This window comes from Paralichthys olivaceus, chromosome 2, assembly GCF_024713975.1.
Source record: "Paralichthys olivaceus isolate ysfri-2021 chromosome 2, ASM2471397v2, whole genome shotgun sequence".
In the NCBI taxonomy this organism is placed as follows: Eukaryota; Metazoa; Chordata; class Actinopteri; order Pleuronectiformes; family Paralichthyidae; genus Paralichthys; species Paralichthys olivaceus.
Window position 1 is genome coordinate 23,004,277 of NC_091094.1, and position 139,641 is coordinate 23,143,917.

Sequence of the window (139,641 nt, forward strand, 5' to 3'; positions counted from 1 at the left end):
GCCACAGGAATGGATGCATGAAAAACACTTCTTTTAAAAGGAGAAATAGGTAAGAACACGTACTGTAAATGTAATTATTCAGGGAAAACATCCTCACTGGAAAAGCCTCTTCACTGCCTCCACTGTACGGACAACCTCTCTCTTTCTCTCCGCTTGCTCTGTTCGTACCCACACAGCTTCATGAGGCAGTCTCAAGCCAGGAACTTGTCTGGGATCCCTCCAAAGAAAATATAACCAATTTCACAAGGACAAACAATAATTTCCCTTTTCTGTTTACCCAGAATTAGAATCGTGGAGTGGAGCAGGAGGTTTGTGATGATTAAAAATGGTTTGATTCTGATGGAAGATTCTATTAATATTTTGCTGAATATATTAAAGTCATACAAGCCATGTATTATATGTGTTTTTGAGCCGGAGAGGAAGCTTTCCAATAAATGATCTCATTATTGACCTCAGTGGAGATAGTAACTGGTTAATGTTTCTAATGTATTCTGAGTTATGGAGGGCATTCCTTCTTTTTAATTGGCATCTGGTTTGTTTCAGGTTGTTGTGGAAAAAAACTGATTTTGTATCATTAACATGAAAAAATATTGGAAAGTATTTGTTTTCTTGCAGAAGTTTATAGCAGATCAGTACCACTGCTGAATCTGTCCAAGCCTTGGATTGTAAACTAATGAAATAAATAAGGGCACCTACAGTACCTTGTTTGGTCTGGAGTCCGAACCAAAGTCACAGGTGTGGAAGGGGCCTCAGAGCACGGTTCGGACCAACTGGCAAAAAGTTCCAACCAAAAGTAATGTTCTCAGTCCTGATCAATCAAACCATGGTTCGGATTGTTTGCAATGTAAAAAGATTTTTTTATGATGATTTGGACTTTTGGACAAATTGCAGGAAGTTGAGACAGTGTCGACAATTGAAGTAAAGAAGTGGAAGCAACTTGCTGGATAGCTTGTAGTCTATTGACTCTGACGATATAATTTTTAAACAATGAGTACATTCATTTTGCTGGAGCCCACCCCAGGTTATGACGACAGTATGCCATATTAAAGTCTTTAGTGTGCTACCTTAATTGTAATGTGAAACCATAACTAACTGGGATAAATATTTAGTCTAACAAAGACATGAACCTTTGTTTGGCCCTGAGTTACCTGTAGCACTTGGTGCACTATAGGCTGAGCATAAATACACAAAGGACACACAAACATAAAGAGGAAACAGCCAGCTTGACTCTGTCCAAAGGTAACATTCAATGAGTTAGATCTTGTTTTTAAACCATAAAAACTCTGGAGTTGAAAAACAACACATTTGGTGGAGTTATGAAGTGGCGACAGCAAGAACTATTTCTCAGCCAGGTACACTGGCTTCTTTCCTCCCTAATAAAACCACACATCTCTATACTTCATTTTTCTGCATGGAACTGGAAATTGGATAAATTTGTTAATTGGTAAGATTTTGAGGGGGCAGTTGTGGATTTTATTGACTTTGGACTGAGCTGGTCTAGCTGTGGCCAGTTTTGATGCTACGAAATCGCAGCTACATACTTGAGAGTTATTCCAGTTGTATCTGCGTCCTGCAAGAGTGTGAACAACTTTATTTCATAAAATCTCAAACTGTGCCTTTAGCTATTAAATCAGAAGCTACAGCACAATGTGACAACGTGTCCGTTTTCAGTTATGTCTCGACTTCGCTGTTAGAGCTGACCTGACTCGGAGTTGTGCTCCACCAGAAATAGCTACTTGTCCTCATATCAGTGTCAGATGTGAACAGCAAGGAAACAGCATTCCTGTAAAACAATAGCATTCCAGTCCTGCTTCATCATGCTTCTTTTCAGACGGACCCTCTGCACAAAGACATGAATATGCTGCTCTCAAATGTAGCGCTGTAAGAAAGCTTTAATCATGCCCTCAGAAATGCTTCGAACTTGGCAGCAGAGCATGTGCGAAGGACATGCTAACTACGTCAAAGAATGCAATTCTTTTCTTCGGCTGTGATTGCCATGCCTTGTCTCCTCCCCTGTGTATCCAAACACTTTCCCACATCAGATCGTGTTCGAACACTTCTTTAATTAGACCACAACACACAGAGGTGGTTGGTTAGGCGATCCCTCGCACAAAAACATGGCAACGGAATTAATGACTGGAAAGTTTGCTTTGGAAATGTCTCAACGACAACACGCTAAAGCAAAACTACCACTTGGAAACCACTGCAGGCGAGTGAAATTAAAACGGACAAATCCATTACACTCACGCATAGAGAATACATTGTGGAAAACATGAACGTGGTGTAGGAGGGGAAAAAGGACGTCATAGTGAAATTCAGTATTGAGTATGCATAAGTAAGACTTTACTGTCTCACAGCACACTCTTCTGTAGTTCTCTCTGCAGGCCGCTTGTATCTGAAGTGTGTATATGCTCAGGCAGGTGGTCAAAAGTTGTCCAAGTGCTATTTTTCATATTGCGGTGACTGAGCTAGCTTTAGCTACAGATGTTTCTCATCAGCGAAACCTCAGTCCCTCTCACAGTTTATAATGGAGCGCAAACCCACAGAGGCAAACTGTTGCTTGCACAGTATGAGCAAGTGTAAATCATGTTGCTCAAGAGACAGTGTGTGGATATTTCCCCCATGTAATAAAAAAATTACTGGGAAAAAACAGTCCAACAAACGTAGTGACGAGGATTAAGTCCGAAGAAGAGCAGCAGATCACAGCTGACCTCGCAAAATGACGTCACGCTCTGGAGGCCTCCTCACAAATCACTTTTCATCTGGAGCCATGCTAACTCCATCATTGCTGCATATGTAACATGACGTGAGTCATGGATGCACATATATATATATATATATATATATATATATGATCGTCCTGTGTCTGCTCAGACCCTGGGAAAGTCGCAGGAGCACAGTGCCCTGGCAGGAGATTGGCCTAAGATCTGACTGGTCTTGTATTGTCTGCCAAGGCCAGCTACCTGCAGACGAAAGGTTGTGCCGATATCAAAGGCGGGTTACCTGCTCTGAATCCAGATGTCACCGGGTTTCAAGCTCATCTGGCCTCAGGGAACATCTGTTCCTCTCATTGAACTAAAACCAAAATCTCATCAAGGCCTTAGAGGAGTGAAGATGGTGAGAGTGATGCTCAACTCTTCCTCAACTCAGAGGTAAAGAAAACGTAAAAATAAAACATTAACCATATGACTCGAAGTGTAAAACGAAACCTGCACCTGTAGGTTTGCCGTGAAATACACAATGAAACTTTGCACAATGGAAATGGCCTGAGTCTTTAGGGTGCCACACTGTTTGCACTACATTATTTTGTCCCTATTGTTGATTCATCTCCCCCAACATTCCAGCCTGCACTGCACCATTTGTCCTGTCAGCCTCCCTATTCACAACCCACAGGGTTTTCAGCCATTGACATTCTGAAGCCACGGTGACTGGATGATAAAGGGACTCACACAGCCCCTGTGAAGTCCTCTTAACACACTCATACCTGATGCTGCATGCAAACAAAGAGCAGCAGATTCCTCCAGCCTCCAGCCAGCGAGGCTGTGAGCGCACAGTGAGGACATCCTTTGTAGGGCTTTGGACAACATTTATCAGGAAAGACACATTTTAGTCACATGTTGTGTTTTCTTCTCTCTCTTTACAACTGTCTTGTGTAGTTTTTAAGACCTCCCAGGGTCCAGTATGTATGTTAATGAATAATCCAGTCTAATTACATAGTCAGGTGACAGGGCTGCAATAATCATCAAGTTACTTTGCACAATATAAAGAAACCAAAAATTGTGTGCATGGACAGTGAGTTTCTCCCATCGTATAGTAGACTATGGTGGAAAAGAAAGCCAAGCTGGCTCTACCCAGGGGTAACAAAATCTACTTCCTCCAGAGCTCAGTGATTAACATGATTGTTATTTAATCTATACAAAAAGTGTAAAAACAGTTAAGGTTTTATGGGGACGTTATTAAATCGGCCAGGTGGAGTGACTGCTTGGGTTTTAGAGGTGCTGGTAAACGAACTGCCTCCTGGCTCTGGCTTTATATTCAACAGACAGATGTGGGCTGTGTTGGGCAGTAAGCCAATACTTAATAATATTAATTATGTAATAAAACTACAGTAATGATACAGTTTGAAAAAAACAAACAGTAATCATGTTTCAAACTTTTGCTGACTTTAAATGGAACGTGTTGCAAGTAATATACACAATAGTAGTGATAATCATCAACATAATAATCATGATCATACTCATCTTTTTTTGTATTGCACTTTTCCTAACAAAGTTACAAAATGATCCACAACATCCATAAAATGTTATAAAGTTTATAAAAATGTCAATACCATTCCAGTTAAGTCATCAGAAGACCATTTCTAGGCAACAGCAACTGATGCTGATGTTAACGTCAATGTCATGCAGGAAATGCAAAGGTATAAAGATCGAGGGAAAAGATGAGGCCATCTTAGATACAAACATTTTACAAATACATTGCTGTAGAAAATCTATATTCTGCTAAAATGACCTTATATTGTCTTATCCAACTAAAATAATCTTGGCCTCGGTGATTACGGAAAATGTCAGTAAATATATTACAACTTATGAACTGGCAGATTTCATGAATACCATGAGACCATGATGAATAAGTTAGGTCTCTGTCCTCCCAGGAGCTGATGAAGTGTTGATATGTGGTTTTTGTGCATTCAGTGGGCAGAATGATGTATGATAGCCTGGCAGCATAGACACATAACTGACCAAACCATAGCCAAGACATTTCAAAACCCCCAAGTTCAGTTGTTCACAGCCGCTGCATTACTATTCGACACCACATACCAAGTACACTCCCTTGTTCAAAGAATTACACTCCCTACATCAACTTTTCATTAAATATACATAAATCCAACATGGTTTAATAAAGTGGACTACAGTGAATCTGCCTTAAAATGCAGACTGATAAATACTCAATCTATATGTAAATATGAGGTACATTGGAGGAAAAAAAAATTTCAAAACGCAGGAAAAATGCATTAGCTGCCCTTTTTTGATCAGAGCCCCAGGAGCTGAAGTTCTGGTTTTTAATGGAATCTGAGGAGGGGAGAGTTTCGGAGGCGAGGCAGCGAGGTGAGAGTATGAAAGCGTTCTCAGGGGAGCTGGCTATCTGAGAGAGGACGCAGGATAACAGAATGGACCTGAAAGATTACACTCACTGAGTGGAAATGGAATTATTGCATTTGGAGGTCTCAGCATCTTTTCTGTGCTCCCACAATCACAAAAAAAGAAGCGAAAGTCGTGGTTTACATCAACTAAAAAATAACTTTTCTTTTTGCCACTCAAACACTGGTTTTCTGTTGTTGCTTGCAGCCACTGAAACTAAATCAAATGCCAGAACATTTTACTTGATTAGTAGATTAGATCAAGTACATTTTGTAATATAATGCACAAAATCACTGAACGGATAAAACAAGATAATTTCTATTAATCATTGGCCTCATCCATTTATTCCAATCATGGGCACCCTAATGCTCTGCTAACTGCCAATATCAGTGAGGTAAAATGCCCTAATTGACAATGCTAACATGCTAATATTTAACATTTATGTTCAAATCTTGGTTTAGTGTGTGCCAGGCAAATAACACACAGGTATTTGGTCGGTAGTGGACTGGATCAAACTCTGACCTGACAATGGCGCTTGATGAAGATCTCATGGACCAACAAACTGACTTCAATCCATATGAAGGGCAAAAGAAAACCAATTTCATGGAGATGACAGACTGACCAATAAACATTAATACTTTATTAATTCATTAATACAGATAAAACATTATCTGCTGACTGTCAATGATATTTAACATTTCAAGTTAATCTCAAATGAATTAGAGACAGGATACTTGATTAATACAACAAATAAATAATAATGATAAATATGCAAATATATATCACATTCGGTCAAACTCAGTTGTATCTGCACTAATAAATGTCTGTGAACGTTCAGGCTGAACCTGTGTATTCGTCTACAGAGCCTTGTTAAGCTGGGTTGGTCCAGAATGTGTGTGCATGTAAGCATCTGTCTTTTACAGGGTGCAGAGCAGGAACGGATGGTGATGTGTGCCAGGCAGCTCCTTATGAATCATGTGACATTAGAGAGACACACACACACACTGATTAGCACAAAATTATGGTCCACACAAGGACCTGAATGAAGTGTTTGCAGATGCCTGTCATTGCCGGGCCTCCAAACCTCTAATCCCTACCCTATAGTTTAACAACTTTGGAACAACTTATTTACGTCTCATAAAACTGAGGCTTTAAGATCCCAAGGCAAATTACCCCACAGTTAGCGTCGCTAAAGACAGTGGACAGACTCTGATGTCACCTTCTCAGTGATGTGAACAAAGAGGACTTACTGGCAAACAGCAGAATCAACTTGTGCCAATGTGAACCTATGTTTTGAATGTTTAAAAAAAAAAAAAAAAGGGAGAGCACTGATTTTAGCTTTTTCTTTATTGGCTTCCAGTCTATTAATGAGTCAATCTATTAGTCTTGATTTCAAGATTGCATTTTATTCTAGACTTGCAATTAAGTACATTTCAGATCTTTTGACACATTATATGCCTGGTTGCAACCTGAGGTCTTTAGCAAAGGCCCTGCTTATCATTCCACAGGTTCAAAGGGCTCCGACTCTTTGGAACAATCTCCCAGAGAAGATCTAATTCTGTATCTCTTAAAACTGTGTTTTATAAGAGTGCTTTCTCTGGAATTGGAGTCATCACCTCGTTTTCACTCTTTTTTTCATCTAATGCAACGTTTCGTTTTGAACTTGTAAAGCACCTTGTAACTGTGTTTTAAATGTGCTATGTAATTACAGATTATTATTTTTATTATTAGTAGTAGTTTTGTTGTTAATATGAATGAATAAGTGTGTCCAATCAGAGAGTAGGGGGTTCATCTGTCATCCATCTGAATTAAACTTGAAATTATTTTGTTGCACATAGTTACTGAAGAACAGCCGAACTGCACTGTAGAGAAAGTAACTCCTCTCCTGCTTTATTTGATATTATATCATGGCTCCCTCTTTGTAATTCTGATGAACTGCAGATTTAATATCCTGCCGTTTCAAACACTGATGCGGCTGTTGTAAATCAGACGTGAAATGACCTTCACCTTTACAGCCACGTGTTCACAGCTTGCAGATTTACTGAGATGCTTCGTGGGTGCACTGCAAATGCTGCATATCATTAAAGATCGTGACTTAGATGCCTAAATGCTGATTATTATTCAATATTTGCCTGTACCATCCATAACGCCTCGATGGGGATATTACAGTGGCTACACAGAAAAAAGTACTTTTACTTTGTTATTTTTTATGTATCTGTACTTAGCTTGATTCATTTTCAGGTACTTTTCACTTTTACTCCACTACATATATCAGCACATACCTGCACTTGCTACTTCACGACAATTTTTTACAAAACGATGTGTTGCGTTTTCATAGTTTTTAAAAATATTAAGATAGAATAACGAGGACTGGATCCAAACAGAGGGCAGGTAACCTTTGACACCAGTACAGGTGAAGAAGAAACACCGGAAATGGATTCAGAAGAGGCCAGAGCAGAGACTCATTAATTAATTAGGAATGTGTTTTCAGTGGCATCATCTGCGGTATTCTTCATTAATTAAAAGTATTACTTACTTACCAGAATATAGAGTTGGCACAGTAGTAGCGCACAGCGTTAGGGAATAGGTTTCAACCAGCTTGTACTTTTATTTTTAATAGTTTAACTATATGTAATCTGAAAATCAGGCTTCAAAATAAATGTCCAGGGCTGCAGACAAAGAAGTGAACCCGTATAAGTGACAGCAGCTTCAAGCTGGAACAGTTTTTGTGCGTTAGAGAGGGAGGCATTCTGTAGACAGGAAGCTGGATGGGTGCTGGCAGCATGAGCTCTAACATAAAGATCATGGATCGTTGTACTGAAAACAATTCATGCTGCTGTACAGATGTGATTCATTATGAACAGCAGTGTTGAAAGTTGAGCTGTATCATTATCAGTGGCAGTGGTGAAAGCAATGAGAGCGTGAATCATGACACAATTCAATTCACAGCAGCTCTTCTAATTATGGTGATAACTGTCATTTATGGACAGACCAGAGAGTTGGGACACTTGGATACGTGGCAGGTGATGGACGCTAAACACTCCGATGCATTACGTAATGAATGCATTGGTAAAGGAGTGTAACTACATTAATAGTATGTTGCACCTGTGGGTCACCTCCATGACCTCCAGACCAACAATTAATGTCTTCGTGGGCACTGCAGTTGTAAACCACCTACCCACACACACACACACCCACACCCACACAGTCTGTACTGACCCATGGATTTCATCAGGTAACACCTCGATCTGTCCACACGTTTTAGCCAGCGCTCTGGCATACAATAAATGCCAGCAGCTGTTCATTAAATGCTGCGTTTAAGATATTAGATTAATTAAGGTGTTCCTGCTTTAACTGCACAGGCCCGCTCTCCTGCCGCTCTGTGCAGCTCCAGCTGTGAGAACACACTTTGCTTTACAGCCCTCTGAGTTTGCAACATACTCCCTGCACTTGTTTTATCATTAGCAGTTACACTTCTCTGGGTAACGGGCATTTTTTTCTGCCAAGAAACACTTAGAGGTGTTAATCATCTATAACGAGCTCTGTGAGCAACAATAGCTGCTAAATGGAAAATTCAGAACCCTATCTATCCACAATGGTAGTTAGGTCTGTGTGCATTGTGGGTGCAGGTAGGCTGTGTGCCGTGGGATCTGCTGTGAATGAAGGTGTTGAGGATCCAAGTGAACATCTGCAATGTATCCTGCTCATTTAGACTTGGTACAATTCTATATCTCTTAACTATATCTAAACATGTCTTCACCTCAAAATGTAATGATCTATGTTATAGGGACTGGATTTGTATCCCCATAAGGAAGACAAGTCTCCATAATGTGACTGTGCAAACAGATGTAGGTCCCCACAACATGAGCAATACCTGAAACAAACACATACACATCTACCCTACACTAATCACAATAATCATTAAACACATATATGTGAAAAAACATGTGAGAAAGCATGTTCACAATTCACCAAAAGAAACCCTCAGGTAAAACTTGTGAGAACAACAGCCTGTAAATACTTTAGAGCTCCCTTCTACTATTATTCTTCCAAAGCCCTCTGCCTCCACCTAGTGGTGACAAGTCAAACTTAAAACTTACCAAGAAATGTGGAGGCAGCTCTCAACATCCTTAAAAATAAAAACAAATTTATTAGCAATCACAGGGAGAGAATGCATAACATCTATATGCGCATTTGTTGGAATAAAAATGCTAACTTCTTATTTACAAAGTCTGCAATTGAATGTGGATAAGTTCAGCACATGCACATACAAATTGCAAGTAGGCTATATTATCATTATTATTACTTCACAGGTAACAAAGCTTTCCCCAATTACCCAACACAGTCACCCAATTATACAGCCCCTCACTGCTGCTGTGGTCCCAACAATCGACATCTAGGATTACGACGATCACAGACAGACACAGCACAACATGTGAGATAACAGAGTCTGCAATGGATCTGTAGAACAAACATTACAGTGAAATACATAAGCCATGTAGGCCTACATATAGAATTGAAGCAGAAAGGATACCTCACCCCCATCTGGTGACACACACACAAAAATTAACAGATCAAGATGCACTGGCCAAGCAAAGGGCAGATAAATGTACAGTGGTCGAATCTGGGAGAAATCATTGTCTTTTCGCTGAAAGAAGTGAAATGAAGAGTCAATCAATATGTCGCTTTTAGAAGAGCAAAGCATCGTCCTGGGACTGCGAGGACTTGTACAAAAAAGACGTCAGGCTCCAGACGAGGGCGTGGCGAGGCGTTGGCGGATATCAAGCATCCAGCGCGTTGAACTGAAGGACTGTCCTGTCGTCGTCGTGACTAACACTGGCTTTCTGTTATCCAACCCGAACAAAGTAGGGATTATGACACAGGCACACACCCATACAGCTTTCAGACAATTTCAAAACAACCTGAGAAGTGCAAGCAAGAGACAGCCCACATGTCGAGCTACATAAGAGTCACAGGCTACAAGTGAACATTTCAAATTTACCCATCAACCACACAAAATGTAACATTTTCTTATTTCATCTCACGTTCCCGTCATCATGACCTCATTCCTCATTTTTCCACTGTGGGTACAGTCGCGTCTATTCTCAGACATCATTATGCGTTTATGATTAGAAAACATAAAATGAGATTGTCTAGAGGTGGTGTTAAGTGTAATCAAGGGATTTATGCTGTCTGTACCAAGAGTTAGGTTTTTTTATGAGTTAGAAGTTGCGTTGGGCAATAACTGTCTGATTGGGACACTCACTCAGTCAAAGGCACTTAAAAATCTGCTGATCTGTTCTAAGATTTCTGCCTGAGACACAACAACCACTCAGTCTCACCTTCCATTGACCTTTATGTTGCGTGTAAACTTTAATTTAAGTCACTTAATAAAATGGAGACTTCCGTGTGCCATGTTGGTTACAATGCAGAGGGTTTATCAGGATTGAAGGCATTACCGCGAGCAACCATCGTCGTTTTGGCAATTAACGGTTTAAAAACTACAATCGCACAATGTCTCAATGTAAACACCAAATGTTGACAGGCAACGAAACAGATGTTGGATTGTGGGACTGGAGGAGCTCCACTCGAGCTGGGGAAAAGTGCACAGCAACATCATTCATTTCCTTTGTCGACAGAAACAGAAGCCAAAAAAGCAAACTCTGAGATGTTCACAGACACAGAGCATGTCGGTAATGACAGGTAATATAAGGCATGATGGGTGTGGACAATCCACCTTCTAGCACAGTACTGAGACAACCTTTCAGGACTCCAGATAGTTGTGGGGGTTGGTAGTGCTATACAGGGGGCGACACATCTATGGTAGTGTGGTGGTGCAGGTGTAGACAGTAGTGAGCGGAGAGAGAGAGAGAGAGAGCTGGATTACTTCACGGAGACAGTGGAGGGGATGACTGTCAAGGACCCGTGACTATTAGAGGGCTGAGGCCAGAGCTGCGACTGGGGACAGCGTCACTTTCAGCTTCTCCTGGACTTTGAGTGCTGGATGAGCCACTGCAGTGTGATATCTACAGGCAGGAAATACATTTAAGACATTAAGAGACTTCAGCAGAACATACCATTGATTTTTAAAGATATCTTTCCCTTAGATACCTTTATTTTCATTTAGTGGACAGTAAAAGAAAAATTGAGAGAGAGAATGGCAGCAAAGGGACAGGTCGGAATCGAACCTGCTGCCAGTGCAGGACTCATACCACTGTAGGTCGACTGTTACCTCGTCATTACAGGTTGAAATTCTGTGATAGTAATGTGACCTTTCCTTCTATCGTCACTGTTTTGTGTCCGTTGTTTATTTTATTGTTGTTACATTTTACAGGGTTTTACGCCAAATGATCTATTTAGTTATTGTCATTATCTGTAATCTATTTTCATGGATTGTATTGGTATTATTATTTATTGGTATTTCCATCATTTTATTTCTATTTTTCTTACATTTGTATAGTATTAGCAGTTCAGTAAACCATTTTGACTTCCCACCACAGGGTGGTGTGTTGCACCTTGGGTACAGACCCAAGGTGCAACACAGCAACCATTTTACTGACTGATTGTTCTGGGAATTAATATATATATATATATAGTATAAAATGCAACGTGACATTAAGCAACTGAACTCTGGAGCAACAAATATGACTGAGATAGGTTGTTTCTTTTGAGGCAATAGAGAAAAGTATCAGAAACCATTGTTTCCTTACATTTATGTCACTAGAATCCAAAGAGAGAAACAAATATGGTGAATCTACTTCTGTCATTTGTGCCAGGGTGAAACACTGGATAAGCCTGAGGTGATGCTGAGACTGAAAACTCTCTCTACTGAGACCAGGCTAACCAAGTAGGATGCATTTCTGTGTCAAGATAAGGCAACTAATTAAAACCTGATGTTTCCTAAATAAGCCTCACTTACTGAAGTAAACTTGGCTTCAACTTGTAATCTTGCTTTATGAACTTTCACTCAGATGTTTACCTATGTTGTCTTTCTCTTTGCAGGAGACAGAGTAGCAGCAGATCTCTCGGTCCTGAATGGCAGATAGGTTCCTGCAAAGTGGGAAACATAGAATTAATATTTTCAAAACTCTAGAGATAAGACACTTTTTTTAAGAGCATAAAATCCTTCCAGTCATGGACGCTGGGGGCATTACATGAGCATCTCATTCCAAAACCACTGACATAAATGTGCTGCACTTTGTTATTGACTTTACACATTGTGCAATGGGTTAGAAATGTCGAAAATTATAATCTTTGAAAGTCCACTGACAATGACTGATGTGATACACATGACATTGATTCATGATCCACAAGTAAAGCACACTGATAAATAGACTAATGACAGATAATAACACATGAAGGTTTTACACATCCTTTAGGTTATGACATAAATCCTTATCCTGGATTATCAATAAGAGTACAAGTGCCTCACATTCTTTCGATGAGCTGCTTCTCATCAAGTGCATTGGGAAGGTCTCGTTTGTTGCCCAGAACTAGAACCTGAGAAATAAGAAAAAGGGAGAAAGAGCTCTTCAACCTTCAGCACAGACAACGTACCACAGTCATCGCAAAGGGTCAGTTACCAAACTGTACTTTTAAGGGAACCAATCGAATTAAGTCGGTAGTTGTCAAGAATTTAATATTTAATCAAATAAAAATAATGGATCAGTGTGTGGTGATCAGTGTTGATATTGTGGCATCATTTCAAACAAATATAAGTTTAAACTGCAGCGGGTCAGAGACATAAGCTGAGTCTGTGAGTGAGAGAGTGAGACAGTGAGTAAAACGTGATGACTATAATGGTTTCCATTGTTCTAGAATTTAGTTAGGAGACAGAAATGGAATTAAATGTGATGAAGGCAGCCTCCATCATGTCTGCTTAGATATAGAAAACAAATTTAAAAAGATCCCATCCTGGCTTTCAATGACCACTGAGTAAAATGTCATCAGGCCTGAGTCACTGTAACATCATCCAGCCTGAGTCACTGCAGTATTGCAATGATTACTGAGTATGAGTCGATAGATCAACAGAAATCAATGTGATCAACCACAAAAAGCCTGAAACATCATGAGTTTTTGGTCCAGTAGCAACAAATAGTCTCTTACAGGAATTCCCTGTAGTTGTGGTTTGTCTAAAAGGTTGTGCAGTTCATTTCTGGAAGCTTCTATCTTCTCTCGATCTGCTGCATCCACCATGTAACTGCAAAGATAAAAACGTTATACTATTTAGAACAGACATATGTTCCAAAAAACAAATGAAATACTCAAGTATTAACAGCAACATAATATCGACAGTTATGTATTAACACTGTTGTACGGGTCAATACTGAAACAAGCCAAACATTAAAAGGATGAATCACCATTGTTTTCAGGCAAAGGATTTTTTTCTGTTCTGTTCCCGCCACAAAGGCCATGTGCTACATGCTGCATCACTAACTTACACAATTGCATTGACTCCTCTGCAGTAGCGCTCCCACATGCTTCTGAAGCGGGGCTGTCCACCTATGTCCCATATCTGAAGAGGAAAAAAAAAAAGGCACAAAATCAATAGTGCAGTCATAGGCAAAAACACAAAAAACACCAGTGCAACATTTTGTTCCTTTTACAAACTAATCGTTGCACAACTATTGCTGTGGAGTACAGAGTGTACAGCTCTGTGTAGGCACCAGTCCAGTATGAGATAGATTTCTGTTGAGCAGTGAAAGTTTCCAGCTGCACACTTGTCAGCCTACCTTTATCGTCACGTTGCCTTTGGTGACCTTCCGCATGTTGAAACCGACTGTGGGGATCATGTCTTCGCTGAACTGGCCTGACTGCACAGGACAAACGTAAGAGGAAATTATACATGTGACATTGTTAGAACCAGAAATACAGCTCTTGTATGCCTCGGTATGTGTCTTGCAATTTAAATCTACACTATCTTTTTCCAGATTAATAAGTTCCCTAAAGGCAGACATGAAACATCATGTTCAAAAGGCCACTGTGAGGCCAGTGATCTTGAACTTTGACCTTTGACCACCAAATTCTAATCAGTTCATCGGTGAGTCAAAATGAACATTTGTACCAAATTTAAATAAGTTCCCTCAAGGTGTTCTTGGGTTTTCATGTTCACAAAAAGGAGAAAAAAACCCTGAAAACACTAGACACTAGCTGTCACTCCATGTTTGATGATAACCATTGAAGGAGGGAGATGTGAAGAGACTGACTGTTTTAGCTCTACTGACAAATCTTCAGCATCTTATAAACCAAATAAAAAATCTGTTGACAGGTATTAAGGTCAGTTTAGTTATATCATATTCAAATCACATGAAACGTCAGGAGAATGTCAATCACTTCTGCACATGGGGTCAAAAGATATTTGAAAATAATCTAAATACAGGGACAATATCAGCTACTCAAAGACTGTAGGTGCATTTTAAACACTTGCCATTTCACTCTATGAATCATGTTGCTGAGATGATGCTGAGATGATGTTATCTTTGCATCAGCTTCCAATCAGCAACTCTACAACCAACAATAGCTCTGACAAATCATTCAATAACTTCAAAGTGCAGCAGAAAACAGGTAATTATCCTTAAGATGTGTCATCCTTAGATACACACACAATCCAGTCATATTAATAAGGTCAACTATTTAAAAAACAAAACATGAAAAGATCAATTACTCTACAAAGCCTTGGTTGTGTGGCTTAGATGTGGCCTAATCCAAGAGTCTTGCAATGTGTGTGTGTGTGTGTGTGTGTGTGTGTGTGTGTGTGAAGGAGAAAGCAGCTTTATTCAACCCTAACTGCTGATCACCTGATATGACCAGGCCGGGGAAATACTGAGTATTATGATGAATCCAGGAAAGGGAGAGTCTACTGAACTGTGACCTAATACCTGACTTCAATTTAAGACACAGTGGACGGTCATGACAGGCATAAACAACAGTGACTAATTTGACCCTCATGAAATGTATGCATCATGAAATACTGAAAGTTTTAACATCTAACAGGACAGACAGCACCATGAATATAGACCTATCGACAGAGGAAGCAAAAACAAGAGCCAGTGGCTAAAACTTAACTCTGCCATATAGACTTGACATAAAATAAGACAGATTATTATACACATATAAATACAGATAGGCAATACTGAACTCTGCTATAAAGGCTTGACATACAATAAGATACAACATATATATATATATATATATATATATATGTATATATAGAAAACTAATCTTGCTTTACAGGTTTGAAATTCAATAAGATATAGACATAAATATATATATTTAAATAGGCAAAACTAAACTGCTATAAAAGCGCCACATATATACAGATAGGCAAAACTAAACGAGATATGGATGTAGATATAGAAAACTCCAAACTCAACTCTGCTATATAAGTATGTCATACAATGATATAGATATATATTTATACACATATGGATAAAGAGGTTATACAGTGACTGCAGGCCTCTCACGCAGCTCGATGACGCAAACACAACAGGTTGTTTACTAAATGTAGTTTGTCGATATTTGTGCTGATGTTTACAACCACAGCCGCGTCACTTCACATGACCGCCTGCATGTGCACGCGCACAGTCACGCCAGCAACTTCGTCATCTTAGCTTTAGCCCAACAACAGCTGGGCTAGCAGCGCTGCTAACACGGCATTATGAGATGTTACTGAAGCACCACAGCCGTCCAGGCATTAGCCACGTCTCAGACTGTCCGAACTGACTCATATCAATATGAAACACATCCAAATACAGCCGGTTCCAGCTACTAGCCTGGCCCGACTCTGCCTGTTTGTTGGCTACTTACCGCAATTACGTTGACGAATGTGGTTTTCCCGGAGTACTGCAGTCCCACCAGCGTGAGCTCCATCTCCTCCTTCCAGAAGAGCGACCTGAACCAGTCCAGGAGCCTGTTGATGAGCGCCAGCATGTTGGATGACACAGCAGAGGCTGCGGGGCTGAGGATGTGGGTCAGATGTGTTGTGAAGTGAGTGTCCACACAGGAAGTGTCATGTGACCTGCTGCTGCTGCTGCTGCTGCTGCGGCGGCTGGCTTCTTCTCTGCACGGAGGTTTGGCACATGACACACTGCACCGGCGTATTGCTGCCCTCTACTGTTGTTAATGTGAATGATGGGCAAAGGATCACTATCCTGAGGGAAATTCGTGAAGCACTTTGCTCTAAGATTATAATAACAGTACAAGATACAGAGTACAAGAGCACAATCAAGTATTAATATGTAATATGTGTGTGAAAATTAAAATACCTTATAGAAATAAATGAAGTTTGGAGAGACTGTGCATTTATACTTATAATAATAATAATCTTTATTTATAGAGCACTTTTCAAAACATATGTAACAAATGCTTTACAAAGGCAGCAAAAAAGGGACAGGATGTAAAAAATCAGGTGAAAGACATAAGGGAATAAATACCAGCGCCATGTAAAATGCTTGGTATAATAAATTAAAAGACAGTTATAAAGAAAGTTAAGACTCAAAATCAGGAGTGGGTCTTGGATAAAAGTATGTTTTAAGAAGAGACTTAAAATAGTTCTCTGAGTCAGCTGAACTGATCTCCACAGGCAGGGTGTTCCAGAGCCTCGGGGCTCGGAATGATCTGTTTTTAGTTTTTAGCCAGGCCTCTGGAACAGATAAGAGGCCTCTAGCCGAGGATCTCAACGTGCGTACTGGTGCATATGAAGGCCAGCGATGGAACACGGAGCGAGGCCATGAAGGGCCTTAAAAGTGATCAGTAAAATCTTAAAATGAATTCTAAAACATACAGGGAGCCAGTGTAAAGACGCTGAAACAGGAGTGATGTGATCATTAGTTGTGTTTCTTAGTTCTGGTTAAAAGCCTGGCAGCTGAGTTCTACACAGCCTGAAGTCGATGAATAGATTTTTGGCTCAGGCAGGTAAAAAGGCTGTTAGAATAATGGTAATGTGATGAGATAAAAGCATGTAATATGGTCTCTCTGTGTTTAGAAGTTAGCATGGATCGTATTTTAGAAATATTTCTCAGGTGATAAAAACAGGATCACACGTTTAGTGGTGTGCTGCTCAAAACTGAGCTTTTCGTCAAACCAGACTCCCAGATTCTTTGCCACAGGCTTTATGTTGTCATGTAGGGAACCAGCAGGTGGCAGTATTTGTTTTGCCATGTGCTGGGAGGCAATGACAAGAATCTCTGTTTACCTTGAGTTCAGCTAAAGCAAATTCTGAGACATCCGGTTTTTTATGTCATGGAGCCAGAGAGTGAGTGAACTCAGCGTGCCCGGGTCTTTTGTCTTACAGGCAAAAAAAGTAATATAAGTCGTAATGACTATTAAGAGATTTTAAAGTAGAGTAAATATTGCACATAATGCCTTTTTCATTTCAAAATAATGAACTTTGAGGCTGAATTTCTCCAAAATGATACAGTAAATATGCTTGATACTGAGTGAGTGAACAGTCAGGATGGTCCTGAGGACAACTCTACAAACCTTTGTCAGAAATTATGGATCAAAGGGATTTTACAGTAGCATAAAAGATCCCTATCATGGACTACCTGCATTTGCCATACATTCTGTAATACGGGCGCACTTGAAATCAGGAAAAGACGAACGTCTGCTCACTTGACCGCAGTGTTTTAGAGCAGCCGAATTAAGAGTCTCTTGCTCAGAATGACTCCATGTCTAACCGCAAGTGATTTCAGGATATTGTAACGCCGGCGGAAGTAATGAGGAGACAGGGCGAGATGTCTTCAGGACATTTATGTTCGTTCTTTTTACCACAAACGAACTTTGTGAACTCCCGCACACAGAGACTTATCTCAACGGCCCTGAGGCACTCCGTTCCACACACACACACACACACACACACACACACACACACACACACACACACACACACACACACACACACGGGCCCCGCCACACCCACTAATCAACATGCACTTCCCTGATTAGCTGAGAGACAGCCAGTCCAGCTGGACAGCAGGGTCGCATTTCTCGTGGCCACGTCTTCTTAATTCGTGGCCACCTGATAATCAACTCGTTCCCACGCATTAAGCAAGTCGTGGAATATTTTTTTCCACCCATGTCACCAGACGGGCTCCGTAATTTAGAGATCATTCATACAATATCTTTTTTTCCTGCAATATTTAAAATGAAGTAATCATTTTTATAAGCACTTATATAATCATCAGTCTCATTCTGATTGTTATGTCTCCTATAGGTAAACTCTTATTCCTGTATATTTGTAAACTCTGTTTTTAAAAAGTGTTAAAAAGTATTATAATTATTATTATTTTCACACCCCTTCTGTGTAAAAACTAGAATGGGACAGAATAGAGCACATACCTCCACAAAGGTTCAACAGTCAATTAATACAATAAAGCTGGACCAAAATTCACACATGCCAGATTTTTATCCATCAACATTCATGAATTATACCCAGGGAAAATAGTGAAATGTTTAAAAATGCCACATCTGGCAAAGTTCAATAAAGTGAAAAAAAACTTTCTTGGATCTGTCCCAATCAAGATCCACTCCTAAATTGAATGGGTTCTGACCATAGACTGTATATAAAGAGGTTCTGACCCATACCTCACACTTCCACCAAGTTGTTTCTATGTAATCTTACAAACACACCAACTAACCAACCAACAGACAGGGGTGAAAACATACCTTCCTTGGCAGTAGTAAAAAAGGATAATTTGTCATGAAACCTATTCTTTTCTGTTTAAATTTACATTACTCTGCAGCAGGAATGTGTTGCATGAACGCAGATGGCTCACTTTCCTTTATTACTGCCCACTTTAGCCTCAGATTGATTGTTTTGAAAATTGTTTATTTTGTAATTCATACAGTCTTTTTAAGTAAAATCCTGTATACCTTGAAAAAATGAGAGATGTATTATTTGCAAAGATAGATAAGTTTATCTTAGTTCATTCTGCCCCAACCATTTTTACTTTGCATACTCCTCTGCTTACAATACAGATTATCACAAACATGTCAGTGTTAAAACCTTTATTTAGCTTGGCATATAAATCACATAAAGCACTTGTCAAATTCCCTTCTAATCTCACCTATATAATCTCCACATGATCGTTAATCTGCATATTAAAATGTTGAAAAGAAAAAAAGTCAGTGCTGTTGATTGCAGCCAGTTCAGTCGATCTCACGACAGTTCTGGAAAAAGTATAGAAAGGATGAGTCAGTATCAGGACTTCCTTTCTTATTATAAAATGACTGAGGGAGTAATTAAGAGTGCAAACAAACTAGAGCTGGGAAATAAAACAATATCAAGAATTACAGCAATATGATTTTCATCAATAGCAATATAACAAAATCCAATATACATCGATATAAGCTCATGCACAGTGTAAACACAGCGAGGAGGTATAACACATAATAATCTGACTTGAATTTTGTGTTTGTCTTTAAAACCACAACTTTCACTTAGCAGCAGAAATCAGTCTTTAAACTTAAAACGTGAAATGATCATTGTCAATATTATATTTGTTTAAATTATTATTATTATTTGTATTTTGACATCATTCTTGGCCACATCATTCAGCACTAAAACAAACAGATTTACATGTGATGTCATTACCTGTAGCCTGATGAGTGACCTGTACTCCTCAGGATGTGCTGCACTCATTGTTGTTGTGTAGATGGTAATTCTGGGAGATAGATGCATACACTTTATTAACACAAGCTATGTAAAGGTTTCTTATAATAACTGTGAATGAAATAATATTTTAAACACCCTGACTGAAACTCTATTGCCGTTCAATATGCAACCTCCTATGTGCTGAACTATGGCGTCAAACAAAAGACTATTGACTATTGGATGATTGGCGAGGGGGAGGGGAAGGGATCTGAAAATGTTGTACACAGTGCTCCATCTCAGCAACATGAACAGTCATGTGATTCTGTGAGCAAAAACAAATGACAACATCAACAGATAACTTCCGTCTTAAAAGGACAGCACTTACCCATTACACACTGGAGACAGGGACAAAACCTAGTGGGCGACACAAATCCACATTGTCTCTTTTTTCTCTTATTATAAAATAAAGTGCACTACTGATTATCTCCTAGTGTCACGTGAACTTTGGTCCACACTAACCTGATAAAGTGTATCCCGGTTTATGTGATCCTGTCCAGTAGCGTTCAGTGCTTTGTTGGCGACCTCTCTGAGAGATAAACACACAGAAGCAGTTTTATAACAAGTAACAACACTGGATGTGTTCCTCATGTGACGTGACTCACCTTCGATGGTCCCTGGCCGGGGGAGGAAGCCAGTGGTCAAAGTTTGTCTCCACTCTGAACCATCTAAAACAGGAACACACCACCAGATGAGAACCAAAAAACAAGTCGAGCTAGGGGTATAGGATAACATTTGTCATCATCCTACCTGGTTTATCTGCAATGAAGATTTTATTGTCAACCTTTGTCATTAAATAAAACCAAATTGCTTTATTACCTTTGCGTATGTGGTTTAAGTTTGAATGCTTAATTTACTGCTGTTATTTTTTCATACATTGCATGTCAGCCATTTCATCGATATTTTAAGAAACTGAAACAATTGTCAAGCGTGCCAGGCCAGTAGGTGGCGATAAAGTCTACATCAACAATCCGTCAAATACCAAAGAACAGCGCTAAGGTAATGTGGTATTGACTTGTAATTAGACCTAGGAGTGCTAACCAAATGTAGAGAAACCAGTATATAGCTGCCATTGTTGTTGTTGTTTCTGGCAAGTTCTGGCTCATTTTTACAAACAGTGGGCGTGAAGTAAGATGTGAGGTCATCTTCCAAAACGCTGCATGTTACATGGATACACAGGAACCAACATTTTTTGAAAATCTGCATTTTGGAAGGCGTTAGTAAAAATCTCTGTTGTAGTAACTTAAGATTGTGAAATATATGCAATAGTGTGGACAGGACATAAGACTCCACTCAGATATCTGTACTTTGCCTACCTCCCATATAGGGGATCCAGGGGCCAGATATCAGCAGGGCCCATCCGATCTCTGGTGATGACGACACCTTCCTTAGCTCGCACCCCGCCCACGATGTAGTACACCCCAGTGATGATGGGGATTTTAGAAAGAAGCATCACTGCATTTTGAAAGTCCTCTGCTGCCTCCAGTGTCTGCATGGGTCACAAACACAATTAATTCACCTCGCTAATACAGAAAACTTCCTAATTACGCTAATAACCAATAACACACTCACCTCCCTTACCAACCAGCTGACTGGGGACCACCCCAAGAGGAAAGCAGATACAAAATTCTTCCACCAGTTCAACAAGTGTTCAGTGCCTGCACATCACAAATAAAACAATGCAAACAAAAAGAAGAGGAGAACTATTGGACAAACATGACTGCTGAGAGGAGGTGTGGTCTCACCTCGCTGATCACCGGAGACAGTAAACTTGTTAGGACTCTGTCCCGTCCACAGTCCGACATAACCCGCAAAAGATGTTCCACGGTACATCACCTGAAGAAAATTTGTATTTATCGTATTCTGGACATCACATCATCATGCAAAAACGTCCACCTGCTAAAGTTGACAGTCTGATCCTCCTCAGCTATTTTAGTTTGACAGGGTATGCGTTGTTAAAGGTTCAGTGTGTAGAATTATTAGGATTGTTTTATATTCAGTTTCTGCCAGATCCCTTTAACCTAAATCTTACTCACTGGACCTTTAAATGTTTGGAATAAATACTATACCTCTCCATTCTTAAGGAAAACTACATTGACGGTCAGATTCTTTAGAATGGGATGTGGATAGTCGAGATTCCTGCCGTGGTAAATGTTCCCACTTTTGTCCTGAGCGATGATGCTGGTGCAAAATCTAGGGGGCGCACATGAGTTTTGTTTGCATGAGTGGCCTTTCGCCTCAATCCTGCACACTCAGACAATTCTGCGTGGTGCTTGTGATTCAGCTGTGAAGGCTGAGGTCGTTTCAACGTCATACGTACGCGGATATTTCATAGGCAAAGTTGAGGATGATGACGTCTGAGAGACTTCCCCCGAAGTGTGAGGCCATGCCGCGGATCTCTCCGGCGTAAGGCTGAGGGACGTACCTCTCCAAGGCCGACACCACAGGGGCAATCGCGTGATGCACCCATTTTGGAATGGTAGAGCTTACAAAAAATAAAATATACATATGAAAGACTGAAAACAGATAAACAAATAAATAATTAAAACATCATTGTATAATCACTGTCAGCAAAGGTATAATGTATAATTGCATTAGACGTTAGTTAACCAAATGATTAAAGCCTGGTATATTTAAAATTAAAATGTTATCATTTTAAACCCACCTCACATCAGAACTGTTTTTTAAATGTTATCAATACTGTGCATTTTATATTTATAGTTATTAGCTTGTATTTGTTTCCTCTGGGTTAGAACCTGTGTTAAATGTCTTTGAGCAGTGTTAAAAGCACTATATATTAATAATGATGGAGGGGTGGGTGAAGTGTTTAAGTCCACAAAACACTTTTGAAGTTTCAGAGGTAAACAGTGTTAAATCCAAATCCAATATATTTACATACAACTGAAGTAAATAGTGGCCGATCCTTCCAAACAGAAAAACAACAGACAAAGAACACAAAATGCCTCCATACTGCTCCTGTGGTGTCAATTAAGTGTCTGTAGGCCTGGACATTCAAATTCGACTCAACACGAGGACATTTACACAAGTTTTTAGCCTTAAACATCGATATTTAGGCTAAAAACATGGTGTGAATGATGAGCTCACGTACATTTGGATGACACTACAGGTGCAGTATGGAGGCAATTAATGTTTTTTTTGCTGTTGTTTATCCATTTGTGGGTGAACTGTCCCTTAAAGTTAATGTTTAGCGTGAAAGCTTTTTAACAGAATGTTCAGATATAGGTTTCTTCCCCTGGTGCTTAATCCTCCCTCACTGTAATTACTGATTGACAAAGTTATAGAAAATTAAACTTCACTGTTAGTTACTGTCGAACTGTCACAATGTTTATATTTAATTATTGACAGAGTTGTATTCCCATTAGCCTATTCATAAATAACTTCATTATTCTGTATATACTACACATCAGCTATACACACACGACAAAGTACACACATCTGTACATCAGATACGTCATTACAGTGCAATAGAGTACTCCAATATTAAAAACGTATTGCTCTGATTTCTTCTGCATATCAAACTTCTGGTTGTGTCAGAGGAGGAGCAGCAGAACTCACTCGATCACCTGAGCTCCAGCTTCCTTCAGGAAGTCTATGTCGAACACAGAGAGCAGAGGCTTCCAGCGCACCTCTGGATCTTCATCCAGGCTGATGTTCACGGTGGGAGGAGCGAGCTCTGCCCGGCACAGCACCGCCAGCACGGGCACGAGTCCGAGCAGCCGCACCGCACACCGGACCATTATCCCCGCACTGAGTCCCGCACTCTTTGTGTACAGTCTATGGTCCCGCAGCCTGAACCACCGAGTGAGCGGAGGGCTGAACTCAAGGCACGAGATCGGGGCAACTTCCGCTCACGGAATTTCAGAATAAAGGCTGTGACTCGTAGCTGGTGCAAACAAGTTATTCAGCACAGACTTGTCTATTTTATGGAGAATTCAATGTTTGTAAGTGGATGATTGTGAGAGAAGATTTTCTTTTCCCGAAATACTTTGTCAAAATCCTTTTTAAAAATTAAATTACGACTCAATCCTCGTAATATTACTACTTTACAATTTCGACTTTGTTACAACTTTTATTCTTGTGATATTATGACTTCATTATCATATGAATCATATATTACGAATTTATTCCAGTAATATTGCAACTTAATTATCATAATATTAATACTTTATTACGACTTTATTCTAGTAATATTGCAACTGAATTATCATAATATTCAGACTGAGTGTATTTTCATAATGTTACAACTTTATTCCAACTTTGTTCTTGCAATATTACATCTTTCTCATTCAATTTCGGCTTTATTCTCAACTACAACAATTCTTGACAACTACTTCATTCTCAAATACCACATGATTCTTAACCACGTCTTTATTCTGTATTATGAATTTATTCTTTATCACGATTTTATTCTTCACTACGACTTGATTCTTAGTCACGGCTTTATTTTTAATCACGACTATGACTTTATTCCCCTAATACTTGGTCTTCGTTCTCATTATTGACTTTCTTCTCATCATTCCTGTAATATTATGACTTTTTCTCCTTTAATTAAGATTTTATTGTCGGTCCTGATACTCATGATAATGTGGTGCTGATGTACCAAACAATTGTGTATTTCATTATTTGTGTTTATTCACCTTTATTAAACAGGCTGCTCCCCCTTCTAAAATGACACATTCCCTAAAATAACGTCATTATTCAAGTAATATTACAACTTAATTCTCCGGCAATTTACCATATAAGTGAAACTAATACGAAGTGTTTGATTAAGCAAATAAATGAATGAAGGCATAGAACACGATAGTTACATATACAGACATAGTAACCAGAGGGCACAGATTAAGAACGCAAAGATATCTGGTTGCAAAATCTTGGAATCCCTCCCAGGATTTAGATCGACAGGTCACACATACGCAAATGTGAAACATGGGTCAAAGTACACTAAAGTTGAACTTCAAGCGATTTGCTACGCCATAGGAAGCTAATTGTTTATTGGCTTCCTCTCTAGCAAATTTGCATCTGTGTGACTGGGCCCTGAGGTGGGAGCAGGCTCGTGACTTCATGTGGAGTTCAGCTTTGGATAACTTTGACCTGTGAAGCCCTGACAAGAGTCAGTCTAAAAGATCACAGAGGTGTCAAAAGACATCAGGCTATAAGTCAAAACACTGGGGAAGATGAAGAGGTCATAAACATAGGAACTATACTTAACAAAGTGCAGGAAAACTGGACTCAAAGGAGTCATGACCAACTGATGATAAAGAGAAACTCAGAGACAACATATTAAAAAACTAGAGGAGACAACAGCTGTGTCTCAATTTAGGGGCTGCATCCTTCCCAGGACCTGGTCTACGCAGCAGTCATTAGCTGCACCCTTCATTGCCTGTGTAAACCACGTCAGCCGAACCGATGGGGGCAAAGAAACAAGTCAAGCCTCACCTGATACCCAAGGTCGGGCTGTGTTGTGCTGCATGTAAATAAAGCTTTGAATCAACATGTACCTTTTACATTTTTTTTCTCTTTCCCCAATACATTTACGTCATTGATATAGTGTAGCCAACAGAATAACAATGACATGAATATATACAACATATAACATCAAGCATCACATGAATATATATATATAGATATAGATATGCTGCATATCTTGTAAAATAAGAGGAATTTTGCTCAGTGTGCATTTAAATGACATAAACATCAGGCTGGTCTTTACATGGACAAATGACCTTTACTTCCTGAGTGCTGCCTGGATGAAGCCTGCTGGGTATTTGTGCCATCCCACCTACTGTGACAACTGCCAGCAGTTACAATTCAGTTGAGCAGTTATATTGCTGTTTAGAGTCAAGGTACTGGAGGTCAAAATGTTAAATCTTATATGTACAGTACTTAATGACAATATTTTGATCTGTGTTTGTTTGTAATAAGTTCCTCTATATGATGCTGTATAATGAAATGCACTGCTCATCTGTTCATGGAGAGTTCTGTATTTTTTGTAGGGCACAACATGACTTACAAGTTTATTACACTGCATGAATGTGTACATTCGCTGAAAGGCTTTTTTCAAATCAAAAAATCAAGGAATGCCTTTGTGACATAACCTGTGAACCTCTAACAAAAATGAACTGTGCTCTCTATCAAGCAAACCTGAAATGATTTTATCTTTGATATATTTGAGTATTGCAATTAAAACCCAAATCAATATTAATGTGACATTACTGGCTGAAAATATGATGTGAAAAAAAATAGATATATACATATATCTTATGTGATCTTAGTGAGATTCAAATATAGTCTCAGTTCTGTAGAGAGTGATGCAGCTCATTGTGTTCACATATTGACGGGAGATTTCTGAATCAGTTTCCAATAAAGGTTTTCTTGTCGCCCCGTCCTCTGTGTGTGTGGACGAGTGGGTGTATTTCGAGCTTCCTCTTTAGGACACCATTTTCTTTGATGGGTGCTAATGAAGTATTTTGAGACTTATCAGAAATCAGCTTCCCGACCGTGACAATTCTCACTGCTGCCTTGTTCACAGTGCACCCAATGTTCTCAGCCACAGTCACCATGGAGGCCAAGTCCATGCACATTAGTTCAACACTTATTCCAATTATGTCCTCTGTGACACCCACTTCATAGTTAGATATTTATTTGCCATCTAAATAACAAGCTTATTCTTTTTGGTGCTGTCACATTTCTGTGGTTTTTTATCTTCTTTCTATCTTTAACTCATGACAAAGTTTTCCACTGCGTGGTTTACACTGGTGTCACTGTTTTTTGCGTGTGTGAGCAGTGAACCTTCACATCCTGAAGCAGTGAAGCAGGCACATCCTGCCAGTTGGTAGAGGATACGCTCAGATGAGACTGTGAACCAAGTGCAGCTGAAGAAAACAAACAACATAAATGAAGCATCAGCTAACATGGTGAGAGTTTGGCAAGATAAGGATTCCTTCTACCTGTCCAGGAGGAACCCCACCTCTCACCCAGTGTCAGCAGGGATTGGCTGCAGTCCCCTTTGACCTCAGAAGGATTAGCTGGATGAAAGATTCTGTAAGAAATACAGAGACCAGTCATTTTTCAAGACATGGAAACATTTTCAGGAACTCACCATAGTGTCTGTGACCCTCAAGAAACAAACTGATGCTTGTGGCTGGACGCAGCAGCCTCATCGTGTCAATGAACCTACTTTCAATTTTAGTCACTTGGGGGCAGCAGAAACAAGCTGTAAACATAGCACTGACATATTTTTACCAGTGAACTTTGGGAGTTGATGAACTTTTTGGTAAAAAGTGACTTATATACATCAGACCAAAACAAGACACATTAGCACTCATTTGAAATGGCGATCATTTCCATCTATTCCAAAAATCCACCAACTCCCAGGAGAAACATCTGTCTCTGGAGCTGCTAAATGTTCACCTGCTGACACTGTCTGTTTGCTGTGTGGTATTGGACAGGTAGTGTATATGCTGGGTTTATCATTCTTTTGTCAGCTGTCTGCTGCAGATGGAAACAAGACCAATAGATGTTTGTAGAGTTGCGAGCAGTCAAACCGAACAATGGAGTGAAAGCCTGAGGTGGTTGATTATACTATATGAGATTCTAGCCACACCATCCCTTTCATATTATCCATCATGAATGTAATACAAAATGACTTCAAACCATCCAATACTCTGCTGCTAGAATCACCAGCCACATTTAATCCAGAGACCACGTCACACCTCTCCTCCAGCTTCACTGGCTTCAGATCTTCATTGTATTCAACACACAGGACAATGACAAAAACAACAATGAAGAATCATGATATTCTGATGAGGGCTTATACTAAAACTAAAGTGTAACTGACATTCTGAGTGGTGCTCTAATAAACCAGGCTCACTGGTGTGAAAACAGTAGCTGAGTGCAGTGTAATTCCACAAGATGGTGCCAGTGCAGCTTTTTTGCAGCTGCTCAGGACCGTGAGGCCTGAGAAATTAAAATCACAAGCTAATGTGTTGATATGACTTCACTGATCTACAGATCAAATGACAAAATACTGTTGTTGATTGTAACAAAAGATAAAAACTGACATGTCCACATTTCCCAGAGAGGCATGGTGTGGGGAGTGAGCAGTGACATATGCGTCTTATGTTCTCACAGTTACTACAACTACAGCATCGTAGCACCCAGGAAAAATAAGCAGCCAAACAAGCAACAGCAGGTTGGCGGTGATTAAACATCTGTATTGTGAAATATTGACGTCAATCAAAGACGTACGGTCTTCGCTGCCACAACCTCAAATGGCATTTCTATCCACTGTGATGTTCTCAGGTTGCCATATATATTTTTGCTTCTACTCATCACACTTTAGATCACGGTGCAGTTGCTGTCACACCTTTATAAGTACCATATAAACTGTATGAGAGGGAAATCACGAAATGAAGTGAATTCATTGATCATGTCTAGATTTGTAAAGATAGTCTATGTTTTACCTCATATTTTATTTGGCTCACAGGTCAGTTTTCATATTCGTGACGGTATGTAGTTAACAAAATCACAAACAATTATGTGTTGAGATAAACGTGACAGTGATAAAAGATAGTGGCACGGATTTATAAATGCTCACCACACATAACTCCTGGGAAACGCTCTCGAATTTGATATGTTTACAGTCTGTAATCCAAGACATGCTATTGATTTACAGAGGCTCTCTTGCCTTATGGGTTATGCAAGTGTTATGTAAGTATGTGTTGTTAAGAGGAGCTGTATGTTCGGCCGGTTACAACACGTTTAAGCCATCAGGCAGTGAAAGAAAAAACAAATTCCACGGGGAGGGAAAAAAAGCTTTATTAATATTTTAATATATATCAATAATACTTTATATACAAAATATGTACAACAAACAACCTTGTGTTACATTTTCAAAATAAAATCCCAAATACCTCTCTCTATACAAAACTATTATTTTTGTTTGAACTTTACATTCACTCTCTTTGCCACAGACACAACATTTAAAGCGAATACAGTTCAAACACCTGCCGTCGTTGTGTCTGCGTTAAACGAGTAAAGGCAACAGCATGAGCTAGAAGGTCAGGCCTTAACTTGACTGGGAATTTACGGGCAATGACGCAAAAAACGCTAAATACTGTACACGTTCTGTTTGCGTGTACAGCAAAGAGACTACCTCAACCTTCCTCTGGTCGCGATGCGGATACACTCAGCGGGTCACGTATCAAAAATAGAGATGTATGAGTAGTATAAACAACAAAAAAATATTACAAGACATTACTTCACAGGACATCCATCTAGATGCACAAATAGTCGTGACTCACAGATTAAATCATAAAAAAAGCACATATCGTCACATCAATCCTCAACAGACATGAGTGACACACCCTGCACGCCGACAACGCCCTGAACATTCTTTGGACATCGTGAACACTTGTATTCATTTAGCTCCAAGGTAACTTAAGGGTAAGAGAAGTGAAGTCTTCTCCTGTCACGTGTCTAGTTGACATGTTTTTTTTGTTTTTTTGGTAACGTTCTATTCTAAACAATGTTTCCTTGCAGTTAGAGAAGTGAAAAACACTGAGGGTAGATCCTCCATTCACAGATCTACAGCAGGTATTTAAGCAGCATCTAAAAGGGGCTTTTGTTCAATCTTTACATTCATTACAGACTGATGTGTGTGTGTGTACAAAAGGTAGGTCCAAATAATACATGTTTCTTTGGGAGGGAGTGGTGTATCTGTGTCCTACACTCTGGGTAAACTTCTGACATTCAACAATGAGCGTGGAGAAGGCGAACCTTGCTAGAAACAGAAACAAAGAAAGACACTTTAACTGATCATGTTCACAGTGTTTCAGAGCCGTGCAACAGGTAATATACGAGCCACTGCATGGACACTGCAGGTTGCCCCAAGAGATCCTGTTTGAATATGTGGGAAGCTGATGATTAATGGTGGTTTCCAGTTGGGGCTCTCTGCTGGGGTCAGTGTTCTGATCGGCCAAACAACAGCGGTGGTTTGAAGGGATACCAGTTCAGAGTCTTCTCAGTTGGGCCAACTATTTAACCCTGTTCAACATTTGAAGGGCAAAGTTTCCACAGAAACACTTCTGTTTAGTCTTTGGTTTCCAAGTTCAAAGGAGGGACCTGCTTTAAAGCTTTGTGAAGAGCAGGGGAGTCCATGGCGGCGTGGTGTGGGACCGGAGACCCTCCCCTTGGGGACATCACCAAGGATGAGGGAAGTGTTTCTGGGTGCAGGCTCACTGAAGAGCCATTCATGCCTGGGTACATGACTGGCATGCCCCCTGTGTACCAGCATTTCTCCAGCATGGGCAGATACGCTGCGGCTGCAGCAGCTGCGGGGGGTATGAGGTAGAAGGGTAGGCAAAACGGGGGCTGGTTGGCTGAGAAGCTCATGTAGCTGCCGGGGCCTCCTGTGGCGTGACCGGCGGGGATCTCTTCCTCGGTCGAGTCAGACCTTGACTTCTTGGCATGTGGCTCATCGCCCTCCTGCTTGATGGCACCGGTCGTACATTCAGACGAAGCGTGCTTGACTCCCCCCTCTCTCGCGTGGCTTTCTGACCACTGAGCTCTGGGGTCGCGCTCTCCCCCGTACCCGCTGTCTGTGTCTGTGTCACTGCCGCTTTGCTCCCCTGTCCCGTGGGGGTAAGTCCTCTGAATGACAGGGACACAGTTCTTGGCGGTGCCCTCGGAGGCCCGCAGGGGCTGTCCTGCGGGCTGCTTCACCTTCACTGTAGCTTGAGGGACAGTCTCCTCTGGATGTAGGCTGCTTTGATGCTGCAGGACTTCAGCTGCTACTTTCTGGATGTGGCCGATGACATGGGAAGCGGTCAGGTCCTTGCTGCTTTCTTGGTTGGCCAGACAGTGCAGGACCTCTTTTGCACACAAGTGAAACCCAGAGCGAAACATCTCCTCGCTGCTCTCTGCACCATCACCTCCATGATCACCTGGAAGTTTAAAAACACAAGGTCAAGAAAACTTTTTGCACAGTATTAATGCAATAACTGACTGCAAAGAGCCTGGTCTGCCTCCTGCAAAACATCTGCTTGTACTTCATATCAACAAGACATCACAGACACGGGACTTACTAATTTGCAGGTCCTTCTGTAGTGCCATGATTTTCTGCTGCTGTTGATCCAGGAGAGTACTCAGGGCTTTCACATGCTTGAGAGTGAGTTCCAGCACCACAGCTTTCTCCAAATGACCCAGCGTCTAAAACAGGAAGACCTTCGATAAGCATGTTGATCTTTCTTATGTAACACATTCTGCAGCTGAACAGAGGACAGGCCTGGGGTAGTCATGCAATCCACGTACGCACACACAGGCACAGATATACACACATCGAAAAATTCTCAACAACAATCTCAAACATCTCAAAACTAAATAAAAAGCTGAAATAGAAAAAAATACCATACTGAAAAATGATATATCTTTACGTATTTTCTCCTCTTAAAATCTAAAAACTTTTCTATCTTTTGAGCCTCCAAATCTGAGTCCAGAGAAACCATGTGGCGTCTCGGGTTCCCTGGCTGTTCACACACACACATGCCACATGTAGAACATAATACCCACCGTGAGCTTCAGATGTTCAGGCAACAAATCCTTCAGTTGGGCGATGCATTCGTTGATCCTGTCCCGTCTTTTCTTTTCGATCAGTCGGTGTGGCAACTTGTAGGTCTCCTGGAGAGGAGGGGAAATCTTTTGTCAGAGAAATCCTTGTTGCTAAATGCAGGAATATGATGTATTTAAGTAAATAAAAAACTTTTATTTACCTTGCTCTCATCCATGCGCTTCAAGCCCCTCCTGGGTTTGTATACGTACATTGGGAAATCCATTCTTTAGAAAAAAAAAACAGAATTAGTTAGTTTTTACTTTGGTAAGCGTGCTTTACATATATAGTTTGAAGAAGAATAAAATATATTTTTAAAAATGTCCTTTTACCCTGACATGTCAGCTATATCCAGTGATGGGTGTTTGGGTACACAGGGAGGTGGTTGCGCACTCGTAATCCTCTCCATGTCGTTTCACTGCAAAAGTCTTCAAAAAGCCTTCAAATGCAGTCGCGAAAAAATCCACACACGAGAATCGAAGAAGTATCTCCTGTCGTCCAGAGTGTGTGTTGCTGCGTTCCCGCTCTGAGTGGTTGGGCACCGTGCAGCGCTGTCACCTCGGGTCCGGACTCCGGTGGTGTGTGAGTGTGTGTGTCTGTGATCGCAGCTCCACGCCCGGCTGGAAGAAGTGTGAGAGCTGGGTGGGTTTTTGACTACGTGTTAAATAAACCCTGTGACTACAGGCACGTCTCTCCACAAGAGACACTGACTCCGTCACATGAGCCTCACGTGTTGGACGGCGCTTTCAACTCCTCACACACCCCTCCCCTCCCTCCCCGCGCGTACACGCACGCACGCACGCACTCCTCCCTCCTGTGTAGTAGCTGCTCCTCCGCCGGGGCTGAGTCTCGTGTACCACCATGCTCCAGCTCCATGGGGCAGGGACGTGTTTGCAGAACAGAGCGTGTTTACAAGACAGGAAGTAGAGCAACAGTTCCCTCGTTATCAGCCGCCACACTGCAAATATGGCTGCATATACCGCACATTACACCGAGGACAACTCTGTACAACCAACAACACAGAGAACGAGAGTGTTGAGCGTCGTGTAGCAGCTGCAAGCTACACGCTGAAAGATCCGTGCAGTGATTTTAGACGAGTTTGGAAAAAGTCTATAAGAAGAACATGCAAAACAAGTAAAACGAGCAATAATAACAATGACAACAATAATTATAGTAATTGAATTGACTTAATAATCATCAATCAATCAATCAATCATCCATCTATTTATTGTAGCCTAGTCAATCTATGCGATCACAATATATGTGTAGGCCTATATATAAAATATATTACATATATTATATATATATATATATATATATATATATATATATATATATATATATATATATATACACAAGTAAGGTGACCACAAATTAATTCTGCAATTACATATATATATGGGTGTGTGTGTGTGTGTATTGATAAATGGCATACACTAAAAACATAAAACTGCAAATTGTAACAAACTACAAAGATCCATGGTGAGATGTGTGTAAGTATATTTTATATATATATGTATATATATGTACATATTGTAACACACAAGTAACCATGGTTAATTCTGCAATAATATATATATATATATATGTATATATATGTAAAACAATATGTATATATATATATACATATATAATGGCATACATAAAAACCCTAAAACTGCATATTGTAACAAACAACAAATATCAATGGTGAAATGAAAGTTAATCTCTCTCTCTTTATATATACCGTATATATATATATATATATATATATATATATATAAATAAATATATATAATATATTACATATTGTAACACACAAGTAACCATGGTGACTGAAATTAGTTCTGCAATAATATATGCATAATATATCTAATATAATTTTAATAAAATTGCGTATATTGTTACAAACAAACAGCTCAGTCGGCCAAGTGTTTTTATATTCTCTGCGTCCTGCTGCCAGACATGTGCCACGCGCACGGGATGGACACGGTGTAATTTCACACTGTACCCATTTGATGCGCGGCACGTGCGCACAGTGAGGCGGGGCGGTGTGTTGTTGTGTTTTTGTAAAGGCTGCAGTACTAACACCGTATAAACTGGATGTCACGTTGACATCCTCATGGCAGAGGGGGGGAGGGAGGGGGGGAGAGACATGCAGAGATAGAGAGAGAGACAAGGAGACAGGGAGAGATAGAGAGAGGGAGAGTGGGAGGGAGGGAGAGAGAGAGAAGGAGACAGGGAGAGAGAGAGAGAGTGGGAGGGAGGGAGAGAGAGAGAAGGAGACAGAGAGAGAGAAGGAGACAGGGAGAGAGAGAGAGAGAGCGAGGGAGGGAGGGAGAGAGAGAAGGAGACAGGGAGGAAGAGAGGAAGAGAAGGAGAGCCGAGCGGCAGATCCCTGCCGGTGACGTCACGCTCACAGACAAGCCGAGGGCAGCCGAGTGCTCGGTCGGTTCCATCCGCCGATGTCCCGAAGCAGCCAGAGACTAAAGATAGACACAGGCTGGAAACAGGAGAAACGTGGAGCGAGCACAGGCTCTCTGTCTGCACCTGCTCTGAACACCAAATACACCGAGACACGTCCTCCAGTCAGGACAACTTGTTTTTATTTATCATTTCAGATCTTGAAGTTTATGTTTATATATTTTTTTTCAAAACGGTGAATAAAAAATGCAACCATCTAAAACTGAATTGCTGTCATTACTGTTGTTGTGCAAATGTTTCTATGTCACTATCAGCCATCAGAGCAGAGACCTGTAGGTTCTTTGGTGTTATCAACAAAGTGCACCTTCATTAAATCAAATTGGATTATCATTATTAATAAATACATATTGAAGATGTGCATGTTCCAGTTTGCTCTTTGTGAAGTTGTGGATTTCTGCTTGAGTTAAATGTGCATCTTACACTTTTAACATTGTTTTTTCTTAGAATATTTTTAGTTTATACGCACACGCTCGTGCACACACACACACGCACACACACAATATATCAATATATCAGCAAATATTTATACACACACAAACAATCTACAATTCCTAAGATGTCATTATCAAACTCATATGACAAAGAAATATGATTGAGGTTTGATATTTTACTGTTTAGACATATAGACTCCACTTTAAATAATTATACATAAAAAGAAAACACAAATACAACCAAATCTAAAACTTAAATTAAGATTTTTTTTACATAAAATATAAACATAAACACACATCTGTTGACATTGTTTATTTTGTGAAATAAAAGTTTTCATATTGGAAAACAAAAATGCTGGAACCGATATGTCTGTGAATGGCTCATATCTGCTGATATTATTGGCCAAAAATTGTAAATGTAAATTGTAAATATACATTGATATACGTATATATCCTATTCGGGATATTTACAGTATTCCAATTCATTTCACTGGCTTATGATAATTCTACAACACCAGTATGACTCATGTTGCACCCACTGATCACTGAATGGTTGTAAATAAATACATTTTTAAACGAAGAGCATAATGATTTTACTATATATGGACAATTTCATATAATAAACAGACATCACAATGAGTAAAGGATAATTACATCAATTTTAATAAATAATCCTACTTTAATATACAAATTGACAGTGCTTACATTTTTAATTCATGTTAACATTAATTTTGAGCAACAGTTGTTTATCTCCATCTCATTTTTCTATACAAAAGCAAAAGTAAGCAACAAACTTTATGTACACACAGTAGTTCCAAAAAAAACGGGACTTCTAAATCAACTAATACATATTAGTGAACATGAGCATAAAAGTTAGAGACTGCACAAGCATGAATCAGACTTTAAATGAGGGACGGCAGGCACAAGTGAGAAATGGCGCTAGTTATGTTATTTAAAGTAAAATATGCGCAACTCCTGAGGAAATTATAAATGCATGAGTGACACGATATCTGACAGACTAGTCAAATATTCTAAATGTCAATTAAATAAGAAAGTAAATCTATTTAATTTGCACAGAGAAGTGACACCACTGGATTTGCGGAAACTATCTGTATATATTGCTCTCACACAATTTACTATCGAGTGCAGGTGACACTCCAGAAGTATGCACATTTTCAAGAAAGAAAAAAGTAAAATTGAGAAGGCCAGCTTATTCAATATTTTCTCTATATTTAAGTAAAGACAACTGACAACTCCCTACTTTATCCAGTGACAGTAAAGTACAAACAAAAATGTTGGCCCATGCCTGAAGTAAGAAATGACTGATGGAACTTAAATCCACACACCAGCGAGGTTGCATATTTAAGTTAATATATTGCACAAAAACGTACAAAAATAAGACATGAAATACTGCTAATTATGAAATATAAATAGAAAACATTCAAATAAAATGACAAAGAAATGGGTGTGATTCCTCCTGTCCAGTCAGCTCCATCATGTTTCAAGTTAAAGGCCATGTGTTGAGGAATCTCGATTTATTTCTACACAGAAAACGTTTGGCACAAAGTGCGACTGGACTGAGCAGAACGAGGTGGGTGAATGTTACTCCGCTTAGTAACACGTGTGTGGGACGGAGCTACACATCGCCTTATGTCTACCTATGCGTTACAGTGGTTCCCTACCGTTATACGTTAAACTCACACTCAGTACAGCGTACTACCTCCGAGTGGCACACAGTCGATGGCGAGCTGCTTCCAAGGTGTGTCAGTCGACCTTACGCAGGCTGCTGGGGGTTGACGTTCATGTGCTGAGGGTGCCCCAACAAGCCGATCCGCTGCTTCTGCTTCCTTTGTTCAGTCATCTGAAGAAACAGAGACAACAGATTATTTAAAAAACCATCCCACCTGTTCCTCTGCTGCCACGCTCTTCTTATTCTGCTGTGTATGTTGGCAGCCTCTCCACATCGATTCAACCTTTTACATGACTTTACAGAAACGCAGCACACTGCCGAAGTGATTCTTCTGTTCACACCTTCAGCAGCGTCTTGTCTGACGAAAGCAGTGCAACGCAAACTACTAATACTGAAACTGAGTTGAAAAGAAATTTCAGACATCAAGCAAAGCACATGAGTCAAAACACAGGTGTTAACCTTTATACCAAAAGGAACAGTCATGGCTTTTCTGCTCAGAATTATCTTTAAGGTTGTAATTTGCACCTCAACACTGAAACACAGCAAAATAAAAGTGAGAGGACTGATTGGTCTTGTAATGAGTGTTCCACAGAAATAATTCTACGTGGAAGGATGTCATTTTGTTATTAAAATGTCCATTAGGTGAAAAGTTTAAACTCAGTAACTGCAAATTGTATTAAATTACTTAACACAGAGAGGACTTGTGGCACTGCTTGTGCTATTTTACAAATTAGATCCTGCAAAAGTAGAGAATTAAAATGGTCACTTCTACGCATCAGCACCGTTGTTTCTGTTCGTTTTGAAGTCAGAGCCGGCCGATGAATCTGGAGTGAAAATGTGAGGCTCTGCCCTTCACAGCTTTCACAAACAATAATCATTTCCCCCCTGTCTGGGTCAAAATGTCTCGTTAACATTCACTTCCTCACAGATGGTTCTCATTTCAAGGGTAAAGACACTCTTACAATGCGGTTTACTAGAAACAGTGGATTGCAGACATTGTGCAATTAAAGTGCATCACAGCGCTATTACACAACTTACTAGTACTTGAATCTGTCAGTTTGATCACTGCATAAACATTCAGTTAACCAGCCTAAAGAAAAGTATTATCACTTTGCTCTTCTAAATGTTGAGAAAGGCTCTATCCAGTAAATACACAGATCAATACATAGATAACAAATACAAACTCCACTCTTAGCCATAAGGCCAGTAATGAATTCCAGAGGAAGCAGAGGCTGTTGCTCACAGATGAAAATAAAATCAGGCTGACAGCCTCATGAGCTACGTTGTGCACGATGACTCACTGCGTTTTGCATTTAGTAAGCTCTGCAGCCAAAGGGCGAGGAGCTGTGAACAAACAAACAAACCACGAGCGGCGTTCGCTCGTCCACATGCAGAGAAAACGTCATGCTTTGAAGTCAAAGTTTCAAAGTCGGAGTGCTGTGCTTGAGGATGACCGACCTGCTCTTTGAGCTCCGTCAACTGGCCCGACAGGTTGGACACCAGTTTCATGGTGGACTCCAGCTTCTCCTGCAGGTTCCTGATCTCATTCTGCTCCCCGTCTGCATCGCTGCTGACCAAGGACATGGCCCGCATCCGTGGGAACCAGTCCAAGTTGTGATCCTGGTAAACAGAGAACTGGACTGTTAGGGCAGGTACATAAAAACAGAGTGAAACGAATTCTATAACGTTCCTTGTGGCATCCTCTTAAAGGTTTTCAGTGATTCATTTGTAAGTAGTTGTAAGTGTACATCATCAAATAATCTGGCCTCATTTCCAGTCTTCAGTGCAGAAGAACAAAAAAAACACAAATGGAATCAAGTGTGTGTTACTACCAGGCCCCATTTGATCTGTGTTTTCATTGGCCCTGCTTCCTCTCTTTGGTTGCTTGCAGTGATTCTATGCTTACACTATTGACTGCAATCATATGGGCTGTGGGGTTGTTTTGAAATCACTTGTTTTCAGCAGTTTATTTATCGATGCTACATACTGCTAACTTACAAAAACCTGTGAAACAAAGTGGAGAAAACGAATTTCCTATTTGATTAAACACACGTCACCTGACATGTCGTACTGACATAAACACGCAGCCCTTGAAAGATCCTGTGAGTCACTGTCAGGCTCACAGGAGCTTTTAAGGGCAGGTTAGAATTTGGTGTACGCTTTTGAAATCTTAGCTGCACCAGTGATTTCTCCTGAGGAGAACTAACAGCACAATATCTCCCGGCACAAACAAGACCTCTGACTCTCACGACTTGCACACTGGTGTCTGCAGCACTCACGAAACACTAAAGCTTAATGTGTGAAGTCTAATCAGCTCTTTCACATTTGTAAAGCGACAAACTGAATGACTCAAAGGAGCCGTTAACTTCTCTGAAGATACATTATGTCAGTGAAAAGTATTTTAGCTGATTCCATAATATGGTGTTTTCTATCAGAGCCCATGATTTGACAGGTTTCCGACACATCTAACGATGGTGGAGGTGTTAACATTTGCCAATTGTTTTTTTAATGTGTTGATGTTTTAAAAGGATGAGTGTGAGGAGGGATGATTGAAAAAGTTTGGTTTGAATTTATATGTAGGTCTTACAAAATAATGAGGCATAAACAAACTTGATAAGGATGTTTTTGATACTATATTTGTTTTTCGTGCTATGTAATTTACATGTATACATATACAACAGAGACAGAGACATGAGACACAGCAGCCACACCAGGGCAGGTTGTGTTCAAACATGGCTGAGGGGTCACTCGGGTGCATTCTTTCAAGCCTCTGTCTCCTCTGGCACTTCACCAACACATGCCTTTGTTATTGTGTCCTGTCTGAACCCACAGAGCCAAAAGTCATGTGAGCGTATCCATGTTTAATTCTTCACAACATAAACACACACATCCCACACTCGCAGGAATGTCGCCGTCATGTGAACTCAATCATAGCCATCAGTGTTAATGCAGCGTGAATGAAAAGGAAGGATGCCGCACAGCTGCTGAGGTCAGAGTGTAAAAACAGCAGAACTGCTGAAGAACTGGGCTGGAAAAGTCCCCGGGTTTCAGTGGTTGATTTTGGAGACACATGGGCGAGTGGGATGGCTGCATCCGAACCACAAACCAGTCCTGGGTTAGACAGCAGCCAAGCGGGGGAATCACACAACACAAAGATAATGAGCAGCATCAAGTCATTCTGAAATATGAAGAGGACTGAGCAAGTTCCACTTCCTGAAGGCAAAGATACTGAAGTTATGTTTACATATACTTCACCTGCCTCTACCAACACAAACCAACTTACTGTATCTGAACACGGCTCTTACTGTATCTTTATGCTCTATGCAATATTTGTTACGTGAGAAAGTGAGTATAATGTGCAGTTTCTATAATAGCGGTACTTCAATTCACACAGCTTTGGAGATAAAATATTTTTGAAAACACATTTATCTCAGTAGAGTTTCCCAAACTCAGTTCTTTTTATGTGCTGTTTAAAATATGAACTAAACATGGTAGAGGTCATTTCCCCATCCAGGACTCGGCCCGCAGACATAAAAGCTCACATGTTTGTTAGATGACAGTGTCACCAGCAGAGCTGCCCACTTTCCTCGGTGTTTACGAGTGAAAACACTTCCAGTAAACTGAGAAACACAACCCCAACTTAAGATTCTACATCATGATGGTTCAATGGAAATGACAGAAGTGAAGTTTATTTATTACTAAAACCACAGAGAAACAGGATGCTGTGTGGTTATACTAGCAACAGAAAACGTCACAGCCACACCACAAGCCAGAGAGAAGGCCCACAGTCTAAACACATACAAATCGATGCCAAAAATGATCCCATGTCCTGACAGACATGGGCAGTTAGAGTTTAATAAGCTGTATGTCTGTGGCTATGGGTGTTTTAAGTTCACTCACGAAGCTGGGGCGTTTCAGTGTCGGGCAAAGAAAAGAATTTAGGGCAACAAGGTTGAGTCGAGCCTTTTTACACCTTTGATGTGACACTTCACTCAGAGTCCTTCATCATTGACGTCAGTCCCAGTCATTGTCAGAGTAGTTTGACTTCTACACCCCCTTCAGTCCTGGTGGGTCCTCTGCTTTTTTGCAGCATCAAATAAATCGAAAGACAGTGGGAGAGGCGGCACAGACTGAAGAAGATGGACTCGCAAATCATGAAACCCTAATCTGCAAAGAGGCTATATATGGAAATGTATTCACTTGTATGACAAATACTAACCAATCAACAGGGTTATAAAACCCAGTCAGTAACCTGTGAGGAATAATGGATTATATCATATGGTCAATTGACACACACACGATGGATGAGGTTAGTTACAAGTGCCAGAGCAGAATTCGAAATGCGTGTCTTGATAATTTAAAATATGTGACTATTTAGTATTGTCATGAAGATGGACAAAATTTAAACACACCCTTCAGTATATGATTGTGATTTGTATTTCTGTACTGGTATTACTTTACATTTTCAAGGTACGAAGCAAACTAAAAAAAATTCTACATAGAGTGAACCTCTAATGAAACTTAAATTCAGTTGGATATAAATTACACCCAGGATTTTGTCATGTATTTCGTGTTTTTAAAAATTGGAAAATAAATAACTGTCGCCTCTCTCTCTCACTCTTTATGTTTACCATCTGAATCACAAAAATTGCACTTTAAAAGTCAAGGGTGGAAAAGTGAATCAAATTAAATATAATTCTTGTAAGTAACATGAGGAAATGCAGGAAAAAACCTAATCTCCATGAATGATGTTATGAACATGACTGAGGAGAGAATTCAGTGTTAACCAAACACTGCAATCTTTGTGGACAACACTACAAAGAGGCATCAGACACTTGCACGTAAAGCAGAGAGTTAATGCGAAGGATGACTGGGTCAGCTGACGGGTCATCGGGGTCTTTCGCACCATGTGTGCCTTGTCCGCTCAGGCTGCACCTCAAAAACCGCTGGTCAGAATGGACCCTTGACAAACTCAATTTGGCTCAGCGGGGTGCAAGGTCAGTGGAAGAGAGGATGGGGGTTAATCTCAAATCAGGTGGTTGCTCACAAGACTGAGTGTAGCAGATCAAGTCTAGAGGCAGTGAAGTGGGCTGAATGGCATCTGATGAGAAACTGTGTCAGAAGCGGACAGCGACATAAGTGCGTCAGAGAAGCAACCACTTCACAAGAAGGGGCTTTCCTTTGGCAGTTAAGCTTTCTAATAGCTCACAGACTACAACTATGATGCACTATCAAAACAATCTTTTTTCTTTCTGTTTTAACTTTTTTTTTAATTGGTTCATTTTGTCTGGTGTAATCAGTTGTGACGTACAGTAAAAGCTGAAATGGACCTGTGTGTATCTGGAGTGTTGTGCAAAACACACAAACTTACTTACTAGCCTATCACTTTTTGCATGTTCATCAGTTTCCAATGCACTGTTTAAAGCAATGTTTTGTAATTCAACATGTAAAAAAAAAGGATAAAAAACACTCATAGTCCTGCTCTGGCTAAGTGCCTACCATGAGGTGTGTGGAGGTGTGTGTGTGTGTGTGTGTGTGTGTGTGTGTGTGTGTGTGTGTGTGTGTGTGTGTGTGTGTGTGTGTGTGTGTGCTTAATGATTAAAGCAAGGCATGGCTGCTTCAGCGGATTAACACATTTTGTAATGCTTTGGGAGGATTCAAGGTCATAGAGGCGAGGATTACATAAGGCAGTCCTGGTACTGTGGGGCAGATGAGGTAAAAAATATTGTTTATACTGCTGCTACAGAGAAACATAAAGGGATGCAGTGATGAACCTGTTCAAACCGGAGGAACAAATTCAGTTATTCAGCAAAGACTAAAGGTGACGCACGCACAGTTCTGTAGTTCTACATGTGTAATCACATGTTAATTCTGTAAAACAACGTGAGGCAGAGCTGCATTTCTGGACTGAAGAGTGTATGTATGTATTCTCTACTCCTCTTCAGTGGAGATTTGAAGGTTTTGCTTGAATAGACCATATTCACATGACGGCCATTTTTCTCGGACATCACACTCAGGATTGGAAGCTCAAATACTGATAAAAACAGAATAATGTTGTACTGCTGTGTTCCAGGTCATATAAACACAGCGAATTTGACACAAAGATTTAACTTTCACAAGACCCTAAAGTCCCTTTTCCGCTGGTCAAACAACCAATCATCGTCCTCGAACCTCTGGCTTTTGTCTCAAACTGGAATGGATATAATCAGCATCACTCCTGGGTCAGTAGACAGGTTTTAATTCGCTTCGACTGAGTTTAAACATATTTGATAGTTGCAGCAAATGTTAGCATTCAACCACTCCCTAGCCACGAGGACTGTTTTTATATTGAAGTATCTACGCACATTTTGGACACATTTATATTAAACTGTAAGTCAAATTTACTGGATGTAATCAAGCTCTCCACGTAGCATTTTAAGTCTTTTCACCTGAATATTCAGATTAAAAAAAGAAACTGAAAGGCAACCTCCTGGCAATGGGGAAGGAGTCAAAGTATATACCTGAGTATACCTAATAATTTGTTGTGGAAGATGTGTATGCGGAATGAAAACAGTTTGTCTGTTTTTATGTGACCTATACATTTATCACAGTAGTATGTTATTCTGCTCATATCAGCATTTGAGCTTTCCACCCTGATGTCAGAGGAAAATGTCCATTGTGTGAATATGGTCTATGTTCGACTTTTGAAACAGTGAAAAGTCAAAATACATGTGCACCAAACATCCTTACCCTGATCATTTCTGCCACATAGCTCTCCGGGCCAGTGTACTCCGTCGAATCTTTGACCTTCACCAGGACGATGAAGAACAGGTAGTGCCACATGTTGTGCTCAACTTTGATGTGCTCTTCAAAGGTGACGGTTTTATTGTCAAACTTGTCTCTCTCCAAACCTAGGAAACAAAATAATACAAACCCCATGCACATGCACGAAGCACACACACAGGATATAAACACAGTGCTCTCATTTCTCTGGAAGAGTGAAGAAATGCACTTTGTGTTACAACATGACAGCGGTTCTTGTGACCTGAATGATGATGACTGACTGAAAAAACCAAAACAAGAGGAAATAGGATCACAAGAGTATGGGCAGACAAAACGTCAGAGGTGAAACTTGCTAAAAATGGTCACCTATCGTTTGCTCCGCGTTTGCAAAAAAGGAATAACCCTTAATCTAGTTGCCCAACCCAAAGCAGTAAGAATGACCACAACTAACCAATGACTGCTCACATGCTTCAGACGAAGTGACAATAAGTGAGTGCTTAGCCACCTAACGCCTAAATGAGTGTATAGTCTAACATGGTCAAGACCCATAAAACAACAGGAAGAAACACCACTCCTCCACAGCAGCACTTGCCATGACTAACCCCTCATTCTGGGAAGAGGAGGCGTTTTGTTGTTTATTACCTAGAAAAACAGCCCTGATGCGAAGCTGCATCACAGCAGTCGCATGCTCATACAGGAACACACACAGCACCTGCAGCAGACCACTTGTGTGATTTCTTTTGATTTTGCCGTCATGTGTGAACATGCGGCATTCACACCTGCCGATTATACTGCACCCCTGGTGCTATGCGTGGTATGTTGGGTATTGAATTGAACTGTGAGGCATTTCTGCTAAGAAGGGAGTACGACTACAATACAGAGATGATGACTAAAAGAAGAGACGTGTGTCAAAGTCTCATTCCTATAATTAGTTTCAGTCTTTAACGAGTGAGAACATAAAATGTATTTTATGGTTTTAAAAAAAAGATTTGAAGTCATTTTGCAACATCATCATTTAGAACCACTCTGCAAATGCATTTTTATTTAATCCCTCACCGCAGATAAAACACGTCGTCTTCAGGATCTCCTCTTTCTTCTGCTTCTCGCTCCTCAGGTCAGCAAACGTGTCGATGATGACACCGAAGATGAGGTTGAGGACGATGATGATGACCATGAAGAAGAAGAGCAGATCGTAGATCACTCTGGCTGCAAAAAGAGGTTCCTGTTGGAGCAAGTGGAAAAAAACTTGACATGAGATAATAAAGTGATGTCACACACACACATAAACACATAGAATCTTCACCTATTAAAAGTTCACTCATTGTTCACAGACAAGGGTTATTTGGATTTAATAGATTGACTTTCCAATGTGCAAATTGGATTTTAGTTATTCAAAAGCTATTAAAGTTATAGGCACATATTAAGTTGATAATATTAATTATATACTCACTTGTTAAGCAATTTGAAGAATGCACTCTTCAAAATCCAAATATCTCACTTTTATTTGAAAAGTAAAGTTTTCTAATTTTCCACATTATAGTAATGTGGAGCCCCACTCGTGTAGTTTTACTGCTGTCACTTTGACAACACAGTGGTCGCCCTTGTCGCCCCACCACCTGACACAACAGAAACCAGTGCAGAGACTTCACACAAATGCTAAGATAACTGAGGTTTAAATAAGTCTAATGAGTCATGGCCTCATTCTATGGGTCAAAGCAGCAAAGGCAACACATGCTGTGGCAGTATACAAGCTGGTCTTCACCCTGGAGAAACACAATTAATGCGCCCCTTCACTCCACACAGGGCATCAAGGGGCTGGCCAACAATGTTTGCTTACTGGGTCAAATATGTACTTTTTATATTCTGAGAAAATTAAATACACAGTACATCAATCCTCTCAAGGGCTCTCATTAGATCTGATGGCAATTTTCTCCATCCATACTTGAATTTAATTGTTCACCCTGGGGAGGGAGCTTGTTTAAGGATTTAAGGATGTACTGCATTCTATTGTTGTCAGTAGTAGAGTTGGGACTAAAAGTGCATTGTAATCTAACAGATTCCAAACTTCATCTCCCGAAAGGAGTAAAAGATGGATGTTTTTGGACGTATAATGACTCTTGTTCCTCTGAATCTAAACTTGACTTGGGTGTGATTTCTTCACGATTTTTCCTGGTTCTTTTTTTACCTCTTTGGACGGCTTCCGCAGGACGTCTCCGACACCTCCTCCACTCCTGAGGCCGTGACTCAATACTGTGACAATGCACATGAGTAAGGAGTCACACGATCGCTCCTTGTCCTCGATGACCACTGCTGACGGCTGGATGGCAATGGAAGCTATGGAAACAGATAGTAATTTACTGTTAGAGCCGAATGCAAAACTTTGTCTGATCGATCAGCTGCATCTGTTCATAAATGTGTGTAAAACGTATTTATATCCAATACACTAGCAACACTATATGAATTTATACCCTTATTATATTATCTGTCATTAATTAACAGTTAATTGAATTAACCCCATTAGAAAACCTAACGAGGCTAAGATATTTCTCAAATGTTCACACAATAACAAGTCACCAGACTGACATAATTGGCCAGCCTGGTGATGATGGATAGGGAAGCCCAGATGAGGTGAGACTCCATGCAGTTTGAAGATTCAGCGCAGTCAGCTGCTCAGTTTCAGTGGCGACTGATCTTGAAGTGAAGTGGCACTCTTTGATTGGAGGCTTTTCCCTTCAAGGTCAACCGGTTTGCAAGAACTCGCTGTTTGCAGCGAGACACCCTCTGCACCATTCACAGGGTGCACTCATCGACCTACTAGTACCTGATGGTAATTAATTCGTGACCTTCTGACCCTGGGCCCCAACATCAGCTCTTTCTCCTGAGACACACAAGGAGTCTAAACCCTCAGCATTTCACCCGGCTCCCTGAACTCCCCTGAGCCGGCCCAGCCAGGTTTGATCCCATGACCACCCCACTGACCAGATTTGCAGCTCAGTGGAACGAATCTCCTCTGACTGAGTCAGATGTCAGCGAGGAAATTCACATACTCACACTCACAAGCATGAACTTAGGCAGACATAAGAACATGGTCACACAAACACATGGGAATCTCTTGAGGCACAGGAATGCATCAACATGTGAACTCAAACTTAAAAGAACCCTTTGACCCTGTCACCCAAAATCCATCCCACTAACATACATGCACAAACTCACACACACACGCACGCTTATGCTCCACTTTTGTCAGCTTACCATCCATGGCCTCTGAGCAGTTTTCTCTGTTTTCTTTCTGACACACTCCACCTGAAAAGAACTCTCCCACCATACTGGCTCCATGCTCTGTTCAAGTGGGAAGACAAAACGTTTACAACGGAACAATCAGCAAGTTATGATTTTTTTCACAATGCATATTATTAACAGAGACATCGTTTACGTGGCGAGATTGCAGCTGATGCTAAAAGCAAGGAAAACCACATTCATGGAAGTAAAGCAGTGTCATTTATTTCTGTTTGTATTTCTTAGCTTCACTTTGATTTCATGCATTTTCAGACTTAGTGTGTGTGTGTGTGTGTGTGTGTGTGTGTAAAAAACATTCCATGCTTCTTGACTCTCTGGGTCAAGAGAGGGCAAATAATTTATGTCTGTCCCGGTGAAGGATTGAGAAGAAACCTGCATTTCAACGTACCCAGTGTTTTGTTGGGTATTCTGTCGACAGCCAAAATGAAGTCGTCTTTGAAGAAGATGTAACCCACAATGGAGAAGAGGTAGACGAGGATGAGAGCCAGCACGGCTGTCAAGACAATGGATCGGCCGTTGCGGGTCACGCTCTTTATTACGTTCAGCAAGGTCTCTTCTCGGTAAACCAGGTCAAAGAGCTGGAGAGACGGAGCATTCAGAGATGAGTGTGGACAAGGTGAATGAAAAAGAGAGAAGTGTGTACAAACATGACCGTGTGGGCAAAAATAGGCCACAGTTTTGTGGCTTTATTTAAATTATTTCATTACCAACATCTCATGGTTAAATGAAACGTTTCAAAGCAATCAAATGGTATCTAAATCTATTTGATCTCATGATTCTCATGTGTTGAAATGCAAATGAACAACCACCCTCTATATTCCAATTCAGGACGAGCTGGACATTGTTGCTAGTCAGTGTCTATATTGGGTTTAGATTATAAAGCTTGTGTGAGTGCTAACATACCAGCAAGCTGTAAAAGAAGACATGGTAGAAGACCCCCAGGCTGCAGATGATCAGGTAGAGGAGGTGGTACAGGAACTCCACATCCATGATCATGGCTCTGTAACCTCGTGTGAAGGTTCCCCGGTTCCCAACGAAGCTCATCAGGAAGATGACCTTATTACATAACTGAATAGATACGGACAAACACAGATAACATACAGAATTATTCAAAGTGAGAGAGTAATCTTTACTCATTTGTTGTCATAGCAGTATTTCTGTCTTTGGGAGAGATTTGAAAATGGCCATTATTTAAATGATTAAAAATTAATTGGATGTGGTTGTAGTGTGGAAACTCCTACTGTTAAAGCAGTGTTGGGTTGTAGGTGTGAAGGGATAAAACTATGGGATAAATATCATGCAAAACAGCATATCATGCAATAGTCTCTCAAAGCTTAAAATGAACTAAAAAGGTTTTGCATGATCGTGATGTTTTAAAGCCCTGATATTTCTTTTTGATAGGTTGAAATACACCCCTGCTTTGCGGATCACGACTTGATTTCAGAGTTTCAAATCAGAGCTGCAGGAGAACACTGCCAAAGATCATGTGATTCACAGGCTTTCAAATGTGTGGGCAAAGCTCAACTATGAAAAAACAGGATGTTTAAAAAAGCATGTTTAAAAGCTTGAGATTTCAAGAATTTCAAGTTTTTAAACACATTTTCAACCTTTCAAAGCATTTTTTCAGAGTTCCAAAATGATAATATTCCTAATCTAGTTTCGGAGGAGATGCTGAAATACTATTAGCATCATGGACAACTTCATAATGATAAATAGACTTCGTTAGAACTTAGCTGAATTGTAAATGTTGCACTATGCTACTGAGAGTCATGGTATTAGTCCTGCATCAATAGGTTAATGTTAAATTAATGTTTGGCGTGTGACTACATCTTGTGGTGAGGTGAATTTAACCCTGTACCTTATTATATAGAAAACATAGATGTAACACTAAGGAACACGTACATTGAAACCACCCAGCAGGAGCAAAGTGGGCTCCAGGCCGACAGAGAAGATCAAGCGCAGAATGGTGGAGGCGATGAGCGCCCGGATGCCGTGAGGCTGAGGTAATATGATGACTATAGCCAGAGACACCAGCATGGCCATCCACAGCAGGGCCGACAGATGTGGCTCCAGGGTTCCTGAGTTTGAAGAAGGTTGCATTAGGGAGGGACTCAGCAAACTTTGTGTTCTTCTCACCAAGAGACACACCATACTTCTACAACACTAAACTTTAACATGAATTTAAACTTGTAAAAACACCTGCACCCCAGTTCAAGCTTTTTGCATATTTAGAAAAATTTGTGCCATCAATATAAATACACATTTTCAGGTGCAGCAAAAGTATGCTGAGGGTGCAGGCTATATTCAGCAATGCCATATATATTCATTTATACAGCAAAATTGCAAAGCAACATTCTTGCAACAACACGAATGCCGATCCCCCAGATGAAGGCCGCCCGCTCTAATAGAATTTCATTGTAAAATATTTTGAGGAGGCTCTATAACTGATCCCTTCACTCGTTGGACTCAAGCAGTCAAAATCAAGTATATAACGTCCAGATACATCGGCTGCTACAAGTGTGCAGCTAAATGTAAGACCCAACTTTGTCAAGTCATTCAGATCGAGGGCAACAGGTGAACATTGCAGCTTGATAGCTGCTCGGAGAGGTTAGAGGCGACCGTCTTGCAGATTTTTGGCACAATCCCAGAACACATGAAAATAACGTGTATAAAATTGTGATGACTTTGCTGGTTGTCGGGGTTTGTGGACACTGTTCTCGACTTGCAAGTAAAGAAAACGTAAGCATGTGACAGGTCGCACTTAGTGCATATGTCTTGTAAAGACATTAAGGCCTCACCAAAGTAAATTTGTTTTCATTTTATTTCATACTTCTTCATGTTTGCGGTCACCACAGCTATTGTGGTTAACTTTTAACAATACAAATTTGTGTCATCGCATGTCATCATGTGGTCCAGGACCTAATTATGGGGACTTCCTTGACCGCAGGTTAAGGTTAATGTTAGGTTTAGGTTGAAGTTAGGTTAAGCATTTATCAAGCTGGAAAGATCGGTCAGTTTTTCTCATCTCTGATGCACCATGAGGACTTTCAATGTCTCCCTCTGTGCCCTCCATTCTGAGGCCTCCTCCTTCTCGCCTCTCCGGGCACTGATCACATGACAGCTATTCATTGCATAACTCCCCGACTGGCTAAAAATACACTTGGCTCCATCTGAATTCATCAGGCCTGGTCCTGGGCACTGCGCGCGGACTTGGCAGCCAACCCAGACGCAGCGGCGTGGAATACACAAACACCTACAGTCAGTAAGTTCAGTCGTCTCTGCTTACTCTGTAGATCTATGAAGACAGAGACAGTGACCTTTACAGTAAAACCGCTCACATTAAACCGATGGGATCTGTCTGCCGCAGCGTGAAAACCGGCTTTACTTCACTTCTCCTCATTTCTATCATTGTTTGACTTAAAGCACAGCATTAAGCTTCAGAAGGTGTGGAGCCTGGGGTTACTCAAGGTGTTCACAACCAGTTTCTTTTCAAATAAACCACCCAGAAGGAACGTTCTCTGAGAGACATACCCACTGAGCAGCAGTGCCAATTAAGTTTAATGTTTTTTCTTCAGGGTTTAAATTGCCTCTACATCTACCTAATAAGTCCACAAATGTCTGTCTGTGTGTGGAACGCATAAGAACCATTTATCTTATCAGCTTCACACTTAATGTGCGTTTTGTTGATGAAGTGAAGTGCAGTGCCGGGTTTGGTGGGATTTCGACACGCGATACATTTAATATGACTAAAAATTCAACAAACAGGCAACAGGCGCGCTGTAGCAGTCAGTGGGGGAGAAGCGTGACACGGACATTCACAGGTGCTGAGCTCTGTCATGGCAACAACATTAATTTAATTATTTTCTGTTTGGCAATTTGTCTTCAAAGCAAAAATCACAATGTGTGTTTGTTTCGACAATGTTTTAAATTGAGCTGAATTTCAGAGCTTTTATTTTGAAAAGTTGTGAAATTGTGCCCGAAGATCGTGACGATTTTTCAACCGACCTCTGAAATAGCCCACATGCAAACATTGACTATAAAATCTTCACTGCACATAAACAAGGTAGGATGAACACAACCAGAACATTCCAAAAAGGCAGGTTTAGAACAGATACTGCACTTGTTCTGCAAGTTTAACATTAAAGCTATGAATGAATCCTAATGTCAAATGTCAAGTTGTCTTTCTTAAATAAAATTCACAGGAGAAGTTTGGTTCAAGAAGTTGACTTAAATATCAACAAACGTATGAACTTGTCAGAATCCAGGACACTGTGACGATCAATATTCACTATGACAAACTGAACAATTAATTAAAGATTTTTCGCTTGATAACGAGCAAACATCCCCTCAAACCAGCTCGCACTGATTGGAGTGTCCCGGCATGAACCACTAAGCTCTCACATGACCTTTGACACTGAAAACCACATGCAGTTTCGCTAAGCTAACAACCTCTTTTTTGGTCTCTTCTGTGTCGCTTTGAGGAAGTTCAAACAAAAGGGACCTCGCCGTTTGACCCTAGATAGAACAATCGAAAGTTTATGCGAATCACAATGTGTGTCTTCTCTCTGCCGCCCTGCACGAGAACAATGGAGGCCTTAATGGCTGCGGCTTTTCAAATCCCCACAAACACTGCCCTCAAGCAGAACTGAGAGAGAAAATGAAAGAATAACCACGACAGGACAAACAGAAAACTGAAACTGTGCATTAAAACATGCTCAGGCCTGTCTCTATGTTATCACCCACACAGCTCAAGAGTAATCTCTTACAATGCGTGACCCAGCACAAGACAAATGTTCACAAACTAAATCTGAAAATGTAGGTCACATGACAGAGGCCGAATGACCAGGGGTTAATATGGTGAGGGCAACGAGGTCAAACATGTGGATCCCACAAAGAGGCTCAATTATCCCTTTTTTTCTGAGAGTTGTTCCCCTTTATGTTATTTATTAACTATAAGTTAAGGAAGTTATGTTTTCAGGCCAGTTTGATTCTTTCTTTTTAAGCAAGATTACAAAATCAAAACAAGGAAGGATATGGTAATTGTCAGGGAAAAAACACATCAGGGGACTGACCCATGATTTTCTTTTCACTTCCTTAACGTTGCAAGATGGTGCTTTTCAACATATTTCCCAAATAAGAATTCATGGATTTTGACAAAAAGGTAAATTAAGTGAAGTAATTAGTGATATCTATAAGTGTGTGAAATTTGGTGGAGCTTGATTGAATTAAAGATATACTTTATTGATCCCACAGTGACAAACGTACCATGTTACAGCAGCAGAATGAGGTAGATAAGTGAATAAAAAAGGCTTTATAGAATAAAAAAAGAAATAGATTCAAAAACGCGAAATATGTATATAATGCGCACATACAAATACGGCGACTGTTGGGCCTTGGCGGAGGTATACACTTTACTGAGAGCCATTCTTGTACATAGAAATTATTCAACTATATTTTAAATGAACATCTAACATTCTTATTAGAATGCAGAAATACATTCAAACATCAGAACATAAGATAGTCTAAACAAAAAAATAAATTTTTATGGACTGGATTTATGTTGTTGTTGTTATCAAAAGAATTTTCAGTTTCATTATGTACGTTCAGGTCATGGGGGAGGGATGGTAGGCATTGGTCTATTCTCACTTTGATCGACACATAACTCCAATGCTTGTACTGTACTAAAATATCACACCATATCCATTTCATTAGATCAACTGATCAACTTCAACTGATGATTCAACTAGCGTCTGTTTGTTTGGTTTCAATGCACTTCAATATAATCAAGCCCAAAGCCACAATGCTTAATCCAATCTGAATGCAAACCCCAGTCAGAAACTAATAATTAAGATATGATAACTTCTATTCAAGGAAACAGCTCTGGTCCATGTTTACTTCCTGTCAAATACTGTTGCTGACAAACACTGGGAAGTACCTCAGAATATCAAAGGAGGATAGGACGCAAGAAAAACTCAAGAGAAGCAATAGATGACATCACCTGCACTTTCAGTATCAGAATGAATGTTGTCAGACGACAGCAGGATTTTGAAATATGTCACAAACATTGTCCTGTCTTGTAAAAGGCTGTTCAGTAAATGTTTGTGGGTGGTTTTGGTTCTCTACTTTCTCTAAGAGACATGTCAAACTGAGGATACAAGGAGGGCTGACTATTAGATAATCTGCTCTGGTGTTTACAGTGGTGGCCAATTTTACAGTCAAAGCTTATTATTGCATGACAGGACTTAAAACTATATTGGCACTGGGCGAGCTTCTCCACGAAGGTTCAACAGTCCCCTTATGAAACCACATTTAAATTCACTCAATCCAGATTTTTATATGGATCTGCACCAATTGTCATCAAGATCCCTGAATTATTCCCTGAGGTGAAAAATCAAAAAGTCATTTAATAGGGTCTTCCTTGGGTGAGGTGGTTTTTATGTAGTACTGCTAACAAACAAACAGATAAACTAGAAGGTCTCATACCTCCGCCAAGGCTAATGCTCCCTCTCGCCATGTCAAAGCTGTTTTTCCATTTATCATCTACGCCATGTTCTAATGTTCCCCACCTCAGTTTCATAATAAACCAACTTTTTTTTTTACATATTTCATAATAACATAAATTATCTCTAACTTGGTGTTTTGCTCTGTGGCTGCAGTGTATAGTTGGGTACAGCTGTATTTGCTGTGTGCTGGCTTGTGCTATCCCATGCTTCCATCTCATATAGCTGCAGTTTTACACATAGCTCCAAGTGGCATGTAATGCAGTTCTCTATGTTACATGCGATCTTCTCTTTCGGTCTGTGTACCCGTCACTCGGGATATGCTGCACATGAGAGCAACTGTTCTGCATGTGCGCCCCCCTAACGCCAAAAATCCAATGAATTCTGTCGGAATTATTGCAAAGAAATTAAAAGAAAACTCCTTGAAACCCCCGTGATCCAGATCGGGACCAAAATTAGATGGATTTTTCTTTGGATCATACCACACACCAAATTTTAATAATCAGTAGAGTGGTTTTTGTGTAATCCTGCCAAGTAATAAACAGATTGAATCAAGAATGAAGTGTTGTGGGTTACATGAGTAGTTTTTATGTCATTCTATACACTAACAAATACACACAGCTACAGACCTGTTACCACAAGGGATGGAGAAGACATCTATTAAGACCAAAAGCCAGCCAGGGAATGACAGTAGAAATCTGATAACATGTTAAGTAATGTCTTAGTGTCGCAGCTAGGAAACGTAACAGTATCACTCAGGTAAGGACCCAATTAAGAGCAAATCTATCCTGGCCCTGGTGACAGTGCTGCAGTTTCACATGCAGACTGCCAGCTAGGATTACATTCTCAGCACAACTCCTCCACCTGTGGTGAAACTCACTTTGGTTAGGGAGGTGTGAGGCTACACCCAAATCACAGGCACAGGAGGACACAGTGTTCTATATAGTCCTGCACACACCTAACACTAATAACACATCTCAGCAAGAGTGATCTGATCACACGCCAGTGGCAGTGAATTCATGTATGACTGCAAGCGCTGGGACACAGATGCTCAGGCCGTGACGGAAGATGAGGAAGCAACTATTCTGCACACTGCAGGAAATGATCTGTGTTGAGGTCTTAACTTGGTGGAGGTGCAGTTGTTGTCATGGTAAAGAGTCTGTCAGTTAAGCATTGGCCTCTGTCAAATCCACAGCGGAGAGTTAAAAAGAAAAGTGATGCAGCAGAATCAGAGACCCTGCCCTTTTCACTTCATGCATTTACCGCCCCTGTCAGAACCTGGTGCCCATGATACCCACAATGCAATCCCATCTCAGTTCAAAATCTGCAAACGCACAGGTCCATTTGTGATTATTTTCACCCATGGCAATTTCTGTTTAAAGTGGGTTTGGCTGCTGATTCAGTGGGTTTGAAAACATAAAAAAATTGGCACAAACAACATCTCGTTTTCACCACTTTTGTGCAGAACAACATTTGGCTTTAACGCACTCTGCCGCTAGATGTTTTTTCCACATATTCACGCCCTGCAGCTGCACCTGGAGGCCGTCAATTAGTCTAACAATCCAATGACCTAGTTTCTTTTCTTAATTCATCACTGCCGTACAGGTTTCTGGTAATGCACGATACAGTATGTACTATATTCCACCTGCTCCACCCCGGGCCTCTCCTGAACGGGGTGGAGTTTGTGTCACTCACTCCAATTTCCTGTTGTCAAACTATTATTAACCACATTGTCAAAACACTAAAGGTGAAGACTGCAGGTGACTGACCTCTGTGAATGCCCTCCAGAGGGTAGAAGAAAGCCACGAGCAGGTTCATGAGCACAGCCAGGTTGAAGGAGATGCTGCTCCAGAAAGACATGTTCCTGGAGCACCAGTACAAGATGGGCTGGGCTGCAGGACAGGAGGGTGAAGAGGCAGATTAATGTAAGTTGTTGTCCTGCAGAGAGTCAGCACTGCGGAGGAACATCATGCACACTATACTCCACATAAACCGTGCTAAAGAGCAAACTCAATTTATCACTGTTTCACTTTACGGTGAAAACAAAACACATCACAACAAAGAGGCGAAACGTGCATAGGTGTTGTGATTTAAATGTAATTTCCAGTCAAATGTAGTCAAAGCCTTTCAGACATAAACTGATATTCATTGATGGCACATTGTCCAGTGCTACCAACAGTTGTAACATTCACACTTTGTACAATATCTCAGCATTGTGGCTGCGGTATAGTTCAGGCTAGGTTAAAGATCATAGTTAGGACAGATTGATTAGGATTTAAGTTTGGATAAGGTTGGGCAACTTCAACAATTAGTCAGCATCATCAAATTGGGAGAAGTAGTCCCTGCACTGATACTAACCAGTGGCACTGGATGTAAATCATGAGGTGTGGAAAGGTTGAGGGTTGAGATACACTTCAGTCATAGAATTTCCTTTGCGTTTGGCTGACAATAAATCACTCAACAGCAAACATCTGTCCGTGTGCTTCTTCAACAGCAGCAGAACAATTTTGAGAGGTTTTTGTTGTCCAACTAGACTTTAATAGGTATTATTATTATTTCAAGGTCATAAGTTGCAATGTTGTGAGAATAAGTTGCAATTTTAAAATAATCTTAAAAAATCTTAATTGAGGAGATATAAAAGTTGTAATTTAAGGAGAAAAAAGTATATATTAAAAGAATAAAGTGACAATATTACAAGAACACCAAAACATTTCCTCCTTCCTCCACAAAGGAGACAACTTCCATGTGGTTCTTTCTTTGGAATATACAACTTCTTTAGGGAGAATGAAGTTGTAATATTCTGAATTTATTCACGTGAAATTACGTTTCATTTGTGTAATATTACGACTTTGCCCCGATACTCTATCGCACTGAATACTTCTAAGTCGAGCATTAAATTTGTGATCAGACAAATGTAGTCAATTTGGGGTCAAACGTTAAAAGGGGGTCTGTGTGGTTTTAAGTCCCATAATATGCAGCAAATCTGTAAACAAAGGCTTCACTTTGAAGTTTAAAATCAGGCACAAATTGAACCCATTTAAAGACACAAAATCCACTGTCATGCACATTTCACGCTCTAAAGGATTTTCTACTCTGAGGAGTAAAAGCACAAGAATCTGCATCTATACATGCACAGCCAACACTATTCTGAGTCAAGATGTTCTTCAGAGAAGAACTGATTATGGACACTTTTAGCAGCAGAAGTCAATATATATTTACGATAAGTGGAAAGATATTGTCTCTAAACCATCTTCCTTCAGGCGGGACCATGGGACAGGTCACACCATGCGCCGAAAACCAGACAAAGAGAGCAGTCACTTCACAGACAGAGAATCCATCAGGGTTAACCGGGTCCACAGGGACGTGCCCTGGTTAAGGATAAACTCGGAAAAGTGCTCTGGCCGTCCAGACTTTGGTATTTAAGATTAGCGAGAAAACTAAAGCTAAAAACAAGGAGAACTACTGATTTACTCCATGTGAACATTTTGTCTGGATCTCCTGCAAACAGTTTCTACTGTCAGGGTTTTCTGTTCCTGACTCAGGAGATAACCTGTGTCCACTACCCAGCCTTTACTAGTCTGCCATTTCAGATGTGAAACATGTGACTGAACAGAAATCAGTTCTTCAAATTGATCCCTGTAGGATGGGACTGACATGGAGCAACGTGCTAACTCAAGCTGTTTTCAGACATGACCTGCAGAGGAACTCTGGGGTGCAAAAGACAGAGGCAGGATGGAACATATTCATTCTGCTGCCGAGACGACGTCACATCAACACCGCCATCAGCTCTTATTTCCACAAACTCTCTTGACATTTAATCAATCACAGAGTCATCTACGTGTATGGCTTAACTCTTTTATCTGGTGATATTTGTTTTCTTTCTTTTTTTCATTTTTGCTCCTGTTGCAGCGTCATCAACCCCCCACTCGCTCGCTGTGAATCCAGCGGAGGATCCCCTGCTGGGTTCTAACATTGGCTCCTCCAAACTTTCTGCAGATTTTATATTACAGGGCGCCAGGCGGAGAAACTCTGCAGGAAATCCAGAGGCTCTCACTCAGACATTTGCGTTCACACATACACCTCCTCTGGAGAAACTGCAGGGGATCTCCGGAGTTCAGTCTGAAAGCAGCTTACGTTGACAGGATTCACACTCTCATATGAGGCCAATTGTCTCTATCAAATGAGACACATCTATTTATACTGCCCACATTATGCACATATAAAGCAGAAAAATAGCACACACCAGCCACAGCTTTTTTTCCAGACAAAAAACGTTCATTCTACTACATTCTCGTGAGCATATATCGTTAATCCATTTTCACCATTTATTAACTTATAATATAACTCATCATTTAAACAGTTTACATGTTCTCTTCACCTCCATTCCTCCAGGGTTCAGAGATGAGGGAGCAGTGTTCAGCCCCTTTTCACATGTGAGTCCTACGATATTTTTCTCAACTCAATCATCAGAACGATTTAGTCGTATCTGCTTATCAATATATTTTATTTGTATTTATTTCTCCATTAGTGCTACTGTACTATAACAACTGAATGTTAAAAAAGTCTAAAAAGTAAAGTCAATTAAAGTACATTAACTGAGTTTATCAGTGAAATTGTTTGAGAGATGCATGATGTAACTTTGGATCTTTCTGTTGAACTTCGCCTGAGCTTTAGTCAGATAATAAAATTACAGAAATGAAAGAAAACTATTTGGCAGACTCTATCTGGAAAATGAGATAAGCAGCTGTCTTCACACCTTTACCAATGATGACCTGATAGAACTGTTAAGTAGAACTGGCTCTCATTAGCCAATCACAGACCAGTGTAAAAACAGATTGAGTTGTTAACAAGTTATTATCTCTGTCAAGGAGGTTATCTTTTCACGCCTGTCCATTTGTTTGTTTGTTGATTTGTTTGTTTGTCACCAGGATTAAGCAAAAACTTAAAACACTTAAAGGTGGATACTTTACCTCACTGTGCATGAACTAACACATAACAACATATCCAAAATGACTGTTCTTCTTCTTCCTGTTCTGCTGATCTAGTGTTTTTCATCTAAAACCTGAGAGTGTGGTGTTTGTCATAGATGAGGGTGAAAGTTTGTACCAATCTGAGAGTCTGACATCTGAGAGTGTGTTTGATTTATGTTTGTATTGTAATATTTGTAGTTTCATGAGTGCCACGCTCTGTGAGGCTGAGGTGACTCTTGTCCCTAAACTATTTATAATCAGGGCTGTTTGTCTCAGTAGCGTTCAGAATTGAAAACTTAAGAATATTTTCTGTCCAATTACTTTAAATAATCAGTTCTGCACTGTGTCCTTTATTGTGCTGCGTGTTATGGCTTTTGACACTGAGAGATGTGGAGGAGGAGTTTGGGAAATTTGCCAGACTGAATTCCTATGGGAATATTTTGTCTCCAGTTCCTGCTCATAACTGATGTCATCTATTGTATTCTATTATGCCACTCTATTCAGGGCCCTGGAGGGATGGGTCGAGGAAATCGTGTAAACTTGGCACAATAAGGTAAAGAGTTGAGGAGAAAAACGTACAGGGAACCGTGTTCGTGTTACCAGTGGCCTCTTGAGTACCTCGCAGCTTCTTCTGCCAGTTCATCTCATTGAACAGGTCCTCGGAGCGCAGGAAGAAGTCATTGATCTTGCTGCCCTGCTCGTCCCGCTCAGTGGTGTAGTAGACACGCAGCTTAGACTCTTGGGTGAGGAACTCGCAGATGTTGGGGACGGGAAAGACGATCTGCTCCATGGTGCGATCGAGTCGCACGATCTGGACAGAACCACAGCGGAGGCCACAAATCACACAATCCCTGTCACTGTAAACCCAGACAGTGAACCAACAGCTTCTTTGGTTCACAACACTGCCACAGATCAGCATTCCTTCTTTTCACTGCGTACGCACACGAAAACGTGCAAACATGCCTGAATGGCTCGTCATTCTGTCAGGGTACAGGGTGAGACTCAAAGCGGGCCAGCAAAAACAGCATCACATGACTCCATTTAATCTGAATGCCAAATGTGGCGCAATCGTCTCATGCTGGCACAGATCTCTTAAAATAGATGAGAGGATGTGACAAGTTTCACAATAAAACTTGGGGTTTATATAGTATTTTTATTATATTCAAATAATATTAATCAAAATAAAATGTAAACACGATAGAAGCAGATCCAGCCTTATTCAGAAAACTAACCTCGATCTGAGCCGTGTGTTTGGCGTAGAACTCGAGGGCCTCATCGCCCTCTCCGTACGTCCCCCCCGGCTTCAACATGGCCTGCAGCTCCTTGTTGTGACGAGCTAACTGAAATGACACCATCATTAAAACAATGATGAACACATCGATGACACACACTCATTCCAGAGAAGAAGTTTTATCATTAACAAACTGTTTGCTTTACAGTAAATATTTGAGCTTTACACCGGGCGACAACGCCGGATGTTCCCTCCATTCTACCACAAGGCTGCAGGGTGTGGACTGACAGTTGTTGATGCATAACTATAACTGTTGTTGTTAACCTAAATCCTGACGTGAGCAGATGCGCTACCAGGGAGCAGCGCACACGCCCAGGGGCAGAAAAAGAGCAGATAAGTGCAGAGCGACTGGTATCACATGTCTTTAGCAGCCACAGGACACGACGCAGACATGCAGAAACAGGGAAGCCATTGAACATCAATCGGTTATGTACCATGTTATAATATACCACATGCTTGTGCTGTAGCATTTGCTCCTAAGTGTGATGGCCTCTGCTGATGTTAGGGAAAGTTGTCGGCTTACTTGATGTGCCAAGATGTAGATATTGTGGCCGACATTCCGTGGGGATGCAGAGTGCTCCTCCTCGCCATCCTCACCCTCCTGCGGCTCCTCCACCTCGATCTCTCCCTGCATGTAGGCTTTTTTTATCACCTCCACCTGCAACAAGACATAAGATTGTCACATAACATCCACTTCCAACCATGTGCTGATTTGAATTACATCATACGCACCAGCTCTTTAGGCCTCATGTTGTACAGGATCCTCTCGGCATTCTCGCTGTCATGGCGACTCTCCATGATTGCAAGGAGAAGCTTGGAAGCATTATTCTACAGAAAGATGAGAGAGAACCGACGACGCCGGTTTGATTTCTGTTTACCTGGTGTTCAGTTTTCCACAATGTAAAGTGTAAATATATGATTGATCCTTGTTTTCAATGTGTCAAATTCGTATTTTTAGCCACCACTGTTACAAGATTCTCTTCACTCACTGATTTCTAATAAAAGATCATCTGTAAAGAAATATGTGCTCTCAGTTCAGCCTGGAGCTGTGACTGAGATCACAATCATTACGCTTCAGGAAACTGTCTGTGGTTTAATTAGCACAATAAATTCACAAGTTTATGTCATGGCATATTTTTACGTTTTAAAACTCTCACTGATTTTAATCTCTGGTGTTTTCGTAACAAACTCATGTGATGTCTTGTCAGCATGAAACACGTTTTTCCACAGGAGAATGAAAAATAACAGCATCAATCAGAGAAGGAAAGACACAAGACGCTCTTGTGTAACACTCATTTTGCATTTTCAAGTGTTTCTGCTCATCAAACCAACAATAACTCACTTTGAGTTCCAGCACCAGATCCATCCTCTTCTTGCCGAGGGGGTTGATGTCATTCAGGATGAGAGCGATGATGATGTCGATGCCGTTGCACTCATGAGTGGCGATGCAGTTCTGAAGATCCAATGAAATGAAAGTAAATGAAAGTGTTTTTTTATTCTTTAAAAAACACAGATAAATATGTTTAATCTAAAAGTTCAATTCCCATGGTTTACTGACTGTTTATACTGATGCTAAATAATGACATTAGTTAACAGTTTTGCCATTCAAGCACCCACACACATTTATACAGGACATAATCTGTCACACAGCCTCTTGAGCTGAGGGTGGCATGCATGCTTATGTTCTCACTTTCATGTGGATGATTATCTGTGTGTGTGCAATGGAATATAGTCACATATAAGTATGATGCAGGTACCTGTGGTTTCATGTATTTGTGTGAAGGTGTATGCAAATATAATGCATCTATTTTTATGCACCGTGTGTTTAGATCCATATACCACCTCTTTATTTATCCCTCATAACTGTATAAAGCATAACTCGGAATTGAACTACATGTGCTGTATTATCACCACCCCATACTACAGACTGGGATGGAAACATAACTTCTTTTATGTAGTTTATCTCCTTTCTGTCATCAAAACAATTCCTTAAGTGTTTCAACAATAAAATACACAGATAAATTGAGTATAAAGAAGATAGGGATATTTTATCCCTTTCTGAGATGGGACTGATTTGCAGCAGCGTGGATCAGGCTGAATTCAAACCTTTGCCCAGGAGAAAAAGTTGTTGAACTGTAACTGGCAAACTAATAGGAATTTTAATTCACTGGCATTTGTTCCCTTCACGGTGCCTCATAATTTTAGCAACCTCAACGCAGTCATGTGCTGATGAGGTGGGTCACATTTTATTATTCTTGGTGTAATTTCATGAGTATTGGCTTTGTGCTCCCAAATTCCTGTTTGTTTTGCCAAAACATGTGCCACACCCCAAAACTAATCCGTGGCCTGTGGCAGCCAAATGGTTCAGAGCATGTTGTTACAATTTAATCAAGATGCTTCATACCACACAAATAAAACACCAGCAGAAATAATACCAGCACTCAGTGGATATGAACAGAGGGCTTTGTTTGCCCTGGTAGTTCCCCTTCCAGCAATGTTGGGGAGGAGCTGTCAGTTCAAATAGCAAACTGCATTTTATCCAGTTATTTATTTAGTCATGCCAGTCACACTTGCCATCGAATGACCCCACAGTGGCAGAGGATGCCACCATCATGTGAGGAGAACGAGCAAAGCTGCTCCATGCCAGAGAACAAACAGGCACGCTGCCCACAGCAGGCAGGAGTCAACACTGCTATGGAAAGACAAGCGGCTGTGTAGCGTCATCGCAGCAGCAGAGTGCTGGGCATGAAGAGAGGAACACACAGGACTAATTACAGAACCACCCAAACAAAACCGCCATGAAGTATGACTGTTAGAATGAAAAGGTCACTCTGACGTAAACGGAGGCCAGCTTGTAAGAGAAATGGACAAATGAGAAAAGTTACATCGTCTATGCCAGTGCCTGTTCTAAACCTGCCTGTTTGTAATGTTCTGTTCTGTCATCCTGTGTTGATGCTGAAGAGCTACTTCAGAATTATTCCTTGTCATTAATGAGTCCTTGTCAAACAGTTCTACAACATACTGTCACTTTTTATTGTTTAGAAACAGTCTATGGTGCAGTTAGAGAACTTTGTGCTCATCCTACCTGGTTTATCTGCAATAAGACTATAAGTCTTCTTTTTTTTTTAAATGAAAGTGAATTTGCTTTATTACTCTTCATGTGTGTGGTTTATATAAAAGTATGAAAGAATTGACTGAACTGCTATTTCAGAGGTCTGTGAAGGAACACAACCTTCAGACCCATGTTCACAACTTTTCAGAATAAGAGCTCTGTCATTCAGTTTAATATAAAGCATTGTGGCAACAAAACCAATGTTGTGCTTTTACATAGTAAACAACTTGCCAAAGAGGAAGTGACTGTTGTTGCCATGACGGAGATTAGCACCCGTGAACATCTGTCAGTCCAATGTGGTGGAATACAAAAAAAGCAGATTCTCTAATAATGTGGCATCAATTTTGACCCAGTTAACCACTGCTGTAGTTTATCTGCAGACAAAAACATTTTCAACTTGGTCCACAGACTGAAGGCAGTTGGTAGACGGTGCATAAGAACAAATAAGCCTTTAAGATTGCGAGCCTCCGTAATTATCTTCTGTGTGCACATGTATCACCTGGTTCTCATGACAGGGACCTTGGCAGTACTCGGTCAAGCTCTCCACGGTCTGGTTGATGAGGCCGACGTTCTTCTCGTTGATGTAAAGTCCCAGCAGCCCCAGTCCTCCCGTCGTGCTGCCGCAAATACAGTCCAGGAACTGCAGTGTCTCGCACACCAGGTTATAGTTGTTCTTGTTGTTCTGGTTGCGCAGAAAGTTCTGGAAGATGGACGGAGAAAAAATGAAGACTCACTATAAGCACACCTTTCTGTGTTAACACTTATATTATTGTGATGCAAGTGGACAGCATGATAAATCCTTGTCATCATGATTATATTTCTGTTAAAATGTTTAATATGAGACAATTGGTACCAAAAAATCTCCTTTAAGCTTCTACTCAGGAAATCCTCCCCAACATGTTCTTTCCTTCTCTTATGTAAAATGTGATTCATCAACCATGCCTTGTCTTCTGTTTAAGAATGCAAATGTCAACAGCAGCCAGACAATTTCTGCAGCGATGTCTTTGGAAGGAATACAAACATTGAACTGATCATCTGTGCTACGTGGTTTGCAGTTAATCAATATATCATCCACACTTGTTCGAGCGAGTCAGAGAGATTCAGCACTGAGCCAACCAATATTAAACTGAGGCAGGTCCTGGTTTGAGGTGTAAACAGAATCAGTGCGAGGAGGAAGTCTTTCTGTCTGGGCCTGCAGGAGCATGTTATTACCAAACACACAACTCACACTTCTCATAGTGAAACCAGACCAAGACAGGCCTAGATATGGAAACAGCTGCATCAGGAGGTTATGCAAAAGGTGACTATTTTCAGCTGGGTTTCATTTCTTTATAAACGATTGTGGTGATTGAAAATCAGATTGCGGGTCAGGAAATGTTAGCGTGTCATGGGACCTTGGGGGGAAAAGCCCTGACAAGCTGGTGCAGTGGCTGACCTGCAGATCTCTGTTGTGGTTTTCACAGAGCAGCTGCATTAGGCGCAGGATGGGCTGCATGATGGTGATGATGACGCTCATCTCCCCCTCCTCCTGGCCTTTGTCGGCAGGCGGGACAGGCGTGCCTTCTGCAGCAGCCTGGTGCTCTTCGGCTTCGGCCTCACGGCGGTAAGTCGTGAAGGCCTTCTTGGTGACGGCGGAGGCCTCCACCAGCTGCTCCTTCACCTCCTCAGTCACCACGGCCACCACCAGTACATCTTTGACTGACCACAGGTACAGGAAAGTGGGTAAAACAATGAGTCCTCATTTGAAGAAGTCACATATTCATGCAGCTATTCTTATATATCATTTGACATGATAGAGTTTTTTCAGGGAAATATAACGCTTTATTGACGTGTGTTTATTCAGGAAGTGTTAATGACTTCATACTGTAATAAATGACTTCAAATCAATAGAGAAATGAAAGAGTAAACTCCAAAACAAAAGGCCTTTAGTACACAGAAGTCAACTGTGGGGAATTTTTCTAGTTTCTCTCTAGTTAAAGATTCCTTTTATCTTGGCCGACCTAAACTCCTGACCCCTGACCTTTCTTGCGTGTTGGCACATCTTTGTCTGGCGGCTCCTCGTCCTTTTTCTTGCTGCCCAGGTCACTGGTGTTGACCGTCACGGTGGCTTTGATTTCCTGCTGCGCCAACTTCATGCGCTCATAAAAGACCTTAAAGAATTTCTCTGACTTGTTGTCACCCGTCAGACGATGGTAGAGTGACCGCTGGAATAAGAATGTGAGAGAGGACAATGTGTTTGATTCATGCAGCAGTTCACTCTCAGTTATATTCTTGTCTCACACTACACACACACACACACACACACACACACACACACACACACACACAGATAAGATAAGATAAGATAAGATCAGATAAGATAATAACAGAATAAAATGGTGAAAATTATAGATAAATATAATATATATTACACACCGCTTTCTGCTCTCTACAGTTTTAGTTTTTTTCACTACTGTTTTACCAACATGCTGACATGATGACTTTCAACTTATCACCAGCAAATGCACCAACATTTCAACAGTGATGTTTCTTTTCAAAAATCACCTCAATCAGAGAACAAGGTGCTAAAAGTCAGAGGATATTTGTCCTTTAGTAACTTCTTTTCATTGTGCCGTTGCCTCAGTTTCTGCAGCGTGCAAACACAGAGTCAGATGTTTGAAGAGCCGCTGTTACATAAGGCTCCTCACATTGGCAGGAAAACATGCTGTAAGGCCTCTTTGTGTTCACCTGATTTCACACCATCTGCTCCCCCCCCCCCCCAGCTTCAGGGCATGACAACGCTCTTGACACCCAGAGGACTATGCTGGGTGTTAGCTCATACAAACACACAAGCAACAGCAAAAGACAATAACAGGGATTTCACATATAGCCAAACTCAAATGCATGCAGAATAACAATGCTTTGACCCTGCTTTGACCCTGCTGTACATGCATCCACTGTGTGCACAAACAAAGGCATGCCGACATGAGACATTTACACCTGCAGTTAAACACAGCTGTAGAAAGATGTTCATAAAAAATGTAAATCTACACTTGCACGATTGCAACAGCCGTCACGTTTCTGCTGTCATCAGCATGTCAGCTATGCAAAAGTTTGAGTTTTACAACTGCGTGAGCAACAGGTTTGTAAAAAGGTAATAAGAGATAAGGGCGGAAATATTTCTGCATATATGAATCGCACAATGAGCACTTTTGTGCACAGAGCTTGTTTTTCTCCAACAGGCTCATACACTCTGTCCCATTTTCCCCTTCAACAATCCCTTCTTACATAAGACCTGTAATCAGCTGAGTGGTTACAGTGAGGGCACACGGTGTCTTGGCCCGAACGCTGTTACATCAGCCTGCGGAAGGCGAGTGGTGGAAAGAGGGAAAGGGAGAGAGGAAAACCCTGCCCTAGTTTTCAATGCCAGAGCGGCACGGAGTGAATGTGTGATGTGTAAGGCAGGAGGGAGGGTCTCAAAAAATGGAGGGGTGGGGGGTCACGTCAATGCAAGCAGGCGTTACCACATACATGCTTTTCGAATCTGGGGCAGTTTTCAAAGACTGTTACATAAGACTGGAGCCAGGTCCAGCTCAACTCTGGTAAGTTTCTAAAAAGACGAGAAAGACATGTCAACATTGACAGAACCTGCAGGTCCAATGCATGGCACAGCAGTGACTTTGTTATCTGCACATAAACAGTGAAAGCCACCCAGAGATATAAATCTTGGCAGAGTCACCCGACTCAAGTCCTGAGGGACGCAGAACACTTAATGCTTTAACAAGTCCAAGTTGTTTTGCTGTTTGCTCTGTTTTAGGCAACAGTTTGTTCTCGCTTGTTTTTCCAGCTGCCGTGTTGTTGACGGGATGAGGACCGTTAGTGATCTGATTAAGAGGCAGACTTATGCAAGTGAGCGAGCCCACAGCTCCAGGACAGCAGCTTTACAAGGTTACCTTATAAAAACAGACCTCATGACTGTGGCCTTAAAAAACACACTCATGCAACGGGAATCATTTTGTAAACTTGTTTGTCGTAGTTCACTGATAAATTTAAATTCACTCATTATCTATTCACCACTTGAATTGTATTGGATTTGGCAGAAATTCTGTTAACCACTGAAACTCCAAAACTCAAACACTTCACCGAGCCTTCCATCGACACTGTTATCTATGAGCATTTTGAAAAACACCCTATCTCACAATGTTAAGGTAAAAAAAAAATCCTATGAAATTTTGTTGAGTGGTTTTTGTCTTATTCTGCTTACAAACAAACAAACAGAGAGGAAAACACGACCTCCGTGATAAATACTTGTTCAATAGTCAGTGAGAATAAAGAGCACAGGTACTTTATCATCTTTTGTGTTTGTTTAAAATCTAATCCCACTTCCTAGCAGAGCTGATGAGAAATTGCACAACACGTGATGAGCCAGAGTAAAGATGCACCATCTTACATAAGGTCTCACTGTTGAACATTATGTACCAGGGTTATAGCCCCACTTCCCCCCCACTGACTGCTGAGTCATTCCACAAAGTAAGTGGTCATCCTCAGCTTCCCCCCCCCAGGCAGCTTATCCCTCTACGTGTCCCACAACAGAGCTGCACTAAGCCTCCTGGGAGCTCCGCTGATCCTGCTGCTGTCACTCATGTTCGGCACGGCGGGTTAAGGTCGCCTGGTAATTGTACAGATTCAACATGGCTGTGCGCTTCTACTTCCCTCTGTCCCTTCCTTCGTCAGCTGCCACCCTGGCATCAACACGGGCCAGTTCTGTAAGGCCTGTTTATACCAACAGCTCTCTTACTTATTTATCCGTCTCTTAAGCTTTTCCAGCCCAACACCTTGGTGAGTGACAAAGCCATCTATGTTGTGTACTCTACCCCCACCCGGCCTGTTACCAAGGAGATGTGCACTTTGAATATATGACAAGGTTGTGGATAAGAGGTACAAATAAAAGTTGAATGCGCAAAGTCTAAAACAAATATATTTACTTTGACGTTGATATATATATATATATATATTTGTATAAAGTGGGATTTAACAGGAGATTCCGCCTGCTCACTCTGTGGTTACAGAAATAACTGGCATGTTGATGACGCAGATGCCTGGAAACTCACTCTGCAGTAGCTTTTTAAAGCTTTCCAAGAGGTAGCTGTAAAGTGAACTTCAACCAAGTGGCGGGGGGCACGTGGGGGGAGGTGTGTGTATGTGTGGGTGGGTGAGTTATGCTCTGAAGGGGCTGAGGGTTTGCAGCGTGCCACAACAAGCCTATTGAGTAAGAGTGGCGGCACCTGTTCGCTCCTGACAGTTTAGGATCTGAGGTCACAAGGGCCGTACTGAGTATATGTATGGCGGACTGGAAGGAGCAGAACATCTACACTTCTCTTACATAACACACACACACACACACACACACACACACACACACACACACACACACACACACACAAGCTGTTCTTGGAATAATCTTCAATCAATCTCCAAAAGCCTCTAAATAGATCCTGTAGTGTGTGCATGTGCTGATGGGGTGTGCAGATGAGCATGCATGAGTGCAGTTTCATGTTATGATACAGTATGAGTGCTATGTGTCTGTCTCAAGTTACACTGCACAACAACCTGCAGGATGTGAGCATACGTGCCACTCAGCATGTTATGTAGTCCATGATGTTCAACACGGGCTCGGGTTATTTGTGGAAAGTTGTGTTGAGTGAGCGTCATTCACTTTCTGAATTTGTCAAAAGGCCACTTCATTATGTTCTGTTAAAACAATGCTCCCCTTTCAACAGCCTTATAAAGTTTTTATTGTTACTTGATTTTAATTGACAATATATATAATAATTACTTCTACTAACAAGGTGAGAACTTCTACTAAGTGACTGCTAAACACAAAATCCTGCTCAGAATTATTGGCACCCTTGAATTTAAATCAGAAATGATTGCAAATTAAATTTTCATTTAAAAGGATTATTTTAATAAAATATGAAATTTTGCTCAATAAAATAAAAAAACATGCATAACACAATTCTTGGCAACCTTGGTAGGAGATCTTTCGGCAAGAATGAAAACATCTCAGCCCTTTCAGATAAAACTCTTTTACACAAATTAAATTGGAATATACAGATGGTAAAAACGTGGGTAAACCAGATCCGAAATGGTGATTGCCTCCTTTCTAATTTCCAGCAGAGAAGTTTACATTCTGATTTTTTTTCTCTGTTCAATGTCTGAAGATTGAGGCGCTCTCTCATCTCACTGTCTTGCAAAATTAGAGTGTTTACCTGGGTGTCACTTTTCCCACACTGCTGATCAGAGCCAGAGCCAGTTGGAACCTGTTTATACTGCAGAGTCATTTGACCCAAGAGTAAATCCTGATTGTCTCCATTCCCATTGCAGACAAAAGGCAGATGTTAATGGGTGTTAATGGGTTTTTTTGACCAGTGGAAAAGGAGCTGTAGTTTCTGCTACGCTTCCAGTGCTATGCGTTCAAGGTCTTTAGGGTTTGCATGAGTCTTTTTTCCAATGACATACAGGTCAGGACTCATAATGGTGGCCTGTCATCTTCTCCCTTTCAACTGTTCCTTCAGGTTGTTGTCCTGCTGAAAGACCAAGAACCTTGACCTCCAACCTAGTGTTCTGATATTTTCACCAAGAATGCCTTGGTTATCTTCTGATTTCATCATTCTTTGTTATATTCAGTGTCTCCAGTATCAGAGGCAGCAAAGCATCCCCACAGCTTGATAAACCTCGCCCATGTTTTGCTGTAGGTTGGGTGAGTTTCTTTTCATCGTATGTGGAAAAGCGTATGCAGTGTGTTCCCAAAGAGCTCCACTTTGGTTTCACAAGGTTTGGTTTCACATGTCCATAGAACATTATCCCCGAAAGACTGTGGCTGATCTAGGGCAGTTTTTGTGCCTATTTCAGTGGTATGTGATGTGTGTGATGTATGGTACGAGCTGAACCCACTACTTCATATGCTCCAGGTCTGTAGAAGCCTTGAGTGGTGTTTTTCTACAATCTGCACAAACGTTGGAAAAATTCTCTCATTAACTTTCTTCTTAGCACCATGTCAGTCGCACCTTCACATATATATTATTTTTGTGGATGTTTGTCAGGGTCCTGTCTTTGTCTTCTTTTACTTGACCTAAACCAAATTCCCTAAGGGATCAATTAAAGTTGTAATGTATTGTAATGTTAGGTATTGCTTTGTACTTCTTAATAAAATGGGAACTGTTGAAGCAGGGATTTCAAGATCTTAGCCAATTGTCTTTTAGCCTAGAGAATTGTTCAATCTGTCACAACTACAACGAATCAGCTCCTTATTAATCCAAAAAAACAAAACCATCATCCTTTGGTTAATTCACATCATGCAACATTAAGCACACATTTATTTTGTCAATAATTGTGTCCATTGGAAATGTCTATATGTTTTATTCAGCTCGATGAAAGCATTTTTTTTTATATAACATTGGTTCATTTGCACTTTTTAAATGTATTATTCAGTTTTATGGACTTAAAATCAGGAGTGCCATTACTCCTGAACTACAGCACTGTAAGTAATGATCACATTGCAGGTGTGAGGGGTTGGTTTTCACTGGTGACAGCCGCACCCACAAGCTCAACATTTGAGTTGTGACGTGTGAACTGAACCACAGTAAAGAAATGTGAATGTATGGGAAGATGTTAAGATAACAGGAACAACCCCTCTATGTTTAAGGCAAGTACTGAAACTGCATCATCATTTCTTGTTCACCCACCAGTGATTGATTTTTATTGTTGACTCAGGCCTGGTGACATTTTCAGTTGTTTTGATTCTGCTCTACCTGATTTTAAAAAGAGTCCTAGGGCTCCTCATAATCCTATGTGCCGTTGTTGGTTTTTAATCTTTTGTTTTATATTTATATTTTTGGTGGGGATTAAAACAGCACTAGATTTTTATAGTTCTTAATTAGCTGAAACACCTTGGTCCAGACATGCAGGCAGACAGGTTGACAGACAGGTACATCAGCCAATCATTTCATTCAGTCCAAATTAATTCATTTGTGACCGTCACAGACAGTGTCTTTTTTCTCCCAGACAACTGTGTTTATTGGGACATGGATTTGAACAGATATAGTAAGTGTTCCAGAGACAACTTTCCAGCCCTGACTTAAATCGATTTTTTGAAATAATTCATGTCAAGTAAAAGTTGACATGAATTATTTACAGCAGTTTGCTGTTAGAGCCAAATTTAAGTTTGTGGCTGTAAAGGATGTAGTCACACAAGCCAACGAATGCAATAATGAGGATATAATAAGAGGATAAATAAGAAAGGCCTGAATCCTTCTACTCAATCCATGAGTCTTTAATGTTCTTCACTTGGTATTTGACCCGATGACGTCATGTCAAAGTCTCCAAATATTTCGCCCAACAGGTAACTTTCTCTATGGAAGGACGCAGTTCATTGTGCATCACATACATTTTTTTTGTATTCACCAACACGCTCACCCTGTCCCCCCACTGCTGCCACATCAAGTCGAGCCGTGGGCCCGGAAGCTCTCCATCTCTCCTACATTTTTCTCCCAGAAACTTTGCTGGCTGGGCTACGACCTCAGATTACCGCAAAAGCAAACGAATAGGCTGCTTGGAGAAATCTGTGGGCATGTTTTTTTGTCCTGCTTTTCATTTAGACAACAAGAACCCTACTGTCCTGAAAAGGGGGGCAGACGACCGATCGTTATGTAACACAGGGAAATGTGATGCATCTGCTGATATGTTGGAAATTCTCTCTGGACCAGACACGAGCCTCCAACAAGGCTCACTTGTACCCGTATCATGCCAAAGGAAGAGAAAAACACCAAACTTCAGCTCTGAGACAAAACGCTTCTTTATAATTGCTGTCTGTTCCTATTTATGCCATTAACTGCTGTGCTTATCAAGTTCAATTTGAAGCAAAGGAAAAACACCTTGTTACAGTCGTTGGCAGACAGAGAAATTCTATGTAAGTCATGCCAACAGTTTACAACAGTAACTGTGACTAATTACTATTCTAAATAAAATGGTGACTCAAACAAGACAAAGAGAAATATTTGGAAACATCTGCAATGGCCTGGGGCTCACAAAAGAATCAGAAAAGAACCACAGCTAGTGCCATATTCATGCCACAGGCAACTTTCAGCATGGGACATGTAGCTTCTTTCTCATGTCCTGACCTCAGAAAGGTCAATTAGCACATTGAAGGACACTCAACAAGTCAGATGATTGGCTCTGTCCTGAGGGATGCTGCTTGAGGGGGGGTCGATCTCTCCTGAGGCCTTTGAGGGGTTGTCTCTTTTATTGCTCTCCTTTCAGCAGCAATACGTGACCCAGTTAAGAGCCCAGTTGGAATGTAAGGGGGCCCAGGGCACAGGGCATCATTTACCCAGGCAGCAGCTTATGTAACAGGAGTCATGTGAGTGCCATTGTGTATACTGTGGGAAGTCAGGCCTCGTCAGGTAACGACACTATGCAAACACCACTCTATTATGCAACAAGCCTGTTTATGCATTGCGACATACAGAAGCACGTATACACAAACCACACAAAACAGCATGGACTCTAACTTAACCCGACCTCGAAACATCTCTTCACCTCAAAATAATAATAATCGACATGAAGAAGACAAGTTACCATAATTTCCGTGTGTAAACAAATTTAGGTCCCCACAAAACTGAGTAATACTTGGACCACATATGCATGCACGTGCGTGCACACATGCACAGACACATGCAGCATCCTGCAAAGATGAAATAAAGCAGGAGCTCTCTCCGCTCTCTTAACGCTTGCTGTGAGGTTTGCAAAGAGTTAGCGTTGCTGTAGCAACCCCTGGCAGCCTGTCGGTGGGGAGGCGATGACGTACTTGGCTGCACAGCTTGGACGTCTACCAGCAGACTGCTGGTCCTCTTCCTCTCTGACTTCCTTTTGTCCTCTCTATCTATGCCTCAAACACACTTTTTCACCACCAACTCAAAATGTCACAAAGTTCAAACATGTCAGGATGATTTCTGCACCAGGCTGTGAAATCTCACTTGCAAGACACTTACAAATCACACAACACTAAAATCATCCTGTTCACAGCTGTGACACCTCAGCTTTGAACCTCTGAGATAACATCTCTTTGTTGGATTCTGCTCATGCCTCTCGGATGGAATGTCTTCAGTAGACCCATCTGCACAGTTAACGCTTGAACCCAGTCACCTTGACTTACCTGGATGACAGTGTTTCCACCCTCCAGCAGAGCGATGGCTAACAGTATGCTCTCCTGGAAAATCCGGTCGCTGGTGGCGTTCATGATTAAGTCAATGACGAGATCAGACGCCCCCTCTTTGTCCAGATGGCACTGCACCTCTGCCAAGCTCAGGTCCCCACGACCTCCGACCCCGGGGCTGACAACTATGGATAGAGACATAAAAATAATCATCAACCACCTTCATACTGATTCATTCAGATTTCAGGCAGCATGGATAATCGAACATAGGTCACAATGTATTATAATTTTTTAATATTAATTACATAACTGAAGAGTTTGATGGTTTAGGCAGTTTGATTGATGCCTTGATCCAGAACCCAGGACACTGTATTTATGTATTTTTTAGTCATGGCCTACTAATACAGTTAATAAATGTATCAACTAAAAATGGCTGATACAGTACATCCCCCACCATCACCCACACGTACAGACAGACAGACAGACAGACAAGAGAAACCAGAAACTGGACAAGATAAGCACATTCTCCAGTGGCCTATTTCAAAATAAATACATAGTCAGCATGGGGTAGAGAAGAGAACAAGTGAAAGTATAAAATAGACTAGAATTAAGAAAATAATTAAAAGAATACAGATAATATTAACATAAAATATACCTTTACTACTGACGGAAATAATATTTGTAAAGAAACAGTCTTTTACTTTATAGATAAAACCCAAAGAAACATGAAACCACCGCATGCAACTCACATAGGTGCAGTGTATGAGTTGCGCTATTTATGTTGCGTTGATGAGGAGACCATGGGATATTTGTGACGCGTGGAAAGAGCCACAGGTGAATTATTTACCCATTCAACGACTGCAAGGAAATAATAAAATGTGTCTTTATTTTTTAGTTCTTAAACTGATGCTGCTTCCACATCCAGCCAGGGAGGCAGTGATGAAATAACAGCACCCATCAGAGCCATCTCTGACTGGACTGAATCAACAACACATCCCATTCTAGACAGAGCTTGGCTCCCTGGTCGCCTGGCAACAACACGGCCTACGTTATGCTGAGGCGAGAGCCAGTGTGCTCAGGAGCACAGCCAAGGTCCAAGGGCTTAAAAGGAGTACAAGGCCATGGCTGTGAATAAGATCTCTTTTTATTTCTCTCTCCTCTGAAGCAGGAGAGATGAACGATGAGTCATATCTGTGATGAGAGACGCACGGCAGCTCGCTGTAATGAACAAATGTCAGTTTCCGACCATCTATTCAATTTGTGAATGTCAGCCGCAACTGAGCAAAGATGGAGTCACTCGGCTGCAGAGACCATTTGATTTTGTATATAGTTAACAGTTCTCTGTACTAATTGACTCCTGTAGAATTGTTGCAGTGAATGTAATGGACAGATGCACAATGAGCACATTGCTGCAGACTAATGTGGTGCGCTCGATGGGCGATGTTGATCCACATGAAAGTTTATCTTGTGTTTACTTATTCACATTGGAAATTCTCAGTGTCACTATGAGTCTTGCTTGTAGCGTGTGTGACTAAACGGAGATGTTTCAAGCACAATTGGAACATTCATATCTCATATTCATATCTGTTAACACTTTTAGGCCAGGTTGTTTTCACCCACTGTTTTATTTGTTTATTTGTTGGAAGGACGCCGCAAAAAACTTAAACCAATTTTCACCAAATTTGGTAGAGGGATGAGGTCTGGGCTTCAGAGGAACCTCTTACAGTTTAGTGCAGTTGGGCATGAAGGCACATATTCAGAGTTTTTCATTTTTTATAACATTATTTTCTTGCAAATAAATCTTTTTTGTTTCATTTCAAATAAATAATTTTGTTTAACAGACCACTTCTCTTTTTTTCTTATATGTTTCATCCAATAGAACTTGACAATCATGTGTAGGATTGTTGGCATGTGCTCTACTGAGTCTCATTCTAGTTCACAAATGAAAAATGAAAAACCTACAGCCACAACAGATCTTTTCAATTAATGTACATCAACTTCTGCTTGTAAATGGTGCTAATTATGTTCAATCTACCCTCAAACTACGTAATGAATATGATAAAATGATAAAGAAAAAGATGCCTTGTATTGGTAAGATCTGTGCTCTATACTGTACTGTTAGAAACTCCATATCCAGACTGACTGATTACATTTACAACCTGACTAAATCATTACAAAAGATTCTCGTGGTTAAGACTTCTTTCACTTTGGTTAAGACAACAGACATAGAACCCTCCTGCACTTTAGACCAGCACAGCCTCACCTCTGTGCCTGTTGTTAGTATTATTATTATTATTATCTACTTATACATATGATCTGCTTTATTTATTATCATATAGTGAATCATGACTACTCTTTACAGAGTTCTAGTCAGGTGTCCAGATAGCACCTTAAAACTCTAAAAAGTTTTATTCCAATTTGTTATATTATTTACTTTTACACTGGACGGTGTTTTTATGTTGTATTTTATGTTGGACAGTTGTTTTGCACCCTGGACTAAGATGAACAACATTCATTCAGCTATATATTTATATGTGGAAGAAGGATAACAAAACATGCCTTGACCATTAGACATTACTATCCAACCCCTTTTATTTAAGCAATGTTCAAAAGGCTTATCTGTTCCTGGGTGCCATGTATCAGCTGACAGCTATGAAAATAACTATATTAATGTTTTATTAATTTCTTTTTGTATACACACAACAAAGATACTGTGCTGTTATACAACACAACACACACACACACACACACACCTGTCGGGGATTTTCCCTGTGCTGCGGAGGCGAGTGGACCGTGGCTGAAGGTTGTGAGGCTTTCTCTCCTCTGGCCGGGTTTGACATTCCCATAGTATCGATTCACCAGGATCTGCCGCAGAGCTTCTCCCTGACAGTGAAACATGGACGTTAGAAGATGAAGTGTTATAGTTACAGCTAAACCATGTCACAGAAACAGAGCTGGAACCCAAAGTCAGTGAAACTGTGCTAAAGCAGCAGCACTACATTGTGGAAATAATGCAAAAGACACAAGAATAGTTCTAAATCTCACATCAGAGTGAACAACATAAGGATGAGGGTAGTTAAGAAACACGCATGCTGTTAAATGTATTTTACCATTACAAAAGAAATGAAAATTGGCCGCTGCAACATGTGCTGACATTCAGTGTCGCACTTAGTTTGATGTCAATTGATGCTGCACAATGACCCCGGTTCTCCCTCTGGACCAAATGTGTCACAAGGTTTCCAAAGACGAGAAGAACACCCAACGCTGATGTTCCTGTCACACGTTACGTTTCAGCTAACTGATATAGGGGAGCGTGTGAGTGAGAAAGTGAGTGACAGCCATGCTGGGGAAGTAGCTTCATGACAGTCAGTCAGCTGTCGACCATCAATAAGATGAAGGCCTGGACCATGAGCACAACCCAAACTCAGTACCTACCCTCCTCTGATCCTCCAGTTGCTTCTGAGGCTGGGTGGGATCAAGCTCCTTAAAAGGTGATGTGAGTTAGCAGAAAGCAAAAAAAAAAAGAAATAAAAAAAAAAAGGCCGAAAAGAAATTAGAAAACAAAATAAGGAGTTAATACAGTGCAAATTAGTGACTTTACTAGCATGCAGGACTCAGGTATAAATCAGATCATGCAGTTAACAGGGGTTGTGTGAGGAAAGACGTGAGGTCATGCAAGGCTTTGTGCAGGGGAGGCCTGATATTCATTCTGAAAAATCCTCATAAACCTTCAGAGTTAACTCTTAAGAAGAAGTTTTGTTTGACAGTTCATGTCTTATCTACATTTTGTGTCAAAACCATTTTTTCATCAGCTTATGACAACTCTGGTGCTTTTGCTCTGGACAGTGAAATTACCTGACACTGTACTGTTTGGCATGTGGTGACTCCCTCATTACTTTGCATTCACAGCAGCAAAAGTGCTTGAATCATGTACATAAGAGAATGACAAGCTGCTGCCAGAGGGAGAGAAACAAGCCATGGGAATGAGGAAAAAAAGAGGCTCTACATGTCCAGGTTACATAATGAAGCCACACACACACACACTCGTCACATGTGAGAAATTTCTCCTGCTCTGCGTGGAACAACCGCACCACATCACCCTGCAATTACACACACACATACACACACACACACACACACACACACACACACACACACACACACACACACACACACACACACACACACTAAGCACACACACACACACACACACACACACACACACACACACACACACTAAGCACACACACTAAGCACACACACACTAAGCACCAGTCTGGCATGGAAAAACACTTCAGCCACGACACACACCCCCGCCACAACACACTTGAAGACAGCAGGAAATTTGGCCACGGTTGGCTCAAGAAACGAAGCGGCGGAAGGATAGATGAACGGAAGGCAGGAAGTAGAGAGGAAGGGATTGATGAGTGAATGGGCGGGAGGCAGGGATGCACGAGGGGCTTCTGAAAAAGGGGGAATTCACAGGACTGGGTTGTGACCTTTATCCACTAAGAGAAATCCTTTTTAAACACTAAGCACAAATGTGTAATGGGACAGCTTGTAATTATGAGGGATGATCTCTGATCAGCAGTGACCAGGATTACTGTGCAGCAGGTGAGATGTGGGTCTGAAACACACCTCGGCAGGGACATCGGGCTCGGGTGGAGGGGCCAGCTGATTGGAAATAAAAGGCTGATGTTAGTCAGAGTTAGAAGATGTAGAATTAGTCATTTTGCATCTGTCTCCGAAGAGCAGCACCCTCTAACACCCTCTTCATGTTTTCAAGTAGTATTGAAGTGCATGTATTAAACATGGGAAGTGTTCTCAGACTTTTGGACAGCACTGTATTTACAAATATCCCAAAGAGCAACAGCATTAACACTGTCACCAGTGGCAACTGGGTGTATATGTGCTCGCTAAGATTGCCAGTCACAAGCAGAACTGCACATCATAAATATGTGAGACTCAAAGAGCCAGAGGCACAAAGACAGAGGACATAAACATGTTGTTGTTGTAATGGATAACTAACAGTATGTTACGACATGTCTCGTGAGTTAGTATAATAGCAGTGACTATTGCAGCATGAAAGCAGAAGCTGTGCACAACAAAAATACACATTTGCACTTCACTTCACTACCAGTGAACAGAAGCTACACTGCGATGTGTTCAGTGTTGTGAGCTTCCTTTTTTTCATGCTGCTGCAACATGTTGCTGCCTGTAACCCCTGCATGACACTGCATATACAGTATAGCAAGAATGGCCAATGAAAGCACATATATGCATATAGTATATAGTGAGTATCGATACAGACATTCATGGGGTAAAAAGGCCACATGGGTATTATTATGTGATAGCAATAAAAATTTTGCTGCTAAAAAGTGTCTAACAAAAATTAAAATGTGTTCATGGTAAAAAATTAAATAAATAAATAAGTAGTCTGATGAATTAATGTCACCTTTCCTATATTTGAGCAGTAAATGACGGGATGTAGAGACAGAGCAGCAACGGATCATAAAACTGACTCATTCTCATTTCCTCAACTACTGGAACAAACTAAACAGGTTTTTGAAGAAAGTGGGTAAAAAAGAAGAACCAATAAAACCATTAATATTTAACTTGGTGGTTTGCTACGCGGCTACTGGCCATCATTTGTCTAACATACTGTTAAAGAGTCACCTGCAGAGCAAAGTAACAGATTCAATATATATATATATATATAATTATATAACAATAAATGAAATAGAAAGAATTTAAAAACTCAGTCCTAAGTCCTTCAATATTCATTCAATTCCATTTAAAACAAAAACACAGAATAAACGAAAATTAGATAACACAGGGGATAGAGGCCTTCAAATTGCAATAATTCAAGAGAACCAGAAAACGTTTTTAACTGACTTATAAAAAGTAAAGGAAAAAAACTATATGCTCGCACATTGACATAAAATCTGACTGCAGGGCAGGCAGCGACTGTGAGGAACTAAACAAAAAACATGCAACTGACTGTAACACGGGCGAATGTCTCCCCCTGTGATCCAGTCATGCTGCTTTATGCTGACTAATTGGAATTTCCCAACAGCACACCTCCTCTTTACGTCAACACCCTGATTTCCACAGAAAAACAATCACCATCTATTTCTAATGTCTCCTAATCTAGTTTGAATGACCAAGTCAGCGGAACATAATTATGACCATATATGAAACATGACCTAATTTGCTCATGTGCAAAAACAAATTCGCATCAGTTGAGCGACTTGACCCCATAATCGTCAGCGTCTTTTCCTCTGGTTACACTCCATTGCGATTTGTGTATAAGCTGTCTGTGGAGGCAATGTTATAAAAAGAGGCACAAAGAGATTCAGGGCGTTTGTGGATAAAGAGACAGTTGAGGTTGTACGAGCTCAGTGAATCTGCTCACTCCTCGACAGACGAGGTTCTGCCAGAAGTGAAACCGCTCCTGTTTAGAATAACACAACTAAGAGCCTTAACCCAAATCCCCCAAAAATGCCAGACACAGTGAGCTCTGCTTTACCTCATCTCACTGGGAAATCGTAAAATAAAGTGACAGCTCATAATGTAAGAAAACAAGTCTGCAGGGGTTAACAACAGAGGGACGGGTTTGTGTCGCACGTCTGCTGACAATATAAAACTGGCCCTTTGCCCTTTGACAGGGGCAAACCTCAAATGACACACACACACACACACACACACACACACACACACACACACACACACACACACACACACACACACACACACACACACACACACCACAGTTCACCCTCCACCCCGTCTACCCTCTGTTGCCTAGATCGAGGTGCACCAATGCCACTGTCTCCTGGAAGAAGTCTCTGCTGCACTTTTATTTGCCAATTACCACTGAAGGTCAGTGGAGAGTTTAAAATTCCAGGAAAAACAGAGAAGAAAAGAAAAAGAGAAAATTGTTGCCTCTTATGTAACTGCTGTCTGAGAGCTGGCGGGAGCCCAAGAATCATGCAGCATTAAGTTAAAGAAAGTGGGACAGAGCCGGCGTGCTGCATCAGCAGCACCCCCTGTTGAGGGAGAAGACGTACAGCACGGCCCGGCTTATCCTGGCCACTGGGATGAGAGCCAGGAGGATAAACAAAGATGAAGAGGAGTCTATCTGAGGTAACTGGGCAGGGGGTAGTGGTAGGAGTGGCAGCGGGAGAAACTGCACACGGGCAGAGGTGGAGACCAGAAAAGGCATGGCTGAGAAAGTGAAAGTAAAGAGGATGAAATAGAAGTATAAGTCGTGGGGAGAACAGCAATGTAGAAATGTGTAGCTAAACAAGCATTCATTGGTCAGGAGGGGTTAGAAAGCACATTTGCACACTCACTCTGATCGACAGACCACCAGGCTCGCCCTGCATAGAAACATTCCCTTATATAACACTCCATGTATGGGTTACACAGCCCCATCCTCAGCAAAGTGTATTACATCACCAGAGAAAGACCTCATCTCCATCTGACCCCTCGTAACCTCTCGTACTGTCTGTCAATCAAAGACGTGCACATGAAGGAAACATAAACATGCAGTGGTGATATAATCAGGCCTGACGACGAGGCTGGGAGGCTGGACTCCTTTTCTCCCTTTTTGTTTTTAATCATGTTTCTATTTCTGGCAGAGTGAGATAACCTCTGCTAATGGGCGAGCAGTCACTCCAGCTTTTTCATGCTCGCTCTGGATACACAGCATCCAGGCCACAGAGTTGGCACGCAAAAAGTCAAAATATGGCAGGGGTCTGTCAGAGAGCGGTGAAAGTGACAGCTGCGGCCATTCCTCGAGACCTCTGGGTGGCTGCTGTGGTGGGTCAGAGAGCAGCAGCGGGGCTTACATAACAGCTATCATGGAAGTCTATCTTGCTGCTGTTCAGCTGCTGAGGGGAAGTTGAGGTTTATACACACACAGAGAGAGAGAGAGAGAGAGAGAGAGAGAGAGAGAGAGAGAGAGAGAGACAGAGACAGTTGTGGGTCAGTGTATGGCGTGTTGAAATGAGTGGGAGCATGAATGAGTGACAGACAGCATGTGCTGAGGGATAAGGGAGTACATTCTTGAAGAGTCGATGAGACAAAGCACTGATCTCTGAAAAGAAAAGCTCTGTTTTTTGGAAACTGGGGATTTCCATCGCTTCAGTAGGAGGTGGCAAACACAAGGAGCGAGAGAAGGACAAAGAAACTGAGAGCATGTTGCTTCCTGACAACTCTGTAAAGACCTTTTACAGCAATTTCTTCATTTTACTAACTAACATCATTATTCACTTTTGCACTCACCACAACTTTCATGAAATGACTAGTCTGCCTACCTTTTTCACTCTTAAGGGCACAGTCACACACACGTGAATATGAAGCACATATCACGATTAAGGTTTTTACACGAAACCTTGCTGGGATATGCTTCAACATAGGAGACAAATGTTTCATTCACCTCCTTGCTCAGAGTGACTGGAGCTAAACAGGAGCCAGAGTTTTGTTTTTGTATGTGTAACCTGGCCCCAAAATATTAATCTGCTGCTGCACGTTCTCCTGCTCTGACAATGTGGACTTTCAGATTTGAAAAGTATACTAATTTCAAAAGAATGTCAGCTTTAAATATCAAAATATGCTTTGCTATTGGAATCTGCTCAGTTAGCAGTGTCTGTTCAGTGTCAGTAGAGGATTTCATTTTAAATCCATAGTGCTTTAAAGACACAAAAATATGGAAAGTGGACCTTGATTTGAAACTTACTTTTCAAACTATGGCATAAACTGTATATAAAAGCTTAAAGGTCCAGTATGTAAGATTTAGGTGAAAGGGATCTATTTATAGAAATTTAATGTAGAATAATCCTCATAATGTTTTCAGTAGTTTGTTTCATCTAAATTGTATGAATTGTAGTTTTCTTTACCCCAGAAAAGGTCCTTTATATTTAAATACTTTATATTTAAATACTTTATATTTACATTGAGGGGACCCTGACTACGGAGGCCGCCATGTGTTTTTACATTAGTCCAGACTGGACAAACTAAACACCTTTTGAGTTTTTATGACAACTGAAGGCGACCACAGTTTCTTTTACATGTTTGGAAGGAGAGGGTGAGGTGAGGGGTGTTCAGCTGCAACATCGGTTTCAACACTATTATATCACTAAATTCTACACACTGTACCTTTAATGGTCAAGAATGAACTTCATGACAAAATGGATTATAAAGTCCTAAAATTGTCATGAATTAAATTATATGAACTCCTGAGCTTACATGTGTGTTGTACTTGTAACCTGTGTGAAGACCTTGTGATACAGTTGAAAGTTTTAGTAAAAAACTAAGATGAGTTGAGACAGTTAAATATTAAATAAAAATATATTAAGTAAAAGCTTTGAATAAAATTAGCAGTTTAAAGGACAAAACAATAAAAATATGAAAGTAAAAAACAAATTAATTAATAAAAGACCCACTCAAATAAAAATAATAATAACTAAAATAAAAGAAAGTGTTAAAATAAATATATGATATTGGGACCTGATACAACCATTGTAAAGATAAAACTAACATAACTGTAATAAATGTTAAATTTAAATTGATTCTACATTTTGCTCAGAAAAAAGTTCTAGAGGTCACAAACCAATTCAGTCGGTCAGAAGTCAGAGGATATCAGTCAGTCATGTCTCCCTTGTCATCACACCCATACTCTCATTCCTGAGATGTCTCCTCACCACCACAAATAGAAATGACAAACCAGTTTCATTCATTTCCTTAAGGCCACAGGTCACAACCACACACATATTATTAATGAACACGCACAATGTGCAAAGCGCCTCACACCGACTTACACCTGCTGCTGTGATGTCAAAGGAAGAATACGGTCTGACTCTGTCATCCATCATAAAGAGGCTGTGTGGTGTAAGAGTGACTAGAACAATCGAAACAGCTCTATGATGCAATGCAGTGTAACACGAAATAAGAACCACATGACCATGTTGAGAAATTATTTAGACCATGGTTTGTTAACATGTTGACTAAACATAATTGTGCAACTGGTAGCATCATAGCTACGGCTAGGAGTGTGACATTTAAGAAGAGTTCAAATTGTTGCTACAGCATTAACAAAAAATATCTGTGACATTTAAATAGACCTGTCATCGTGTGTCAAGCCTCCCAATGTCAGCTGGGATTGGCTCCAGTATCCCCCTCCCGCAACCCTCAAAATGAAAAGTGGTTTGGATAATGGACGGAGTGATGGATGGACAGATAGGTGGATGGTTTGAGACACTGCCTCAATGAAAACTTCAGGGCTCAGAAGTCCCACAGGATTTGTGATGAGCAATACTAGCTGTATAAATGTGCTGTTAGAGGCAAATTGTACCACTGCTCTGTTACCGACTTTCGGATAAAGCTGCTGAAAATGTGTGATAAAAATAAACTTAAATTCAGTTAAAATGGTAAAAAGAAATAATAATACAGTGCTGTATGCAGTGATGTTCTTCTAGAAACTAATTTCTCCTTATACGTACACAACTATATGCAGTCACAACACAGAAGCTTACAGCATGACATGCTAGCTCTAAACTACAGTTTAACATGGAAATCAGGAGCGACAGGAGAACAGGGAGGGATGGACTGAGCTGCCGACAGAGCGTCACAGGCCAGAGTGCGATGCTACTGAGTCTACACTGGCAGCACAAGCACATCTATGCTGTTAGTGGCAGACAAGTCACAACAGTAAGTAAAATGATCGACCTCAGCCACATCCATCTCATCATCAAAGGCAATCAGCTGCAAGAGAAGAAGTATAGGGGGCACAGAGTTAGTAGAGGCAGATTAGTGAGTTCAAGCTCGCTCACAAGTGTGCACATGTGAAGCACGTCATGACACAAACACACACGTAGAGTGAAAGAGTGAAAGGACAGAATACTGAAGCTCAGAACATATTAGTGAAGGTAAATACACCCTCCAACCTTCACCTTTCATCTCTTACTACACTGAAATCAGATTATTAGGATATTAACCTTGTCCGACCCTGACCTATAGTACATATAACTTACTCATCACTGCATTGCCTTTGTGCTCTTTGGCAAACACTTGCAGAGAGTTTTTTCTGTTGCAAAAATTAAAGATGCTGTGTCTCCCAACTCAGCGACAGAGCCATGTAAATCCCATTGTTGAGACATTTTCCAACTGTTACTTTCTAACAGTGACTGTGTTAACATGGACACCAATTTATTAACCCCATTTAGACAACAGTCTGAATAGGACACTTTCATGGAAACAGCATTTCTTAAAAACCATATCTTAAATACAGACTTACTCAGAATAAACAATAATACAATTGGGACGTGGAGTATTCTGAACTTAATAACATTACATTGGAGTTTTCACAGCATTTTTTAACATTGACATGTTCGTCATTTACCAACTGCTAGTCATTATCAGACTACACTCTTTAACACTTTAACTGGAATATGCTATGACCAACTCATTTGAACATCATAACTAAATTAAAGTTTCACTCAGAGTAAGGTCAATAGTTCAAATATTGGTGTCCGTGATAACGTAGTGACTGACTGTGCTGTATTTGGGGAGGTGTTCTTTTCTTGTGCCTTTCACCTGACTGGAAATTGAAGTAAAATTATATTTTTTGACTGGAAGTTAACATTCCCTTTTGAGATTTGAGACACAATAGAACATGAGAGTCCATTGGGGAGGAGACTTTTATCGTTATTATACATAAAGTTAGAAAATGGAATAAAAACAAACCTGTTTTCAACAACACTCTACTGCAAACCTTTGTGTGGACGCTACGTCTAACTAATACCATAAAGATAAATGTGGTCAGTCTATGAAAACACACAGACGACATGGATTCAGAAACTGTAGAACTGCTAAATGGTCACAACAATAATCACAGATACAAGTCATGATCTAATCATACATGATGCAGTACATGCAAACAGAGCTTTGGATTTTATGTCTAAATGTAAATCTACAGGTGAACAAAAGTGTTTGAACACCTTTCTTCATATATGCTGATGTAGTATCAGGCTACTCATGTCTTCATGTTGTAAACTTGTATTGTTGGAGGGAGGCAAATATAGCAAGTAGCCTATCATACAATACTGTATATACAGTATTCAATAACTCTTAATATGCTCTATTGGTTTGCTTTATGGTTTGAGGAATGACCTAAAAATAAATGCTATTCATAATAAACATACTTGTGCTCTTTCTGTACAACCACATTAGTTGTTTTCCCAACAAAACACATTATTAAAAAAATTTAACAATTACATATTTAAATTTAAATATTCTTAAAACTATTAACATCCATATACAAGACTTCTTCTTGGCTGTCTTTTTCTGTAGCTCTGCACCTTTTCTTTCCACGTTATTGCCACAGATTTTTGAGTTTGTTGACTTTGTCGTCGACTTTGTTTCATCCTGTGAAGCCTTACTGTTTCTATTGATTTAGCCTTATATTGGAAAACATATATAAAGCAAAGTTGAAACAATTGATGAGAGATTATTATAAGAATGACTATTACATTAATTATTAACCGATGAATGTTGTTCTAATATTCATCACTGTGATCATTTGATCTTACTGTGGAGGTAGTACGTGTTTGTTGGAGAAAGCAATGAGGGAATCAGTTTTAAGTAAGAATTGAGTTTTCCAAAACAAATAAAATCACGACGAGGATTCACGCGCTTCCCTGGTGAAGGAGGATCATTTGTTCTCTGCACTGTTCAGGCTCCAGAGGTCGTCAAAGAGAGCTGAGCCTCTTCTTCTGATGATTTGCTTTTTGATCTCATGTCTCCTGGTGAGTGTGGAGAAGTGGGACAGCAGCAACACTGTATCCTGAGATGTGAGTGTTTTATCTCGTGTGTGGGTGGAACTCAGGCATGGCTATAAGCGGATGATGGGAAACGTCAAACACACACAGGGAACATACCTTCTCCCCGTAGCCCCGGTCTTTCGTCATCATCTCCCTCAGCGTCTGCAGCACTTTGATGCACAGACGCTCCTCGTTCTCCTCCAGCAACTGCTTGGTGTGTTTGATCAGTCTGGTCGGGAGGAGAGGAAGAAACATGAGTATATACATTTCCACCACTCAACGTACTATACTCACACAAAAACGGTTTTGCCTGATTTCCACCATGGAAAGATATTTAACCTAAAACAGCAGTGTTTTGCATGTAAAAATGAACGAGTAGGGATTATTCAGCAGAGAATTTTAAAAACTACTCCTACACACTACGGTGGATGAAGGAATACAGATAACTGGAAGCGTATTAACCTGGCGTAAGCAGTTATAGATGTGCATGTGTTCAAATGTCCTTGACCAGAGTTCAGACGTTCAGACTCACTTTGATATGAATCCTCCGCTCTCACATTTCTTGCGAGTGTCTGTGTTCTCAGGGAAGAGGAGCTCTGGACGATGGAGGACGTCCACAAGCACCGAGAGCTCAGCTTGGACCAGTGGCCTCAGACGGTCCTCCAGCGCTGACACAATGTCCTATAGAGCAGATCGTGATGCAGCCAGAGGTTAGAATTATTATTAGAATTACTATTATTAATAATGACCCAAAACTTTGGTATTATAACAAAAAAGTATGATCTGTAAGCAGGCCTTTTTTAAGGGTAGATAATGGAATTTGATTTCTGTTTCAGTGGAAGTAAATGACGCTTTAAAACTTCATGCTAAGTATTCTTACAGCTGTTGATGACTTACACACTTTTTCTCTGTACAAAGACTGTTTCAGAAAAGACTGCAGGAAGTGGTTCTGTTTATCGTTATCAGAGTGATAAGGAAAAGGAAACAAAGATTAGTTGGAGATTCATCTCATGATAATGACTAAAACATTAGAAAGGTACCACATTTAAATTGTCACATGTTCAGTTGTTGGATGAATAATTTTTTTTTTGATTTTTTAATTGTTAAATTAATATATACAAACAAAAATCAAAAATCATGAACAGAACAGAACATCACTGCAAAAGGTCCTTCAGGTTCATTGAGAGTGAGCCTCTGGAATTGGTTCTTTTACTCCATGAACTTGAGCAGTTGTCAACTCACAATGAGGTCAGCACGAAAAGAGAGGGAGTTCGGTTCAATAAGATTTCATGAATCTTTGTTCTATGCTTTAATTTCATTAGAGATTTAAGTATATCAATTTAAACAAAAGCTGGGAAAATTGAGCTGTACTAAAACATATGACCTATATATGTGAGCAGCTACTATAACAGAATGTATTCATATCTTTAACATTAGCTAGACTGTTGAAGGATTACTCATCTGAATTATACATGGACAGTATACAAAACATCTATTATGTCCACACACAATTGAATTATTCCATCAAAAATAACAATTCCAGCAGTAGCCAACATCATAATATCTGTGTGACTACCTTATGTTTCACTTGAATTAATTGATAAAACAATGTATCCGGTACCACATATTGTGTGAAATCAAATCAGACCGTACCAGAACGTTCCACTTCTCTATGCACTTCCTCTCATGCCCACTGATGATGAGTGTGAAAATAAGAAATAAGTGAAGTTGCATCATGAAGCCTGACAGTCTGGTAGAGATGTACATATTTCTACATACTTTTTTTTTCCAGATTCATATAAGGTCACTGTGACCTTTGACCAATGAAATGTAATCACTTTATCTATAAGTCCAAGTGACAACTGATAAAAAGAAATTCCCTCAAGCAGTCTAGGGGACATGAACATGTGAACAAAAACATTGTAAATCATAGACTGAGAAAGAAATGAAAAAATGGGAAAGAAACCATGTGAATGACTGTCTCTGTCTCTTGTCTGGAGCTGCTTCTTTTTAAAAAGGGCATTAAAGGCATCCGGTGCAAGTTAAGATTTTTTTTAGACTTCTACTGAAAGCTGAGTCATGCGTTACAAGAAAAAAGGGTGTAGACCATACTGTATTACGAAATACTTTCCAGGATTCAATTAGGAACTGCTTCTACAGAATTTGTCTGTTCCACAGATCCTGTAACCATTACGTTGACACTGATGAGGAGTCATGACGGGAAAGTGATGATCACACACAATACCTAATTAGGACTGTTTACTTTTTTGTTTTCTGCCACTGAACTTGAATCCCAGAGTAGTAAAGTATACGTATTTACATTAAACCTAATCACGTAGCATTACTTTTTAAATAAATACTACACAGATAAATCTTTTTTACGACTGTCCAGCTTATTGTTCTTTTCCTGCCGTAAAAGCGAGACAAGGAAGAGGAAATGTTCTGCTTCTCTCCCGCTCACATACGTGGCTCAACTACACCAGATAGCTGCTAGATAAGGTAAAATCCCAGACAGACACCGTCTCTGATTGATAAAATAAATGAAATCTGCATTGTTCTGTCTGATTTCTTTGCTTTGAGTTACAGCATGTGATCTTCAGTGATACTGTGAAATTCAGAAAAATGTCATGTTTCTTTTTTCATGTACTTTTTATTCCAGCGAAACACCAACCAAGCATGAGTACAGACAGCATGTAAGTGTAAAGTACAGTTATCTTATTCAATTTAAAACTATGTAAATAAACTATAATTTGGTTGAGGAATATAGTTTTTATCATCTCTCTAATCAATACAGACTAAACCAACAGATGTTGCATGTGCTGTTCATTTGATGGTTTATTTATTGATGCATATTCACCTTCTTTATTCCAATTCAAGTCTTTACAAGACCTGACTCTGGCACATGTGAAACCTCCTGAGAGGACTTGTCCTGTACCACTCTGACATTGCAGGTGTTGATAATGTTTTATATAAAAGCCATTACTGCTTCCTGTTCTCCTTTAAAAGCAGACTTTTTTTTTTACAAACGCAGCTGACTTTTTTTTTTACTTTTTCTCTGTTTTAATTGTTGTTGTTGCTTTTATCTGCTTTGTATTATTTACCCTTTATTGTCACCACTGTCCGTTTCTTTGTCGTTTGATTTGTGAGATTGCACAAAAACTATTGGATGGATTACCACAGAACTTTGTGGAAGGCTGTGGTACGAGGTGTGTGGTTCAAACTTTGGTGTGAATCTGTATCAGGGGGCGGAATCAACCGTTTATTTTTCACTTTCACTTTTTAACATGAGTGTGTGAAATATGGAGCAGCTTGACTGAATTTAAGGGGACTGTTTTTGGTGAGGGTATGTTCTTTTTTAGAAGTCTGGGTAAATGGTCAATAAATGAATTAATAAATCATTATTAAAACCAAAAACATATAGAAATGAACTCCAGTATATCTAAATACTGACCTGCAGCCTCTCTATGATGTTTCTGTAGTCTTTGGAGGTGGTGACGCCTGAGTCTCGTCTCGATGTGTTCTTGGCCGACAGCCTCCAGTTGAGGATGCTCTTCTGTACGACATTATTGGACTTGACAAACAAGTTGTTCACCTGACTGTCCAGGTCAACTGGGATAGCAATGGCTCTGCTTTTAGCTGGGTAGAAGTAAGAATGGAGATATTTCACATTTTTTAACTTGTGTCACAATGTTCTTTTCTAACATAAAGCCAGAGGTCAGTGGTCTGGTATTAGCCCAGTGTCTTACCCACGTCTGAGAGAACTTTAATGCAAGCCTCCACTGAGGCCTTCTGGACAGGGTTCAGCCAGTTACAGTGGTAAACCCTGAACACTCCCTGAAGCAACTGTACAAACACTGGCTGACGAGTCTGCAAGACAGGGAAAAAACAAGTTAAAAAGAACAATAGGATAAAGTAAAGAAAGGAAATACAGTCATAGATGGAGGAGAAAAAGAGTGAACGAGAATTTAAAAACCACCAAAAAACTATTGAGTTCTGTCAACACAAAACCACAACTGTGCTAAACATGTCAGAGAAAGGATACAGTAACACCTACAGTTCAGGGGTCTACTGCTTCAGGTCCAGCTGTTTACAATCATGTGCACTCCCAACACAACAATCTTGACCGTGTTTGACTGAGCACAACCGATTACTATCACCGTGACAAAAGTGCAATCTATCAGCTGAACACAGCCCTAGAGGACAATAAATACCTCAGATATCTTTCCAAGAATGGTGGCCTGTTGCGAGAGAAAGAGGGTCATGATGTCATCATGTATCAGAAAAGTGCCAGGGGGCAGAGTTCTCAAAATGTGCAAATGGTTACATTAAAAAAAATATGCTGGAGCTTAGTGTAAACGAATTACAGAAAGTTATGTGTCAAGAAGGAAATCGTCTGTAAAACCACACCACAAAGTTGCTGCACAAGGGATCTGACAATCTATGGAGGGGGGTGGTTGTGATTTATTAGGGAAGAAATGGGCAACAATACACGGCTACACCAAGGTCGAAAGAGGAGAGTGACCACACTGCAACAGCATCATCTGCACCACATCCCAGCTACGTGTTGTGCAACATATGTCGGAACAACAGAGTTTGTGTGTTCTGACTCAGCAATGAAAATGTGCAAACCCACACAGTGAAGCCACACGTCTTAACAACCTCAGCCTGGTGATGAATAACACAGCCAGAGGTTGGGAAACAAATGCGGGGGAGAGTCACCTTTACTTACATACACGTAGCGAGCCATCTATGCAAAGGGAAGAAGGTCATATTTTGTAGCACACGTGTAAATGTGAGGATGATTTCGCTTTGTAAACAACTAAACCAAATCATGTGCGTCATTTATAGACTGTTTATCATGTGCATTTCAAATTTGTCACACCACAGTGCAGATTACCTGCAGGCTTGTGCTCTGGTCGGAGAAAGGAGAGCTGAAGAAACATGTGACAATGCTCATGACCATCTCGGTTACGTAACGCTCCAGCATGGTGTCCGCATGCTTCCTGTCACTGGTGTTGTTGCACACCTAAGAAGAAGGGACAGAAAAGATATTAGCACGGCCACTGGATCACAAGTCCTGCATGTGGGCGACTGGTCACACATGTTCGCCCCACGCTGTGTTGACATTAATTACCCGCACACATGAGAAGGCGTGGCAACGGCTTACCCTGCAAATGTCCACCAGGAAGTTCTCAAACAGTTTCCACATATGGTTGGACGTGTAAATCTCCTTCATCTCCACCTCTGTGTCAACGTAGCAGTGGTTGAGGAAGTTGATGTAGGCGATTTTAATCTGTCAGAATGCAAATGAACCGATTTAATGATACACATTACTTACTACTGTCAGGGTGAGCCTTGTCATCCATGGACAGAAGCTCTGAGCATGTCACCTCCAATGAGGTGTCAGATAAGAACCTACAAAACTAAAAGATGTGCAGAGACAATAATTATCTTTTATCTTCATATATCTGCCTCTTTCAAGTTGAGACATCTACTTGTGTTCAAAAAATGCTGGAAATGTTTCTCTTTCCATTGTTGGTTGCTGGCTCAACACTGTGATGCAATCATCAAGAAAGACTTGAGATATATTCTTTAGAGTGAAATAAAATTATTTTTGAATTGAGACATGTATGAACCGACAATGTAATGACAACCCAAACCGCTGATCATAAAATTTAGTTTGTTTGTTTCTAAAAAATAGGTTAGAAAAAAAGATGGATGTTTTGTGGATGTAAACACATTCAAAGTTGAAAGTCTGCACTTAAACCTCGTTTTAACGGTTTCATTCAGCTTCATGTGAGTTCCAGAGGCAAAACAACAAAAGCTGAATCAATGCAACTGGTTAAATACTGTCTACACAGACTACATTGTTTGTTTCAATGCACAAAGATATCTAAAGAAAGTTAATGCCCTTCACTTTAAAATCTAAATGAAAATAAAAATGTATACTTCAGGGATGCAGTCTTCATGGGTGACCACCCGCACAATGTCATCCAGGGGCAGCAGGGAGTTGCACTTGATCTCAGTGTAGACGTTCTTGCCCTCAGTGCAGACGGCCAGCAGCTCCACCAGGTGGATGTGGTACATCAGCGGGCTGTTTTCATCCATGCGGTCCCGCTCTGAGCGCATCATCTGGACGAGTGTTTGAAAGGAGGCGCGGTCGTTGTAGAAGACCAGAACGTCCTCGCCTGAGTTCACCAGCTGAGTGGGGAAAAAAAACACAGTACCAAGACATCTAGTTAGTGATCCCGTAAATCACATACACCAGTGAGTATGGATCATAGAACAGACCTCAGCCATGACAATATCCTGACACTTCTTGATGAACTTGTTCTCGGCCTTCACTATGGTCTGCAGGAACTTCAGATACTGGACGTGACGGCCATGACTCTCAGTGCAGTGGACAAAGTGTTGAACCACGCGCTCATTGATCTCACTGCACAGCTGGAAGTTGTTCATGAAGATGTGCTGCATGGTCACTGCCTCCAAAATCTGACAGAGAGAAAAGAGACGACATGAAGGACAGTCCATCAAATTCACAAATGAACTTCAGATTTGTTTTCCTAAACTATTTTGGAAACGGAGCCATATCAACATGAGACTAGAAATACAGCACTGTTACTGAATGCCTCTGCCAACCAGTGCCATTTCAGTATACAAACATTTCTTTTTCAGACTCATATGAGGCCACCGTCCAAGTTAACTGGTCAAAATTTAAAGAAACTCCCTAAAGACAGACTTGAAATATATTCTTTATCTTTATATAACATTTAAGGTCCCAGTGACCTTGACCTTTGGCCTCCAAGTTCTAGTCGAGGTCATCTTTGAGTCCAAGTGAAGGTTTGTGTGAGGTGTATGCAATTCATTTTGAATGTTGCTGAAATGTCACATAAACAAAAACATGGTCACCGTGACTTTGACTGATATACATTCATAATCTGATCTAATCTTTGAGTCTAAGTGAACATTTATGCAAAATTTAAAAAAGAAATTCCCTCAAGACTTTGACCTTAAAATTCTAATCATTGCTTCTGTGAGTCCAACTGAACATTTGCAAGAAATTTGAATTCACTCCAGGCATTCCTGTGATATGACACAAAAATGGAACAGACATAGAATGGACAACCACAAAACACAGTGGCTGTCGGCGGTGCAGAGGTATAAAAAGATTCCCTGTGCTACTCACCCCTGGGTTAAGAAACAAGTTGATATGTTTGTGGAGAAGAGTCTGGTTCTGCTGATTCCCTGCACAGAAGTTCTGCAGAAACTCATGAGCTGTTTTCATGATCTCCTGCATTCGGACGTCCTCGCCCTAACACAGATAACAAAGTCAAGGGTTTCTTTTTCATTAAGATTACACAGATCGAAAACTTTAAACGTGTAAAAGTCACATGATGCTTTCAGAGCATCCTCATAACTCTTCTGACCTTCTCATATGGGATCTGCAGGAGCTCAAGTACCACACTGTGAGCTCCCATGTTCCTCAGCAGCCTCTGCTGCTGCTTCTTACTCTTCCTCCCCGAGCTCCCCTCCTGGACACACAGCTTACTGAGGCGCAGCAGGATCTGAGGAGGAGCAGCAGGAGGGGCTTTAATTACACATGACAGGTCACAAACATGAAAATAGATTAGTGAGCAAATGATTGTACCTCTTTTACAACCCTGTAGTTGTAGCTGCTGGTGCTTTCTGTCTTCTTTTTGTCAGAACCGGGTGAATCTCCCTGTAAAACAAGCATCAGAAAGGAAGAAGAAATCCTTTATATTGAAATATGATCTTTACTGAGGTATATCCACCTTGTAACGACTTGTTCTACTCCAACAACAACCATTTCATGTTTTCAGGTGATCGGACACTGCACCTTCTTTTTGTTTTCAGACTCTGAAGGTCCATCTCCATCCATCCCATCCTCTCCCTGCCTCTTGTACACCCACAGCTCAGATTTCTCCACGATAGAGCGCAGCTGGTCCAGATCCGACTTGATCTGCTTGTAGTTGTCCACGTCCTGACTTGTTACCAGCAGCTGGACCTGAAGAGAAGAGACGAGAGAAACAAAAGTTCAGACAAAATCCGTAGATTTTCCGTTTCTAGTGCTGCACCTGCAACATAAAGCTTTGTGCACGGTCAGAACACGGTCCCAAGCAGAGCATTGAAAAGTGATGAGGCTTACTTGTTTGAAAGCCATTAGAACCTCCTGCCTCTGGCTGAAGTGTCTGAAGAGCAGGTGGAGTGCTCCAGACACGAGAGGGGGGTAGTCATGCATGGTCAGATGCAGCAGGACCCTGAGGAAGGTACGACCACCGTGGTCATCCAGGTCTAGTGGAGTGTTCTCCTCACTGTAAAGACAGTGCCACAAAACATTACATCAACTTTTATCTAACTATATCTTGCTTCTACAAAAAAAGATCAGGAAGCTGTGGATTACCTTCCTCCAAAGATCCCCTCTGCCTGTTCCTCAATGTTCTCAAAGTCAAGATTTCCTGCAGGAAAAGAAAATGTACTTCTTCAAATAAATCCCTGTCAGCATACATTTCTTTCATTGCTTTCAGTAAATCGTGTGGTTTCATACCTGGCATGGAACCTGTGATGTGATTGGTTCCGTTCTGACTGGCAGTGTTGTCTCCTTGTGGGTTGTTCTCATCAAACTCACGTTTGAATATACAGAGCAGGCAGGAGATTCTATAATCTAACCGCACATTCAAAATAAACTGAAGGGAAAGAAAAATAATACAGTTACCAGCAGGCTGAGAGTCTAGGTAGGTGGAGGAACCAGAGTTTTTATGCTTCACCTGTAGAATCTCAATGATCTTGAGCTTCGTGTCCATGACCATGATGTCTTCTCTCTCAGGTTCAGTCTGGGTTTTGACCACGTCTCCCTCCGGCTGATGAGTTGGCGTTGTCGGCAACAAGCCGCCTCCTCGCAGCACCACCTGGGTCATCAGCTCCCCCACTCCATGGATAGACTTCATCACATTGCTGCCAGCTACAGCATGTTTAAATGGAAAATGGAATGAGCTGCAATCTGTCCTACGACTGTAGTTTTATACTTATGCTTGTGCTGATGATTGTAAATGTTTCCTTTTCTCAGGTCACTCTTGAAAAACATTGAAACATTTCAATGAGACCGCCTGATAATAAAGGTTGAATGAAAATTTTTTTTTTTTTTATCTTAGGAAACAATGAAATTCATGTCCACTGTATCACAGTGTCGTTTCTTGTCAATTAGCTTTTTATTACATATCTGTGAATATGAGTGATGCAGATGTTAGTGTAGTTGTCGATGGCTGCTGAGCCAAGTTGCTAGAGTCAGATTTTAACAAATTAAAAAGAGCAGGTGGTTATTTTTGGTCGATTCTCGAGACGGTTCTCAGACCGATCAGTTCTCCTAAACCCATGAGTCAGTTTCTCAGTCCCAGTCACTATTTACATGTTCTGAAATAGGTGGTGAAGTTTGTCATGGTTAAGCTTCTGGTCCCCCAAAGTCAGACTGTAGAGTGGTACCTCCTGTCAACAGCAGTGCAGATGTGAAGGAGTTTCCAATGTTACCTCCTGTTTTTGTAGCAGAGGACTGCTGGCAGAGCCAACAACACACCTGGCGTCGTATTGAGACCAACACTCCAAGGTTGCTCAGATGGGTGCAAGTGCATTTGCAATTTAAACATAATGTCTGAAGGACGGGGAAACGACCATGCTGCTCTACACTTGACATAAGAGAGAGCCCTTAGCTTCTTTTCTTTACATTACTTGCATGTAATTTAACTGTAAATATCTACAAAATGAGAAGTGAATCAGTGATAATTAAATTGTTTCTTCAACAAAGTGTGACTACAAGTTAAGTCTGAGACTAAGGACAGAAACTGACAGATGAGTGAGTTAAGCTGTGGATGATGTGGTGGATGTTTACCTTTGTTTTCCTCTCCCTTCTCCATCTTGTTGATGGGGTAAATGGTGCTGACGTGCACACAGTCTAAAATGTTCAGTAAGATCTTAGTCAAGCGAAGCAGGTCGCTGAAGTTGTAGAAACCAAAGTATATGAGGTTCCTCGCCAGGTTCACTACCTACAGACAAGAGGATTCAAAACCATGATTTAAAACTTCATTCAAAACAAAGTGGTCACTTATCTGCTCATTCCATCAACTGAGAGGCAGTACCTCGAAGGTGAGCTTGTTTTTCTCTTTGTCAGAGAAAGGAATGTTCTGCGACACCACCTCTCTCAGGTAGTTCTCCACAAAATCCATCGTTAGGCAGAAACGCTCTTTGATCTCGTCTCTGGTGGTTCCATCGTTGTCATAGCTACATAATAAGAGAATCACGTCACATCACGTGCAATGAACTCTCCGAAATGAAAATACAAGCCAATTAAATGCAGATTCATTGACATGGTTGTTAATCTAATGTTAGTAAAATGTTTTTCTGAAAAGAACTCACTCATCGATGGCGATTTTGGAAGGAATCTCAGACCAAAGTCGAGCATATTTGACAGGTGTGACCTGCTCCTGAGGGTCGCGGTCCACGTGCATGTGCAGCATGAGGCGGCAGAATGATGCCCGCAGGTCGTAGGGCAGGTCCTCATCGGACATGCAGCGCAGAATCAAATCCACATCCAGTTGTCCTGAGATTTTGTTGATGGCCAGGTACTGACGGTCCAGACACATGCGGGCAAAGAGGTTCAGCTGACACCTGAGAGGAAATATTCCATATTTTGATCACCAAATTCAACACTGCACTTTTTCAGGCCAAGTGTAAAGCCAATAGGATAAATTCCACAGACGGATATTTGTGTTATTAGGAGATGACAATTGGACTTTGTGGTTTCAAATGCACAGTAGAATCCTATTTTGTCAAACATCATGTTAAATTTAAATCAGTCAAACAGGATTTTACAACAGAATGCTTGTTGTTGTAAAATAATTCAATGATATCTCACCTGTAGTAGCTGACCACCTCCTGATCCTCCTTCTGGCCCTCCTTTGCATCCTGGGCCAACTCCCTGATGCTCTTGCTCCGGATCTCCTTGCAGTTGTCTTTCCAAAACAGCCACACCTCCTCTTCATCCTCTGCCTCCATCGGGCTCTCCCCGTTTGTCGTCATCTCGATCTCGAACCTCGACAGGACCAATCTAAAGTGTAAAAAGCAAACGGGTCATTCCAAAGTGCTCCTTTTTTCAGACGTGATACAGCCCAGAGAAAAGTGAGGAGCTGACTTGGTCTCGATGAGGATGTCAGCGTTGGTGGGGTCCAGCACTGCATTGCAGATGAGCTCCTGGGTCACGGGGATGGACTTATTCATGGACACGCAGAGATCAGACAGGTAATCTAGAAACCTGGATGCAGATCACAAAGCACGAAATATGTTTTCATTGACACCAGAGATAAAAGATATGGATGGACAATTTGAGATCATGATATAGTCAAAAGTAAAAATGTTAAATCTGACTTTAATACAACAGTTCAAACTGTGAAGGCCTCCTTTATTCTGCCTTCTGGATCAGCCTGAAAAACATTTGACTTTGACTCAGCAGAGGCACACTGTCAACAATTTAGCTGCCGAGCCAAGATCATGCACAAGCAGTCACACTCACACCCTTTAGCACAAGCCTGAATACATTTACATAGATTTAAATATCTTTAGACTGTTATCCAAACAAATCTGACCCAGACTGTCCACAGCCTGTGCTTCTATGTCAGTTTTATGATACCAGCGCGGGACAGTGGCATCCTGTGTGACTCACCTTGGCTCCTGGTTCTTCCTCACCAGGGTGACAAATGTGTCTATCTCAGCGGCGGTGATGTGTTTCTCCAGCAGCTTCCGGTTGTTGTGGAGAAGAGCCGTTATGGTGTCCTCAGCCAACACATCATAACCTATCTGCTTCTGCATGAAGCGGAATTGTTTGGCTATATATTCCTGAGAAAGAGGGAACAGTTAAAACAAAGATCTCACATCAGGGTCAGAGTGGCGCTGCTGTGTCCTCATACCTGGTTCTTCCTGTAATCCTGCTGAGAATGGCGTAAGACTCTGTAGCAAAGCCTGCAAATATGTCTAAAAGGAGCGTGCCGCTGGTCTCCGAGTTCTTCTAATCGGAGCATGGGACCATCACCACTATCTGTGAAAGGGGCTTGGAGGAGTTTGAAAATCTGCAATGGAAATGGAACATTTTTATAACTCTCAAATATATAGTTGAACCTAAATTTGGATATATACAGTTTCAGTCCCTGGGGTTTAAGACCAACCTGCTTAAGGATATTCTGCTCTCTCATGAGTTTCTGTCTTTCTCTGTTGGGTTTGTTGACCATGATGTCCAGAACATCCTGCCCACTGTTGGGGATGTCCACGACGAAGAAAACTAGATCTTCAAGAAGCTTAGTCACAAACCTGGAATTTTCACAGATGCACACGTCAAAACACTTTCAGGAAAACACATTATAGAGCAGCCATTTCAATGATATTTGGTTTTCCTTTACAAATAAATACACAGCAATACTACATAGTAGAAAATAAAGAATAATGTTCTGCTATGGATATTTCTCCCCACATACCTTCTTTCATTTTGGGTTATTGTTCCCTTTTCCAGTTTGCCAGCAATAGATGCCAACACTTTACTTGCATCGTTAGCAAAATCCAAATCCCGCACTTCAGCTGGCGGCACAGGTACAATGGCGAAAGCTTCCTTGTCTTCTTTTACTCCTGAAGTTCCAATCTGGGGTATGCAATTGTTTTTAGTTTTTCTGATCACAACAGCTCAGCCGTGCCACACATCTCTACCAAGACATCAGCCAATTACCTGTAACATGACAGGTTTCTCCTCCTCTTTGTCGATGGGGTTGTTGGTGCTGTGGACCCACGTGTTGGTGCACAGGTGTCTTAGCCTCACGTATGAGCTCCTGCAAGTAACAACGGAAAGTGTTTGAGGTGACAAAGCAATGTCTCAAGTTTCAGGACACAGAACAAGTGTCTTAGAGTTTTATCTAGAACTATCACTTTGTGGTTGTATGTTTCTGCCAGTCTATATAAAAAATGTGAGGTCACAGTGAACTTTGATCACTTAAATCTAATAAACACATTTTTGAGCTTTGAGCACCCAACTCATGGTCCATTGACATTGCCCTTTAGTGAGTAACATCTGCACTAATAACTTTGCATATCCTCACCAAAGTATTGTTTTCGCACCATTTACATCTGTATTTCTAAAGAACTAATGAGAAGACAAATTAAAGGATGAGTGGTTTTCATTTGGATACATCACAACGTTAAATACAAAATCACTCACAGGTTACAAGAATAACTTCAGCCCACAACATATCTCACTACCTGTTGGGCCAAAGGCCAAGACACTAAAATAAAACACTCTGATGATCCCAAGGGATCAACTTGTTTTAATCTTAAAACTTGCGTGGTCTCTAGTGTCAAATTCACAACATACTGTCAATAACAAACCTGAACAGAACGTAAAAAAATATTGACAAAACCCAAAGTTTGTGTTGGTGTTAGTAGTGTCTTTGTCTGTGTTTTAATTATGGTATACAAGAAAAACAATGTAATCTGTGCTTACCTGTGTATGTGTGTGTCTCCTATAAATGTCATGAGAACTGTATTTTACAGTCAGAGATGGCTGAATGAACTAGCTGACTATTTGTCTTTGCCTAAGAAACAAGCTTCACAAGAATGCCACTATGTAGAGCCTCTAACATTTCAGCATCTACAGTGCAGGAATCATGATACTACAAAGATTTACTGAAACATGTTAACTCATTGACTTCACTTGAGTTGCTGAATTTCAACCACAATAACTGTGACTCTAAACATGACGAATATTCAATTTACATACATGAGAGAGTCCATTACTTTTAAAGGCCTCATAAATGATCATAAAGCAACACCTCTCTGTGACAGTGTCAGCAAAAACAGAAGATTGTGATGCACACCATGAAGACAGGATTTCATTCAGATCATACTGTGATACAGGTGGATTACACAAAGAGGTATATTTATATATATTAGTAAATCAGTTTGCGGCCTTGCTGCTCAGAAGCAACACATGATTGAGGCATGTAAACAAATTGCCTGTGTCAGGAAGAGACTGCTTACAATGGCCTTAACCGAGTGCGTGGTCTGAAGACAGATTATCCAGTAGTGACCTGTACAGTGTCGTCTCTCCGACGGTGAACACTAAACCTTTACGCACAGTCACGTCTGAGCCAACAACATCCTTCATTCTCAAAGCACCCAGCCTGCTCCACGTGTGTGTGTGTGAGTAGGTGTGTGTGAGTAGGTGTGTGTCACTCTCTCAGGCTTTCAGCACAGACATCAGTAGGCATATTCTTGGCAGGCGTTATGTAACCGCCCTCTAAAGCTAACAGGCTTACCTCTGTATACTGGTTCTCCCAGGTATTAATTTGTCCCCTAGCATAAATCTGAGGGACAGGGTTATTTCAGGTAGGAGTGGGCGGGGCCAGCAGCAGTAGCCGTAGTGCAGTAGTGTGCAGACACACATCTGACGATGTAATACAATAGGGGCTTTGACACAAGGTGGAGAGTTTGTGTTCTTATATGATGTGTGGTGACAGGGACACTAACACAGAAACATCACATTATTTTCCAACCTACTAAAAAAGAGTTTTTGTTCTATCTAATCTGTGATTCAGAATGACTCATTTTATGCTGCTCTGGGAGTAAAAAGATAATTTCATGGGAAAGTCTTTATCTCAAGTATTTATCTCTCAGCTGAAATGCGAAACCATATGAATTGTTTACACAACATCTGGTTTCTGGTTTTAGACCAAACAGGCATCAAGGATTTTTCCACCCATGTCTTCTGACAACAATGGTTTCCTGTTGCATGATTGCACCTAGACAGGTGATTGCACATAAATGTGTAAAAGTGCATCACGAATAAGTGAAAAGACAAGACAACCTAACTTCAGGCTTCACCTTTACATATCTAAGGGTGAGTGGACAGCATTTGGCAAAGTCTGCATAAAGAACCTATCGAACACACACAGGCTTGTGCAGCTATTCCTATTCGGACTTTGCATTGACTTCCATTCATTGTGGACAGCCTAACCAACACCTTATCCCTAACCTTTACCATGACCAATGCATGCCCAACCCAAACCTTGACCAGGAGCTCAAAAAATACTTCTAGCCTTATTAGGACCAGGCCTTGGAACCCTTGAAGTCTACAGGTCCTGACAAGGCCAGTGTTTATGGTAGAAAAGGTTCTTAAGAGGTATTAAAGCAAGTACACACAGATGTCTGACCTAACAATCAATGGGTTTTTTTTCCTTGTGACTATTAAAAAGTTTGATCTTTCAGTTTGAGAGTAGTACATAATAATTTTGCATTCAGATTTTTGTTATCCTTTCACTCACACTCAATAGGCCCCTGCTGGTGCTCATACTGTGCACTTGCACTCTGATTTCCTACCCACCAGGTTCAGCTCTTCTCTTGTGGACACGCAATTCTGTATCGTATGAAACATCAGCATACAGGAGTGCATGCCATGAAACCACCCGTGCAGGACTCTCAAAGAAGTACAGCTAACACACCCACAACGAGGGCAGGACATATTCACTTGTCAACACCTAAAATTCTATTGGTTGGGAATTTTTGACAGGCTTGTTGCTAAAAAAAATCCAAACGGAAATAAAATATCCAACGGAAGAAGATAAAATCAGAGATCAGACGTTTCACATGGCAGACAGGATGAAGCAGGAGTGCCAGTAGAACAGCTAAAGCTGGAGCGCAGGAAATGTGAGTTCATGCACACAGTTCGAGCACAGGTAGAGCAAATCTAAGTACAAGCAGGGGGTATTTGAGTGCGAGTGCAGGGTTTTGAGAGAAAGCATTACAAAATCGGAATCAGGGAGTCCTGCTCTCAAACTGAAATATCATACTCAAATAAAAATAAAAAACGTCCATTAAAATCCATTCTTTTGCGTCATATAAAAGATTCTGTAAAAACTGAACAAACTCATCACTTCAAAAAATCCCAACCTACTGATTTTCCAAATTCCCCTTTAACTCTACATATGAGTCAAACATTTACTGCTGCTACTGTTTGACATCACTGTGGTCTCTTTCATGGTGTTCAGACATTGATCATTTTTACAAGCATTTTCCAATATGCCAGATGTTGCATTTCCATTAGCAGAAACATGTTTCTCCTTGAGGGGTCTTTGACTCTTATATTTTAATCATCACTTTCGTGCAGTCTATGGCACGTACCTTATAAATAAAGATGGTTCTGATATTTAACCGTTTTCATGCAGTTGTCAGAGGAGGGATGAAGATTCTTTATTATGTGAATTATGACGAATTCATGAATAATTGATTCTGATGTTTTTGTCAAGATATATATTATACCTGGGTACCATGGAGTCCCCCCCTCTCAGTGTGGTGGGATCCAGTTCAAAGATGGAGGAGATATCCATGCCATCGGGAACCGGCACCAGCGTGTACATGATCTTCTCCTGTGGAGCTCGCAGACGACCTCGCAGCGCTTCATTATCTGCATCCAGCTAGAGAAAGAAAACACAAAGTGAGAGGCACATGTCACACTGGCTTCAAACAGTGAAGGATATGATTGAATGGAGACCAATGATATTCCAGGATGAGACAGGGGAGCAGGCACGACTGAAGCTGATACAACTTATCAGTTCTTGCACCTGACTCGAAGCTGTACCAGTCAGAGAGGTCAGTTTAGGTCATCACTACAGACTGCTGGGTCTTGTTAGGACATATGTGAGAACTACAAGTGCACACGGCAGCTCTGATAAGGACAGTATAGGTTGGTACAACACTGCCACCTAATGGTGATTATCAATGAGACATGATCAACGGAGATGATGGCATGGAGGCACCATGTGGGAATCTACCGCTATTAAAATGAAAATTAGTTCTGTCATTAAAGAAGACCAAATTAAATACATTAGACAAAAAGCAGCAAAGACAGTGAGAGCATGCAATGATAGTGGTTTGTGCTATAGGTTGCTGCTGCCAAATGAGGATTATATGACAGTACCTGGAAATTAAAGGGTGTAAAGTCCACCACCTAGACCAGACAGCAAAGACCCACCACAGAAGTGAGCAGGTTAGAAATAGATTAGATCAATAGCAATGTGACCAACGTGACGTTGCTAAGCACTCAGATGGAGGAAGATGAGGCCAACTTACAGAGGAGCGCTGCTCAGCATTCTCCTCCTCAAAGTCTTGGTTCACCTGGAAAACACACACATATAATATAAAATATCATCCTCATCATTGTTAATTTTGAGATTTAACATTTGACAGCGCTGTGCGAACCATGTCAGAGTATTTGCTAATATAAACTATATTAATAACTATTCATGCCAGATATGTGTAAAGGACAAAGAATGGTGTACACAGGTACACACATGACACACCTCGCCCATCTCAGCAGCTAAATAACATCCAGTGGCCAAGTGTTTAAACCTGAACAAGCTGTTCCAGTAGCCTGCACCTCCCCTGCATGGGTCATGGTGGACCACCTGGTGATGGCAGAAGACAAGAAAAAGAAGGCAAAATAAATCTAAAGTGAAGTGGTTATAAACTGGTTTTAATTGTGTCTGAGGGTTATGGTGTTGTGCTGACCTCTACTTCCCACAACGCTTTGCTGCTGGTGGCAGAGGTGGCAGACTGCCGGCCGGTGGTTCTGAGAAAAACATACTGCTTCTTCCTGTGATCGTCACATGTGAGAAATTTCTCCTGCTCTGCGTGGAACAACCGCACCACATCACCCTGCAATTACACACACACACACACACACACACACACGCACACACACACACACACACACACACACACACAGTAATAAATATTACGTAAAGATAAATATTGCTATATATAAATACAGTAAAATACAGTTAAAATATTTGTGAATGATGTTTAGTATAATTTGATATATAAGAAATATCTGAGGGCACCTACCCCTTTAAGTATTGTTTCCTTGTTGTCGCTCCATTTCATGAACAGAACAACTTTCCAGCTCGTGTTGCAATTTACAGAATTAACCTGGAGAGAAGTGTGTGAAATTTAGAGGTTACGATAATGTTAATGATAATGCAGGTTTAAAAAACAATTAAAATAATAATGACAATAACATTGATGATCATAATAATAATAAATCCTTAATTATACAGCACTTTCATACATTTACATGAACACAAAAACAGTTGTAAAAAGTGATGGAAAATAAGACCAGAGTCTGCAGAGTATAACCACTGAATAATAGCTGTAAATTTAGGTTAGGATGGCAAACTAATAATGGTAAAAACAGCACATAAAAACAAGACAAATGCAACAATATGAAAGAAAAGGAATTGCAGCAGTCCCCTGTACCAGCAGATCCAGAGACAATGAAATGCTAAAGCTGTATCCCTGATATCTGTAGGTAGTGCGTTCCATTACTTTAGAGCGTAATTTCTCATTAATCATTTAATTTCCTTTTGGCTGCTGTGGGGAACCTCCAATAAATGAGCATTGTTATTATTTACTATGCCGACTCATAAAGGCAGCATGTGTCCATGTACCTCATTGCATCCTGGGTTGTCCACGAGCTGGTGGCTGCTGGCATGTAGAGGCTGTCCGGCATTCACTGGGTTAAGAACCACTTTATCTCCAATCACCACCTACATGAGCAGTAAATATAGACAGAACATATAATATATGTTTATATAGCGTACATTCATTTGAAATGTTAATTCAATGGAGGGTAATAAAGAAATCTGGAAACAAGATAACTAACAGAAACCCCATTATCCCAAAGGACAATGACTTGAGCACATTCACGAAAACCTGCTCCAAACTGATGCTGATATCTTTCATAATCAGCTCAGATTCACTTGGAAAACAATGAAAATCACAAGTCAGATGATTATTTGCATGATTATATAAAAGTGATAAAAGGTATGTTTTTATAATTTGGAACAATTATGGTTAAAATATGATATTGCAAATTATTTTTTAAACAGGAATTCATCTTGCGACCCTCCTTCTGTGTCCGACAGCCCCCCACAATCCATAATTTGGGAAACGCTGCTCTAAGGGGCCACTGTGAGGGATTGAGAGATCTTTTTAAAGTCCATATCACGAGTATGTTACCTACCAAGACATAGATAAACACTAGGGGGAGTAGTAAGCCAGACTGAGTGAGAAACAACTGGAACAGACAGAACCATTTAAGTGTTGCACTGACCCTGAGCATCGCTTATGAAACATAGACACAAGGAAGCCTGAGCAGCGTGAATCTATAAAATATTGGAAGAATTATCAATCATGTATTTGTGATTGCTCTCACAACTGGGTGCATGGAGATTTGTGATGAATTTTACAAGAAAACCATCGTATTCAGGCAAGAATCTCAAGGACATAAAAATGTGAGAGGCAGTTTGGAGCTCAGTATAAACACTCGAAGTCATACTGACTGTAGATAAATCGACTATGTAACTATCCCAGCTAAGAAGCAGTGAACATTTGGACCGTCCACTCCTGCTATTGTCTTTGACCTGGAGTCCCCAGGCTCTGCTCTGTCCCTTGTTCTCATGCCTGCTGCTTGTTCCTGAATATTTTAATGGATAAACTTTAACTATGGTGATCAATGAAGTACAACTGAATTAGCCACTTCACCAACTTAACTCAACGTCCATCAGCCACACACAGAAACTGCAGCCTAATCAGCAGAGGTCATGATGTCCAACATGTGAGTGCCATTATTTTACTTACCTAGTTACCACTACAACAACTGATACCAAGCATAATTAGGACATAAGCCCCCTTCCCCCAGCATGCACCCACAGAACTTGAAATCATTTGGTGCTATCACAGATACCATTATATTACTATCTTTCAACATCAAAGGACAACTCTTCACGACATAATCAACTGTGAAGTTTCATGATACATTTGTTATTGATTTTTCAAATAAGGGCTGTAAAATGTCTGCATGGCTGTGAATGTGAGAGTGAATGGTTGTTAGTTTCTGTATGTTGGCCCTGGTATAAGCTGGTGACCTGTCTAAAGTGCATCCCGCCTTTCACACAGTGTCAGCTGGGATTGGCTCCAGCTCCCCCTCTCTTATTAGTGCAAAAGTCGGATGACGCTTTTCTTTACAAATATGGTCTTCTATCTAAGTGCCTTCTGTAACAAACATTATCTGTCTAACTGATCCAGCAGCCTGCAAAAGAACAATGGTGATAATAAGATGTTGTTGGGGTTTTCCAAACAAAATGGCGCTGCTGTGTCATATTCTCTTGCCTTGTTAGGCAGGTAATTCAATACACCAACCAAATTCAAGCATCTGGAAATGTAAGACTTCCTCACCCTTGTCTTCAAACACCAAGCTACACAGCAGCATGTGAATCCTGTGATGAAACCCTGTCTAAAAGCACATCCTTCATTTCTCAGGCTGAACACACTTAAAGGTACAGTGTGTAGAATTTTGTGATATCTAGTGGTGAAATTTCATGTTGCAGCTGAACACCCCTCACCTCACCCTCTCCTTCCAAACATGAAAGAGCACCTTCAGTTGTCATACAAACTCAAAGGTGATTAGTTTGTCCAGTCTGGACTAATGTATAAAAACATGTAGAGAGGGTCCCCTCGATATAAATATAAAGTATTTAAATATAAAGGATCTTTTCTGGGTTAAAGAAAACTACAATTCATACAATTTAGATGAAATGAACTAGTGAAAACAGCCAATAGTTCCCTTTCACCTAAATCTTAAACACTGGACCTTTAAGTGGAATCCCACACCCTGCTCTACCCACACTGTCTCCCAGGGACCGGAGCTTGTAGAAGGGTTGGATGTAGAACCAGGATCCCTCGTTTCCTGCAGAGTCCAGAGTCACTCTCATGGCGTTCTTCTCCAGCAGAGCGGGTAGGCGCTTGTTCACCGTCAAGTATTTATTGCTTTTCAAGTGCAGCAACTGTTGGCAAATGAAGAAAATGTCACTCTACCAACAGTGAAACAATGCAGACAGAGAAAAGAGTTAACAACTGGAACAAACGAGAAAAGATGGAAATATGTCATAGACTGGCACAGCAAGGCCCGAGGGAAGTGAAAATATGCATCTTTTTGACATATTTATATCACTTGTACTTGAGATCTATCCAAAAATACTTCTCATGACCTCTGCTGCAGCTTCAATCATTCAATAAATATAATAAATGACCAATGTGCCTGTAATGATACTGTATAAGGCCAACAGGCCCACTGATGATCAAACTAAATGCTCCACTTAATCCTACAACATAAAATACGATGTTACTGCTATTCTGAGTAGACTGGATACAGGTTATACAAGATGTTACCACATTTGCAAGGATAAAATTTTTAAATGTTTTTCTTTTAGTATAACATTATCTAGTTGGTGTTCACTGTATTAATGAAAGGACAGTCCACTGCAACTAGGTATGTGTGCATGTTCCTTGTTCACATCAAACTGCAGGAATGCTACAGTTGACCTGTGTGCAAACCATTCCTGAGCAATGAGCAAAAAAAAAAGATAAGACTTTGCAAAAGAGAAGCTCACAGTGTGCCTTTGTGCTGCAGCAGTTATTTAAAACAGACTGATTATCAAGCACACAGTGTCATACATGGAGTTAAATGTTGCACCAGCTCTGTGAAAAGCACTTATCTCATGGGTTCCTGAACGCACCTGAATGACATTTCCATACTGGATGACTGTTCCCAGCAGTTTGCGGTTTTCAGACTCATTCTGCTTCTTCTCCAGGTCAGCAGCGTGCTAACACAACAGCAGGGCAGAGAAATACTCAATGAAGAAACACACAGAGCATTGAGTCTTTCCACATCAATGTTCAATCATACATATCCATTCCCTGTATTTATACAGCAAAGTATTCATTACTGATTTTGCACAACTTGTACTGTTTACAACAAACACAACCAGTAAGCATTTTCGTACAATTCTATAACTTATTTGTTCATTTTTTTGTCATCCTAATGGAAAAATCAGAGTATACTGTTGTTGACAACACAGCACTACAGTACTGAATATTTTAGTAAAGAGTTAGTCTCACGTGGAGTTTGTTCAGGAGGACTGTGTCAGTGGTGCTGTTTCCTCCAGGTTTTGCCGCCTTCCAGAACTGTTTCTGTGCCGAATATCTGTTCATAGGACACAATTTGAAAAGGCAGTCTGTGGAAAGGAGACAAGAAAAGCGAGAAAGTCAACACTCAACATATAGTATAAAAGCCTATTTCTACATTACTAATAACCTCATCCTCCATCTACATGTTTACGAGAGCAGAAGGACTAAAAGGATCTAATTAAAATATTGGTTTGCACCTCATGCTCCATGCAGAATAAATCATTTTGTCTATGAACCCTCTGTGGGCTTTTCTCTTGTGCTTCCTTTTGGTCAAAATATTGTGTAATATGTTGTTTTCCTCTGCCCTATAGTGACATAATACACATGGTAAAAAATGGTAAAGATCCAGTGGAGTGAAGCCCAAATAGCACCTTAGGGCCACAGAGCTGAAGTGGACAAGTGCAAAATGTTGTCCAGTTAAGGCCATTGGGACAATTTTTGTTTCTATCAATGAATCTGTTTGCACGTTTTACTGCTAGCAAGTGTAGCAAATCAGTTTCAAAACCAATTATTTCATATTATTAAGAACAACAAAATGTGTATAATATGAAATAATTGGAAACAAAAAATAATTGGGACGGCATGGTAGTGCAGTTATTAACACTCTCTTCCAGCTTCCTCCCACAGATTAGGGTTCGGTTAACTGGAGACTCTAAATTGACCGTAAGTGTGAATATGAGTGGAAATGGTTGTTTGTCGTTGGTCCTTCAATGCGCTGGTGATCTTTCCAGGATGTAACCCGCCCCTCACCCAATGTCAGCTGGGATTGGCCTCAGCTCGACCTGTGACCCTCAAGAGAATAAGTGATATAGATAATCTTTGAAGTTTGGCATCTCCACAAGATCCACTCACACAACTAAAACCTCACACCTTATCTCACACATGCACATTTTAAAAAGATTAGACTGTTATCTTAGTCTTCCCTTTTTTCTTGCTCAGTTTATCACACGTGGTACTGCTCTGTGTTAACTGGAGCAGGGAACCTGAGGAGCCAGGGTTTAAAAAACCACTCTGGCATCGTCCTCTGCTGAACATGCAGCCAAAACGAGAGTACAGGGAATAGACCTCAAGGGGCAGAGTGGAAGAAGGAGGACAAGGACCAATGTGGAAAATGGGGCACTGGGAGAACATCTGTCTGATAAGGCTGAGCAAATGGGGTTAGGGAGAAAAGCAGAAAATAAATGAGGAACAAAAAAAAAGGAGAAGGAGAAGGAGGAAGAAGGTATTTGGGTTACACAACATTGACCACGGGATAACGAATGAAGGGGGAGTGTATGTTATGTAGTTTCTTTTTTTAGATAAATGTTCATAGCATATAAAAGAAAAGACCGTTTTTATGGGTCAACATATTTATCAGGAACACAGAGAAAGACAAAGCTACATGATCCATCAGGGGAAATACTAGAACGTCACTAATAACAACTTGATGCTGCAGTGCACAGTGACAACATAAAGCTTTGTCTGAAGCACATTTCAATTGTTTACAGAGAAAGGTAATTAAAGGCTGTGACTAGTTGAAGTACATTATATTAATTTTATCCATGTGTCCAAATTTAAGTGTTTGCCTCATATTGTAAATGGTTTGTATTTATAAAGCACACTTCGGCATGCGGACTGGAGGAGCTGTGGATCGAACCACCGATGATATATTGAATATGCTGTCCCATATTCTTCATGTTATATATACTACAAACTATATTCTTTCCATGAAAATGTGCCTGTCTGTAGAGGCTTGTCTTGCTCTGACACTGGCCCAGTTTAAATCAAAAACAAGACAATACATCTCAAGGTGTTTATCCTGTGACAGTAAATGTATGACTGTGGTGTCACTTTTGGCCATTTTTTCATCTGATACTCTTTATATTTATTCAAACTCCATCTATTTTGATCCCAACTACACTCCTGTAAAGTGTCATGACAGTTATGACACTATTTATCAGCCACTCAGATCGGAGGGGAGGAAGCAAGGTTTGACGTGCCGTGCTATAGAACAGTACAATACAGACTTCTTAAAAAGCTTAAGTGTGCTATTAATACTCAGTGGGGATGTGAGGATTTACTCTGGGTAAACTTTGCCCACACTGGCCTCAATAAGACAGGAGACACACCACATCCTGTGGTTGAATAAAAAACGACTTTATGATACCTTTAAATTTAAAATAATAAAAAACACTTCAATTCAATTGCAAAAGACTAAATGTGCTACTACATGTAATGTGGACATTGTGTTTGTGACTAAAGGTTTGTTAAAGTAAAGGAATAGTGCAGCACATTTAGTTCAGTTACTGCTGCTCTGTGATGTTAAACAATGCTTTGAATAGAATTTGAATAGCTCAGTTAGAAACAAATGAAGTCATTTCTTGGCACCGTCACATGAAAAGACAGCAGCCTCTTTAAATCCATGAAATATGGATTCAGAGTTTTTATTACTGAAATAATACCTGGCTCAAAAAAGTACATATTTTACTTCAAGCCAGCAAAGTAAAATATTGATAAACTAATGTGAAAATCTTATGGAAATCTTCTTTAAATCTCAAGTATCATAACCACTGTTATTAATCAAACAAAAAAAGATTCATCCTATAATTACCGCACAGCGGTTATATTCCTCTGCCAACCCGTGCAGTTTCCATGTACAAATATTGACATAACTTTTTTTTTTTGAGTTAATTGTACTGGATGTGATAAAATTCCCTACAGGCAGTCCTGATATATCACATCCACAGGAATGTGAGCTCACTGTGACCTTGACCTTTGATCTCCAATTAATGAATTATTGAACCGAAATAAACCATATTCAAAGTTACAATTTTTAGTTCTTAAGTTAATGATTTGTATTATCACTGAATCAATGTAATAAATTAAACATCAACAGTTTATCATTTTAACAGATTCATTTTCAGTTTGTTTCCAACAATAAAATCATAGAAAAGAATGAATACAAGCTAATATGTGCCCTTTTACAATATTCCATTCAGATCAGGATGCCATGTTTACTTTGTGTCTTAAAGATTCAACTTACTGTTTTCAGGGAACGCTATAATTAAAGCTGCTTGAGCAGTCCTGAGTTGATATGAAAATGATACCCTTGAATTAAACTTAAGCTGTTGACTCAGTTACTTCAAAATGAAAATACAAATGTTTTTATAATTTAATTTACATCATACGCAATGTTACACCTTCAATTTGAGGTTAACCACCGATTTAACTAGACAACAAAAAAAATCTGAACTCACTCTAAGATTATTGATAACAAATCTTTATGTTTCATGCATTTCAGTGAGCTGTTCAAACATCACTGCTGATTTTTGGTCTGGAGACATATTAGTGTCTGAGTTCTTGGAAACATCCATGAGTAACACTCCTGCTTCAGAGGAAGAGCCTTTACTCTGCACCTGCTGTGAACAACTAGTCCAGGATTACTGGAACGGCCAAATCAAGTCAACAGGGCACACGCTCACTTATTAGTCCTGTTCAGCTCTATTTATAGCATCTGTCCTGAGAGATCTGATCACAAGTAGTCAGCTTTTAGTAAGACAGTTGACAATTGTTATTAAAATGTGTCTCATGTGACCACTTGTGATTATGTCTCACTTCCCTGCTCAATATGCAAATACACATGTATGATGAAGACCATATTATATTGTTTTGACCCAGTTTACAGTTGGGTATGTATGTGTTAGTGTGACAGGAAGAGAGAGACAGAGAGGGGGAGAGATAAGAGCCAGGAGCCAAGCGAATCAATGTGCTGCACTTATAGCTTGAGATATTAAGTTTTTACTCAACAGAGAAACAAAATGAAAATCAGTCTGTTGTGGCAGTGGTTACAAAAAATCTTGAAATTGAGAAATGAAAAATACATTTGGTTCATTGTGAGACTGTAGCAGGTCAGAAAGGTCAGCTGAGTAGGCGGTCCTTCATTTGTGGCCCAGTAAGTATTTGCATTTACACGGTGATAAGAATGTGACCACATGCGTCCCACACTAAAGCAGAATGTGGTCTGTGCGATCAGATCTCACATGTGTCCTCGATGTGTCCTAGGTGCATTCATTCATGTACTAAGAGCTGTCCATGTGATTGGATCATTCAAGACAGAGGACGTCCAACAATGCTATGAGATGGATGATCACTGTCATCAGTATTATCCCAGTAAAATGTGCTTCAAATGTGATATTTAAATAAAATAATTATTAGAAATGAACATACTATAGCAGCATGTGAAAAGTGCAAAATTAACATCAAAAAATTTCAACCACTGCTGGAAAAGTAATTTCAGAACATCATGATAATGCTGAAAATGGCAAATACCGCAGCATTTTTCAATGTTTAGTTCCCCCTGATGGCAAAGTAGACCAACAAAAACACACAACAAACACATGTTGCTAGCTGCGCCTGTGTCTTGGAGACGTTCTATCTTTGGTCAGGAACATCCAAGGCGTCACAAATATAATATAATATAGGACAGAAAAAGGAAAAAATCGAAATAAACATGTTTTTTTACTTGAAGTTCTTGTTTCCTTTTTTTGAGATTAAGTTTAGAGAGAATCTCTCGGGGACAATCTAAGACAAAAACATTCCATGTCAGAGACATACACGTGTGACAGCCTGTACAATTGTTAAAATGGTACAGAAAGCTGAAACAGATCAACAATAGAGCTTGGTCTTCACAGAAAAAAACAAAAAGACATGATCTCTGTGACATCATTCTCATGCTGTCAGGTTAGAGTTCGTAATTAGACTTGATTTAATGTCAGGTTTCAGTCATGGCCTGATGCTCTTTCTGGCATTGTGCCTGACAGAAACCATTCAACCTGACATTCAGGAACAAAAACAAAAACTCTACATTAGTGAGATAAAAGTATATTAGTTCAAGTGACTGTGTGACTCCTGCTAAATCAATCTAAAATGTTCTGCCCTATGGTTGAACTGCTCACCCTAGGTCATCCTGTTGTTTCATACTACGTGTTACAGATGCTGTGTTCCACAAACAGTTGTAATGATGATATTGTGATTGTCTGTTCAGTTCATGCAAACTTATACTGAATAAAAATATAATGTATGGGCATATACAGAAGGATGCTCTGTGGTGTGTATGAAAGTGCTGAGCAGGAGGATTCTTTTATTTTATCAGGATGACAACAGGTAAATATCTAAGTAACACGGAGAGAGGGCTCGTTGTTGGACCAAAGATATCAGGCCTCTGTCACAAAGCTCAGCAGGCTGGTGTTTCAATAGGAACTGTAAGTTATGTGTTTCACTATAGATCTGATGGAAAGTCTTCAGTCGGAAGCTGCTCACGTTGGTTTACAGTGATGCTTGTGCAGTAGTGCGGAACTTTACGAAAGTCATCAAGTGAAAGAGTGACCGAAAACGTCAATGCAGGACGTGATCAGACAGAGTGAGAAGTCACAGAGCGGGATATTCTAATGAGGGTTGTCAGTCGTGTTACCAAATTTTAAACTTCGATACCACACTTTGAAAAAGATACCTGATACCACTTTTTATACCGAGAAGAAAAGAAAACAGGTCCTGTTATGTTGCACACTATTTTCTTTGAAGCAATATATTTGTTCAGTTAGCAAATGAATCAAAGCTATGGATGTACACACAACACAGTGGCCAGACCAGGTTGTAAAAAGCCAAAGGTTGTGGATCAGTGGATTTTTCCAAATTTAGGTTGATTGTAGATCTGCTTGATGATACTGAAAAATGATTGATGTATGAGAGCTTTTGACAACCCTAGTATATATAGGGTTCAGTCCATAAACCCCTCAATACAGAGATGAATGCACGTTTGAGAGTTCAGAGATATAAAGAGAAGAGGGAAAAATGTGACATGGTCAGATGAGTCATTCGTCACCATATTCTAGACACCATGAGAACTACACAGGCCTGAATGCTTAACACCCACAGTGAACGGATCCAGTTATCCTATGGGACTCTTTTTGCATGGTTTGGGTCTACTTGTCCGTTTAGAGCAGAGGGTCCCTGCAGAATTTTCATTAAAGGATAATGTTGACCCGAGTGACCTTTTAAAACATTTCTGTCCTGATGGGAGCGGTCAGGAAGACAGTGCCTTCATCATCAAAACTCCAAACAAGGGAATATCTTTCTATCCATGTCAAGATACACTGAAGCTGACAAGAGCAGGTCAGATGCTGATATATATATATATATATATATATATCCCCCTGACAAAAACTAACAATGTTTCCTGCCCTGTTATAGTGACAAGATCTTACTCATATTATCTGCATTTTCCATCATGAATAGCTTCATGCTGCAGAATTTAGATTCAGAGATTTGATTCAGGTTGTGACTGAAATGTTACATGATTTAAAATAATACAGACATCTAAAGTCAGTGAGTGTGTGTTATTACTAAAGGATGACAGAAGAGAGCATCAATTCACCCTCTCAATTTGGAAGGAACTCAAAGAACTAAGTAGTGGGGAGTGACATAGGCAATTGTGCCATTTCACTCTTAATTAAATTACTTTAAGACTTCACCAGGAAACCTGCCAAAACATCTAGAAATGTATTTGCTAGGACATGGCAGCCAATTTGAAAGCACACTTAATGCCAACTACTCAGCTTCTTGTCCCCTGCTAAGATGACAGTCCATTTCTGTGAACCTCCAGCAATACAAGGTCAAATTTATCATAAAAACTGCAAATATATTCCTCCATCCTGTTAGGAGTCCAACAGGCCAGTGCCGGTTGTATAATGAGGCCAAATCTTTTCTTAGACACTTTCTTAGCTAAGTGAGCACAAATGAATGCAACAACACTTACTGCTGCTAAACACACATTGATTTATTTTGTGTCGCATTAAGGCGACATTGACCATCACATATTGATTTTTGTTTGTATTTTAAAAAGGAGGGTGGCACAGTGGTGCAGTGGTTAGCACTGTTGCCACTGTCCCAGTTTGAATCCCAGCTTGGCTGGCAGTTTGCATGTTCTCCCTGTGTCTATGTGTGTTTTCTCTGGGTAGTGGCTTCCTCCCACACTCCCACAAACATTCAGATCGGGGTAAGGTTGATTTGACACTCTAGATAATGACTGGTAATGTGAGTGTGAATGGTTATTTGTCTCTATGTTGGCCCTGCAATATGCGGGCTATCTGTCCAGGGTGTAACCCGCATAATGCCCAATGTCTTTCCAGTGCTCCAGCCTCCTGCGACACTCAAAGGATAAGCAGTATATTTTAAAAGGGTAAAATCTTATTACCTTTACTGAAGAGGTTATGTTTTCTCCCCTGTCCATTGGTTTGTTTGATTGCCAGACCCAGGAATGTATTGACCCAGGAATGTATTGACTTTCTTTACAATTATGAGATTTCCCAGGTATTAGTGGATCACATCAGACATGTTTAGGGGACTGATAAATAAAAATATAAATGTGGTTTCATGAGGGGACTGATGGAGGAGGTATATGCTCTACTGAGTGCCTTTCTAGTTTTAATTGTGCACATTCTTTTGCTGTTCCTCCTTGCCTCTCTCTCTATCAGGTTTGTGCAGCTGTCCTTATCAGCACTTTGCACGTACACACAGACAATGGACCCATCTGTCATTGTCAGACTTGCCATGCAAGAGTACCAGGACAAATCATGCTCATGTTGGTAGGTTGGTAGGCCGTCAAAACTCTCCATTCCATTTTTACCGCCCGTTTGGCACTGTGTGTTCCTGTCATTCAGGGTGTGCATGAGGCCATACTGGTCTAACAGCATGTGAAACCAATATGAAGAAAGAGTGGCCAGATTTACATATATACTGCTTCACCACAAACTATTTCCCAAACAACTTACCAGAATCTCATTTACAAGCAATGACCAAAAAACTAAACAATGATAAAGTCATTCAACAGCACATTGAAAAGTCTGACACAAACCAGTGCCTATTCTATGTTCCAGGTTTGGATACTTTTATCAAACATATACATACAACATATATATATATATATATATATGTGCATAAGGTGTCTGAGTCATCCTTTCTTCCATATTCCTACAGTCTTCATTTAATGTAGTCTTTATTTAACCAGAAAAACATTTGGAAAAGCATGTGATAGGCAACAATGGTCAATCTTTACTTATGTATAAAAAACATCAAGGTATCATTGAGTAAGAAATAAGAGATATGGAGTCCTTACCTCTGAATTTCTTGGGTGGGTTGTTGAGGTCACCTGTGTCTGGTTGTACCACACAACGGTCATCCACAAGCCTGAGGACACAGCCAACATTATGATGAGTCAATTACACAAACACAAGCATCTTAAATGGACTTTAAAGGTTAAGTGTGTAGAATTTAGTGATATCTAGTGGTGAAGTGTCATGTTGCAGCTGAACACCCCTCACCTCACCTTCCCCGATCAAACATAAAAGAAAACCTGTGGAAGCCTTCAGTTGTCATAAAAACTCAGAAGATGTTTAGTTTGTCCAGTTTGGACGACTGTAAAAAACATGGCAGCCTCTGTAGAGAGAACCTGCTCCTAGTGTGAATATAAAGTATTTAAATATAAAGGGCCCATTCTAGGGTAAAGAAAACAACAATTCATACAATTTAGGCGATTACACGAGTGAAAACAGCACAATGCTTATGCTATTGAAGATAATAATTAAGCCAATAGAAACGAACACAGGATTTTTATAGCCCTGCAGCTCATCCCACCAAAATCAAATTTGATCTAATTAATTGTTGATGGCTGCATTCCATTTAGATCTGTCATGTCCATGGCTCTGTTATTGCGAACGCTCACTGGCCTGGCTTACTGGAACAAATAAATGGAATGAAGCCACTGTTGAGAGTATCATTAACACAGAAATAACTTGATTTGATCCGAAATGTCAGCTCCTTCATAACCAATGAACTGTATGATGATGACATATGTTATTGTATTGACAGCAAACATTGGGTGGGGAGTTCAAAGTGTGTAAAATATCATACAGCCTGCACTGACTACATCTTTGACTGACTAAAAAAGGATGAATCATATACATCTGTATTTACGTAGTGCTTTTCTATTCCTAGCGAACACAGGTACACTACAGGTCAGATATACTACTGCGCTTTTCTGTCCCACATTCACATTGTGATGGAGCAGCCATCAGGGGCAGTTTAGGGTTCAGCGTTTTGCCCACTATGGCAACAGGACTGGAGAAGCTGTGGATTGAACCACCAACCATCAAGTTAGTTGACGGTCTGCTCCTGACCCATAACTGCCCATAAATCTGTTTCTGAAGTTTAAAATGAATAGCGCAAGCATTTCCTGCTTGAAACTATTATATAACAGAGCACTATGATATGAATGATAAAATAGATTTTCTAAACTGGGCCACTAGTGATAACTTGTACTACAGATTGTAACACAGCTTTTCCTGATGAAAAGAACACTGGTGCTACCTCATTATTCTCTTATTCTTCTCTTCTGTCAATTGTGGTGAACAGTTTTTTTTATACTTGATGGCAAAATCACAGACATGTAGGAATTGTAGGGAAACCCCTGGGAATACTAGATAGTAGCTCAGCACGAATACAACACTTCACTAGGATGCTGAGGCCGGCCCAGTCAGTTTGCATCTTTTTATAGCTCATGCAGTACGCACTGCACCGCAGGAGCACTGTCCTGATGAAAGAAGAAAGCACAGGGAGGGAGATTCTCGTTCTCATAGCCTTGATCACACCGATACACTGGTGGGCCCCGGTCCCATAAGAGTCATTGTTATTCAAGGTCAAGAAAAGGCCACCTCTTGCATTCTGGGTGATGGCTTCACATGTGTTTTCCAGCTTCCAAGCATCAAGATGCCGGGTGCCACTGTCTCTGAGCTCGCAGTGGTCCAGGTGCATGCATCATTTCTCAGGGGTCACATTCAATATGCTGACAGCACCTAATACAGTAATGCTATTTATAGTTATGCCATCTAAGCTGTTTTCATTGTGTGTGTGTGTGTGTGTGTGTGTGTGTGTGCTGATGGATTGGGGGGATTCATTTAGTAGGTTTATTATGGTAAATATGACAAATGAGCTCTGTCATGCTGGCAGTCTTCAAGGCCTTTGTTGCCATGGCGAGTGACGCACAACACTAAACTATGAAAGCATGGTTTGTGAAAGGTGGGAAGGCTCAGTACGGCCTCTGGAAAGTGGCAAACTGAATAGTGACACAGCAGGAGGAGGATGATTGCTGCACTTAAAAAAGGAGAAGAGGAGGAGGAGGCAACCAGATGCTGTGCAGATTTCCACCTTGGTGGAGGAAAAACAAACACCGTGGGGATGAAAATAGAGAGGAAGCAGAGGAGAGACAGGCTGGGGTACAGTAATCTAATATGAGATATGCTGTGAGATGTTCTGGACAAAGACATTCACATCAGTGATCACCCTCTTTTCTTCCTTTGGGTTTTTGTTATTTATGTGACAGACAACAGTGCATCCAGATTTGCTCAATTTGCACATAATGAGATGCCCTTTTAACTCGTTGTCTGCTATTAGGGAGGAAAGGAGATGTCAAGTGTTTAAATGAATTGTGCTCAGCATGTAGCAGGAAAAGACACAGGGTAATTTATGGCCAGAGTAGAAACTGAGAACAAATAAAGAAATGACTCCTTCAGGATGCACTACTTCTAAAATGTAACAGCCTTCGTCTTCCCATTCATAATATGTAGCAGATGCTGTTATTCAAAGTGATTCACAACGCTGCTCCTCTTAAGGCAGATGGACGTTTGACTGCAATAAGTCCTCCCATTGACAAGCTGACCACAGACCAAGATGTACCAGTATATCACAGGGTCATTATCTCTGCAAACAGGCAATCAAGTCAGATCTGGTTCTCTGTACAGGCCATATTCACAAATCTAAATTTGCCTCAGCTTAACAAGGTGCTGCAAAAAACTACCGCAAAAACCTAAGAGAGATCCACGTGTGAGGGATCCTCTCCCAGGACAGTGCAATATATGCAGCGTGTAAATGGAGCATGTCAACATTTTTTTTTTTTTACAACATTCGAGAAAAGACTGAATCAAATGCTGAGGTGTAAAGTATTTATACAAAACAAAAGTCATGACAAGAGGTGAAGGAAGCAGCAATGATAATTGTAATGATCGGAGTATTGCCAGTAATGGAAACAAACTTTATATGTTGAGCCAAAAACTGTATTGAATATACTTACAATAAAATACATCCAGTCAGTTTTATTTATGTTGCTCAAATTCACAAAAAAGACACCCTCTATACCTGGGTCTTCAGTGTCTGTGTTTAAGATAGCAAGGTCTTATCTTCATATACTCAGGTGCATCTCTGTGTAACCCAAAATAGTTTTCAATGTTGTTGAGACGAAAAACAACTTGTTTTTTTCTGAGAGCTTGTATTCTCTCTTTGGCTGAAATCAGGTGAATTATTATTCAACATAAAAAGTGGACAAAAAAATGGGCAATGCTTATGTTGACAGTAACCGCCACCAAGCAAAGAGAGGCATTAAATCCATCCACTACATGATACTACTCCATCTGCAAAACCCCCTCTTTGGCTTAAAGCAGCAACCACATAATTATTACGTGTTTATTTGGTAGCTTGTGCTGTGTTATAGTTGTGTTTCATGTGCTTTTGGACAATATTGACTGAGGCTCCATTCATCATCTGAAACTGTTTAACAAGAGCAGGATGGAGTGCAGCCATAGTGAAAAGCTCAGAAGAACCCTGGTAAGAGAAGTAGACTCACCCTAAAGTGCTGATAAATCCACTGGTGGAACCCTCTGCATACAGGGAACAAATGTCCCCAATATGGAGGAAACTGGACATCTTGTCCGACATGGTTGCTCAGGGTGGACGAAACCTGCAAAAGATGAACAACACAGGTCATTAAATGCATCGTGACATATAGCACCATTATGTTGTATTATCTGAAACAACCTGGGACAAGTTACTAATGAGATTGCACCAATGACACCAAGGCAATTTCCTGTATGTGCAAACATACTTGGCAAATAAAAGAATTCTGATTCTGATTCTGATTCTGAGATTTCAGACAAATTCCTTTTATTGTACAAGTCATATTAAATAAAAACATTGAACATCATTACACAGGTTGTATCTTTTAATAGGTTCTCAATAGCTGCTTTAGTCATACATTGTAAACAGTAGCCATCATGATCATCCGCTGCTTATGTTTATGATATTTATTTGGTTAGATATGAACTTTGTGGTGATTTGGGTTTTGACCATCTCAACTTCTTTTTAGCCCATCTACAGAGCACCACCTACTGTAAGACCAGGAGCAGAATTTAAAAATTAAAAAGCCATAATGAATTTGAATAAGAGGAATTAATGAAGTACTTCATGGCTAATCAAAGTTGTGTGCACACTGTGTAGAGATGTTTTGTTAGTTTCTTTTGAAACAAAACTAAGAAAACTGTAAAATGAAGTTTTTGTTTGCATTGTGCTGTTAGCTACATGAAGACTGGACAGCACATGCTGCATTTAAGACAACATTGTTCCCAGGCAGAGAGAAGATACACACCTGGGTGACAGAACCCAGCCCCACTTTCAGAGATTAAGTTGCCTGTTTTATTCTCAGCAAAACCATCGAGACAGTGGACAGACTCACAGAACACGTAGCATTGAGGCATCAAAGGAACATGGAGGGTAATGGAACAAAAACATCCTGGCATGTTTCATTGAATATAGGCTAATGGCTACTGGTATATAGCTGTAGGTTATATTTACACACATAGACCCATGCAATTAACAAATATAAAGTTAGTCCTATGTTATTCTTGGAAGCCTCGTGTCAAAATATATACACCGATTTAACGTTGAGTGACATTTTGAGTCATTTCAGAGATGCCTCACGGGACACTAACATTTCGTCTCGCGCTGAACTAAACATCAAAGTCGCCTTTTTCCTTTGTTTTGCATCGCACGAGCTGCAGCAGAACGAGAGCAACAGATAGGCGCGTGGGCCACTTCCTTGCTTACAGGGATGCTCGCAGCTCAGATGAACCACATAGAACCACAGAAGCTGAGCTGGGAGAACTACACGCAGAGTTTACCTGTCAGAGGTTCAAAAGAAAGGCGTCAGAGGCAGAGAGAAGAAGTGGGTCAGCACAGGATCATTTCCGCTGCGCTATCCTCGGTTAAGTCCATGCTAGCGAAAGTCCAGGTGAGAGCAGGCTGAGCAGCGTTATCTCTGACAGCTCAGTGCGTCCTCGGTAACAATCCGCTTCTTACCTCCTCCACATGTCACCGAGGGAACGCCCCTTTCTGACTATTTATACTGCACCGCGGCTCTCTGGGAAGTGTAGTTCTAGACACGACAGGCTATGTTTAGTCTCATCGGTTGCACTACAGATACGTTTGAGCAGATTAGGACCTTAACAAATTAAATGTTTTTAAAGATTATAGCATTTCAAGTCACATTGACCTCGATATAATCCTAATCAATTAAAACAAATGAGGGTAAAATGTTGACTTCTTATTTGTTTTATTCAGATAAATCAGGGTCAAATTGGCCCCAAAGAACATAGATGTGACGGTATGTATAGAGGACACTGAAGACAATAATAATGTTATAGTTCGTAGTGATACTATTTGCAGAAAACAAACAAAAAGAATATGAACATCTCAGGGTGAAAAAGTAGTGGCTTACATGTAGAAGACACCCACAAAGATGTGTAGACAGTTTTTTAGTGAGGACCAATGCCAGTGGCAATGTACTGTAAACCAAATCATCTGATCTCTCTTACGTCCTGCCTCTGTCTGATGCTCCACCCCTCACCTGCATAAAGGAGGATTTGTTGCTGTTGTGAAAGTGTCTGAGCACGTGCAAAAGGCAAACTGTGGACAAAGTCAGGACCCAATACTCTGGAGATTTTCCAAAGGACTGAAAACGGCTAAGAGCCGACACTGCATTGACTTCAATTCAGAGAACCGGAGCTTCAGAAATGACGTTTTGCCTCATTTGACCAGGCTTTTTTCAGTGTTAACATTACCTGATGTATACTGTCAAAAACAGAAGCACACACAGCGCCTGACAACAAGGAGGCTCCTGCTGTGAATGTCAAAGTGTGAATAGAGGTGAGATAAAGACATCAGTTGAATGTGCAGTCTCCTGTCAGAAACACTATCTGGGCGACTGGCCGTCAGATTCCTGGGTGTGTAATGAGGACCCACCCTTTGAGTGTGTTTAGTTGATGCATGGTTTTAATGTGTGTGTTTTTCTTTTGTTATAAAGACACTTTTGTTGCAGTGCCAGGTCTACAAACCATACACACATAGACAGATCTCATCTTGTGCTTTTGGCCCACTGATCACCATGGTTCATGTAAACTTTGGAAATCTCAGTCGCACAACTTTGAGTGATCTGGTTTATTTTCAGGTGACCTATAAAAATCAACAGGAATTAGAACAGACTCAGACTCTGAAGAGTTGGACGATATAAATGCACAAATAACTGGGCATGTAAGATCAGCCACGCTGTTCTCAAAGTGATCCTGGTAGCTCTTCCAAAAGAGGACGAAGAAGAAGAAGCCCACTTTCAATTTATCCATTAAGACCTACAGTACATGGGTACATTTGCAAATTAGTAAAAGCTTGATTATTCAAATTTAATTGCAATATGAACGAGAGACACAGAGGCGCAGGAGGAGAGAGAGCACTTTAATCAAGGTCCAGTGGCATTAACCAAACCCTCTGATTAGCTGTTTATTTGGTTTCTAAGCTACAGGATCTAAAGGATTAATAAGAGTGGAGTAAGTGGGGATCCACAAGTGTAACCTGACCACCACCATTTACTATAAGTGCATATCAAAATATTCTACAGTCCCAATCTTGCTTTTCACAGTGGAGTCTTTACATGCAAATAGCTGAGGATTGATGTGTTATACAGTACTCTGAAACCAAAGAACTCTACAGCATGATTCATGTTCTAATGTTGACATGAAATCCAGCCCTGGTATGATGCACTGGGAAAAACAACACTTATTATGCATGTGCCGCTCTCTGCAACTGTCAGCCACTCATCACCAGATATCAGTATCAACAGACTGTACTGAATCATTATCAATGTGAAGGCAAGGATGGAGGCAAAAGGCTTTGTCTCACTGTCTAAAAAAGGTATGTGCATTTCAATTTGATACGGTCAAATTCATGGCTCGACAATATCTGAGAAACTGACTCTTTCCCACTATAAGTATTTCCAGGCTTTGGTTAAACTTAACATCAAGTGAAGTTGAATACAGATCACTGAGTACTCAGTTGTCATGGATACAGAGTACAGATGACTGGCTACCATTCTAGTACACACACACACATGCCCAATACAACGGCTGCAATGTTTGTGAAGTGCAGCAGTGATTTGTAGCTTGTAAAAACAAACCCCTCCTTTTTCACTGGCTGTTTTTTGGCCAGACATTTATTATAGTTCCCTGCTTGAACCTGAACAGTGTGTCATCTGCCAGATTCAGCTTTTTTCTCCACACTATTCACGAGTACAACCGGACCATTGACACAAACAGATATGAGATGGGATTTGTCGTGTTAGGAGACAGATCACTGCCTCGCGTACTCTAGGGGTCATGAATGAGAGGTGATTCATCCTTGTCTGACTTGTTGCTCATTTAAAAACAAGAGGCAGATTTTGCAATAGCAGTTTTAACAAATGACTGACAAATTAATGACAACAGCATCTGCATGCTTGGAATGCACCGGAGACAGAGGGATGACAAAACACTGCCACCATCTGTGTGGGTGCACAGATTGTCCATGTGTAAGTATTCTCAAGTGCAGATCCAGGCCTTCCCTCAGCAGCCATGATGAGTGGGCACAATGGTTGGTAGTTTTCTCATATGAGGCCCCGATAGTCCTGTGTGTGGGCCATGCCTGCAAACCAATCCCCACAGTCATCACAAATATCAGAGCAGAGTTAAAAATACTTGCAACAAAGAGTCGTCTGTTTTTCTTATTGTTACAGTTGGACTGCAGTTGTCACTTGATTTCAAATCAGACATGCAGTTCCAACTCTGTGGTGTTAAAAGCAGGCCTCTGTATTTCTGTACTAAACCATATGATGCCCTCTAACTTTCTGGATCTGGGACAGTGAACCACTGAAGACATGATACTGCTGGGAGTACAACACCCCAGGTAACTAGAATGGTGCTCAGTAGAGTATACTCCACCAACGCCCCAGTCCCCGAGTGAAACCACATTTCAATTCACTAGATTTCAGTGGTGGATCTAAGATTTTTCTAAATCAGAGGCCACAATTCACAAATGGGGGGCCAATTACATGTCTAACATTCATGCAGAATTCTTAATTCAGTAAGGTGCATATTTAAGAAATTCCAACACATGATTGTATACATTTAGAAAACAGTTTCTTGCTGAAACGCATTGCGCACTTTAAAAAAGCTTATAAAATTCAAATCCTTAAGGAATTCTCGTAGTTATAGCAAGTATTGTTATAAGTGACTCGGTTATTCAAAAAAAAAAAGACTATGGACAGGAGCACTTCAGATGCCACCTCTGTTAGATCTGGATTGTTATTTGAATCTCCACCAAATTTCATACAATCGTATATATCAGATAAAATCTGCCTGATTTTTTGAATAAATCTCAAGATCAATAAAAATGTTGAAAAATCGTAAAAATGAAAAAGAAAAAAAAAAGCAATAGCAATAGGTTGATAAGGCTAGTTTCTGCATAATCCTGATAACTAACCAACAAATGCAGATAAATACTTAACCTCTTTGGTAGAGGTAATGATTTATTTGTGATATGTAAATGTAGGAGACTGATAGAGGCTCTCCTTTGTATTTAATTAAGTATTTGATTCCATAGAGAAGAATTAGGGGCCTAGGAGCTAAGTTTTTTATATTCACATTTTTTATTTGTGTTTGTAAGCATGCACCCTCCTCCCTCCTCAAAGGATAAGATCAGTGAGCATGATGCGTGAAGGGGAATGCAAGTGACACCAGATACCATGATTCACCTCAGCCACAGCATCAGTCTTAATCTCTATAGCAGATGAATGGACTTTAGATGTCTGCATTTCGTTTCCTTATCATACTTATTTTTCAATATATTACAAGCAGTGTACGTGACAACCTCTGGATTCATTTTCTTGGGATGTTTTGGCTGCGAGTTTAACAAACTGCCTCGCATTCTCCGTATGGTAAAACATAAGACAATGCGGAAAAAATTGCATTACAGGTCAAACCCATTCTTAAGGTGTTTTGCGACTACAACTTCTCTTAACTTGAGCAATCTCACATGCAAAGTTCCTGTTTCTAAACTGTTTCAGTTGAAAATTTAAACTGCGTGATTGGAGCTCTGAGAACTGGAACAGTGACTCAGGCTTTATCAGGATCAGTATGTGACGTAAGCAACTGGGGAAACAGAATTATGTGGCATGAAAGAATGCGGTGTAAAAAACACACACACTGAGCACCAGTCACCGGACATTCTGGCATAGTGTGAAAACAAGGCCATACGAACACCCGTCTATTATCCGCTCACTGTCTGCTGTCCTCTCTCGCTCTGTGACGTCGGATGACATCAAGGTCCCTTGTGAGTCGAGAGTCAATTGTAACTTCAGAACTTAAGAGGTTTAGCATTCTTCAATTTAATCAGATCACACACAGAGACACACACAGACACTGTTATCACAAAGAAGCCTCCTCTTCCTCTTTATGAGACCACATCAGCCACTGAGAAGGAAGAGGGATGGAGAACACACAGCAAAACTATCATGCACAGGAATATATAGAGGAGTTTTTGTGTTTTTTAAATCCAGTTGTATTGGCTTTTATTCATGTTGATGCCCCTTTAAAAAAAGAGGTTGCCCCTTTCTTCTGGTTGCACTACAACAGGTTTTGATATGTCACCCAAGTACAAGGAGATGTGCCTCACTAAAAATAAAAGACAATTATGCTGTTATAATGACCCACGTATCCCCCATGGAAAAAGGCTGATTAGACTGGCTGCAGAGATATTCTAATTAGGCCTTCTGATTTTTTGGTTTAACTTGTCACCAATGTGTGGAAAAATATATGTTTGATATTTTGTGCTGCCAGAAATAATGATTCAACATCTGGGCTCATGTTTTTCACAAAACAACAAAGTGATCAAATACCCAGATTCATTCACTGTGCAGAGAGCGAAGATCACTTCGCCATGCACATCCCCTTGGTTACGGCATAATCAGTATGCCAGACCACACACGTATGCCATGGGAAATTATCCACTCTGTGTTTGATTTGTGGAGACAGATTTGAGTGCAGTTTTGGACACTGCTGCTCCACAGAAGGAGAAAAATATCAAAGCAGGCAGTGTCTGAAGTCACCTAACCTGCTGCACAACTTGCTCTGTAAGCTGCTTTATCAGCAGATAATCCATTAGGCTCAGTGGGATGGATCCCAGCATCACTTCATGTTACAAGCTACCTGGTTGCCTATAAATCAACCTGTGTACATATGTAATGTAATGAAGTGTTCATTTTATCTTAAAAAAAATAAATCCTCAGATAAACTTTTGGCTTTCAACCAAACTTTATCAATTATATATTGGAAGACTCTTTTTTAAATTAAAATGTTTAACATTTAATATTTAACAATATAATAATGCTATTGCTGCTCTGGTACCATGAACTGAATAGTGCGGTGCATGTTTCCAGACTATACACAGATCCTGCTGGATGTTGTGAAGCTGAGACAGGACTGGTAATGGGATTGTCACAGCTTAGCTTGCACAGAAACATTGGGGATTGACTATTTGACAGTGGGCTGTTGCACAAGGTTGAAAAATCCTGAAGTGTAATAGCTCACACATGATTAGTCTGAGTCTGACATGTGCAGTACGTGTCTCTCACAACCGTTACCCCAATGCCAAGTACTTGACATTCCCCGCCGAGTGGGCACTCAGTGGGATCAGACTGGCTTGTTATGCAAGATTGTGGAAATAATGACAGTGGTTAAATCAAGGTGAAATTAAACCGTCAGTACCAGGACATTTTGTGACTTTTATTTCCATAAAAAAATTGCTTATAACTCCCAGTGATCCCCCTTCAATCATACTGTAAACTGGACGTGAAGATTCTGTGCTATGTAAATGTGTTGTAGTCAGTGTATACATGCATGTGGATTTTCTGAAAAGATATATATATACACATTCTTCTATGTAGACCCTTTGCTGCTATAGGATTAGGGCAGAAGCACAATAGGCCCAGTTCAATCATTTACAGTATCCACATATAGGCCCACATCTTATACAATCAATATAAAAAAGCAGGAATGCATGGCTTCTTCTACAAGACAGAAGAATTCTTTTTATATCGTACAAACACTATTATTGTCTGAATAGACTGTGACTTGTACCAATATCTTCTCATCAGCCTGCATCACAACCAAGTCAAGAGTTAATAAAAGAAATGTTTGACATTGGACTTTGAAATGTCTTTGCCAACTGAGGCCTGGCAGATAACTGCGGTTTCATTTTTTTATTTATTTGGCAGCAGGATTCATGGCAAGGACATCTGCGCCCTCATCAGAGAGATGCTCCATTTTTCAACAACTGGACTGCCAGTTGTGATTTCATCACCGGTCACCGAAATAGTGTCTAGCTCCTTCATCAATGTGATGCATGGCTCTCATAAGAAGGAGGTGTATCTTAATCTTTTGTCCTTTCAAGCTGCACTTACCTAGACATTTTAATAAAAATGAAAAAAATAAAAAGCTCTGTCCACCTAAAGCAAAGTGGGGCTGCAAAGAATGATGAAGAGAACAGTCTTGTTAGGGATAGGAATGTTCTCTTCATTTTTTCAAATATCTTGGTTAATTAGTTTTAAAGAAATTGTTCAATATTTTCTTAAACATGCATATTATATTACTCTCTCATCTGAGGGGTAGTCAGCAGCAAGAAAGGGGGAGGCAGCCTCATAATGAGGAGAAAGTAGTAACTTTCTGAAATTGTTGAAACATCAAAAAAGAGGCATCTGCATATAAACACAGATGGTTTAGAAGATGAAGGCATTTTGGTTTGGCTATTTTGCAGAAAGAAATTAAAGCATGTTTGATGCTACTTTATTTTAAATTGATCACTAGCTACACTCTGCACTGGAAGAACCCCTTTATCTCATTCTTTTTATTTTTTACGCTGTGCAATTGCTTCCAGTCATAAACTACCTTTCCTACTATTGTGTTTTGCTATTTCCTACTGATGCAGTGAGGGAAAAGATGAAGATCTTAGGGGATTCGAATTCTTGACTCAAATTCAAATTACAGACATGCCAAAAAATCCTCACACCATCTGACAAGTGTTGGGGAGTATCTGATTGCTCCTTGCACCCCTCTGTACATTGGTAGGCAGGACAAAGCTGAAAATTGGTCTAACTGAAATCAGTTGCGCGATTCAGAAGTTGGGCTCAAATCGATCAGTGTATGCCTCACTTCAGTCTAACTTATATTTGCATATTCTGAAAGTAACACATGCTAAGGACTGTTCTCACTCTAGATGATCAAAGCTTGACAAGTCCGAGTCTTATTGCATCATAATAACCTACAACAATTTTTCAAGAATGTCCTCTATGTACTATTTGCAGCCGCCATGTCAACACATGTTCACAGTAATACCATCAAACATTGAGGTTCAATGACATCTATAACTATTTCATTTATAATTTCTTTCCCTTCAAAAAGCAATAGTTTGGTGGGGTACCAGACCAAACACCACTTTCTGTTACCACTCTCAAAATCCAATCATGAAATAACATAACAGACTCCTTCTGGTGGGGAAGTTCACCTCATGTAATTAAAAAGAAGTTGCCAGGTGACCATCCTGGAACGGAGCCCTTTATCGGCAGCCCAGCTCTTCAACAGTCAGGATTTGATAACAGCCTTAAGCTACCTCCGAACTTTCTACAGTCCAAATCACCTCCTGTACAAACCATTTTCCATCTGATTCCAGGGACACCTGACTGAGATGTTTTCATGTCTTTATAGAGGGTTTGTTGTGGAATGATGATTTATCACAAAAGCACAACAAAGAGTTCCACATACACATATTACTATGGACATCTGGATTCAACAAAGAGTTGACTGTTCGCAGGTGTTAAATAGCAAACAGGATTTAGTTGATCGTGTTCAGAAATCCTCCACAATCTGTGCTCTACCTTCCTCTATGGCCACAGACACAGCTAATATCCAGCCACATTCCTCCACATAGCTGTGTGGTATATTATGATAATGATGTATGTCTTTAATAGGAAGCTACTGCTAACAGCCGGTTATCTTAACCCAGCTGCATCCTTTTACAACGTTTTGTGGTAATCTGTACAATAGTATTTTGTAATCTTGCTAACCAACAGACAAACCAATGAAAGTAAACCCAGCCTAGCTGTTTTTTTATTTATTTTGTACAATAAGATAACTAACTCCTGGCTGTAGCTTCACGTTTGGTGTATAGACATGAGAGTGATATTGATCCTCTCATTTAACTCTATTAATCTGACTATTTCCCAAACTGCCAAACTGTTTGTGTTGGTTTTTAATCTCTGGGTGTGAATCAAATCAGGTGCAAAGGAAAACTCAATTTGAACAGAGCGATTTCAGAAAACCCTCCCAGAGGAAAATATACAGCTCAAGACCCTCTGTCTTCTTCTGGGCCACACAAACAACCAATCAACTTGACAGCAGTCTCCATTCGGCACACGACTTCCATCTTCCCACCGCCATAACTTCATCTCTCTCTGCCCCAGTGTGGCTCGAGCATTGATCCCAATTCTGGATGAAACACGGTCTCCATCCTAATTAACCCAGATGTGGATATTAATAGGATGAAAGCAGGTCTAGACTAGAAATGGGGCAGATTGAGAGGTGGTGGTCCTGATATCGGAATGGTCACACTAAAGTGGGACACCTTCACCCCTCCTTTGACAGGGGAATACAGCCTGCTTCTATATAAAAACACCCCCTGGCCCTTTTTAATTGGTCCCATCCCTCTTGAGGCTGGAGTGCGATGAGAAGATGAGAATATCTACATGTGGAGGCTGCGTCGCATGAATACAGAAATGTCAGAGTGATGGAGGTGCATGACAGTTGTAACTTTGCATATGAATTTTGCTTTGTGGAATGACGTAAGCATAATATCTTCAATTGCACAAAGAGTAAAGGTGTTAAGATCAATTCTGTAGCCCGTGTAGTTATTAAAAGAAACCTATTAAACTTCCTCAACAGTCTGCCAGTGCAATTGATTCTTCAGCTCCTTCAGGATTCATATTGTGTGAAATGGGGCATATATTCGCGGTGACAAGATAGAAGACTGTGAATCCAGAGGGACAGGTCCTATACTGAACAGGGCCCCTGATAGATGAAATGGATTTCACATGTGTAAAAATAGATGGAAATGTAAACATGTTACTCACAAGGAAAAATAAAACTTTTTATTGCCTTAAAATTAAATTTTCATTCCATAATTTTACACTGAGTGGGAAAGAGTATTATTGCTTAGGGACTAAACAGGAAACAAAACAGAGGTAAAACAGTCTTTGCATTATTTCAGTTGAGAATAGACAAATCCAGTGGAAGGACCACTGCACACTTGTTAGCACCACAGAGACACGCTTTCCTCTGAATTCCCTCTGTCCTATCGGCCTGAGTGTCACTTTGTGTGGACAGCACCTCTACAGGCGTTTGGTTACTGTATCCTCCCGAGTAGTCAAACGTCAGCTCCTCTTGTGCCTCAATATCCCATCCAGCAAATAGCGCCAGTCTAGGGACTACAGAGTGCACGCGGACAGGCAGCATGAGGAGGTTGGGCTGGCAGGAATGATTCAGAAAGCGGCCTACATTCCCCACCACAGCTGGGTCCACAAACGTCTCTATAACGGAGCCAGTACCTGCATGCTCCCTCACAGAGATGATGTAATTATTTTCTTCAGATCTCTGGGTGAGCTGTCTGCGTCTGGCCTCCCCAAAACCGATGACCTCTCCTGCATACTCACACACAAACGTCCCACGTGGGATCGACTCTAGTGCACGTACACCCCAGCCCCTGTTCCCGGTGCTGTAAACTTCCAGCCTGAGTCTGAGTCCCCTCTGGACAACACGGTTAATGCAGGTTTCACCGCAGGAGCAAAGGGTATTACACTCAAACACAGGTGAGCAGTAACCAGAGTCTGTTCGGCTAAGGTCCAGTAGTGTGCCGGTGCCGTCATACGCCTGCCCATGAATCTTGAGGCAGGAGCAGCTCTCAGTGCAGCAGGAGAGGGAACGACAGGAGCATCCAGGGAGTGTGACTTCACTGGGGTCAACTGGGCATCCAGGTCCCTCAACGTTATCTGGGGAATACTGAAGAGTAAAAGGTAGTCAAAATTAAAGAATGTTGATTGTTCGAAATTTGCCCAAAATTTCCAAATACTCAAATTTGTACGAAAACGATTAAATAATTATTTAACTTAAAGAAAATTAAAAACTAAAACTAATGAATTCTTTGCAAAATCCAGATCATTGACTGGTTTCAGCTTGTTAGTGTGATTTTGCTGCTTGACATTATGTGACGGTAAACCGATGGGTTTTGACATTAAAAAATAACATTTGAAGACATGAAGTAGAGCATCAGGAGGTTATGATAGATTTATTTTCATTTTTCATTTATATTTTTGGCATATTAATCAATACAAAACATAATCATTAGTTGCAGCACTAATTCAAATGTACAAAAGATTTAGTTTTAGGAAATATTAGATGATCTACCACTACCTACTTTAAAACTCACCTACTTTAACAGCCACAAACCATTTTCAGCAAATTATGCTGTACAACTTACATGTCCTTAAGAATTTAGTACATTTGTACAGACAGGAAGGTGTTTGAGAGCATCAGGAGCAAGAAGGAGCAAGAAGAACAAAGTAGGACAACTCCTTTGGTTCTAGAGAGGCTTTTTTTCCTTCTTCCCTACACTGCAGTCAGGTGACAGGCTGCGTCCTGTGATGATATGCTGCCATCTGCTGGAAATGTAATTCTTCTTCTTATTTGTACTATATGTTTTCCTTTCACATGTCAATGAAGTCTTCTACTGCTGCATCCCTACAGCTGTTCGGTTCTGTATTCAGCATGTTGTATGGAGGCAGTGCAAGGCCTCGAAACTGTTTTGGAAAGAAAAAGCTCAAACTTGACATTCATTCTAGATTATCTGTGTCATTGTGCTGTTACATCAGATTTACATCACTGCAACATTACAAGATCTTCAAAAGCTTTGATTATCACAACCATATCATTTATACATCGGCCTGACCGATATATGTAGATAGATAGTAGATGTAGAAAGATAATAAACACAAGCAGTTAAAGGGTGATGTTGTACACATTATTTACATTGTACATGTTGAAGATTCAGCTTATATAGATGGTGAATATGTACAATCACATAAACATTACTAACACTGTGTGACTGTTGAATAGAATCATGTCTAATCACTAGTCAGACCTGAGCTTCTCCTCCCATGGTGGTTACACCGTTTTCATCCCATTAATGTATATCTGTGTCAATAATTCAAAAAAGAATAGAACTAGAATAACTCTACATGGTCACACCATCACTTTGATGAGACTGAAGTGTGACGAGCTAAAACAAACAACTCACAGACTGTAAGATTTCACTTTCTAATAGCTTAGCTGTTAGCACAGAGGTGCTACGTTAACGTTACCTGGAATTCAGGAAACGTCCGTACGTCCGCACTGAAGTCAATCAGAACTGGAAGCTCTTCCAGACCGCGACTCAAATCCACAGCACGAGTCGTGTCCACGAACACGTTCATGTCTCAGGTTCACGCTCAGGGGGAGTGGGGATGTAAACAAAGCTGTTACTTCCGGTGATCTAATGAGTGGTCAGCCCCCTCTAGTGGCATGTTTGGCTCATTACACTCCTGTACCAGGCCTTTGTCACAGCAGACATGTTTGACTGAAAAGAGCAGGTATCACTGATAACTGTAATCATGAGTTTGTTCAGTTCATGAAATTATTTTTCATAATGTGACAGTGAGGCAGCAGGTAAAATACACCCAACACCCAGTAACTGAAGCAGTCGAAACTAATCCAGCTTCTTTATTTCTATTTTCTATACTCATGCTTTTCCTTCTGTCACAAGTCAAATTGTCAACAAGGAAAATGGCCCCTAGTCCAGGTGGTGGTTTTAAACATTGGGTTAAGTTAGAGTGGAGAAAGTCAACAGGAGCTTGATTAAGGATGGATACAGCACAGTATGATATAACTGCTTTGTCTGATCCACAGCGAAGATAAAATATGAAACCATTACTTGACAGAATCACAGGCTGTATATGAAGATGGATTTATCTTCACTTCCTCCCAATATCCAGAAATGAAGCCAAATTTATATATGACCATAATTTGGTTTCACTTTTGAGGAGCTGTCATGTCTTTATTTATTTGCTGTCACATTGTTTTAAAATGCATCTCCTTTTCCAATAATAATCCTCACATCTCTCCTTGTCCACCATTATCACCTCTAAGCAGCACAAATGGTGGTGTAACACCCAGCGGTGTTGACTCTGCAGTATTTTCATATAGCCTGCAGATGGCAGGCCAGGTTAGAGGGATTGTATCTCTCGCAGGACTCCACAGTGGATCTGGAAGAAGATGATGAGGCTCTTAACATGACTGAGCAGCATTGAAAACATGGACACGTGAGTATGTCTGCGGGTTCCTGACAGTTTAAAGCAGTCCAGACAAACATGGCCACCAGGGGTTAAGACTTCATAGAGGAGTCATGGGCTCATGGCCTCATCTCACTATTTATCTGTGTTCCTTGAAATGATGTCTGCTATGATTCATCCTCTGTGTAAATAAGTATTTTTGTCAGAATGTCAAACTTCTTTTTTGTGAGATGTGTAGTCTCCATGTCTAACCTTTCTGTGGCGCTTCACTTATCTGTGTGATTATGGATTATTCTCTGGTGGCTCTCTGAGGCAGATGGGGGAGGTCAGATTGTCAGCTGACATTTCAATGCTTCACCAAGTGACCAAGGGTTTTCCTTTGAGCCTTCACCTTTGTCTGTGGGCAAAAGGAATGTTGTCAGTCCTGCATTCAGATTTCAGATTGGATACTTAGACTTGAGAGGATGTTGTTAGCGAATTGTTACAAGCATTTGACAATACACTGACTGATACAACAACAACAGAGGCTAATACTGAACAGAATGACTCAACCTCTTTGTTGGGTTCCACAATCAGTGCTTCAGAGATATAGATGATAAAAATAACAACAACAACATCAACAGCAACACCACCAACAACAACAATAACACCACCCCCAACAACAACATTAATCACAACAACAACAACAACAACAACAACAATAATAAATGTTTTCATGTAGCACCTTTCAAAACAGCCAGTACAAAGTGCTTCACACTTTGAGGTGTAATACCTGTACAGATCTTAAAACACCAGTTATTTATTCATTTACAATTGATAGATTATATTGACTAATGGTTAATAAATATGAAGTGGATGGCTGTTGTGCATTTAGTTGAACAGTTGTAAAATAATTGTTTGTCATAAAATGTTGGATGTTCAAAAGTGACAAATGCACTGTAATGAAAAAATCTTTACTTATTATAAATACACAAGACAACCACAAGATATTAATGTGTCAGGCACTGTAGACACAAAAGATTTCCTTTGTAGCAAATATTAAGAAAATATTACAAATCAGGTGGCTCAACCAAACCAACCAACTATTTGATGTTTTGGGTTGGAAATTAAAAGGCAGTGTCAAAAAATAAAAACCCAAGCCTTGTTTGAGAATGAAAATTTGCTACATACATTTTTAAAGAACTTCTAAAAATACCATGGAAGCTTTATTAATCACTGACAGAACAAAGTGAGGGAGCGACCCGACAGACCAACACTGCCATCCTTTGAGTCACCCTATTAGTGTTGCTAAAAATAAACATGCCAGTCAAGACATTAAAAAGATACCAGGCTCCGGGCCACATATCCACAGACTCATGACTGAGAACAGTTCATATATTGATAAATATGTAAATGATCAGTGTTATTATTCAATGTGCTATTGTTAAAACTACATTCTTTACATATTAACATGTAAAAGACATTTTATTTATCATTATGTGAAATGATCCAAATTTATTTTATTTTGTTTTAGTTACTGTTACTAGTAGTAATTTTCCCCCTATTGTTTAATTAATTAAAATGATGTGATTTTGAATATTTCAGGTTCATTTTCAGTCTGTTCCTTAATGGATGCAACATATGGTCTGTTATGGAGACTATAATATGACATGACACTGTGGTTCTCATTGTGTTGGCTGACAAAAGGGTGAAACACAGCCTCCCTTGCTCCAGAAGAGGCAGGTTGTTGGGGGTCTTTAATGGGCACGGTTGTCAGGGATCCTTTGGCTGTAATGAGAACACACACACACACACACACACACACACACACACACACACACACACACACACACAGAGGAGCTGAACTTTGATGCTCGACTACAATTGGTTGGTGAGTTAATGAACCAGGGGCATGATAGAGCATGTTCTCTGGGGAGATGATCAACAGTCCAGCGCTCCTTCTACCACTGCACTGATTGACTTGGCCTCAAATTGGCTGCGATGCTTCTCCTAGCTTGTGAGGGAGCCTGAGCCGTAGCCCACTGGATGCACTCTTGTCTGGTCTGACACTGGAGAACAAAGGAAATTTCAAAGCTCTACCTCATCTGCCTTTGTCAGCTCGAGTAGGCATAATTACGATGAGCTGACCCTGGAGATTTTGAAGGGTCTTTTTGTGGCTGCTCCACTGAGTTCATCAAAGGCCATCAAAGATGGAGGATGAAACAGAGGAGCAACAGGAGAACTTGAAGTTTTTGTGTTAAAATCCTGGTGGAAAAGGAAGGAAGAGAAATAAAGAAAGAGAGAAATACAATCAAAAATAGCATTGAGTAAAGTGCATCTCTCCACCAAGGCCCAACAGTCCCCTCATGTAACCAGATTTAAATTCACTAGATCCAGAATTTTATTTGGATCTGCACCAAATTATACACACTCATAAATATCAGTCCCCTAAACATTTGAGATTTTCTTTTCATTTCATTCATTACTCTCTGAGAAAAAATGTGGATCAGCCCCATGATCCTTCAAATCAAAATTGAACAGGTTCTTTCTTGACCCATACCGAATCCTTCCACCAAGTTTGGGTAATCCATTCAGCTGTGTAATTCTGCTGCCTATCAGATGGACAAACAAACAAACAGACAAAAACATATCCTTCTCGGTGGTGGTACCAGACTAGAAATGTCACTTCATACAAATTGTGTTTTCACCCTCAGCCCACATTGTGCAGCACCCTGTAGCAGTCATCCCACGAGGCCCCTGGGTGCCCCGCTGCCAGGCAACCGTGGTGACAGTGTGATTCATCCAACAAGATTTTGCAAAGCAATTAAATGAGGAGTCAAGGGGATTCATCAGCCCCTGAGGCACGCAACATATTTAGTTTGTCACTAAAAAATTAATGTTTAATATAAATCTGCAAAGAGACAAGTGAGTCAAGACTTCATGAGGGATTCGTGTTTTTTTCTTGAAGAATAGATATTTTCTGTCCTTTCCAAGAACTCTGTCCTGGGAATTCTGGGAACAAACTTGTTTATAATGTACAACTTTAGCTCCCATCAAAATGCACTGATCATATTTTAAATTAGACTAAATGCAACAACGAAAAATATGCATGAACCAATGAGTTGATAAACTGACTGCTTTAATGTATTATTTTAGGATATGAATTATTAAGGCAGAAGAATATAATGTGTGTTAATACTAAACAAACTTTACATGGAGAGATGAAAGTGTATGATGGATTTACATAACATGTGATGCTGATCTCAGCGCAGCACTGAAGAAAGACGTCATAGGCCAGATATATACTTGCTCTTTATAATACATTTCCATAGGCAACTAGCTGGTGAATGTAATTGTTGCTGAAGGATACCTCTAGAGGGCACACCAGAGCATTCAGACATATAAAACTACTGCATTCGCATGAAGTAAACAATGAACATGGTGACTCTCTTACCATACTATCTTGTGGAAAACTGGTTTCAGTGGTGATCAAAGACTGTATGTGGACGACATGACAGTTTCCCAGAATGGGGTTAAATTGCCTTGATCGCCACCTGGTGGTTGCCATATCCATGTTAGCAGATGGGGCATGGACCAAAATAAAAGTGAAATAAAATTGGTTGCTGTCATTTTAGTTAGGCTACGTCTTATCACTTATATGTCCAAATGTTTATTTTTCCGTTTAATGAGTTTGGTTTATATGGGGTGAAACGTCATGACTGACTGCTGAGACTAGCTCGTGATTGGTCGAGCATATGTATCAGTGGGACTTCGCTACCTTGATCACTGCAGCGCATTGTTCATCATTATTTACAGTCTATGATGGTGTCTGACAAGATTCCAATTGAGGTGACTGATGACTAATGGACAAAACATCCCATCAGCCCCACCCGCACACCTTTCTAGCATTTTCTACCATCTCAGACTTGTTTTAATATCATTTTTCGACATCAACTTCTAGAATTGTACTGATCTGTTGCCAGACATGTTGACTCGCATGTTTGTCACTGGGCAATGACAATAGAACATTATACAGATGTGGCAAATTATGGACTTAGTCTTTTAGATTATCTTTAAAACTGTTCATGTACATATTGCATCTTTTCTAAAGACGTGACAATTGATGCTCCTTCATGAGCTCACAAACACAAAGTAAAAGCCAAGTATATCTCTGGGCTGTGACCCTCTTTCTTCAGTACTGCCCTGTCCAATGTAAATCCATCATGTGGCCATTTCTGCCAGTATTTGGATTGAGGTGTGAATCCAGGTAAAAACCAGTGTTCTTACACGCTTTGGTGGCCTTTCACTCTCTGTCATGCACAAGAGTCTAAATAGTCGAAAACCTCTTCTCCACACAAGTATTTTCACACAAAGCTGTTGGCAGACATAATGTTGTACTTGCTAAGTTGGCCAACTGAGGTCCATTTCCGAAAAAAACCCATCTGGCTTTTGTCTCCAGCGTTTAAAGGTACAGTCAGTATTCATTCTTGTGTCAAATGACTCTGCAGTACTCACATGTGTTACATAGCAGTTTTATTTCCCTCCTACTAGAATAACAAGCACCAACACAAGACTTACAATACCTTACCTGAGTAAAAGAGAATTACATCGGTGTGTATAACCACCAGCAGCCAATGAAGAGCTTTCACAAATCAAGTCAGCCAGGCGTGCTCCCTGAAAAGATGTTGAATCTCTCAAGAGGCTCCATTCTTCCAATCCAATCGATACCCTTTGTCTGTTTCCACTTAGCCGACTCAGCCAGGTCAGTGTCTGTGTTTTAAATGGGGGGTAATAACCAGTCGACACTTTGGCAGCCAGGCCCTTGTAGTGTGGCGAGACTAAAGTGTCTTACCTCAGACAATCTATTCACTGGGTCAAACCTCAACCGGTGCTGTTTAATCATTATTTAACAACATTTTTAATGTTCAATGGTCAATTCAGGTTAGGTGTTGCTGTAGCCTACAACAACCTGTCAGTCATGGCTTATGAACAACAGCAGACACATTCAACAAAAGGAATAAAAGCACAGGTTTCACTTAATCAGTTTTATGTCTGTTTCTCATTTCCTCACTGCAGTGTCTTGTTATTTTTGTAACTATCAGTCGTGGAAACAGGAAACATTGTTTAATTTTCATTTCCCCATCAGTAATCATGAATCCACACTGGCTGCATGTCCCCAGCAGCCACACACATGAAATAGTCTATCTATGAGAAGTAAATTTTCACCAATCACAACGGAGAATGGTTGCAACCGACACTGTAATGAACAGTTTTTAATGTTGTCATCATCACGGCAAATGGAAAATGCTTTTCTTTTTTCAGAAGAAAATAGCTTTTGTCCATCAGATACAATGTAGAGAACGGTTGCGGAGCTTCAGGAGGTAGAGCGGGTACTGTAAACATGTTCACATACTTACTCACTTACTTGCTGACAATAGTAAAATTCTCGCCTTTACTAAGTATCTTATTTACTATGTGCTATGTAATTTTCCATAATAGTTAAATTTCAATATATTGCAGTTTCTTAAGCAAAGTACAGGACAAATTAGGATTTTAACCCTGATGATGGCACCAGATGAATAGTTTGAAGATGACAAAACCTATTTCAGTTCAGTAGGAAAGAAAGATTTCACAACAATCCATTCAATAGTTGTTAAGACGTGCCACTTAAAAACACAATGACATGTCGGTCAGGGATCACGAAAGTTGTTAGGATTCATCCACTGAGAAGTGGCAGCCGTACACAGCTGCAGTGGCTTTGCAGACTTACATTCTAACCCTTCACTCTTAACACAGACACAGAATGGCTATTTGAGTCTTTATTTGGTGGGAAAAAGCACTTTTCTTGAACATTTCTTGGATCGTCGCAGTTGCCCCATAAGATTACACTTAAGGGGCAACTACCACCATGCTGCTGGTCGATACGTTCTACTAGTCTGAATTCAAACTTTTTTTTAATGCAATACCAATACCGCCCTTAATGTCTGTACAGAATATAATTTTAGTCCATGAAATGGTTGTTGAGATACTTCAAGATGTTTTCACTGTATCTGTCGTCTTAACCAATCCAGTCAGAACTCTAAACTCCAGATCTTTAATCTCAGCCCTAAAGAACTTTGCAGATATATTTGGTATTTCATGAATGTTACACACCTTGTTCCAAATGAAATAAGAAAATAGTGAACTTTCACTCATCGTCTCTCATGTTGTTATATAAATTAATAGCCTCATATATAGAGGACTCATTTGGATTTTGAAAGTCAACAGATGGTTGACCTTCTCTGACCTGCTACTAATGTCACCATTGTGCTTGAGGAAAAGTCAGAAGCAGAAGGTCACACACACACACACACACACACACACACACACACAAAACTGAGCAATCAATAAAAGAGAAGTGTTCTGATGACCAGGCAATCAATAGAGTAGTCGAGTGCAGTCACCTTTGATTGTATTGTCCCATTATTGTTTCACCTTCATGACAGAGTGTTGTGTTTTCTGTCAAATATTTTTTCCCATCATGAGTGTGTACGCTTATTACTTATTACGCTTTTACACTTGTATCATATGTTTCTGAATTTAAACAATTATTAGAGGTTGACTTTAATTACTGCAGGGCATTTAATAAATATATAATAATACTATATCCCTGCTTGAATAAAGACACAAGTGTAACTGCAGGAGCTTTGTCTGAGAAGGAGGAAATGAGCTCCAAGCTTCTGTGTCAGCACTGAGACTTAACACAAATTCACACTTACAGAACGCTGCAGGCAAAAACCACAGCTCTCTAATTGGGCCCTGGGAGAAAACACTGGAACGATCCGTCCAACAATTCATTATGTGTTTAAAAGATGATTAACGGTACATTATGTTTCTAAACTTGTATTGTTCTTTTCACTTAGTACACCTCCTCTGTTCAGATGGTACAGAAGAAATCAAA

General features: G+C 40.4%; 5 protein-coding genes and 1 long non-coding RNA gene across 20 annotated transcripts; 1 reads left to right on the forward strand and 5 right to left on the reverse strand.

Annotated features, from left to right (window-relative positions):
- Nucleotides 1-9,265: 9,265 nt before the first annotated feature.
- Nucleotides 9,266-16,209, reverse strand: arl8bb (ADP-ribosylation factor-like 8Bb). The gene is made up of 7 exons (XM_020087062.2): nt 15,945-16,209; nt 13,871-13,951; nt 13,580-13,653; nt 13,245-13,338; nt 12,571-12,638; nt 12,118-12,188; nt 9,266-11,164 (listed from the first exon to the last, which is right to left on the reverse strand). Exons 1-7 carry the CDS (start codon nt 16,065-16,067, stop codon nt 11,115-11,117), a joined length of 561 nt encoding a protein of 186 aa, XP_019942621.1. The 5' UTR covers nt 16,068-16,209; the 3' UTR covers nt 9,266-11,114.
- A 2,921-nt stretch (nt 16,210-19,130) lies between these two features.
- On the reverse strand, nt 19,131-23,656 carry LOC109629030 (N-acylethanolamine-hydrolyzing acid amidase). Of its 2 annotated transcripts, XM_020086510.2 has the most exons (11): nt 23,365-23,656; nt 22,109-22,273; nt 21,858-21,981; nt 21,534-21,624; nt 21,361-21,446; nt 21,105-21,277; nt 20,394-20,456; nt 20,251-20,317; nt 20,117-20,145; nt 19,732-19,801; nt 19,131-19,307 (listed from the first exon to the last, which is right to left on the reverse strand). In XM_020086510.2, exons 1-11 carry the CDS (start codon nt 23,544-23,546, stop codon nt 19,287-19,289), a joined length of 1,071 nt encoding a protein of 356 aa, XP_019942069.1. In that variant the 5' UTR covers nt 23,547-23,656; the 3' UTR covers nt 19,131-19,286. The 2 variants fall into 2 exon arrangements, with proteins under 2 accessions (XP_019942069.1, XP_069368508.1); XM_069512407.1 differs by lacking the exon at nt 20,117-20,145 and having other exon boundaries at nt 19,732-19,821; nt 20,247-20,317.
- A 4,948-nt stretch (nt 23,657-28,604) lies between these two features.
- On the reverse strand, nt 28,605-32,332 carry bhlhe40 (basic helix-loop-helix family, member e40). The gene is made up of 5 exons (XM_020087071.2): nt 31,747-32,332; nt 31,578-31,641; nt 31,378-31,485; nt 30,894-31,017; nt 28,605-30,752 (listed from the first exon to the last, which is right to left on the reverse strand). Exons 1-5 carry the CDS (start codon nt 31,821-31,823, stop codon nt 29,899-29,901), a joined length of 1,227 nt encoding a protein of 408 aa, XP_019942630.1. The 5' UTR covers nt 31,824-32,332; the 3' UTR covers nt 28,605-29,898.
- Nucleotides 32,333-34,948: 2,616 nt separating this feature from the next.
- itpr1b (inositol 1,4,5-trisphosphate receptor, type 1b) lies at nt 34,949-120,285 on the reverse strand. 14 transcript variants are annotated; one of them, XM_069512445.1, is made up of 64 exons: nt 120,112-120,251; nt 118,782-118,895; nt 115,224-115,294; nt 107,003-107,118; nt 106,621-106,707; nt 105,730-105,888; nt 103,492-103,590; nt 102,890-102,973; nt 102,554-102,700; nt 102,346-102,450; nt 102,116-102,160; nt 101,964-101,993; nt 101,306-101,460; nt 97,725-97,824; nt 97,480-97,640; nt 97,174-97,315; nt 96,919-97,077; nt 96,675-96,847; nt 96,147-96,266; nt 95,871-96,062; nt 95,372-95,623; nt 95,095-95,236; nt 94,848-95,001; nt 93,733-93,926; nt 93,513-93,651; nt 93,369-93,423; nt 93,114-93,279; nt 92,805-92,972; nt 92,595-92,666; nt 92,374-92,511; nt 92,133-92,258; nt 91,238-91,438; nt 90,896-91,147; nt 90,114-90,239; nt 89,844-89,972; nt 89,676-89,693; nt 89,158-89,184; nt 88,693-88,813; nt 88,398-88,582; nt 85,479-85,627; nt 85,064-85,175; nt 82,854-82,889; nt 76,761-76,796; nt 75,558-75,605; nt 74,876-75,005; nt 72,123-72,307; nt 63,951-64,134; nt 63,366-63,628; nt 62,430-62,630; nt 60,161-60,271; nt 59,551-59,646; nt 59,342-59,476; nt 58,760-58,867; nt 58,146-58,338; nt 54,327-54,449; nt 47,960-48,135; nt 46,961-47,125; nt 46,446-46,635; nt 46,013-46,099; nt 44,946-45,094; nt 43,817-43,982; nt 42,728-42,888; nt 37,457-37,618; nt 34,949-36,169 (listed from the first exon to the last, which is right to left on the reverse strand). In XM_069512445.1, exons 2-64 carry the CDS (start codon nt 118,871-118,873, stop codon nt 36,083-36,085), a joined length of 8,355 nt encoding a protein of 2,784 aa, XP_069368546.1. In that variant the 5' UTR covers nt 118,874-118,895; nt 120,112-120,251; the 3' UTR covers nt 34,949-36,082. The 14 variants fall into 14 exon arrangements, with proteins under 14 accessions (XP_069368546.1, XP_069368524.1, XP_069368528.1 ...); XM_069512423.1 differs by having other exon boundaries at nt 58,107-58,338; XM_069512427.1 differs by lacking the exon at nt 101,964-101,993 and having other exon boundaries at nt 58,107-58,338.
- On the forward strand, nt 63,166-73,964 carry LOC138405260 (uncharacterized). The gene is made up of 3 exons (XR_011238948.1): nt 63,166-63,230; nt 63,394-63,638; nt 73,018-73,964. It is a non-coding gene; the product is annotated as an uncharacterized lncRNA (long non-coding RNA).
- A 9,180-nt stretch (nt 120,286-129,465) lies between the features above and the next one.
- Nucleotides 129,466-131,923, reverse strand: setmar (SET domain and mariner transposase fusion gene). Its single transcript, XM_020086524.2, has 2 exons — nt 131,757-131,923; nt 129,466-130,398 (listed from the first exon to the last, which is right to left on the reverse strand). Exons 1-2 carry the CDS (start codon nt 131,865-131,867, stop codon nt 129,607-129,609), a joined length of 903 nt encoding a protein of 300 aa, XP_019942083.2. The 5' UTR covers nt 131,868-131,923; the 3' UTR covers nt 129,466-129,606.
- Nucleotides 131,924-139,641: the final 7,718 nt, after the last annotated feature.

What these genes read in the sequence shown, in the direction of transcription:
- arl8bb (XM_020087062.2), bottom strand. Translation starts at nt 16,067, where the DNA reads ATGCTGGCGCTCATCAACAGGCTCCTGGACTGGTTCAGGTCGCTCTTC. An exon ending in CACAACTACAGGGAATTCCT is followed by an intron (nt 12,639 to 13,244) that starts GTAAGAGACTAT and finishes CTTATTTCTCAG; the next exon opens with GTTCTAGTTCTGGGCAACAA. An exon ending in AAGCAGCTCATCGAAAGAAT is followed by an intron (nt 12,189 to 12,570) that starts GTGAGGCACTTG and finishes CCCACTTTGCAG; the next exon opens with GAACCTATCTGCCATTCAGG.
- LOC109629030 (XM_020086510.2), bottom strand. Translation starts at nt 23,546, where the DNA reads ATGGTCCGGTGTGCGGTGCGGCTGCTCGGACTCGTGCCCGTGCTGGCG. An exon ending in GCTGGAGCTCAGGTGATCGA is followed by an intron (nt 22,274 to 23,364) that starts GTGAGTTCTGCT and finishes ATTTTTTGTAAG; the next exon opens with CTCTACCATTCCAAAATGGG. An exon ending in TTTTCCTTAAGAATGGAGAG is followed by an intron (nt 21,625 to 21,857) that starts GTATAGTATTTA and finishes AATTTTCTTCAG; the next exon opens with GTGATGTACCGTGGAACATC.
- bhlhe40 (XM_020087071.2), bottom strand. Translation starts at nt 31,823, where the DNA reads ATGGAGAGGATTACGAGTGCGCAACCACCTCCCTGTGTACCCAAACAC. An exon ending in CTGAACATCTGAAGCTCACG is followed by an intron (nt 31,018 to 31,377) that starts GTGGGTATTATG and finishes TTCCTGTTTTAG; the next exon opens with ACGCTGGGTCATTTGGAGAA. An exon ending in ACAGAAGGACCTGCAAATTA is followed by an intron (nt 30,753 to 30,893) that starts GTAAGTCCCGTG and finishes TTAAACTTCCAG; the next exon opens with GTGATCATGGAGGTGATGGT.
- itpr1b (XM_069512423.1), bottom strand. Translation starts at nt 118,873, where the DNA reads ATGTCGGACAAGATGTCCAGTTTCCTCCATATTGGGGACATTTGTTCC. An exon ending in AACTGGAGGATCAGAGGAGG is followed by an intron (nt 75,006 to 75,557) that starts GTAGGTACTGAG and finishes TTTCACTGTCAG; the next exon opens with GGAGAAGCTCTGCGGCAGAT. An exon ending in TCTACATCTTGGCACATCAA is followed by an intron (nt 58,868 to 59,341) that starts GTAAGCCGACAA and finishes GTGTCATTTCAG; the next exon opens with TTAGCTCGTCACAACAAGGA.
- setmar (XM_020086524.2), bottom strand. Translation starts at nt 131,867, where the DNA reads ATGAACGTGTTCGTGGACACGACTCGTGCTGTGGATTTGAGTCGCGGT. An exon ending in GGACGTTTCCTGAATTCCAG is followed by an intron (nt 130,399 to 131,756) that starts GTAACGTTAACG and finishes TTTACTCTTCAG; the next exon opens with TATTCCCCAGATAACGTTGA.